The 144,179-nt window shown below is 46.2% G+C and overlaps 1 protein-coding gene and 1 pseudogene across 12 annotated transcripts; both read left to right on the forward strand.

The window, feature by feature from the left end:
* The first annotated feature begins 29,614 nt into the window (after nt 1-29,614).
* On the forward strand, nt 29,615-29,739 carry LOC121440915 (annotated as a pseudogene).
* Nucleotides 29,740-39,098: 9,359 nt separating this feature from the next.
* Bcas1 (brain enriched myelin associated protein 1) lies at nt 39,099-117,862 on the forward strand. 12 transcript variants are annotated; one of them, XM_041641703.1, is made up of 14 exons: nt 39,099-39,212; nt 45,528-45,604; nt 47,373-47,451; nt 61,712-62,286; nt 77,606-77,761; nt 78,374-78,418; nt 81,297-81,431; nt 84,848-85,060; nt 92,048-92,089; nt 97,011-97,178; nt 107,196-107,261; nt 111,570-111,848; nt 114,296-114,366; nt 117,483-117,862. In XM_041641703.1, exons 2-14 carry the CDS (start codon nt 45,533-45,535, stop codon nt 117,544-117,546), a joined length of 1,965 nt encoding a protein of 654 aa, XP_041497637.1. In that variant the 5' UTR covers nt 39,099-39,212; nt 45,528-45,532; the 3' UTR covers nt 117,547-117,862. The 12 variants fall into 12 exon arrangements, with proteins under 12 accessions (XP_041497637.1, XP_041497640.1, XP_041497639.1 ...); XM_041641706.1 differs by having other exon boundaries at nt 61,712-62,214; XM_041641705.1 differs by lacking the exon at nt 107,196-107,261.
* The last annotated feature ends 26,317 nt before the right edge of the window (nt 117,863-144,179 follow it).

The raw sequence follows: 144,179 nt of genomic DNA on the forward strand, positions 1-144,179 counted from the left end.
CTCCATAGCTGGCTGTGTGCCTGCGTGCCTGCGTGCCTGACCTAGGTGTCCTCTTTTTTCTCCTTTTCTTGCTCCTCCTCTTGCTTCTCTTGTTTCTATTTTATTCTCTGTCTGGCAGCCCTGCCTAGTTCTCTCCTTCCTAGCTATTGACCATTCAGCTCCTTATCAGACCAATCAGGTATTTTAGGCAGGCAAGGTAACACAGCTTTGCCAAGTTAAACAAATGTAACATAAAAGAATGCAACACATATTTCCATCATGAAACAGGTATTACACAGCATAAACAAATGTAACTAGTCTTATCATAGTATTCCACAATCTCTCTCTCTCTCTCCCTCCCTCCCTCCCTTCCTCCCTCCCTCCCTCCCTCCCTCCCTCCGCTTGTATTGATAGGTAAACTTATATTAAATTGCCCACATCTCTTGGCCGAATTCTTTCTATCCATAAGGTAAGAAGTGAGGTGAGAAATCCTTCACTAGAAAAACTTTTACGAGGTTAACAGCACCTGCTGCTCTTGCAACTGACAGGGTTTATTTCCCAACGCCACATGACAGCTCACAACCATCTGAAACTTGAGTTCCAAGGGATCTGATGCTGTCTTCTGGTGCCCATGGACACCAGAAACACACAGTACACAGACACTATGCACACAAAACAGCCATCTACATAGAATAATAAATTAAGTATGTATATTCAGAGATCTTTGATTTCAAGGCTTCTCACAGGCTCTTCCCTTACTGTGTGCTCACAGGTCTTTTCTCTTTCTTCTTCAGGATTCTAGCTCTAGCTTTCTGGACCTTTATGGAAAACTCCGGAAACCTTCATCTTCCACCCTCTCCTGTTGTGACTCCAGCTCTGCTGTCACTTCCCTGTGTGCTCTCTCTTCCTGGGTCATTGTGAAGCTCAGATTGGTTTTTTCCATGGTCATTCCTTGACTGTTTCTCTGGGCTCTTAAGTCCAGCTCCCCATGTCACTCTGTGACATTACAGCACCAGAGCCTGAACCTGGCAGTCTATTCCCTTCACACCCTCATTCCACAGGCAGATTTGGACTGGGCATGGAGCTCTGCCTGTGAAGGACTTGGCTACCAACCATGAAAGCTGGGCTTCTATCTCGCATGGTCTTGTCATATATATTCCTCATGCATGCCTGTGAGTATGTTATCAGATCATTAGGGAACTGAAAGTCACAGGCATACAGGCCTTTGTAAGAGCAAACCAAATGGGTCTCCATCAGGGTTGCAGCATCTGATGTCCCCATCAGTATTCTAGGGGACTTAGCATCTCAGTATCTACAGTGTGGTTCAGTTGGAACAGTGATTTCTTAGCAAGCATGCTAAGCTATGGACTCCATCCCATGGAACATACAAACCGAACATGTGTAGGATACAAAGAAATCCTAGCACTATGAATATAAAGCAGAAAGGTCAGAAGTTAAAAAGCATCTTACATTACCCAGGAAGTTTGAGGTCAGCTTGAGCTACATGAGACCCTGTCTCAAAAATGGAAAGAATTCTTGATATTTCTCTATTATGATGGTGTGTCTTGGGGTGTGCTATAGCACCCCTATGGCTCAGTTTCCTCACTTGGCAAAGACATCCTCGACACCATGTTTGGCCTGCACACTTGGTCTTCAGGAAGCAAACTAACACCTCATCTTGTGTACCTGCTGATCCCTCCTAAATGAACTCACTGCCTGACATTGCACTCATTCAGCAAGGCAGCTTTGACCTGGCCATGGAGTTCTGTTTGTCAAATACTTGGCTGCCATGTGTAAAAGCCTGGCTTTGGTCCCTAGTCCTGCATGAAACCAGGCTTGATGGCTACATTCGTAATTTCAGGACTGGAAAGGTAGAGAGCAGAAAATCAAAGTCATCCTACATGAGACAGTTGAGGTCAGCATGAGCTACTTGAGACCCTGTCTATCATAAACAGAAAGGGTTGTGGTTTTACATCTTGATATTTATTTATCACTATGGTTTGTCCTGGAGTGTGCAGCAGAATTTCCAGGACTCAGTTTCCTCATCTGGCAATGATATCCCTGACATCATGGTCGGCCTGCACACACAGTAAGCAGATTTGCTTCTCTTCTTGTGGACCTGATGACCCTTGCCTGCCTAGCGTCTCCTCCTGGCTTTGCACTCAGTGCCCTGACACCTGGCATTTATCCCACGTCACTCAGGTACTGATAAGAGAACTTTGTGGCACTATCAGTCTATCCCAGTCACAGGCGGGGATGCTCTCACTCAGTGACCGCAATGACCTGGAGAAAACAACCGTCCCCAAAACCTCAGTGACCCTGTTCGGGGATGCTGCCTCCTCCCCACTGAGACACACCCATGACTGATTAACCCTAGCTGACTCTTTGGCAATGTGCCTGCTCACGGAGCTTACTCTGTTGTTATAAGTCAAAGATCAAAATCTACTTCTTCAAAGTGGCCTACTAGGATATTCAGTGACATCTGCTCACCCCAGTCTGTGGATTGCAGTCAAAGATGAAGACCCCTATATGACTGGTCCCATTTGTCCTCGATTCTCTCAGTTGAACGTCAGCACGGATGTGACACATTTAGCTCATGGGACTGCCCTTTTCATCAATTTTACAGTCTCTAAGGTTTGCTTCCATTTCAACGAGAAGGAAATTGGTGGGGGTGACACCAAGGGGGATGATATTTAGAGAGTGGGACTGAGACCACGTATGCAGGGAGTTAAACATGAGGAAAGGAAAGGACTTGGCTCAACCCCAGTCCATGTGTCTCCTGAGGATGAGGACACCCCTCTACAGCTAATTGTCCCTGATGCTGCAGCTGTGTGGACCTCACGCTATCTAAAGAAGATGCGGGGCATTTTCCCAGTTGCCATGGTGCACTGTCTGTGAGTGTGTGTTCCCTTGGGATGGTGTTTGCTTTGTACTTTCCCACAATGCCCTCTGTACACTTTTCACTGAATTTTGGAGAGAAATACCCAAAAGTGAAATTTGCTCCATCACAATTTAGGAGCAGGAAAGGGTCATCTTAGACCCCTCCATGATGTGCAACCCAACTCATTATTATTCACTGAAATTCCTAAAAAATCCACATTGAAAACATAAAGATACTGTACCCTCTCTGTCGCTGTCTGTGTCTCTGTGAGATTCACTCATTGCCTGCTTCTCTCTCTCTCTCTCTCTCTCTCTCTCTCTCTCTCTCTCTCTCTGTAGTGGGTTGTTTTTCACTCTTACTTTTTGCACTTTGGGGACCTTCCAGTCAACCCCCAAATAAACACAAGGAGTCTTGTTCCTAGTTATGAATACCTGGCCTTGTTGCCTTGTTTCTAGACAGCTTTTCTTCATTTAAATTTTCCCATATACCTTTAACCTCTTGGTTTTTACCTTTCTCTACTCTATATTTTTTTAAATTGTTATTCCATAGCTGGCTGGGCAGCTGGGTACAAGGCCCTGGGTGTTCTCTCCCTTCTCGTTCTCTTCCTCCTCCCACTCGCCTACCTTCTTCCTATTTATTCTCTCTGTCTGGCAGACCTAACTATCCCTCTCCTGCCTAGCTATTGGCCAGGCAGCTCCTTATCCGACCAATTAGGTGCTTTAGGCAGGCAACGTAACAGCTTCAGAGCATTGAACAAATGTAATACATCTTTGCATCATTGAAAATATGTTCCACAGCATTAATGAATGTAACACATCTTAAACTAATATTCCATGATCTCTCCATCAGTCTGTCTGCTTTTCTCTTTTCCATTGCTTTGCTAGGGAAACTTCTTTTTAAACTCTCTATGTCTCTTGACTGAATCCTTTCATTCCAGATGATAAAAATGAGGTGAGAAATCCTTCACTAGATATAATTTCATGTGGTTAACAGCACCTGCTGCTCTCTCAGCTGACAGGGATTGTTTCCCAGAGCATGGCAGCTCACAACCATCTAAACTCAAGTTCCAGGGGATCCAGCGCCATCTTCCGGCCTCCACAGACACCAGGAACACACACAGTGCACAGGTGTCATCCAGACAAAGCATCCATATCCATAAAATAATAATTAATTATGTATATTCATAGATCTTTGTACTTCAAGGTTTCTCACAGGCTCTTCCCCCACTGTGTGCTCACAGGGCTTGCTTTGAACTCCTCTCTTTCTCCTTCAGGATTCTAGCTCCCAGGACCTTTATGGGAAACTCCCCAAACCCTCAGCTTCCACCCTCTCCTGTTGTGACTCCAGCTCTGCTGTCACTTCCCTTGTGCTCTCTCTTCCTGGGTCATTGTGAAGTTCAGTTTGGATTTTTGAATTATCACCTTCATCTGTTTCTCTGGGCTCTTAAGTCCAGCTCCCCATGGTCACTCTGTGACATTACAGCACCAGAGCCTAAGCCTGGCTGTCAGTTCCATTCACACACTCATTCAGAAAGGGAGGTTTAGACTGGGCATGGAGCTCTGTCTGTCAAGTACTTGGCTACCATGTGTGAAAGCCTGGCTTTGGTCCCTGGTCCTGCCTGAAACTGAGCTTGATGGCTACATTTGTAATGTCAGAACTTGGAAGGTGGAGATGGGGTTCAGAAAACCAGTCATGCTACATGAGACAGTTGAGGTCAACATGGGCTACATGAGGCCTTGTCTCATAAACAGAAAGAGTTCTGGTTTTACATCTGGGTGTTTTTCTACCATGGTGGTTTGTCCTGGGGTGTGCTACAGAATCTCCATGACCCAGTGTCCTCACCTGGCAAAGACTTGATCCTCAGTAAGCAGATTTGCTTCTCTTCGTGTGGACCTGATGACCCTTGCCTGCCTAGCGTCTCCTCCTGGCTTTGCACTCAGTGCCCTGACACCTGGCATTGTCCCCACAGCACTCAGGCACTGACAAGGGAACTTTGTGGCATCATCAGTCTATCCTAGTCACAGGTGGGGATGCTCTCCACACTCAGTGACCGCAATGACCTGGAGAAAACAACCATCCCCAAAACCTCAGTGACCCTGCCCGGGGATGCCCCATGCTCCCCACTGAGGCACACCCATGACTGATAATCCCAGGCTGATTCTTGGCAGTGTGCCTGCCCAGGAAACATACACTGCCACTACAGGTCAAAGGTCAAGTGCTATGTCTTCAGAATCACCACCTAGAATTTCAATGGCATCTGCTCACCCAGTCTCTGGATTGCACTCAAAGATGAAGATGAAGACCCCCTGTATCACTGATACCATTTGCATTCGATTAACTCAGTTGAAGGTCATCACAGATGTGACACATTCGTCTCACGGGAATATTCAGCTCATCAATTGGACAGTCCCTAAGGTCTGAGATGGGGCCTTGCTACCACTGCAGTGAGAAGGAAATTGGTGGGGGTGACACAAAGGGGGGTGATATTAGTGAGTGGGACTGACACCACGTATGCAGGGAGTTAAACACGAGGAAAGGAAGAGGCTCAGCTCAGCCCCAGTCCATGTGTCTCCTGAGGATGAGGAAACCCCTAACAGCTAATTGTCCCTGATGCTGCAGCTGTGTGGACCCCATGATATCAAAAGAAAGATGCAGCCAAGCCATAGGGGATCACATCTTTAATCCCAGCACTTGGGAAGCCGAGGCAAATGGGTGTCTGTGAGTTTGAGGCCACACTGGGATTTCTAGGACAGAAAAACATGTATTCAAAAACCAAAACAAGCCGGGCGGTGGTGGCGCACGCCTTTAATCCCAGCACTCAGGAGGCAGAGGCAGGCAGATCCCTGTGAGTTCGAAGCCAGCCTAGTCTACAAGAGCTAGTTCCAGGACATGAACCAAAAGCTACAGAGAAACCTTGTCTCGAAAATCAAATAAAGAAATACATAAATAAAATAAAAAATAAAATGGAGGACACTTTTCCAATTTCTGTGACTCACAAGCTAAAAATGTCTTCTCTCAGTATCATCCATCATTCACCTTAGAGTTCTCCCCAGTGCTCCTTCCAGGCTTTAAAGGAATCATAGGGAGAATACCCTAAAATATGGGGGGCGGGTTCTGCACCATCATGGATTAGGAGGGAGAAGGGGTCCCCTTACTCTCATGAATATGGCACCTACCTCATAAATAGTCAATAAAACATTTAAAAAATCTGCCATGCCCTCCCTCCCTCCCTCCTTTGGGGCATAGCGCCTCCCTGCCCAGCCTGCTAGGGTGCTGGGACCGAATCCAAACCGGGAGGACAAAGGGGTGGCCGGTAGCTCCTTTGTTCCCAAAGCCTGCCCGCAGCGAGCGGGGTGGGCCCTTTGTTGGCGAGCTAACCAAGCAGCGCGGAGTTTCGATCTGGGCACCGAGTGAAACATCATTGTGGAGAAACATCTCTGGGGAGTGACATCACTGGGAAGGTACATCAGTGGGCAAGAAGACCTGATCCTGTAAAAGAAGATCCAAAGGGGAGTATTGGGAGGAAGAGATGGGCAGACGCCAATGCAGGAATTCTCCCAACAATCTGAAAAACAACACGAAACCACCAGAAGCCAGTGACCCCACAACAGGAGGACATGAACACCTTTATCAGGAAGAAGTAGAAAAAACTGACTTCATGAAAGTGATTGACACCCTTAAACAGCATATAAAAAACGCCCTTATAGAAATGGATGAGAAGTATAATAGAAAGTTCGAGGAATTGAGTAAATCAGTGAATGATACCCTAGGAAACCAAGGAAAAACAATCAAGCAGATAAAGGAAACAGTTCATGACTTGAAAACTGAAATGGAGGCAAAGAAGAAAACACAAACAGAGGGCCGGCTGGACATGAAAAATCTAGGTAAACGAATAGAGACTACAGAATCAAGTATAACCAGCAGAATACAAGAGATAGAAGAAAGAATCTCAGATTCTGAGGATAACATAGAGAAAATAAACACTCTGATCAAAGAAAACAGCAAGTCCAACAAACTCTCATCACAAAACATTCAGGAAATATGGGACACAATAAAAAGACCAAACCTAAGAATAATTGGAGTAGAAGAAGGAGAAGAAGTGCAGCTCAACGGTACAGAAAATATACTTAATAAAATTATAGAAGAAAACTTTCCCAACCTGAAGACAGATGTACCTATGAAGGTTCAAGAAGCATACAGAACACCAAATAGGCTGGATCAAAAGAAAACATCCCCTCGCCATATAATAATCAAAACACAAAATATACAGAATAAAGAAAGAATATTAAGAGCCGCAAAGGAAAAAGGCCAGTTACTTATAAAGGTAAACCTATCAGACTTACACCTGACTTCTCTATGGAAACCATGAAAGCCAGAAGGTCCTGGATAGATGTTCTCCAAAAACTAAGAGACCACGGATGCAAGCCCAGACTACTATATCCAGCCAAACTTTCATTCACTATAAATGGAGAAAACAAAATTTTCCAGGATAAAAACAAATTTAAACAATACGTAGCCACAAATCCAGCCTTACAGAAAATAATAGAAGGAAAATCACTAACCAAGGAGTCCAACAATGACCACAATAACTCAGACATCTAGAGACTCTTCACCAGCGCAAATCAAAGAAGGAAAACACACAAACCCTACTACTAAAAAAGTGACCGGAGTTAACAACCACTGGTCATTAATATCACTTAATATCAATGGGCTCAACTCACCTATAAAAAGGCACAGGCTAAGAGATTGGATAAGAAAACAGGATCCAACATTCTGCTGTCTACAAGAAACACACCTCAACCACAAAGACAGGCACCTACTCAGAGTAAAGGGCTGGGAAAAGGCTTATCAAGCAAATGGACCTAAGAAACAAGCAGGTGTGGCCATACTAATTTCTAACAAAGTTGACTTTAAACTTAAATCAATCAGAAGAGATGGAGAGGGACATTTTATACTCATAACAGGAACAATTCATCAGGAAGAAGTCTCAATCCTGAATATCTATGCTGTTGCAATACGGAGCGGCGGGCTGTGTCCCGCCACCCGGCTAGCTTTACCCGAAATAATTACACGGAAACTGTATTCTTTTAAACACTGCCTGACCCATTAGTTTCAGTTTCTTATTGGCTAGCTTTTACATATTGATCTAACCCATTTCTATTAATCTGTGTAGCCCACGAGCTGGCTTACCAGGAATGATCTTAACCTGCATCTGTCTGGAGTGGGAGAACCATGGCGACTCCCTGAATCAGCTTCTTTTTCCCAGCATTCCGTTCTGTTTACTCCGCCTACCTAAGGGTTGGCTTATCAAATGGGTCTAGGCAGTTTCTTTATTAATAAGAAATCACTCCCACATCATTTCCCCTTTTTCTGTTTAAACAAAAAAGAAAGGCTTTAACTTTAACATAGTAAAATTACATATAGCAAAACAGTTATCAAGCAAGAATTACAGTTACAATATTTATATCTATTTTATCTTTTATCATAACTAAGGAAAACTATATCTATTCATTCTTCAACTCCATCAAAGACTCCAGAAGGATATAATACTACCTAAGTAAACAAGAAATAAGAAAACTCTAGAAATGACAGAGACATCTTGCTGCCTGGACAGTCACCCAAAGTTCTTTTGTATGGTTGGGGCATCCATCTTCAGCCTTCAGGCCCAAAGTATCCAGCAGACATTTTCATGAAGCAGGAAATTCCAAAGACAGTTTAGTCATTATCTGTTGTGTCCTGTAGAATGTCTCGCAGACTCTTTCATGAGTCATGAACCCCGAAAGACCATCTCACCTTTAGGCAAGTTCAGCAGTCCTCTCTCTGCGGGTTCTCTGTGTCCATTTTATGCAACAGTCCAGGCAAGAGCAGTTTCTTGCCCAAATGGCTATCAAACTCCATAAGGATCCTCTTTGATGCCCATCTTTCTCTCGAAGTAGATTGGTGCTGCCAGGAGCAGACGTGTCTCATTGTCATGAAAAGTCCTAAGTTATTAAAATATTTTAAATGCCATATTCTGTAGCCTTTGAGAGATATGAAGAATGCCTATCTGAAATATGTCTCTATATATCTAGAAAATCTAAGTAACATGACTACAAACTTGACTATTATTTATGATTATCCATCAACAACCTATATTTCCTAATTATACATTACATTTTAAAAATGAACTACACAATCACACCTTATTCAAGATCAAAAATACATATACATATAACAAAATTGACCTTAAAATCCATACCAATGCAAATTATTCATACCTATATCATATCCCCCTTTAAATGTAAAAGAACATTTATAAACAATATTTTGGGAACATGGGCGCAGTTTTTCTCTCCAAACTGCTTCCTGCTGAATGGGGGCGCTGTTAATCAGATCGTTTAGGGTGTAACCTGTGTGTCAGGTTCATCTCAGTTGGCAGTTGAGTGAAGTAATTTTGTGAAGATGTTCACAGCAACTTTTCGGGAGGTCGTGGTCTATCATACCAAATTGGGATAGAAGAAATCCACAGGGTCTGGTCCTCTGTGAAAACAAAAGAAGACCCTTTCCAAAGTATCATATCCTTAGACCCAAATTTTGAAATCGTAATACCTTTATATCCATTCTGGTTTAGCTTGGCAGCCCATGTAATGAAATGTCTGTCTGTACTTAGCTCCTTTACAGTCAAAAATTTTAAAGAAAACATAATGTACATAATCCAGACTCTCTGTGAATTTTCCATTTTTACGTGGCTTATTTTTCTTTATTTCTTTTAATCTCTTAACTATCTGTACTCTGTCTCTTTAAAGACTTTACCCTTTTTTTAAGACATTTACTTTATTCTCTATATTTTTATTCTTCTCTCTCTCAAGCCTATGTACATTCATCCAACACTGTGATCCACTGAGGTCTGTTATGTCTGAATCTGTTTTATTGTGAATCTGTAATATTTTTACTATCCAGGAGCATTTCTTAAAATGTTAAGCACTTCTTAAAAACTTAAGTTGCACCATGTACAGGTAATACGGTACCGCCTGTGTCCTGCCCAGTTGAAACCTTAAATGCGCTGTTTTTATGGTAATTACGGTAGTTCCTGCCTGAGACCAGCACAGTTCAGCATGGCAGAGCTGAGCCAAGCTGCTCCTGCCTCAGAGCCATTTGGTGCCCCTGAGCCACACACAGTTCCAGGCACACAGCAGTCCACATTGCCATCAAGCAAGCCATAGAGCTTTACTCCAAATGCTCCATTCAAAAGCTCTGTCTCCCACAGGAGCCAGACAGAGATCGCAATGGCGGCACAGCCCAGAAAGCCGGCATTTTAAAACAGCCAGTTTTTTCCTGCTGCTGAGTCAGGACAATTTCTTTGCGGCACGCAACCCACAAACAGCAAAAAGCTGTCTTAAATTCTCTCTCTCTCCTTTTTAAGTCCTCTCAGGTTTTACGTGGAGTTCATTAGCACGTTGGGTACCACTCTGTTGAAATACGGAGCGGCGGGCTGTGTCCCGCCACCCGGCTAGCTTTACCCAAAATAATTACACGGAAACTGTATTCTTTTAAACACTGCCTGACCCATTAGTTTCAGTTTCTTATTGGCTAGCTTTTACATATTGATCTAACCCATTTCTATTAATCTGTGTAGCCCACGAGCTGGCTTACCAGGAATGATCTTAACCTGCATCTGTCTGGAGTGGGAGAACCATGGCGACTCCCTGAATCAGCTTCTTTCTCCCAGCATTCCGTTCTGTTTACTCCGCCTACCTAAGGGTTGGCTTATCAAATGGGTCTAGGCAGTTTCTTTATTAATAAGAAATCACTCCCACATCACTATGCCCCTAATATAAAAGCACCCACGTACGTAAAAGAAACATTACTAAAACTCAAGGCAGCCATCAAACCGCACACACTAATAGTAGGAGACTTCAACACTCCTCTCTCACCAATGGACAGGTCAATCAGACAGAAACCTAACAGAGAAATTAGAGAATTAATGGAGGTAATGAAGCAAATGGACTTAACAGACATCTATAGATTATTCCACCCAAAGAGGAAAGAATACACCTTCTTCTCTGCAGCTCATGGAACCTTCTCGAAAATTGACCACATACTCGGTAACAAAGCTAACTTACACAGTTACAAAAAAATATTAGTAACCACCTGTGTCTTATCAGATCACCATGGATTAAAGTTAGAATTCAACAACAATGCTACCCCCAGAAAGCCTACAAACTCATGGAAACTGAACAGTCAACTACTGAACCATACCTGGATTAAGGAAGAAATTAAGAAAGAAATTAAAGTCTTCCTTGAATTCAATGAAAATAAAGAAACAACATACTCGAACTTATGGGACACTATGAAAGCAGTCCTGAGAGGAAAGTTCATAGCACTAAGTGCCCACCTAAAGAAAACAGAGAAAGCACATATTGGAGACTTAACAGCCCACTTGAAAGCTCTAGAAAAAAAAGAAGCAGACTCACCTAGGAGGAGTAGAAGACTGGAAATAATCAAATTGAGGGCTGAAATCAACAAAATAGAAACACAGAAAACAATCCAAAGAATCAATGAAACAAAAAGCTGGTTCCTGGAGAAAATCAACAAGATTGATAAACCCCTATCCAAACTAATCAAACGACAGAGAGAGAACACGCAAATTAATAAGATCAGAAATGAAAAGGGGGACATAACCACAGACACAGAGGAAATTCAGAGAGTCATTAGATCTTACTACAAAAGCCTGTATGCCACAAAACTGGAAAATGTAAAAGAAATGGACGCATTTTTAGATAAATACCATTTACCAAAACTAAACCAGGACCAGGTGAACAATCTAAACAGACCTGTAAGTCGCGAAGAATTAGAAGCTGTTATCAAAAACCTCCCTACCAAAAAAAGCCCAGGACCAGATGGTTTCAATGCAGAATTCTACCAGAACTTCCAAGAAGACCTAATACCTATACTCCTTAAGGTATTCCACAAAATAGAAACAGAAGGGTCATTACCAAATTCCTTTTATGAAGCCACAATTACTCTGATACCAAAACCACTCAAAGACTCAACCAGGAAAGAGAACTACAGGCCAATCTCACTCATGAATATCGACGCAAAAATCCTCAACAAAATACTGGCAAATCGAATCCAAGAACACATCCGAAAAATTATCCATTATGATCAAGTAGGCTTCATTCCTGAAATGCAGGGCTGGTTCAACATATGAAAATCTATCAATGTAATCCAGCATATAAATAAACTGAAAGAAAAAAACCATATGATCATTTCATTAGATGCTGAAAAAGCATTTGACAAAATTCAACATCCATTTATGTTAAAAGTCTTGGAGAGATTAGGGATACAAGGGTCATACCTAAATATAATAAAAGCTATATACAGCAAGCCGACAGCTAACATCAAATTAAACGGAGAGAAACTCAAAGCCATCCCACTTAACTCAGGAACACGGCAAGGCTGTCCACTCTCGCCATACCTCTTCAATATAGTGCTTGAAGTTCTAGCAATAGCAATAAGACAACATAATGGGATCAAGGGAATTCGAATTGGAAAGGAAGAAGTTAAACTTTCGTTATTTGCAGATGATATGATAGTGTACATAAGCGACCCCCAAAACTCCACCAAAGAACTTATACAGCTGATAAACAGCTTTAGTAATGTGGCAGGATACAAGATCAACTCCAAAAAATCAGTCGCCCTCTTATACACAAAGGATATGGAAGCAGAGGGGGAAATCAGAGAAGTTTCACCATTCACGATAGCCACAAACAGCATAAAATATCTTGGGGTAAATCTAACCAAGGAAGTGAAAGATCTATTTGACAAGAACTTTAAGGCATTGAAGAAGGAAATTGAAGAGGATACCAAAAAATGGATGGACCTCCCTTGCTCTTGGATTGGGAGGATCAACATAGTAAAAATGGCAATTCTACCAAAGGCAATTTATAGATTCAATGCAATCCCCATCAAGATCCCATCAAAATTCTTCACAGATCTAGAGAAGACAATAATCAACTTTATATGGAAAAACAAAAAACCCAGGATAGCCAAAACAGTCCTATACAATAAAGGATCTTCTGGAGGCATTACCATCCCTGACTTCAAACTCTATTACAGAGCTACAGTAATGAAAACAGTGTGGTACTGGCATAAAAACAGAGAAGTCGACCAATGGAATCGTATAGAAGACCCGGATTTTATCCCACAAACCTATGAACACCTCGTTTTTGATAAAGGAGCTAAAAGTATACAATGGAAGAAAGAAAGCATCTTCAACAAATGGTGCTGGCACAACCTGTAGAAGAATGAAAATAGACCCATATCTCTCACCGTGCACAAAACTCAAGTCCAAATGGATTAAAGACCTCAATATCAGGCCGAACACACTGAACCTGATAGAAGAGAAAGTGGGAAATACCCTACAACAGATGGGCACAGGAGATCGCTTCCTATGTATAACCCCAGAAGCACAGACATTAAGGGTAACATTGAATAAATGGGACCTACTTAAACTGAGAAGCTTCTGTAAAGCAAAGGACATGGTCACTAAGACACAAAGGCAACCTACTGACTGGGAGAAGATCTTCACCAACCCCGCAACAGACAAAGGTCTGATCTCCAAAATATATAGAGAACTCAAGAAACTAGACTTTAAAATGCTAATTAACCCAATTAAAAAATGGGGCACTGAACTGAACAGAGAATTCTCAACAGAAGAAGTTCAAATGGCCAAAAGACACTTAAGGTCGTGCTCAACTTCCTTAGCAATCAGGGAAATGCAAATCAAAACAACTTTGAGATATCATCTTACACCTGTCAGAATGGCTAAAGTCAAAAACACCAAGGATAACCTTTGCTGGAGAGGCTGTGGAGGAACGGGTACCCTCATCCATTGCTGGTGGGAATGCAATCTTGTGCAACTACTGTGGAAGTCAGTGTTTCGGTTTCTCAGGAAATTCGGGATCAACTTACCCCTGGACCCAGCAATACCACTCTTGGGAATATACCCAAGAGATGCTCTATCAAATGACAAAAGCATTTGTTCAACTATGTTCATAGCAGTATTATTTGTAATAGCCAGAACCTGGAAACAACCTAGATGTCCTTCAATGGAAGAATGGATGAAGAAAGTATGGAATATATACACGCTAGAGTACTACGCTGCAGTAAAAAACAATGACTTCTCGAATTTTGCATGCAAATGGATGGAAATAGAAAACACTATCCTGAGTGAGGTGTCCCAGACCCAAAAAGATGAATATGGGATGTACTCACTCATAATTGGTTTCTAGCCATAAATAAGGACCACGGAGTCTACAATAGGTGAACCTAAAGAAGCTAAGTAAGAAGGTGATCCCAAGGAAAAACATATAGTTATCCTCTTGGCTAAGGGAAGTAGACCAAATTTCCGGGGAGAAAATGGGATCTTGGGGGTGGGGTGGGATGGGGGTAAGGGGAGATGGGGAGAGAAAAGGTAGAAGGGAAGGAGGGGGGACCTGGGGAAACAGGAGAATTGGGATAAAGGAAAGGTGGATAGGGGAGCACGGAACCACAATTCTTAGTTAAGGGAGCCACTTTAGGGTGGGCAAGAGACTTGACCCTAGAGGGGCTCCCTAGTGCCCAATATGAGGTTCCCAGTTAGTTCCTTGGGCAGCTGAGGATTGGGAACCTGAAATGACCCTATCCTAGAGCAATACTGACGAATATCTTGCATATCATCATAGAATCTTCATCTGGTGATGGATAGAGATAGAGACAGAGGCCCACACAGGAGCACTGGACTGAGCTCCCAAGGTCCCAAGGAGGAGCAGAAGGAGGGAGAACATGAGCAAAGAATTCGGGACCACGAGGCGTGCATCCACCCACTGAGACAGTGGAGCTGATCTACGGGGAGCTCACCAAGGCCAGCTGGACTGTGACCGAAAAAGCATGGGATAAAACCGGACTCTCTGAACATGGCGAACAATGAGGGCTGATGAGACACCAAGGACAATGGCAGGGGGTTTTGATCCTACTTTATGTGCTGGCTTTGTGGGAGCCTAGCCAGTTTGGATGTTCACCTTCCTAGATATGGACGGAGGGGGGAGGACCTAGGACTTAACACAGGGCAGGGAACCCGGACTGCTCTGTGGACTGGAGAGGGAGGGGGAGAGGAGTGGGGGGAGGGGGAGAAGGGTGGGAGGAGGGGGAGAAGGGTGGGAGGAGGGGGAGAAGGATGGGAGGAGGGGAAGGGAAATGGGAGGCTGGGAGGAGGTGGAAACTTGTTTTTTTGTTTATGTTTTTTTTTCTTCTTTTCGCAATAAAAAATAAAAAAAAAAATCTGCCATGAAGAACCCAGCCCTGTGGACTACCTTCTGGGGGATCAGGCTCTCTCTCTCTCTCTCTCTCTCTCTCTATCTCTATCTCTATCTCTTTCTCTATCTCTCTCTTCTTTACTAAATAAACTTTACATAAATACACTGTGTCTCTTGGCTGAATTATTTCCTTCCATAAGATAAGAACTGAAGTGTGAAATCCTTCACTGGGTCACAATACCAATGGGTCTTTGTGCTAGGATGTATTCTACATGGTTAATGCTCACATGGTCTCAGACAGCTCAAGTATCTTGGTCATTTTGCTCATGGAACTCAGTACATTGACAAGAGGACCTAGCTAATAAGTGGGGGTCCAGAGATGTGCCCCTGGAGAGCCAGATGTGGATCAAGTTCTTTCCAAGGAGAGAGTGGTGACCACTGTGAAGGGATCACCGCAGTGCAAGCCATGGAATCATGGCCCATGTGTTTGTACATGTTGTGTGTGCAGGATGTTGTGTGGCGACTCCCATAAGGCTGAAAAATTTCATCCCTGAAGAAGATGATGGAAGACTCAGGAATCGAGCCAGTCCTGAGAGCCTTGGTCTCAGGAAGCCCCTCAGCATAGTACAAAATCCATCATTTCAAAACATCTCTTTGAACTCCAACATTTTTCCATAGACCCCACCCCCACACTACCCCCACAAACAGTGACATACTGTATGGTCACACTCTTCCTGTGAAACTTGTTTTAGTTACTTTTCAATTACCGAGAAAAAGCCTCGTGGTCCAGGAAACACAGGAAAATTCATTAGGAGCTTATAGTTTCAAAAGGTGAATCTGTGATTGTCACAGCAGGGAGCGTGGCTGTAGGCAGGCAGGCAGGGAGCTGGAGTGGTAATTGAAAGCCATCTCGAGACAACAACCATGCGTCAGAGTGAGAGCGCTATCTGGGAATGACGTGGACTTTCAAAACCTCACAACCCACCCCCAGTGACACACCTCTTCCAACAAGACCACACCTCCTAATCCTACCGGAATGGCTCCACCAACTGGAACCAAGTATTGAAACCTGTGAACCTACGGAGGCCGTTCTCATTCAAAAGACCCCAGATAGTTTAATTCTCGCAAGCACCACACACTCCTGGGAGGGAGAAACTTAAAGATTTGTGATACAAAGGGAAGGAAAAGAAAGGGGGAGGGAGAGAGGAGAGGGGTGGGGAAGGGAGGAGATTTGCAGTGACTTGAGGATTGGCCAGGTGTGCAGGGTTGTTTTGACTCATCAAGGTGCCCTTCCCCATACACCCCAAGTGGGCCCAGCACCAGAAAGATGGTGAAAGTCCTGACCAAACACTGACAGTGGACGATGGAAGGGGACCTTCTCGCTGACCCCATCACCTTCAACCTGCATCTTCTCCTCAACCTACTCCATGGACCACTTTGCTCTTCCTGGCCCTGGCCACACAAACTCACTCCAGTCCTCTGTGCTCCACGCTGCCCTTGCCTGGAAGCTGCCTCCTGTGCAGAGCGATGGTCTCTAGGTGGATGTCATATATGAAGATGGTTTTTCCAGACCAGGCCATCAAGCTCCATGGCTACCTCTTCTTTGCTGAAAGACCCAAGGCTCAGTGTCTCAGTCCTTGTCCTTCCTGCGGGAAGGGGTGATAGTTTAAGAAGTCTATGAGATGAAATGTGCCATACAGTCCTCCATATATATATATATTGCTCTTTTCACCTGTGCTAGGCTGGACCACTTCTCAAGGTAACTGGGGGAAGGGAAGTCTAATGGCACATCAAACTCTCCTCTCTTTTTCATTCCTAGCAAGTTCAAAGTTGTAATGAGCTCTCAGAGAGAGCTTGACAAGGCCAGAAGTAGCTTTGTACACAGAGTTTTTTGTCAGGATCGCCGACTCCCCAATAACCACACAGAGACATAATATCAATTACAAATGTTTGGCTGATAGCTTAGGCTTCTTTCTAACTAGCTCTTACAACTTAAATTAACCCATATTTTTTTTTATCTATGCTGTACCATATGGCGGTACCTTTTTTCAACACAGCATGTTCATCTTGCTTCTTTCCATGTCTCCTGGCGACTCTGCCCTCCTTCCTCTCAGAGCTCTCTGTTTGTCCTCAAGTCCTGCCTATGCTCTACCTCCCTGGCTATTGGCCAGTCAGCTCCTTTGTAGTAATAGGGGGCAGCGGGGCTGCATCCCCAACACCCCAGCTGCCTGCTTGGCTAGCTTATGCCCGAAATAATTACACAGAAACTGTATTCATTTAATCACTGCTTGGCCCATTCTCTTCTAGGCTAATTCTCACATATTAATTTAGCCCATTTCTAATCATCTGTGTGTAGCACCCCAAGGTGCGCTTACGGGGGAGATTCTAGCCTATGTCCATCCTGGGTCGGAGCTTCATGCTGGGAGCAGGGCATGGCGTCTCTCTCAGGCGTCTGCTCCTGAGAGGAGAGCTGTAGCGTCTGAGCTCACTTCCTCTTCCTCCCAGCGTTCTGTTCTGTTTACTCCTCCCACCTATCCTCTAACCAATAAAATGGGCCAAGGCAGTTCCTTTATTAGCCAATGACCTTCCTCCATCACTCCTTATTACTCTCCAATGAGAGTAATTCATATTCACAGTGTACACAAAGATTGCTCCACACCATAGCTTTGCTTTGGGGAACCATTTCATACTGAGGTCAAGAAAAGAGCCAATGGTTGGCTGCTTTGCTTTTCATATCTTCAAGTTGACCCCCAATTTCTCTCTCTGAGTTTTTATTATTTGTGCTTCAACCGCCCTGCATCATAATAGTTATTTAAGGCAGGGTGACTCTGTGGTATCCCAGGCTGTCCTGGAACTCACTCTGTAGACCAGGCTGGCTTCAAACTCAAGAGATCCATCTGCCTCTACCTCCCAAGTGCTGGGATTAAAGGCGTGCATCACTGTCAGTCAGGGAAAGGTCTTCTTGGCCCATACTTTGCCAAGGGGGGTATGTGGAGGTGCACACAGGGGTAAGAGGTGCAGATGAGCATGTCCAAGTCAGCTAACAAGCTCTTGTGTTGGTCCTTCTACCTTTTGTTTGACAAATGGCCTCCCATTGGCCTGGAACTGAACAGCCAACCCAGGCTATCTGGCCCATGGACATCCAGGGAGCCCCTTATCTGCTCTTCCTTTCTTGAAGCCCTGGGATTATAGGCACTCAGTGTCTCACACAACTTTCTACATGAATTCTGGGGATCTGAAGTAAGTGCTCACGCTGGCAATGCAGGCACATTATGGCCTGGGACATTTCTCCAGCCTCATGAGCTTTGGTTTTCAGGAGCCCCTCAGACGTGGGAGGCACAAGACATTGTGAGCAGCTCACAGTTTGCCACAGGACATGGCTCTGTCTTGTAACCCTTGCTATCTAGCTTCTGTCCACCCCAGCAGCACTCCCCACCCCTCGCCCCTGCACTCAGGGGGTGTAGCCTGCCAGAAGTCCACATCCTTGTGCAGACAGAAGGCAAGCTTGCTAAGACAGCTGAGACATCAGGAAAGTAGACTCTTTAAGCTCAGGCCAGGAGTTAGCTATTACCCTGCTCTTCTTAACCACGATAACAAAACACAGCTTTGCCATCACGGACCCTGGCGGCCATTTAGCAGAACGTTCGACTCCCAGAACCTTAAACTATTGGAAGGTTCATTGTTATCTTAAATGTGAAGTTGGCGCTAAAGTGAGGCTAAAGATGCAGGACACTGACATCTTAGAACCAGGGCAGTAGCCAAGACAGTTCCTTCGTCTGTTTATCCCAGAGGCTCACCGGAATTTGCTTTTGTTAATTAACCCCAAGGCAGGACTCCCCAGATACGGCCGCCTAAAACTGTGATCTAACTGCGCCACCTGCTGGCAATGTCAGAAAGTACATGTGGCGTCTGGTTACTGTTTTATTTTTTTAAAGATGTATTTATTTATTATGCATACAACAGTCTGTCTCCATGTATGGCAGCACACCAGAAGAGAGCGCCAGATCTCATTACAGGTGGTTGTGAGCCACCGTGTGGTTGCTGGGAATTGAACTCAGGACCTCTGGGAGAGCAGCCAGTGCTCTTAACCTCTGAGCCATCTCTCCAGCCCTGGTTACTGTTTTAGAATGACTGAGGTAAATTAATACCTGGGCAAACACAGAACCATGTTGGACACCGCCAGGCTGCTCACTTGTATTCCCTGAGGAAATTACTGAGTAGTTTTAAAAAATCATCTTGTTGAGCCAGGCGGTAGTGGGGCACGCCTTTAATCCCAGCACTCAGGAGGCAGAGGCAGGAGGATCTCTGTGAGTTTGAGGCCAGCCTGGTCTACAAGAGCTAGTTCCAGAACTGGCTCCATAGCTACAGAGAAACCCTGTCTTGAAAAAAAAATCATCTTGTTGAGCCAGTGACATGGATCGGTGGGTAAGGCGCTTGCCTACATACCTGAGTTTGATCCTGGGAACCCACATGGTGGAGGGAGAGAAATGATTCCCACAAGCTGTCCTCTAACCTCCCAACCCATACCGTGGCGGGTGCACACAGGCACACACACACTGAAATAAAGAATACATACATAAACCAATAAGCCAGCTTCCTGATTCATTCCTAGTGGTGCCTGGCCCATTGTCACCAACCGATACTGTCTATACCTGCGACGCACCAGGCATCTCTGCAGGGACATTCGACACCACTGCTCCCTGCTTCCATTGGGGAATCTGGGCACAGGGAACCCAAGGAACTTCTCTAAAGAAACATAGCAAAAAGTGGAGAGGACAGAGATCCTGCTTTAAATCTCCCTGCTGTTCAACCTTCCAAAAAAAAAAAAGTAGCGGTAAAAAGTACCCCTAAATAATTTCTTATGTAATTAGCTCTAAAAGATTTTTTTAAAGATTTATTTATTTATTATATATACTGTATTCTGCACCAGATCTCATTACAGATGGTTGTGAGCCACCATGTAGTTGCTGGGAATTGAACTCAGGACCTTCGGAAGAACAGGCAATACTCCTAACCTCTGAGCCATCTCTCCAGCCCTCTAAAAGATATTTTAACATGCAAACTTTTTCTGTCCCATTTCTTTGCAAAGCTCCAAACTATAACATTGCACCACACCTAAAAATCAGGCAGTGATGTTTACTCCAATTTTTACCTGAATGAGGAGCCAATTCTGGGAAGGGAATATTTTCTTCTGTGTCAAAGGACAACAGGCTGTGACCTCCCAGGGCTGCTTCCTAAAGAGTGGCCACCCCTCCTGAAGATGGGGATCTCCATCGTTCATGAAGGGAAGTCACCTGATTCCGAGAATACACTGTTCATAAAAAGAAACTGCTTAGAATTCGTAATTTCTCCCATCTGTTTGAGGGAGGGCTTCCGATTTGGAACTCAAGGGAGGGATTCCAATGTGGATAAATTCTCTGGGCTTTTAATGCCATGGATTTGAGAAGGCAAGCCTTAATTTCAAGGCAGGCTTCCTGAGCCCAGGATGTTTAAATAACTACGCACAAACAGAACGCAGGGCTTATTAAAACCAGCTCAAGTTCAAGCCACAAATTTCCTCAATGGGGCATTGTTCCTCCTGGAACAGTGGAGCAGAGAAGGCATAAAGAGTCCAGATCATATCCAGAAATGGCATTTTGTGTTTTTCTCTCTGGCTATCTACACCACGAGCCGGTTGAGGGAGGGAGACGCAGCACAGCATCTGAAGGCGTGCGGTGGTTTACACCGTGTTTGTTTTAGTAACACGCCCAGTGTCGTATCTGTGCACATCATCTACCTTGGGCTAACACCTGCCCCCAGCAGATTAGCTAGCCTGCTTTGCAATCTCATCCCGGAACTAGCTAACAGAGGAAGCCGGAAGAACCGATAAGGCCCCTTCTTTCGGAGACTTTCAGCCTTGGACACACACAGAAAATTCCAGCCGACTTTAAGTAACACGAGGTATGACTGCCCAGATTTGAATCCCTGGGAGGATGGCTACCTGCTCCACACAGCACGCTTTGTGAACTACGGAGTCAAAGGCACCTCTGCCTCCGTCAAAAGCGGCCGTGGGGGCTGGAGAGATGGCTCAGTGGTTAAGAGCATTGCCTGTTCTTCCAAAGGTCCTGAGTTCAATTCCCAGCAACCACATGGTGGCTCACAACCATCTGTAAAGAGGTCTGCTGCCCTCTTCTGGCCTGCAGACATGCACACAGACATAATAAATAAATAAATATAAAAAAAAAAAAGCGGCCGTGTTGTCTTTGGGATATCCAGAAACTTCTCTTTGGGGTCTTGAGATGTAAAACTTTATCCAGGGAAGGGTGAACTCTAGACACAGAGAACCCGAATGCCGAATGCTCTTGTGAGAGAGGGGTCTTAATTCAGGATTCGTACATTAAAAGCGAGTTCCTCCATGCGTGTCCTCCCTGAGGCAAAGATTGTGTGGCAGCAAAATTTGATTCTCTCCCTCTTTGTAGGCAGAGCCCTGCTCGTTTTTCCAGGCAATGCTACGTGGAGGAGCAATGGAGTTTGCTTCAAGTCAACTCTAGCATGTAGTGGCATGGCGAGGGGACAGCTGCCAGTGAGCTGTCTCCGGGTGAACAGGTAATTCCATTGCCTCAGACATGACCTGAGCAAGAAGAAAACCTGGTTAGGGTTTCTAAGAATAGCTCCCTGCTCAGATCCAGATAGGCCACATCGGGGAGACCCTTCTTTACCAACCTTCCTCTTCCAGTGTCCGTGTGACATCTAGGTCGGTGGTCACCATGGGTTATGACAGGACTGGGAGCAAAAGCCTATGCTCAGAACATGAGTCCATGGAGAGATGGAAAGATAACAAGCCACTGCATCACCCTGGGCTGCTAATCTGTGGACTTTTTAGGAAATAAATAAGGGGGTGTTGCCATTAGAACCCCCGTGTTCTGGCATTCTGCTACTTGGAGCCAAAAGAATTCCCTAAAAATGCATAGATTTGCCAAAAAAAGAAGAAGAAGTGATTAAAATAAGAAATGAACGGAACTCAGGGCCCTGTCTATATGGATTTAGAAATACATTTTTGTGAAGATTTATTTTTCATTTTTTTATGTCTATGCATTGAGTACAGTTGCACATGGAGGCCAGCAGAGGGCGACAGATTCACTGACTTTATGGGCCTTTGGGAGCCACCAATGTCCATAATGGGGCACTGAACTTTCAGCAAGCTCTCCTAACCACTGAACTATCTCTCCAGCCACACCCCCCCCCCCCAAAACACCTCATACTCTCTGTTTCAGATGATTTGCTTATTCAATCATGGCTCTCAACAAGCATAGCCTCAAACCAACTCTTTCTAATTTGAAGGGTTTGGATAGCGATCCAAGGGGTTTGTCTGAGGAATGCTTCAAAACTTCCAAAGAATGCACAACCTTTTTCGGTGGCTTTGAGAGCATCAAAGGCTTTTGGGAAATGTGAGAACTGAGATGCACCTTATGTATTCCAAGGCCTTATTTTTTTTTTTGAGGTCATATTTTATATGACCCCTAGCAAGTGTTTCAGGTTTGAAAGCAAGCCTAGAACAAACAACCTCATTCTGATACACACACACACACACACACACACACACAAATTCAGTAGGTGAGGACAAAGTCCAGAACTCACATCCCCAGATGCTGTCATCTGCCAGGGGTAGCATGGGCATTTTACAGGCCACTGTCCCCAAACAAAAGACTTGCTTATTGACAAAGTGAATGAGGAAATGGCTCTATCACAAACATGAGTGACAAGTTCTATTTAACTTTAGCCAGTCCTTCTCTTCGCTGGCCTCTGTAATTGACTTCTTCACAAACACCTTGTCTCTGGGATCACGGGGCAGCGCGATACTCATGTTGGCTTGAGGCTTTGCTCAGCTCTGCCTGCTGGTAAAGCCGCTCACTGGACAGGGTTGTTGATCAACCATGGGACTGATAGCAGGACCAGCATCTCTGGGACCATCTAGTCCAGGCAGCTCGTTGGTCTTGGCCCTCCTGCTGTCTATATAAGTCAGTTTGTCCATCTGGGTTTTCTCCCCACTTTTGCCTCCTGTGGCCACCCCAGATGAACTGTATTCACTCCCAGTGATGAGCTTCTGCACCCTTGGGCTCCTAGCTGCTTTGGCTGAGGTAGATGCCAAGCAAGAAACTAGAGACAGGAGAGTGAGGGCGGGGACCTCCAGTTGACACATCCTTCAACAAAAAAGTTATTGCTCTTATCCTGGGCATACAGTTCATGCCTCTGGTTCAGAACTCAGGAGGCCAGAAAACTGAGATTTCCAGCCAAACCCAGGCTACATAGTGAGATGCAGTCCAGCCTGTGCTGCCCTGTGAGACCAGGTTTCAAAAACAAAGTTACTGTTCTTAAAGTAACCAACTCCAGCCTACCCTCCCTCCTCGGGACATGACTGCTCCCCATGGGTTCCATGCTGTCCTGTCCTGCCATTCCCACTCACAGCAATGGGTCTCTCTAGAGATGGCCCTTGCTTGGATCTTCTGCTTATTGAAACACGACACCGATTTCCTTTCGACCCTCCCCGCGGATGGCTCCCAGGATCTCTGGGTAACTTGTGGTTATGAATCACAGGAGGAACTGCGTGGGCGGGGCGAAGCAGCTTCTGAGATGCATTCCTTTTAGCAGTAGTTTTAGGAATACAAAGCCACCCGCCTCAGGAAGCAAACTTGGCAGTGAGGGCGTGCTGTTGTTTGCAAAACTCCTGACCACACATGTACCCGGACAGCTGTTTCCACGGGCCAGGCGATCTAGAAAGTCTGCACACTGTAACTCGGACAAGAAAAACACGGAGTTCCCGGGAAGTCAGCGGCCATAAATGTGTCACTATGGAGGATGGCAAGGTCAAGAATCATCAGCTTCTGCTTGTTAGAAATCTTTTTTGCAGAAGCCTAAAGGAGGGGATGTTGAAAATGTGTCATGCCAGAGCCTATGAGTGGTTAAAAAAAAAAAAAAAAAAAAAGTAAAGGGGGCAAAGATTCACAGACGCTATCAAAGCACCTACCGTAGGCCAGGTCCTGCTGCACTTTGGGGGGGGGGGGGGGTAAATGACTCGCAATCCATTACCCAGACAGCAAGCAGGAGATATGTGGCTCTGAACCTGCTTGGGCATGGGAAAAGGAAGTGCCCAGAGGTCCAATACCATCCTTGTCGTAGAGAAATTGATGCCAAACCAACAGGAAGACTCCGCTGACGCTGGCAAGCTTTCCTAGGGCAGGAGGACATTGTGCAGATTGCATATGGAGAAAGGCCGCTGATGATCTTAGCCAGCACTAGACCACACACGCGGTAATACTGACCTAACAGAGATGACCCCTGGTATAACAGTAGCGTGACTGTTGTGGAATAGCTAACCACTTGCTGACCGGATTTGATGTCTACTCCACAGGAGCGATTGTCACACCTGATACTGTAATCCTGAGCAAAAACCTGTGGCTTGGGAGGTCATAAGCCTAGGGCAGGACCTGCTGATGTTGCCTCGCTAAAGGACATGCTGCCAAATTGCCCTCTAAATATTTATTCTTATACCCATAGCCCTGGGATAGTCTCTGCCTTGGCCAGAGAGTGGGCAACAGTCAGTGCAGATTTGTGATTGTCAAAGTGCCGAGCAGGAGACTGGTGTTCAGCTCCACAGGGGACCCGTTGATCAACTCCATGGAGTGGTGTTTCATTTTTATTTTAATAAACAAAGCTTGCCTGAAGTTCAGAGAGCAAAACAGCCTCACTGATCAGCCATACAGATCAGGCAGTGGTGGCACACACAATTAATCCGAGTAGCCACACTAGTTTGCCATAGAAACTGAGCAATAGTGGTGTACACCTTTAATCCCTGCACTAGAGAGGAATATAAGACAGGAGGAGATAGGTTTCAGGCTCAGTCTCATTCTGAGGATTTCTGGAGGCAGGATCGCCATTTTCAGACTGAAGTAGAGGTAAAAGCCAGTGACTGGATGCTTTGCTTTTCTGGTCTTTAGGTTGAATCCCAATATCTGTCTTTGGGTTTTTATTAATTGTGCTACATTCGGCGCCCAATGTGTGTTTCTTTGGGACTGCCAGATGCAAGAGCAGGTGGGACAGAAGCTTCTGTCTACAACTCTAGCATCGCCAAAGCTCAGGAAACTTCTAGGTGTGGGGGGTAAAAGCTGGAGGGTGGGGAGGGACTCTGTGAAATGTGATCCAGACACAGCATGGCTATTGCGTTAGTGAACCTCTGACATCTGTGGTTCCTTGCACACAATCAAGCCAGCCAGAATCCTGGCACAGCATGGGTAAATCATCTCCAGGACCCCCCCTCCTTACCGAGGAGCAACTGGAAAATGATCAGAGCTGAGAGGGCAGAAGATGATTGTATTTTTGAAGATGTGGCTGCTGGTTGAATTCTCATGTACAAATGGGAAGTCTTTAAAAAAATGGCATGAGGTTGAATGTAGAACATGTTAGAGAAGATATGGGGTGAGTTAGGGAGATGGGGGTAAAAATGATCAGATTTCATTGTATACAAGTATGAAATTCTCAAAAATAAAGAAAAGAATCTAAATTACTCTCTCTGCCCCTTTGCATCTGTGTTACCTTGGGCAGGTCATGAAGCAGCATCCCACACTGGTCAAATGAAGCAAATGCTAGCTTTACTGCAGGTCTGTCACCAGCATTAACTGGAGGCCTTCCCCCTTGCTGCTCCCAACACTTAATGAACATTCAAGAATTTTCAGGAAGCAGGGAATTGCCAGGGTGCGGGGCTTCCCTTTTCCCTTGCATATCTGGTTACATAACTCTTTTTTAAGATGTATTTTTATTGTATGGGTATGAGTGTTTGCTGACATGTATTTGTGTGTACCATGTGGGTACAGTGCCCCTGGAAGTCAGAAGAGGGCGTTGGATCTCCTAAAATTGGTTACAGATGAGTGTGAGCCCCCATGTGGGTGCTAGGAAACCAAATCCAGGTCCTCTACAAGAGCAACAAGTTCTCCTAATTCATGGGTCATTTATCCAGCCTGTGGTTATATAATTTTATATATTTTTTTGCCACCTCAACTGGAGCAGAAATTGAAGAATAATAACCATTAATGAAACAAAGAACCAGAGCAGGGCTCAGGGCACCTCGTCTCCACTTCACACTATCCTGGAAAAAGAGAGCCACGAGGATCCCTTACTTACTTTTTTATTGAGTGTGTGGTATATGTGTGCATGCATGCTCATGTAAATATTGATTCATGTGGGGTGTGTGTGTGTGTGTGTGTGTGTGTGTGCCAATGTCTACCTTACTTTTTGAGGCACTGTCTCTCACTGGACCCAGAGCCCACGGACTTGGTTGGACCAACTGGCAATGAGCTTCAAGGAGCCACCTGTCTTGGCCCCCCTCCCTCATTGTCAGAGTTGCAGGCATGCAGCATCGTGCTGGCTTTTTACCTGGGTGCTGGGGATTCAAACCCAGGTCCTCATGCTTATGCAGCAAACACTTTACAGACTGAGCCATCTCCTCCATATGCCCCTGCTCCTTTAGCAGAGAGCAGATGGAGTCTCACAGATGTTATTAATTCCCCCAAGGGTGCACAGGCAGGAGGGAGCAGAAACAGATGCCCATGTCTACCTGGTTCCCATACAGTCACTCTTAACCACTGCCCTGTACTTAGTCCCTGTTCTGTGAGTGTGGTGTTTTGACAAACCTTCCTATCCTTCTTTTCTTTATGCAAAAAACTCCACTGTTCTGGACACTTTAAATATTAATTCTATACTCTTCATAAAAATTTCCAATATTGTGACAGTTAACATTGCCCAAAAATACAAACAGAATATTCAGGGCCAGAGACATTAAGAAATATCCCAATGTTGCACAGCCTTTCTAATCCAAGCCCAGCTTTGCTCAGATTGACATCCGGGTCACAGCGTTTCAAGACAGACAAGTCTGAAACTGCCTACACCATTGTTGATAAGAATGAAGACTGTCCCCATGCTGCCATTCTGTGGGTTTCCAAAGACTGAATAACTAGATACTGGCTCTCAGCCATCAGCCACACTGTAAAAATATATGAGAGTTGATAGTGGCCTCCTGGAAAATTCACAAAGCAACCCTGCCCTGATCTAACCTCAGACTTGTGCTAAAACTGCCACTTCCTTGGTGGACAAACTAACTCAGCAACTCTGAACTGAAGACATGAGCCGGAGGAGAGCCTGGCCCCTTGTTCTAGACTCTGGGATGAACACTAAAGGTTACTTACTCCAAGGGAGTGTCTGGCATTTGATCCTGGTGCCAGTCAAACTTGGCCAATATTGACGCCGACCCAGCCAACATTGGAATGCAAACACAAATGAAAATCCAACTTTTTGGGCAGGAAAAGGCCAAAGGAATCTGAACACTCAGGAGGACTGATCAAGGATTGAGGCAGTCCCCTCAGGACCTGATGCCAAGGCCCCTGTCGGACGCGGACACTGGACCACTAGAAGTATCATTTGCACAGATGTTCCGTGTGCTAGGCATAGACTCTCTGTCCCTCACTCCCTGTGAGTTTCGCATAACCAGTGCCCGCCAGTGTGTTTGAAATACGACTCTCAATTTACAAAGTGTTTTCGTCTACCCCAAGCTGGGGTAGAGCATCTCTTCTTGGACTCCGTCTTTCCCTTGGTTAGTCTTCGAATATTCCCAGCTCCTACACAGTATTCCTTAGTGTGCCACACAGAAGCTACTCTTTGTCACCAGTTAGGAAATGTGGTTTCTTCTCTCTCTAAGCCTAGGCTTTTTATTTAAAAATGGAGACATTTTAAAATAGTAATATAGAGGTTGGACAGATTGCTCAGTGGTCTAGAATACTGGCTACTGGAGTGGTATATTATTTGTATTTTGATAAATAATTCTTACCTGAAGACCAGAGGCAAAGCTAAAGCCTCTCGAGGTCAGGCAGCGGTGGCACACACCTTTTATCCCAGATTTGAAAGACTGAGGCAGATGGATCTCTGTGAGTTCAAGGCCACCCTGGGCTGCGAAAGATCAACGTAGAAACAAATCCAGGGGGTAGTGGCCTACACCTTTAATCCCAGCACTAGGGGGTCACGCCCTTAATCCCAGCACTAGAGGGACTATGAAATGAGAGGAGAGAGAGGCTCTGGCTGCTTAGTCTGCAGTCGCCCAGCCTTGGCAGAGGTCAGACTTCTCTAGTGGCTTGGCTACTCTGCTTTTCAGGTTGAGCCCCAATATCTGTCTTTGGGTTTTTATTATTTGTGCTACAGGCTGCTCTTCTAGAGGACCTGGGTTCAATTCACAGCATCCACATGGTGGTTTATAAACATCTGTAACTCTAGTTCCAAGGGATCTGATGCCCTCCTCTGGCCTCCTTGGGAAATGTATACATACATATAGGTAAAAACTCATATCCATAAAATAAAATGAATAAATCTTAATTTTTAAATAGTATAATAATTATTGCAAAGAATTGTATTAAGGGGAAAAAATAAAGTGGTATAGTAATTGATACACCAGTAAAACATGGATATGGTAGCTGGTAGGTTAATAATCAAATAGTCACTAAAATGTTTTCGATCCAATTAACAACGATGGCTAGTAACATCTCCAGCACCCCACAAACCCCGGGGTACTCGCCAGCAGCAGTGAAGAGGTTTTATGTGAAATTTATCGTAAATGACACTGAGGCACCCAGGCGAAAGACAGGAAGGGTCTCCCTTTGCTATTTCCTTTCAGCTGCCAGCTGACACTTCCAGCTGCACCCAGGTCAAAGCCTTGGTTTGATGCCAGGATTTCTTTAGCATCTCTCAGGGAGCTCCTCCTAGATGTAGATAGTAGGCAGGTGGCTCAGCCAGACTCACGGTGATAAATACCTCAGAGAAAAGAGAAGACTTCCCTTAATTCACTATTTCAATACGGTTTATTCCATCATGGTGGACAGAGCACAATGGTTAACAAAATCATGGCAGCCAGGAAGGAATAGGAGAGAATGGGGAGCCTGTATTCCCAAGTTCCCCCTTTCTTCACCTTTTATGCATTCTGGAGACCCTCAGCATATGGAGGGCAGTGCTCACATTACTGGGCAAGTCATCCCCCATGGTGGTTAATCTTCATTGCCAACTTAACAAGACTTAGATTCACCATAGATGCGGATACCTCCAGCTGTGTCTCTGAGCGTGTTTCCAGAAAGGCTTAGCAGAAGATGAAAAAACAACCCTGGCTTAGTTAGGGTTTCTGTTGCTGTGAAGAGACACAAGACCACAGCAACTCTTATAAAGAAAACATTTAATTGTGGGAAGGGATTCACTTACAGTTTCAGAGGTTCAGTCCATTATCATCATGACAGGGAGCATGGCGGCATGCAGGCAGACATGGTGCTGGAGAAGTAGCTGAGAGTCCTACATCTTGCAGGCAACAGGAAGTCAACTGAGACACTTGGTGGTATCCTGAGCACAGGAAACCTCAACACCCACCCCCACAGTGACATGCTTCCTCCAATAAGGTCGTACCCATTCCAACAAAACCACACCTCAGGTGGTTTTCCCAGGGCGAGGCTTATCCATTGCACTCCGGATGAGATTTCCCCAAATGCGGGGAAACTCGACTGCATAATTTGTGGTAGTGGGGGACTGTGTTCGCGCTCTCCCCTGAAGTAAAGAAGTAAAAAAAAAAAAAGAAAAAGAAAAAAAAATCACACCTCCTAATAGTGCTATTCCCTATGAGATTATGGGGGCCAGTTACATTCAAATTACCATAAACCCTGAAGGTGCACACCACCACCCCATGGGCTGGGATCAGATCAGAAAGAAGGAGAAAGCAAGCTGAGAACCAATAGCCATCCGTTCCGCTTCTATCCAGAAGGTGCTATGTGGCCCCTGCCTCCTGCTCCTGCCAGCAGTACTTCCCACCATGGTCTACCGCACACTCAAACTGGGAACCAAATGAATGCTTTCTTCCTTCAGATGCTTTTTGTTGGGTACTTGGCCAGGGAAATGAGTGGATTAACTAGCTCATTCCTTAGTGAGGCCTGGCTGGAGATGCCCTTCAATACATGCAGAACCACACTTCCTCAACTCCTGGATGGATCTCAGTCACCATGAACCGTCAACGTAGGCAACAAAATTTGACCGGATTATAAGATATTTTCAAACCTCGATCATACCTTTAGCTTTTAGAATAATTTTTTTATTTATTAAAGACACTATTTGCTTTCTACTTGTGGCAGCCACCAATGTCTAGGGTATGTGTCTGCCATGGAGCATGCGTGGAGGTCAGAGGACAACTTGTAGGAGTCAGTTCTCTTTCCACCGTGGGAGTCCTGAGGCTTGAACTCGGGTTGTCAGCTTCGGAGGCAATGAACCTGTACATGCTGAGCCGTCTCGCTGGCCCTGATTTCTATTTCAGATTCACATGGTAAATTGCGAATCCCTTTCCAGGAAATGTATAATGGCACAGGATGGAGACTGTGGAGAATTCAAGTTTGGGGACAGCAGTAAGAGGAAAGGGACACAGACACAGCTGCGTCGTTGGCGTCCGCACAGGCCTGTGACAATCTTCCCTGCATTTCCTTAGCGTCTGCTTTGTTGGCCTGAGCAGTCCTTTATTGCTCCTCGGGGGATGACATCTCAAGTTCCTAGTGATAGCCCTGGAGAGACAAAGACGACCCTGATATGGCAAAGAAGGGAACTCCTTTTCCCAAGGGAAAGATCCATGACTCAAAATGTTCAGCTTGAAACACTGTCCAACGTGCACCAGGGAGGCGGATGGGTGTATGGGTAGCTCAAATGACCCTGGGAGTCAGAAAGATAAGTGCCCAGGAGGCAGAGATGGTTCCATCAGAATGCTTGTATGAGTATGAGGTCCTGAGAGTCCAAGAACTCATGGAGCCAAAAAAAAGAAAAGAAAAGAAAAAAAGAACAAAGCCGGCTGTAGAGACTAAGTTCTTCCATTCCAGCTCTGGGGAGGCAGAGATAGGTCCCTGAAGCTCACTTGTCTAAGCTCCCCTAGTTAGCAAGTTGCGGCCCAGGGAGAGACTCTGTTTTAAAAACCAAGGAGACAGCATCCTGAGGATAACAACCTGAGGGTGTCCTCTGGCCTCCACACACACACGCACACATGTGCATAGCGCCCATACATATAGGCATGCACACATTCAGACAGAGAAGTCAGGAAGGTGCTATGGGGCCTATGACCAATACCTCCACCCAGAGTCTCTGGCTTGAAAGGCCTGCTTACCTCAGCACATTCTAAAGTTTACCTTAAAGTAATCATAATATCTAAGCACTGGATGGGGAAAAACTCATGCATGCTATTCTAAACATTAACGGTCTTTGTAACTTTACTTCATGTAACTATGTCTATTCTAAACTGTATAGTTACTATCTCAAATATAAAATGTAAAACACAAAATGCCCCCTTTATAAACACTCTCTTGCATTCTCACAGGAATGTGGGGTTTCTGATTGCTTTTCAAACTTTCCAAAGGAATGCGGCGTAAGAGAGTCAGTGCTGCTGAACTTAGCTCAAAGGCGTGAGTGTAAAAATGAAGTTAAGTAGCAACAGCTGCTGGGTCCCTCAACTCAGTACTGGAAATCTTGTCACAGTGAGCCGGGGTCCTGGAGAATGGAAGAGGGAACAGAAATCCCAGAAAGTTTGGGAACCCAGAAAGAAAGGAGCCAAAAAAGGAGGAGGAGCAACAAAACCCCAACAGTAAGACAAAGTCTGGGGGGCCAGGTGTTGCAGAATAGTACTCTAACTAGACAAAGATGTGTTACATTTGTTTATGCTGCATTTGTCTAATGATGTAAAGATGTGTTGCTTTGCCTGCCTAAACCACCTGATTGGTTTAGTAAAAAGTTGACCTGCCAATAGCTAGCTAGGTAGCAGAGGGATAGGCAGGGCTGGTGGCAGAGAGAATGTGTAGGAGGAGAAATCTAGGCTAGAGAGGACAGAGTAGAGCCAGCCAGCCAGGCAGCCACCAGTCAGAGTACAACATACAAAAGGAAAGAAAGGTAAAAGGCCCTGAGGCAAAACATAGATGGAAAGAAACAGGTTAATCTAAGTTATAAGAGCTGGTGGGACAAGCAGAAGCTAAGACTGAGCATTCAGAACTAACAATAAGTCTCTGTGTCATGATTTGGGAGCTGGTTGGTGGCCCAAAAGAGAGCCTGCTAGAGCCTTGAGAACCCTAACAGGATGTAAGGAAGGCTGGTGAGAGGATAAGAGGAGGCAGGAGGGGGAGGTGGTAGTGGGTGTGCCCATGCAGCTCTAACCTGGCAACCTGTAAGCAGCAGCTGTGAAGACAGAACAGCTGGTGAGGAGGGCATGTCCTAAAACCTGGGGTGTCATTTTGGTTATATCAATAGTTCCTTTGTGTCTTCTTTAACTTCGTGACTTTTTATGACAATTTTGTTTGTAAAATCTTGAAATCAATTACATCTTAAGACTTCATAATGGTATTTTAAACACATAAGGCATGTATGCTGTCAACCCAGTATCCAACAGGCGTGAACATAGGTGGAGTGAAGACTCTAAATATATATTGTGTGTCTTCAAGCCGGTTATGTAGTTTAAAGATTCTATCATCTTCCACGTTTATATTTCTGTACACACACACACACACACACACACACACACACACACACACACCACACCTTTGAAAGAGATGGGAGTAGTTACATCCCCGTGCATTCACTTTATAGCATGGCCGCAGGTCTCACTTAGGTCTTTATCTTAACATCATAAGATTGCTCCTGCTGGTTTTCTGCTACTGTGGTCAACACCAAGACCAAAAGCAACTTGAGGAAGAGATATTTTATCTTATAGTTTGTAGTCCATGGTTGAGAAAAGCCAGGGCAGGAGTGCAGGGCAGTAATAGAAAGCAGAAATCATGAAGGGGTACTGTTTACTAGCTTGCTCTTTTTGACTTGCTCACCCATCTTTCTTAGACAGCCCAGAACCACCAGCTTAAGGGATGGCACCACCCACAGTGGGCTGGACCCTGATATCAATTAGCAATGAAGAAAATAAAAGGTCTCACAGACATGGCCCCAGGTCAGTGTAGTGTGGGCAATTCTTCAGCTGGGATTCCCTTTTCCTAGGTGACTCTAGGCGTGTGTCAAGTTGTCAAGCTAAAGCTAACAAAGACAAAAACATGGAGATCACAGATGACAAATTGCAAAAAGCCCTTAGGGACACACATGACACAATGGCCAGCACATTGAAGCACATGTAACTCTCATATTTAACCATTGATTGAATAAATGTTTCTGAATTCCCTTTATGAGTTTTTAAAATAAGGTGGTTTGTTCTGTTTTGGTTTAGCAGGGCAAAGGAATTCTGCTGCCTGAGTACCTTTGCGTTTCTCTATCTCTGCTCCACCTTTCCAAAGACTGTCTATCATTTGTCCACTGACTCAAAATAATCATGCAGAAACTATATTATTTGCAATACTGTTTGGCCACTAGCTTAAGCCTATTTTTAACTAGCTCTTATATCCTAAACTGTAGTAGGAGCGGCGGGCTGCTTCCCACCGCCCAGCTCCTGGCCACCAGCTAGCTTTACCCAAAATAATTACACGGAAACTGTATTCTTTTAATCACTGCTTGGGCCATTAGATCTAGCCTCTTATTGGCTAATTCTCACATCTTGATTAACCCATTTCTAATAGTCTGTGTAGCACCATGAGGTGGTGGCTTACCGGGAAAGATTCTAGCCTACATCTGTCTTGGGTCGAAAAATCATGGCGTCTGCCTCACTTCCCTTCTTCCCAGCATTCTGTTCTGTTTACTCCACCTACCTAATTTTCTGTCCTATCAAAGGGCCAAGGCACTTTCTTTATTAACCAATAAAAGTAACACATAGACAGATAACCCTCCTCCATCACTAAATTAACCTATCTCCATTAATCTGTGTCTCACCACGTGACTGTGGCTTACCCAGTAAAGTTCCATCTGGTGTCCTGCATCAGTCTCCTGCCGGGCTACATGTCTTCTCCCTGACTCTACCTACTCTCTCTATTTATCTCTTTCACTCTGGCTTTACTCTATTAAGCCATTGGCCAAAAGCAACTTCTTTATTAACCAATGGCAATAAAACATATTTGCAGCATACATACATCACCTCCCACACCACTCAACAGCAACAAAAAATGGTGAGTGACACCTGAGGACCTGTATCAAGGTTGTTCTCTGGCCTGTCCACACACACACACACACACACACACACAGAGAGAGAGAGAGAGAGAGAGAGAGAGAGAGAGAGAGAGAGAGAGAGGGAGAGAGAGAGAGAGAGAGAGAGAGAGAGAGAGAGAGAGAGCTAGGTAAGCATAGGCAAAGCTCTACACGGAGGAGAATGGCCTGTGTGCTGGGCTGCTAGCAACTACCTTGGAGAACAGTGCTAGCTAGGACATGTTGGATTTCTGGCAGTTTTTCTGCAACCAGCTCCATCCAGATTCTGGATACAGGAGCTGACAACGGAGTGGGTCAGTCAATATTTGAAGACGGGTGGAGATCCTAGGGAGAGAAGATTAAGAGGTGAATCACCTCAGGGGTGTGTTGTGAGCACCTCAAGTCTGTATGCCAAGTGGCTCTGCTCAGTGTCCGGCTTGTCTTCGCCAGGAAGTCCGCGCTGGGGAGGCTCACTGCTGCCTCCACCCAGGGTGTTCTACTCTGCTTACCGTCCATGGTCACCATCCTGAAATTCCTTTCTTTCCGTATGTGTGTGTGGGTTCTGTGTACACGTGTACATTTGAGTATCACATGTCTATGGGTACACACACATGGGGCATGCGTGCATGTGTGTGCATGCATGTGAAGGTCTGTGTTGGCGAGTTTTACATCAATATGTCACAAGCTCTAGTCATGTGAAAGGAGGGAGCTTCAATTGAGAGTAGGCCACCATAAGGTTGGCTGTAGACAACCCTCCAGTCATTATCAGAGGAGTGCACTGCGGTGCCATCCCTGGGCTGGGGGCCTGAATTCTGTAAGAAAACAAGCTGAGAAAGTCATGGGGAACAAGCCAGTAAGCAGCACCCCTCCATGGCCTCTGCATCAGCTCCTGCCTTATTTGCATTCCTGTCACGACTTCCCTGGGTGATGCACTACAATGTGGCAGTGTAAGCCCAATAAACCCCTTCCTCCCCAACTTGCTTTGGTCATGGAGTTCATCGCAGCAATAGTGACCCTGAGACAAGGTCCACGGCTGACCCTAGGCATCTTCCTTGGTCACTCTCCACTTTGTACATTGAGACAGAGTCTCTCATTTGAAGCCAGAGTTCACTGTTTCAGTCTGGTCTGACTCCCAGCTTGCTCTGGGTACTCATTACTTCTGGCCCCACACACTAGGATTGCTGGTGGGCCACCATACCCACCTGGCTTTCACAAGTGTTGTGGGGATCCCAACCCCAGTCCTCACCTTTGCATGGCTGAACCACCTCCCTAGCCTCCTTGAAAGTCTTCTTTCTTTTAAGCTATTTATTTTATTTTTAATTACGTATGTATGTTTTTGTTTGTGTGGATCTGTGTACCTGAGTACAGATATCTAGAAAAATTGAAGATGGGGTCAGGTCCTCCGGAGCTGGAGTTACAGGCAGTGTTGAGCCTCCTAACATGGGTGATAGAAACTGAACTTGAATCCTTTGGAAGAGTCCCAAGCGTGCTTAATCACTGAGTCGTCTCTCCGGGCACCCCTTGGTATTCTTAATAGTGTAATCTATGAGCTGAGGTTGTATAAGTAAAGCTGATGGTGTATAACTTGTGTGTGGGGTGTATGCACAGTGACTGCTCTTACCACCCTTCCACACAAACCACTCAGGGTGCCAACACCATGGGGGTGTTGAGCAAGCCTGGCATTTAGCCTGCTTGTAGGCAAGTCAGTATGATGCCAAACACAGGGGTGGGGGAGGGAAGGAGAATAGGTTCTAAGAACCACAAATGTGGGCTGGAGAGATAAATCAGTTGGTAAAGTGAATCCAATCCCAGGAGTCCATGTGGAACAGCCAAGCATGGTGTTACACACTTGTAGCCCCGCCCATGTGGAACAGCCAAGCATGTTACACACTGTAGCCCCGTCTATGTGGAACAGACAAGCATGGTGCTACACACTTGTAGCCCCCAGCGCTGCAGAGGCAGAAGACAAGTGAATCCCTGGGGCTCTTGGGTCACCTGGTCAGGGCCCAGCCTAATCAGGGAACTCCAAGTTAGCAAAAGGCTCTCTCAAAAGGAGAAGGTGAGCAGCTTTTGAGAACCAGGAGCCAAGGTTGACCTCTGGTCTCTACATACATGCACACACATGTACAAATACGCACAAACAGATGCACACGGATATACACATACATACACATGGCACATACACAAGCTGCTGAGAGAGCCATTGTGAGGTTTCTAGGGTTCCACGCTAGAGGTCCTTGTATTTCAAGCCATCTGCACAGTGTAAAGGAGAAGGGAGGATCCTTATTCACGGCTTAAACTTCTGACTCCGTTTTAACTTGCAGCGACTTGAGCAACCGATGTAACTCACAGATAATGCAGTAGAGGATGTAGACGGAAGGGGAAATCCTGTTCTCGCTCCTTCCGTGGTGCTTCTCCCTGCTTTTGGAACAAGCCTGCCTTGTTTTCTCTTTATACTGTAAACTCCATAGCCGGCAGCTATGGTTGGGATAAGGGGCCCCTAGAAAGCCCCAAGGTACCAGCTTGTTCCCCACTCTGGTGCTATGGGAAGTGCCATGACCTTGAGGAAGTAGGGTCTTTACACGAGGGGGCAGAGGGCAGTATGGCGGGCTTACTAGCCCTTCAATCTTTGGGAACCCATCTGCAAGGGGGATTATGGGTTCCCTCCTTGTCTCTTCCTCTTGCTCTTCACTTCCTGCCCTCCTCAGCCACTCCATCCCGCTATGCATGCTTCTCGAAGCACTGGGGCCATTTGATCATGAACTGAACCCAAGTCATGGTCCAAACTGAACCTTTTCTCTCTATAAGCAACCCCCCTCTGGCATTTTGCTGTAGGGACACGGGGCTGGTAACTCACCAGGAACCCTCACTACAGCTGCTGTAGGGATGCGGGGCTAGTAACACACCAGGAACCCACACTACAGCTGCTGACTGAAGCACTGAGCACTGAGTGCCAGCCTACCACCTGCTGGAACTGAGAGGCCAGCCTCAGTGAGCATCCTCAGCCAGAGTCAGGCAGCTCTTAGCTCTGGAACCTTGCCCTTGGAGTCTCCTTCATCTCCTGCACTTTCCAGTGGACTGTGAAGTCAGATTCAAAAGGAATGTGGAGCTCTCACAGCCAGGAGAACATTCAGGGAGTTGGTGACTCACTCCGGAAGAATTGAGGTCTGAGCCAGCACCAGGATAGAGGCTTGCATGGCACAGAGTGCCCTGAGGGCCACTCTGCAGGGGGTTTCTTGCATGCCTGGGGCATAGTCCTGAGCTGAGTGCTCCGGATTGGAAATTGAGTTTACATCAATCCTGTGTGACATTTCTGCTGCTTTCTGGCTCTGACTTCAGCACTCAAAGGCTGCAACTGTCCTTAGCCAGCAAGACTCGTGTCCTGTGAGTTTAGTGTTTATGTTGTTAGGACTCTGTGTCAGGTAACAATAAGCCCAGGTAGGCGAGGAGCCCCACCCACCAGCCTGTGTGTGTGTGTGTGTGTGCGTGTGTGTGTGTGTGTGTGTGTGTATCCTGATGCAGGGCAAACAGTCATGATGAGCGCCTGCATGACTGTGTTATTGACTGAAGCTACAGTAATAACTGGCTTGCATTTCTCTTGAATGTTTTCCCAGGAGTGTCCTTAACGCATTCCCTCTTGCCCTGGCCATCAGGAAGCTCAGAGTCGTGACTGGGAGACTCCTCAGCAAGTCTGTAAATAACACATACACTTACATTTTGTGTCCCTCCTCATCCCTGTGTGTCCTCCTCACTCCAGCTCTCACGTTTATGGCGTACATCCTGGCGAGACCCTTTAACTCGGTGCACACTCTAGCTGTCTAGGCTTGAGGATGAAACTCGTTGGTAGAGCGGCTTGTCGGGCTTGCACAAAGCCCTGAGTTCCATCTCTTGAGTCCTGTAACTTGGATGTGGAGGTGCATGTGCATACCTGGAGTCCTAGCACTGAGGAGGAGGAGGCAGGAGGATCAAATGATGTCCTTAAACTGAACAAGACCCTGTCTCAAACAAGCAAACAAAAATTCCTGTAGTGACTTTCTGGCCAGTAATGTCACATTGTTACAACAATAAGCCACTCTTTGTCTAAGTGGCTTCTGGTGTTCAGATCTTTCACAGGACTAGGTATTGTGCCGTGTGTGTGTGTGTGTGTGTGTGTGTGTGTGTGTGTGTGTGGTATGTGTGGTGTGTGTATGCAGTGTATGTGTGTGCAGTGTGTGTGTTTGTGTATGTGGCATGTGTATGTGTGTAGTGTGTGTATGTGCGGTGTGTGTGTGTGCAGTATGTGTGCGGTATGTGTGGGGTGTGTGCAGTGTATGTGTATATGCGGTGTGTGTTTGTGTGTGGTATGTATGTGTGTGGTATGTGTGCAGTGTGTGTGGTGTGTGTGTGTGTGTGTGGTATGTGTGTGGTGTGTGTACAGTGTGTGTGTGGGGTGTGTGTGTGTGTGTGTGTGTGTAGGAGGGGGGCATCCCCTAGTGAGGTGGTCAGATTATGGGGGAAATGGCACCCTGGAACCAGTGCTGGTAAAAGAACACAGAGCTGCAGACCCTCACAGAGCATCCTCTCCCTGCTCTTACTGTGATGTACACTTGTCACAGAGAGTTGCTGCATCCCAGATCACGGGGCCAAGGGCACTGCATGAGATGCTCCAAGTGCCCGGGAGGCATGAATGTAAGAGAATTTAGGCGCTGTTTTTTACTGGGAGGAGAGGCACCTGGATCCAGGAAGAGACGCGTTTCCACGGGGCAGGCAGGGGAGGGGAGGACTCCTCCCAGGCGCGTGTTTGTCCTGCTCTGTGTATTCAGCCAGCAGGCCCGACAAGGAAGCAAAGGGCAGGGGGCCAGGCTCTGCACTTAGTCTGGTACTGGGCAGCAGCAGCTGGAGACGCAGGACCCTGAACAGAAACAACTGCTGGAAACAGCAGGGGACCCAAGATACTCCCAGCAGCAGCTCAGCAGGTAACCACCTTCCAGGGTCTTGAAGCTTTGTTGGGGTGTCTGTTGCTTGTGCTGGGGGTGAGATAAAGGCTGGGGAGTCAAGGGTTGAATGTGAGCCGCCCACCCCCATCTCTCACTCATTTGCTGTGTGGTCTTGGTTTGCAAGACCTTTGGTTTTACAATCTGGGAAATGGGCTTAAGATTGTGCTTCCTAAAATCTTTTGTGGCCAAGTGGGCTGTGTTGGATAGAGAGCAACATAAGTCACTCCTGTCTGTAGGACCCTGGAGGGTCATCGAAGATTGGGGACCAGGGTCAGAGCAAGAATCTCACAGCCAAGCAGACTTCAAATCTGTGGCTAAGGACATTGACTAAAGACCTAAGAAGACAGGCAAAGGGACTCTCAAAGTATTGTATGTGAATTTGGCTCTATCTATGATCGTGTTGACATTCATGGTGACACACACTGAGGCGGGTACTGGGTTCAAATCCCTGGGTATTTGTGTCACCCTCTGAACCACTCCCCTACCCCGAAGAAGCATGATGCTCAGAGGGTGGTCTCAACCCTATCACAAGCTGGCCAGGTGCCCTGAGAGCAGGTTCCTTCAGCCTTATGGGCCTCAGTTTCCTTCTCTGTAAAATGGGCATCACCACAACTCTGAACTCAGAGGATAAATGTACATGAACACTCATCGCTAGCCTCAACTATGGGTCTGTTCTTGGTGTCAGCATCGCGTCTGCTTCCCAAGGGAGAGAAGGACAGACAGTGGAGAGAGGTGGGAGCTGGTCCTAAAGCCGTAGGGGCGATGCTGCGGGTCCCAGTGACAGCCAGAAGGAGGGAAACTGTCCACAGGGGGCATTGAAAGACTCAGCCATCAAGATCAGCTAAAGCCAGGAGCTGTGGTGCTCAAGAGGCAGAGGCAGGAGGACCACCACAAGTTTGAGGCCAGCCTGGTTCCTATGGCAAGTGCTAGGCCAACTGATAGAATACGGTGAGACCTTGTTATAAATAGATGGAGATGGGCTGGAGAGATGGCTCAGCAGTTCAGAACACCTGTTGTTCTTACAGAGGACCTGGGTTCTGTTCACAGCACCCAGCTGACAGCTCACAATCATGGTATCATTCTTCTTCTGGCCTCTGTGAGCACACACACACATAGGCAAACATGCACATAAAATAAAAATACTTTTTTAAAATAATTGAAACCGATAAAAAGATCAATTACATTTTAAGACAAACTTCTCAAAGTGAAAATTAATCCAAGACATCCTTGATTAACAAAAATCTCAAGTCACTCAGTAAAGATAAGCTCAGTGACAGCATTAATCTTGATTTTAAAAATTGTGTTGAAGGTGTTGGGATGTAACTCAGTGGTAGAAAACTTACGTAGCAAACATGAGGCCCTGGGTTCCATTGTCAGCGCTACAGAAAAAACTAAATAAATAAAAGAACAGAAGGCTCTCACCTGTGACGTAACTCTTGGGAGGCTGAGGCGGGCAGATTGCAGTGAGCTGGAAACCAGGCTGAGTCACACAGTGTATCAGCCTGCACTGTAGCAGGAGATACTTTCTCAGAAAAGGAAAGAAAACTGTTAACCCTGGTTCATCCGGACGCCTGGGAACCCTGGTTCTTCCTGATGCCTGAGAACCCTGGTTCATCCTGATGCCTAGGAACCCTGGTTCTTCCTGATGCCTGGGAACCCTGGTTCATCCTGATGCCTAGGAACCCTGGTTCTTCCTGACGCCAGGGAACCCAGGTTCATCCTGATGCCTAGGAACCCTGGTTCTTCCTGACGCCTGGGAACCCTGGTTCATCCTGATGCCTAGGAACCCTGGTTCTTCCTGACGCCTGGGAACCCTGGTTCATCCTGATGCCTGTGGTGCCTGCCTGTCCCCACACCTGAAGCCACTTCACTGGCTCACCCTGGTTCCAGCCCTACTGTGATCTGAGCCAGCTGTCCTCAGCCCTGGGGCGTGTATTTTACTTCCCTAACAAGAGAAGGTGTGTACACGGTACTGGTTTCAACCCAGGTGGAGTGGAAGGAAGAGCCCAGCTCTGAGCCACAGAAACTTCTTTTATACTTTATTTTTCTGAAAGAACCCTAAGACCCCTGGAAGCATTTCTGGTTTGGTTTGAGTGTTTTGACAGCCTCACTATGAAGCCCAGGCTGGTTCCAAACTCAGAATCCTCCTGCCGTAGCTCCCTGAATGCTGGGTTTACAGGCCTACACCACGGAGTCAGGCGTCCTGGTTAAGTGTTCTCTTTAGGGAAGAGGGTATGTGTTCTAGGCAGCAGTGGGGATGCCAAGGCTGACGCTTGCTGCAGGGGGACAGACAGACAGCTCTCAGGAGGACCACCTCTCAGGCTCTGCTCTTGCTGGTGTCCTACACAGTGCCTGGCAGTGGCAGTGGCTTCTATACTTCAACCCAACCCTGTGCAGACAAGTGACTGAAATCTGCTGAGTTCTCACAGACCTAGGTTCGAACCCAGTCTCTGTCTCTCTGTAGCCTTCTTCTTCCTTCTCCATTTAACCAACAAGCAGGATGGATGCAGGAAGGAAGGATGCAGGAAGGACAGACAAGGTGCAGTCTTCTTAGTGATCACTGCTTATGGGGAGGGGCTGCATATAGGACCAAGCCTTGGTTTCTTCTCTACAGAACAGGGAACCAGCGCTTTTGGAAGGGAAGCAAACATCTGGAATTGGGGGCAGGCTATGTGAGGTTAGCAGAACCTGCAGTGAACTGCAGGGTGCCACTCCCTTCTGCACTCACGTTGTGGCTGCCCAGGCTCTAAGAAGGAGAGCTGCAAGCCTGGGTGCCCAGGTAGGCTAGTGCTGGTCCTGCACAGTGCACCAAATGCTTCCAGTTCATGGCACCTTGGGGTGCCATACACAGATGATTAGAGATGGGCTAAATTAATATGTGAGAATTAGCCTAGAAGAGAATGGGCCAAGCGTGTTTAAATGAATAATACAGTTTGTGTGTTGTTATTTCGGGCATAAGCTAGCCGAGCGGGCGGCTGGGGTGCTTGGGTGCTGGGGACGCGGCCCCGCCGCCCCTAATACTACAATAGAGGGCTTGCCTAATATGCTTGAGGCCCCCGGCTTCAATCCCCAGTACTAAGAAGAGAGAGATAGAACAGAAGAAAAGACCAGGAAGCTGTCCACCTTCTAGAAGCAGTCACTGTATACACAGAAGCAGTGGTGTGGACCAGAAGCAGTACATGTGTCACGGAACATTCCTAGACATCCAGCAAGAAGCCCCTCCCCTGGACTCCAGGCATCCCACGCAGGGCTGGGGGTAAGGAATTCAGAGAGGGAGCATGTCTATCCTGAGCCCCATACCGGAAGCAACCTTAACCACTGTGCACAGCCCCCTGAAGGTAGCGGCCGAACCCCCAGCATTGTGCCAGGCACCCAGGAAGGTGGATCTAGATGATGGGGCTGAACACGGAGGGTCCACTCTCATGGTTCACCAGCCATACTGACCTTGCTTTGGGGACTGGGAAAGAGGCTAACGCTGCCCAGAATGCCAGGCTGGCCATGTTGGCCCCACTCTCAGCGGAGTGGTGGGTGGCTTGTGGTTTGGCTGCATTCCAGTGCATTGATCAAAGGTGTTTCCTGTTTGCAGGGTGACTAATTCTGTCACCATTCCACCCTTCCAGGCCCTCCCCTTGCACCCACAGTCATTTAGCTGCCTCCCGGGAGGAGGTGCTCAGAAATACTCTTTTGCTATGGCAGACTTGAGGGATGTGAACCTTTATTCCCATCCCAGGAGCGGGGATCACTGCTAATCCACAGCTGAAATGGGGAGCAAGAGTACAGCCATGGCTGTCAATCAAGAGGTTTCCTTAGCAACACTCAGAGTGGCACGTTCCATGAATCAGAACCCAGAGCGGCTGAGCTCAAGGCATTATGGCGAGAAATAGAGATTATTCGTGATAACTGCTTGCTTCAGTAATGTTCATGACATTGGTAATCACTGACTATTTTATTTATGCACCCAAGTCCCGTGGAGGTCAAGACACACATGGAGACTTTATGAGTGTCTGTGTGTGTGTGTGTGTGTGTGTGTGTGTGTGTGTGTGTGAATACCAGAGGCCAATCTCAAGAGTCATTCTTTAGATGTTAACTATCCTGTTTTTTTGTTTTTGGTTCTTATTTATACCTGTATATCATATGTGTCTGGTGCCCACAGAGACTAGAAAAAGGCATTAGATCCCCTGGGATTGGAGTTACAGACAGTTGTGAACCACCATATGAGTGCTGAGTATTGAACCAATCTGCAAGAGTGTTTTTTGAGACAGGGTCCCTTGCTGGTCTGGAGTTCACACAGCAGGCTAGATAGGCTGACTAGTAAGCCCAAATATGTGTGTGTGTGTGTGTGTGTGTGTGTGTGTGTGTGTGTGCGCGCGCGCGCGCATGTGTGAATGTGTGCATGTGTGAGTGTGGGTGTTTCTTCCCCTCCTCAGTGCTGGGATATATGCCCAGGTATATGCCTGTCTCTCCATCCTCATTGCTGGGATATATGCCCAGGTATATGCCTGTCTCTCCATCCTCAGTGCTGGGATATATGCCCAGGTATATGTCTGTCTTCCCTTCCTCAGTGCTGGGATATATGCCCAGGTATATGCCTGTCTTCCCCTCCTCAGTGCTGGCATTGGGGGTGCACATTACTGCAGCCAGCTACATGTGGAATTACTGGAGACTGAACACAGGCCTCATGCTTGTGTTGCAAGCATTTCACCTCCAGAGCCACCCACAAACCCTTTCGTCTGCTCAGGCTGCAAAAACAAAAACATCACCCTCCTGCCAGCTGTTAGTAGATGTTATTTCCAGTCATCCAAAGGCTCCCTTCAACCTTCAGGTCTTTGTTTCTGTTGTACTTATATCTGCCAGTAGGTGGCAGTAAACCTTTTGTTTTGGTTTGATTTAAATGCTGCTGTATAAAACAGTTGATGGACAGGCTAGGACAGCTTTAGATGGGAACATTCTGATTGCTGGAGAAAAACCGTGTTGTCTGATTCCAGGTGATCTCAGCAAAAAGTCCTGCATTTCCCACTGTTTGCTCCTCATGGCCCTGAAGTTGCAGAAAGACTAAAGTATAAAATGGAAGGTTCAGGAAACCTCAACTCTGTGAGATGAAAAGGCATGTCTCCTGATTGTGGGGATCACACATCTCCCAGCCAAGATATTCCCTAACCTTAAACGTGTACTGAAAGCAGTTGCCAAGGGGCTGGGGAGATGGCTCATTGGCCGAGTGCTCTCACACAGGTGTGAGGATTTGAGTTCAGATTCTCACACTCAAGCAAAAAGTTCCATGTGAGGGCATCCCGGCACCGGGTGATAACCGCAGAAAGATTGCTGAGGCCTGTTCTCCAGTCCAGCTGATCTGGGGAGTCCAGGTTCAGTTCAGACTCTGTCTCAAAAATGGGGTGGAGACAATTGAGAAAGTCACCCAGATGTGAACCTCTGACCTTCGACACACGCACACACACACACAGACAGGCACACATACGTTCACAAGGCCCCACAGTGGCTGCTAAGTAAGCTCTAGCTTGGATTGATCAATTGAGCTGACAAGTCTACAAACCCCATTGTTGGATTGTTAAATAACATTGTTTAAGCTTGTACAAAGCTAAATTTGGAATTTGGATAGAGCCATTATGTATGTCCTGTGTATCAATGTATTTTTGTGTATGTATGTTTATGCATGACCTTTTACAAGATATTCAACCCACATACCTCAGTTTCTTCATCTGCAAATTCAGGACAATATTCTCACAGTCCTGCTGATATGTTGCAAGGGGTCAATGAGTTTTCCTCGGAGCGAAACTTCTAGATGGGGTCTCCACAGGGACCGCCCTCAGCAAATGCTGCCCCTGTCAGCATTTTTTCATGACTGTGCTTGCCTGAGCTCTACCTTGCCCTGCCACAATGATAATGCTCTGGAGACACTAGGCTCCTCCCTTGCTCTTCCAAGGGACCTGGGTTTGATTCCACATTACATGATGGCTCCCAATTCTGTAACTCCCATTCTAGGGGATCCTGAGCCCTCTTCTGGCCCCTGAGGACACTGCTTGCACACAACACACAGACACCGTGTGTGCAGGAAAACACACCCATACACATAAAATAAAAATTAATAAACCTTTCTTTAAAAAAATATTTTTAAAATGGTACCCAAGAAATGAGGATTTTTTTCACCCAAGAATTTCATTGTGGAGAAAAAGGCTGAAGCCTGGTGCCAGACTGCAGTCAGTAAAGGGGGCTTGTCTCTGCAGCTTGGCTTCGGAAGCAAATGTTCAGACTTAGGTTTCTCTTTTTTGTCTATTGAAGGAAGAATGGGCAACCAAATGAGTGTCCCGCTGAAAACAGACGTCCAGGAGAAAGAACCGGAAACAGACACTTACAAGGTAACAATCTCAGTCACTGGCACATAGGTACCAGAAAGCAGAGTCCAAAGGACTCTACTCTGCCTTCTCAGGGCTCACTGAGGAGATGAGGTGTGAGGGCCCCTGCTGTCACTGTTGGTCCTAGAATCTACCAAGGAGCTGGGGAAAACTTCAGGTCCAGTGTGTAGGGCTCTGGAGAGGTTGCAAGCATGAGACCCTGAGTTCTGACCCCCGGTACCCATGGTGTGTCAGCACAGAGATATGAGGGTCCCAGTGTGACCTCTGACACACACACACACACACACACACAACACACACATGTATGAGCACACATCCACCACAAACACAGACTCTGAAACTCTATATAAAACAAGCAATTTGAAGAAATGGTCATCTATGACACTGGTGCCTTCAGTGACCTATACAGGTGATAGCCAGCGAGCCAAGTTAGTAGCTACTTCAAGATCGGTTGGCTTACAAAAGCGGACTTTTTTCTCAGTGTCCTCCTAGGGACACTGGACAGTATCTGAAGATAATTTTAATTTTTTTAAATATTTATTTATTCATTATGTATATAATATTCTGTCTTTGTGTATGCCTGCAGGCCAGAAGAGGGCACCAGACCTCTTTACAGGTGGTTATGAGCCACCATGTGGTTGCTGGGAATTAACTCGAGACCTTTGAAAGAGCAGGCAATGCTCTTAACTGCTGAATCATCTCTCCAGCCCCTGAAGATGGTTTTAAGAGTCAACTCAGGAAGGGGTTGTTTCTGACATGTGGTGCATATGCATACAGGCCACAATTGCCACCAACTGTCCTACAGTGCACAGGACACACACACACTTAAGAGTTACCTAGCCCAAATGCCCATAGTGCTAAGGTTGGCAACCCTGGCTATATTTTAGTGGTTCAAGACTGATCTCTAGGAAACGCCTGAAATCACAGCATCTGACTTCCTCCATAGAACGATTTAATGGAAATTATGTGGAAATGAGAGTGTATGGGAGTACTTTCAGTGCTCCTTGATAATGGCACACACAGTACTGAATAGTTAGGGCTCTCTCTTAAAAGATGCCTGTCAAGAGCTGAGGCCAAAGCACTAGGGAGTTAGATCAGTTGGTCATGTATTTACCTTACAAACACAAGGACTTGAATTTGATTCCTAGAGCCCACATTAAAAATAAAATAAAAAAGGCAGACTTGTACATTTATACATAGCAATTCTGAGGAGGTGGAGACAGGCAGATCCATGGGACTTGTGGGCCTGCTCATGTAGATGACTCGGTGAGCTCCAAGTCACTAAGCCACTGTCTCCAAACAGTGGATGTGACCAGAGCAACAACACCTGAAGCTGTCCTGTCCACAAGCATGCACACACATACATGTGCACACACGCACATGTGCATCTACATACACACATAAACATACACACACAGACAGTGAACTTAGCCTGCCGGTCACTGAGTTGCCATAGATTCTTGCTCGGTTCCCTATTAGACAGTGTCTTTGGGGCCTTGGCACCCCACACGTGCTGTGGGGTTTGCTGCCCTGCATGAGACTGATGAGGGGAAGCGTGAACCAGGAGTGCTCTTCCAATGACAGGAATCCAGCCTGAGTGAGTCTTTTTGCTACTCCAAAGCTGGATAAAAGACTGGCAGTTTCTGCAAACACAGCCTTTGAGTTTGACATTGAAAGGTGCTCCTGTAGCCTTGAGGGTCTTCCGTGAGTTTCTGCCTTCCAAGACCTGACCTCCAAGACCTGACCACCAAAACCAACTCTTCTGTTGCAGGTGATTTCGGACAATGAGTGTGTTCAGAATGGGAACCCGGTGATGGTGTCCACCCACGTGACCCAACACTATGATGAAGGTCAGTGCTGGGTGGGAAACGGCTCTGCCGGGGTGTGAGGTCACCTGTGTCCCTGTTTACAGTGGACAGAACAAGGGTGGAACCACAGCTTTGCCTCGAAAGCTCACATGCTCATTTCCTGGGGTGACAGAACCCTGGGCCCACACTGGGTGCTTACCCATGGGAAGCTGCCTGCCTGAGGGTGTTAGAGCCAGAATCTAGTTCTCATCAGTCTGTTGTCCTCTGAGTCCTGGAGAGGACCTAATTCAGGCCGTTCTGACTCAAGGTTGGCTGGCTCCTCCCTGGATCACCACGACATCTCTAAATACACTTGGATACACGTGGCAGCTGGGCACGGCTTTCCAGCAGATTAGAACACGTGATAAAGAGGGAGTCCCAAGGGTCTGGCTTTGGGGTCGGCATACTTGACTTAGAAGCCCCACTTGGCAGCTCATTGCCTGTGTCACGTGGTACAACAAGGCGTGAATCTACTGCGGTTTATGACCATCTGATGGCTGATCCGGCCTCACCTCCCTGCCGCAGACAGGGCTGACTTCGGAGAACTGGAAGACAAGAAACCTCAGACATCCCAGAGGATCAGAGTTACAGGGGATGAACCAAAACCCTCCCACATACTTCCAGACTGACCGAATCAATAGTCCTTATAGGAAAATGAGCTGTTCTGGGGCTAGAGAGATGGCTCAGTGGTTAAGAACACCTGCTGTCCTTTCATAGGATATGGGTTCACTGTCCAACACTCACATGGTGGTTCACAGCCATCTAAAATGCTAGTTCTAAGATTCCGATGCCTTCTCTGGTCTCCATGGGCTCCGGCATGCCTGTAGTGTACACGCTTACACAGACACACACATACACATTTAAAAAGATGAAGTATTGTACTTTTCGCTTCATAAGTTGTTGGCTACCGAAATACCACAGTCCCGCTGATATCTGACAGTTCTTCCCACCAGGTAAGGCGAGAGGAAGTCAGCTCCCAGCTTACCTTGTCACGAAAAGCAAGAAAGATGAGATGGCGCTAAGCCCAGAGATCCCAGGAAGGAAAGTCACAGAGGCTTTTAACCATTGCGGAAGATAATTGCTCTCTGGGTTTGTCAAAGTGCTTTAACCATTGTGGATGATAATTGGCTTGCTTTTGTTTTATTTTGTTTTTGCAAAAGCCAGGGCACATGTCCCCTCGGGGACTGTAAGGCAGGGATTCACATAACGCCACACTGTATGAACGGAGAGAATGCTGCTGCAGTTTAATTAACATTTTGTTCCTTAATCACAAAAACGTGCTTTAAAAAGACACATCTGTTCTCCAGAGAGGCACCTGAGTCACCTTCACACTGAAACAGGCTTGAAGTTTGGGATAGAAGCCAAGGAGGCAGGGAGTGAGCACCAGGGACAATAAAGGAATAGGGTGGGTGGGGAGGATGTACCGGACACACAGGAACCTGTCTTCTATGTTGTCATATCATAGGGAGGTTGACTCAGACGAGTGTGTGATTTGTGTCTGGGTTCGTGTGAAAAGAATAAAGGTTTTTATCCCCTCACCTGGGACCACAGCATCCTCATTAAGAAGGCATGCACTGGGGTGCAATGTATATCTGCAAGGGGTGTACTTAGGAAGCCACGAGCATTGCAGGTGAGGGCCAGTAAGGTGCACATCAGTGTTCTACCCCTCCCAAATGGTGTCACTCTGCCCCCTGTGAGCATGGTGCCTTAGCTATGGGTGACCAAAAGAAGGCTTGCTGAGTGGGTGAGATGGAAATGGTGGTCCTGAGGTATTCAGAGAGGTCTAATGCCATCTGATGGCCATTACAAAGAAAGAAGCAAGAGGGGCAGAGCTGGGAAAGAAGACGTGACATTGGGAGCAGATGCCAAAGGAAGGGAGAGAAGGGGGGAGGAAGGAAAGAGGCGGAAAGAGAGAGGGAGAGAGAGACTTAAAGATGGGCGCTGGTAGATTTGACTGTGGAGAAGGAGACCATAGGCTAAGCAGTAAACAGCCTCAGAACAGGTTTGAAAATGTCTAGACACAAGCCGGGCGGTGGTGGCGCACGCCTTTAATCCCAGCACTCGGGAGGCAGAGGCAGGCGGATCTCTGTGAGTTCGAGACCAGCCTGGTCTACAAGAGCTAGTTCCAGGACAGGCTCCAAAACCACAGAGAAACCCTGTCTCGAAAAACCAAAAAAAAAAAAAAAAAGAAAATGTCTAGACACTGGCCCACTTTTGTGACCTTCTGAACTGTAAGATACCGGTGTTGTGTTAAGGCCCAGATTTTGTGGCCATTTGGTGCCCCAGTGAATGTAAGCATTGCAGTCTAACTAACTTGACTTGGGGCCTGGGGTGTCAGCTCTGCGGCGTGCTGGCTGTATAATAGTGGGTGCAATTGGCACTGTCCAAGATTGACCTGTAAGACAGGGGTCATGCCATTCTCTCCGGCCTTAAGAGGGCTGTAAGGATGGCAGTTAGGAAGGATGAACTTGAGACGGAGGAGGGGAGGCCAACTACAGGCAATGTAGTCTGCAGTGCCAACCTTTGTCACTGGCTACCCTTGATGAGTCTATCTTTTTTTAAAAAAAATTATTTAATTTTATATGCATTGGTATGAGGGTGTCAGATCCCCTGGAACTGGACTTACAGACAGGTGTAAGTTGCTGGGAATTGAACCCAGGTTCTCTGAAAGAGTAGCCAGTGCTCTTAACTGCTGAGCCATCTCTCCAGCCTGGATGAATCAATCTTACCTGACCAGATCTTCCCTCTTGGGTATTTATTCTCAAAACTTCACAGATCTTTGGGGGAAATAAAAATGCCCCCATTTCTTTCTTTCTTTGAATCTGTTCTAGCAAATTTATCCTCTGTAAGAGGAAAAAGTGTCTGTTCTCACAGCTGAGGGATGGCAGATCATGGCACGTGACTGATCTGCCGGAGCGTGTCATTTCTCGGAAGCTGATACCTGTCTCTGTCACACACGGCTAAGACATTTCTTAGAATTAATATCTTCCTTTCCATCCCTCGTCAATTGTCCTTAAAGGAAGAACTGTCTAATTTTGTATCTTTAAAACACACGTGTGTATCTGTACACACATGGATGGGATCGATTTAGTGAAGGGAAAAATCCTGACTCAAGTAAGGAAGGTTTCTGCTGATAAGATAATGAGCGAGGATTTGCCAGTTTTCATCCTTGAGGAATTCTCCCCAGACAATGCCCCAAATCACAGCCGCCGCCTGGCAGAGGAAAAATGATGGGGCCTGGGCAGAAGCTAATCCATGTATTCCCTTGGCAGCCGCCATTTCCAACTGCTCTGTCTGTGTTTGCTTTGGGTTTTGCTGTTGTTGCGGCTCATTCTGACCTTGAGGTCACAACCCCCCTATGTCACCCTACGGTAGCTGGGGTTATAGGCTTTAACACAGTGCCGAGCTACTACTACAATTTTTAAAATGCTTGAATGAGTTGGATAAAAGTCTGGTAGGGGATTGGGGCTCAGTCAGTAAAGTACAGGGACCTGAGTTGATCCCCAGAATCCACGTTTGTCTTTCTTTTTTGTTTGTTTGTTTATTTTTTAAGGCTGGCATGATGTCATATGCTTATAATCCCAGCACTGGGGAGGTAGAGAGACAGATCCCTGGGGCTCACTGGCCAGTCAGCCAAGCCTACTTGGCAAGGGAGATCTTGTCTCAAAATAGCAAGAAAGATAATGCTAGGGAAATGATACCCCAGGCTATCCTCTAGTTTGCATGCACGTGCACACCCATATACATACATGCACTGCACACCCATATACATGCACGCACGGCACACACGTATACATGCATGTATTGCACACCCATATACATGCATGCACCACCTCACATACACCTGGATACACGTGAGAATACACACAGGATTAATCAATTAATTTAAATTTTTTAAAATTAAGCTCCTGAGAGCAAAGGGTTTCTTGTCATTTGGTATAACATACCAGAGCTCAGCACACACAACATACTCAAGGCCTAGACCAGCACAGCTTTCTCCAACCTTCTGGGACATTCCGATGCCGTGGGAATGTGAGGATGTGAGGATGGCTAAGAGGCAGTTTGAGGCTCTGTGAGGTACAGAAGCTCCAAGGAGCTAGAAATGAGCTCTGTCTTCACAGCTCCGTGTGTGACTCTGGAGGAGGTCAGTAAGAGATCTGCGGTGCTCCGGGTTAGGGTTTTTGTTTAGGATCCCCCAACTCAGGACATCTGCAACAGCGTTCTGACCAAACACACTACACAGTAGACCCCGTCATTCCGTTTGACTCACTACTTCAAACTTCTCAGAAGATCGCTTTTGAAAAATCGTAACACTCATCCTAATTATGACCGTTATCATCACTATAATCATCAACCATCATCACCATTACCAGCAGCAGCCACTGTCATCATCAACCATCATAATCATCATCACCACCATTATCAGCAACATCAAACCATCATCACCGTCATCATAAGAATCACCATTATTAATATTTCTTTCATCTGCTTTGAGTCCTGTATCTCTTTTCTATACCCCTCTTTTTCTTTCATTTTCTCTTTTTCATTACCTGTACATTTTTTTTGTTTTTTCTTCTTTTCATGTATATGTAACATACATGTTTTCATGTGTGTTGGCTCATGTGTGTGTGTGCGTGCACACACATGCATGTGGAGGCTCAAGGTTGGTGTCAGCAATCGTCCTTCCTTTCTCTTCCATGTTATTCCTTGATGCAGGGTCTTTCAAACCCTGACCTCACCCGTATGGCTAGCATGGTTAGCGGCTTCCCCTGGAGACCCCTGGTCTCTACCATCCAAGGCTGGGATTGAGTTACATTGGCTGCCATGCTCACCCAGCACTTACATGGGTTCTCAGGACCTTCATCAAGCCCTCCTGCTTGCAGTCAAGCACTTTGAATCACAAGCCCTCTCTGTACATTTTAGCGGCATTCCGTTAGTGACTCTAGTGTTCATAGACACAGTAGACATTTCGAACGGTGTATGTAACAAGGTCAAGGTTGTGCTGGGAGATGATGCCTCCATTCTAATTTCATGGATTATTGGACCCCATCCCAAATCCCCTTCTTCAAAGTGCCTGGTCACAGACCATTTTCAGAGTTCACCAAGGTCGCGGCATGCATCTGTACTGCATCGTTCTCTTTTAAGGTCAATAGCGTTCCACTGCACAAAGGCCTAGTTTTCTTGATTCACTCACACATAAACGGATGTTCTGGTGGTGATTGTTTAAGCTCCAGTGCTTATAGATAGCATATCCCTGTGCATTTATGAGCTCAGTTTTGAGTAGATACAGATTTTGATTCTTTTGGACATGTCTATCTAGGAACAGAACTGTGGGTCATAGGCAGGCTCAATGTCCACCCTTCTGAGGACTTCGTAACTGCTTTCCAAAGCAACCGCCCAGTAATGTACATAGATTCCAGTTGCTCAGCATTCTCACCAGCGCAAACTGCTGGCTACCTTTTTGTTACAACCATCCCAGTGGGTGTGGAGCAAAGCCACACTGTCCTTCAGACTGCTGCATTCCCTCAGTGGCAAGGACACTAAGCATCTTCGGGTGTCCCCAGTGACTGTTGGCTTATCTATATTTGGAACAGTGCTGCCCTCCTAACCGGATGGCTTTTCTGCCTCCTGCTCCCCTGGGAACCTTGCCTGGTACTATCGGCTCAGTGATTTTCCTAGAATCCCAGATTAACAACAGTTAGCCTTCAGCAGTTTCCTGTGAGCCAAGAACTTGATTTCTTACCCGACCTCTATCTGTTGTGTGGAGCGGTGGGCCACTTCCCACTGCCCTGCTCCTGCACGGCTAGCTTTACCCAAAATAATTACACGGAAACTGTATTCTTTTAAACACTGCTTGGCCCACTAGTTCTAGCCTCTTACTGGCTAACTCTCACATCTTGATTAACCCATATCTAATAATCTGTGTAGCACCACGAGGTGGTATCTTACCAGTAAGATCTTAACCTGCATCCATCTTGGAGAGGAGAGCTATGGCGACTCTGCCTCACTTCCCTTCTTCCCAACATTCTGTTCTGTCTATTTCGCCTACCTAATTTTCTGTCCTATCAAAGGCCAAGCAGTTTCTTTATTAATTAACCAAACATGCGGAATTCTTGAGGAGACACATTCAGGCTGCAGGGATTGGTTGCAAAAAAAGATGGAAGGCAGCTAGAAAGGAAAAAGACTAAGAGAGAGGGGTCAGTTTGGGGAGTAAAGGCTCATCAAATGCATACTATCACTGATTTAAGAAGGAAATCCAAACAAAGCCCCACAAGTGCAGCTCAAACATCCGCTGCATTTTCTCCTGTTGGAACAGTTGGCTTTGCATCTGAAGTAACCCTGCATATTCCACATTTTCACAAAGCATAGGAGCATTGGAAGACGCTGGGGAAAGACAAGAGTGAAAAGTGGTCTCGCTGCTGTCTTGTCCTCAGAAACTGAAAGTCACTCTTGAAAATGTCCTCTGGGCAGCACGGGGTTAACAGTGCTTTCAGATCCGTGATGTCACTCACGGTCCAGGCAAATCAAGCTGATAATCAAGACTCCATTCCCAAGTCCAAAAGCCCTCTCTGTTATTTGTGCTAGGATTTCCTGCCAAGACATCCTGGCTCTTCAGAACTGAGATGAAAAGCCTGAAATATGATCGTTAGTGAAATTCCCAAATCTACCATCTTCCTCCAAGCCATAAGCATCTGTCCCACGAAGCCTGATTCTGACACTTCTGAACAACAAATGCATCTGCCTGGGACTGAAAACCACAGTTGTTTGAAGTGTCATTTGACTCTTGCAACGCGACCCGCAGAGGGTCATTTTTGCAGACTCTCAGAGGTCTTCATCAGCGCTTTTCTTCTCCCAAGGGCTTCCCATAGCCCTTTGATATTTAAATAGAATTCTCTTTTGAAGAAATCAGCAGCTCCTTCCCTCCCTCTGGAATGAACTGCTTCGCCCTGTGTCTGCATTTGGATCCTGACCCAACAATAGCTCTGTCTGATCCATGTGTTTTACCCATGTTGGTCCATAATTCTACAAACTCCCACAGCAGCTGCAGGATTTGTAACAGTGCCCCTTCGAGATTACTGAGCATCCTATGTCCACTCTGCAACTTAGCCTGAGAGATCAGGATATCAGTGTGTGAGACAGGGTTGCGTAGGACGTGATGTTGGAGGAGCGGCAGAGATGGTGAAGTGCTTGCCTTGAGAACAGGAGGACCTGTGTTTGGATCCCCAGCGCTTACATCACAGAACACAAGCAAACAAAAAGCCCAGCTGCACATCTAGAATTCCAGTGATTGAGACAGGAGGATCTCTGCGACTTGGGGAGCCATCAGTCCAGCCAAACCAGTCTGCACCAGGTTCAGTGAGAGACCTGCCTCAGACAGTAAGAAAATGAGGTGGAGTGATTGAGGAAGTCAATCAAAGTTGACCTCTGGCCTCCATATGCAGGTGCACACACGTGTGCATGTACCCCCCGCACATGTGCCCATGCACACACTTGTACAGACACTACATACCCAAAAGTGAGGTTCTAGGGGGAGAACTAGCACATGAATCAACAGAATAGGAATTCAGAAATGAACGCTTCATTGGGAGAGCAAAGATGAGTAGCCTCAGCTTTCCCTTGGAAAACTTCTAGAACTAGGACAATAAATCTCAGAATAAGAGGAGCCTGTCCCCAGCAGCTCGTTACAGGGTGGCTGTCCTGCTGCAGCCATCAGCTTCTTCCTCTGAGAGTGTGCAAGGCTTCACCCAGGGCTCAGCTCTGACTTACCCATGTCACCTGACTTAGCCCTACTACTGGGCACTCCTAAAGACACCTGGGACTGTAATTAGACATCCTAAGACTGTTCACTTGGGGCTCACAAACAGTGGGGAGGAAACAAGGCATTTCAATAGTTCTCTTATTTCACAGGGGACATACTCTAGGACCCCTACCCCCAGTGGTTGCCTAAAACACTTGACAATACTAAGTTTGGGACATACTAAGTTGTTTTTTTTTTTTATTCATATATGCCTAAGGTGGTGGTTACAGTCCAGCAAGATGGCAGAGCAGGTGAAAGCGCTTGTCACCATGCTGATGACCTAAGTTCAAAGCCTCGATCCCACGTGGTGGAAGGAGAGAGTCCTTCGGGGCGTCCTCTGACCTCTACACATATGTCATAGCACTTGCCCCCCATCCCCACATCCATAATAAATAAGTAGGGGCCCCCTAAACCAGAAGAAAAATCCAAACCAACAGATGTACAAACTGTGACACAGAAATACAAAACACTGATTAAAAAGAAAGAAAGAAAAGAAAAGCAAGAGAACTTCTACAAATGCCAGAACTCCCAACTCCCAAACTCAAGACACTGACTCGGGTATAATGCCAGGGAGATTTCAAAAGCTTTCCTTTAAAATGATTGATGACCTGAAACAGCACACCAAGAAGCCACTGAATTCAATCAAGGACCAGGAGAGGGAAATCAACTACACAGAGGGATAGTTAGCAAAATGGACAAGAAAACCTGCAATATGAGAGAAAAAGTCAGCAGCATAGGAAAACAGCAGCAAAGGAGGTGAGGCTTTCAAAAAATAAATAGAAGTAAAAAAAAATTGATGGATCGTATGTAAGAAAATAAATAAATACCCACACACAGTGGAAAGAATCCTCAATAGATTCCACCAAGCAGAAGAAAGAAATGCAGAGGTAGAGAATAAGGTTAGTGATCACCTTAAGTGTAAATGGTCTCTGTCCAGAAAGAGTCAGGCTGGGTTACACAGCTAGAACCAACTGTGTTGTCGCCAAGAAAGACATTGTACAGCTGGACAATGGGGGAACACACCTTTAATCCCAGCACTTGGAAGGCAGAGGTAGAGACAGGTGGATCTCTGTATGTTCCAGGTCAGCCTAGTCTACAGAGAAAGTTCCAGGACAGTCAGAGCTATGAAAAGACACCCTGTTTCAAAAAACAAAAGGAAGGAAGGAAGGAAGGAAGGTTACAGAGATTTCTGTCCTGCCCAGTCCTGCAACTGTTCAGTTCCAAAAATACACACAGAGGCCTACATTAATTATAAACTGGTAGACCTATTAGCTCGGGCTTCTTATTAACTCTTTCTTATAACTTAAATTAACCCATAATTCTTGTCTGTGTTAGCCACGTGGCTTGGTACCTTTTATCAGTGAGGCATTCTCATCTTCTCTTGGTCTGGGTGATGACTGCAGACTTAGCCTTTCCCCTTCCCAGAATTCTTCTGTTCTGGTCACTCCACCTATACTTCCTGCCTGGCTACTGGCCAATCAGCATTTTATTAAACTAATACAAGTGACAAATCATTAAAGCATACAAGACCATGGTCCCACAGTACTCCCCCCCCACCTTTTTTTTCAAAACAAGAATTCTGAATCTAATCTCCTTTGCTTAGCTTTCTTCTCGACCATTATCCATAACAACTTGAAATCAACACTCTAAACAAAGACAAACATCCATAATCTATTTTTTGGGAACGTGAATGCAGTTTTCCAGGCTACTTCCTGCTGATTGGGGACGCTTATAATCTTACAGGAACCCAAAGAAAATTTTGAATTATGGTTAAGTCCTTAATGGAATATTCTGCAATGTTTGATCATCTCAGCCAGCAGTCTAAGGCCATTCTGGATGTAAAACTCAGACATCTGGGCCATCTGCTCCTATCAGAGATTTCTCAAGGGGTCTTCCTTAATCAAAGCTGATTTTTTTTTTAACCCCAGAATGAATCCACAGCCTCTTATTTCCTGTGGAAACAAAAATAAAACCTCTTCTCCAAAGTAACATATCTTTTGACTATATATTTTGAAAGGCATTTTCAAAGTATATATGTTGGATTAATCCAGCAGATTTATAATCATATGTCTTTTAGCAACTGTTGCTCCTTCCTCAGCATTCAAACAATTCAAAGACAACACAATAACACACAGTATCCAGACTTCCTGTGTATTTTCCTTCTTTACATGGCTTTATTTATTTATTTTTTTTTTTTTTGGTTTTTCGAGACAGGGTTTCTCTGTGGTTTTGGAGCCTGTCCTGGAACTAGCTCTTGTAGACCAGGCTGGTCTCGAACTCACAGAGATCCGCCTGCCTCTGCCTCCCGAGTGCTGGGATTAAAGGCGTGCGCCACCACCGCCCGGCTCTACATGGCTTTATTTTAAACTCTATTTTTTCTTTTTAATTTTTAATTTTTGGTTTTTTGAGACAGGGTTTATCTGTGTATCTTTGGCTGTCCTGGAACTCACTCTGTAGATCAGGCTGTCCTGAACTCACAGAGATTCACCTGCCTCTGCCTCCCAAATGCTGAAATTAAAAGTGTGTGCCACTACACCTAACTTCTCTCTCTCTCTCTCTCTCTCTCTCTCTCTCTCTCTCTTTAAAGACTTTACCCTTTTTCTTTTCTCTCCCAATTCTATATTTTTAATTACACTGTAAACCGTTTAGAGGGGTTTTTCTTGCCTAAATCTATCTTTACTGTATATCTCCCTTTGTCTGACACACGAGTCTATAATTTGCTAAGCAATATGGCTAGGATTAAAGCCGTGGCTTTGACGGCTGGATCCATCCCATCCTTAGCTTTCTGAGAGTCCAGCCTCATGGTGGAGGTACTGGCTGGAGCCATGTTCATTGCCACAACTCTCTGGAGTTTCGAGGTCCCTACCACCACCAAGAAGCATGCTGTCGGCTATTCATAAACACCATTTAAGTGTTTGCTGGTGGGTCCTCTTAAAACAGCTGCAAGGTTTTTGCAGCTAAAGCTGAGTCAGGAAGCCTATCTTAAATGAGATGTGCTTGCCTCTAGCAAATAGAGACCACCTGAGAAAATGCTGCTATCAAGAAGCCATGCTTAACTCTGTTCTTTTTTGTCTAGAATTACTTCCCAAGCTCTCTCAGGTTTTACGTGGAGGGAGTTGTCCATGTTGGTGCCATTATAGGAAGGAAAAAGAAAGACGCTGTGCTAGCAAAGGGCCCCCACGGGCTGGCAGGCAAAGGATGAAAAACAATCTACACAGTAAATAGGAACCAGACAAATGAACTGCCATCGATTACCTGGTATCTGTTAAAGAGGACTCTAAACCAAGCATAGTCAGAAGAGGTTTTAAAAGACCACTACATATTAGTAAAGAGACAAGTCAATTCACCAAGAAGATATAATATACATGCACCAATTTCATAAAACAAACATTAGTGATCATAAGAGGTTGGACCCCTAAGATGGACTTGGGGAGGGGTGGGGGTCACTGGACCCCTAAGATGGACTTGGGGAGGGGTGGGGGTCACTGGACCTCTTTATTTGTTCTTCTTCCCAGTGTGACATGTTGTCTACATCTCCTTTCTCTGCTTTTTGATATCTGTGGACTTTTCATCCACCTGTTGAGATGAGTGTTCAAGCCTCACTTGTCAGGGCTTCCAGAGCCTAGACTCTCCCTAATACTCCACTAACAGTAGGAACTACCCAGCCTACAGAGCAGAGCTTCAGCTGTCATGAAGGGAGCCAATCAGAGCTCTCCAAGTTCGGCCAAGCCACCGAGTAGCTTTACCTGATCTCTGACAAGGGCTCTTGTTTCTTTTGAATGTCTACATGTAATGTGTTGTGTCCTTTTGGTATTTTGAGCCTTTCAAAGCAAAATACTGGCATTATTATTATTATTATTATTATTATTATTATTATTATTTTGCCATGGAAAATGTTGTCTTTTGTTGTTTTCATCTTTTGGCTCCTTTGGTTCCCAGCCAGGACATGAAGCAGGGAAACCAGTCCATGCTCTCAGGAGTTTGCAAAAGCCTCACCTTGCCTTCAGTCCCAGGCTCTCCTTTTTGTGAACAGTTTCCTCTCCCTCCAGACCAGACCCACAATCCATTTTGTTCCTTCTGTTAAAGTTAAAGGCCTCCTTGCTCCTTTGGTCCCTGCTCTGCTTGCTTCTCTCTCCTCTCCCTCTCTCTTTCCCTCCCTCCTGCAGTGCCTTCTCCTCCAGTACCTGGAGTGCCTGGAGCACAGGAGAAAATTGAAAAAGAGCTCGCAGGGTTAGCTAAGGCATTGATTGACAGGGGACCTCCTCATGAACCTCCCTCAGTCTGTCACTGACCTGTCTTATGTCACTTCTCTGCCTTCTGTGTTAGTAAGAGGTCACTGAGTCACGCAGAAAGAAGACTCTCTCCTCAGCCTCCTGACTCCAGACACTGTTAGATACTAGAGTCTGGCAGAGCCGCTGTGAACGAATGTGTGCGTGTGTGGGCATGTGTTTATCATCCCATGTTAACGTGTAATGGAAATATAATGAAGAACTCTCCAATCGTCTCCCCCACACCCCTTCATCCTGCTCCTTGGCTTCTTGCAAACATACCAGGACTTGTCTGTCGAGGTATGTACTGAAGAAAATGCAGTGCTGTCAAGGATGGAGAGCATCATTATCATAGAATCTGCAGTCATTAGGTCCCTGCTGGGGGGTGGGGGCAGCAGCCTGGACCAGGATGAGGTGAGCTTCCCCACAAGCATCACAACGGGCATTCCAGGGAGCTACCCACGCTCCCACTTGCTTTATTTATTTTATCCTATTTCCTGGGTGTATGTGTGTGTACTCACACATGCTTGTGTGTATGCAGTGTTCGTAGAGGTTCGATTGCATGTGTACACTTGGATGTGTGAGGTGGAGGCCAGCGGACAACCTCAAGCACTGCTCTGCAGGGGCTATACACTTCCTCTTGTTTTCACTGTCTAATCAGCCTGGAACTCACCAATCAGGCTAGACTGGCTGCCCCGTGTGTCCCAGGGATTCCCTGTCTCCACCTCCCTAGGGTTGGAATACCACACCCAGCTTTTTCTACCTGGGTTGTGGCAGTGAGGACACCACCCACTGCCAGAGACAGGTCCTCAGGTCCTAATGTTTGTGAGACAAGTCCTTGACTGAATGAATCATGTCCTCAGCCCAACATCGCCATTTCATAAAAAAGGAAAATTCAAGCTGGTTAGGGATTTTCGCAGAATCTCAAAGCTTGTAGAAAAAGATCTTCAGAATCAAATAAGATTCCAAAATTCTTCCCCACTGCTTTCTTACCAAGGGGCCTTGAGATGAAGGCAATTCAGTTGGTTCAAGGCAGGAAGGGCGGCTGTTTGGGGGTGCAGCTCCCAGGAGGTTTGGAAAGCTGCCTCCTACACACACAGAATTCGTGAGCTCGCCATACTGGTGGCTGCCCCGACCTTCCTGGATGCACCTGCTCTTCATGACTGCAAAGTGTCGACTTTGGAGCATTACTGTTGAATCAGTCCCCAGTCTACGCTAATAGATGGCTTACATTGAGACAGAGAGAACACGAACTCAGGAGTTGGTTTCTGCTCTTGCTGGAGACAGGAGGGAAGGAGGCTTGAGCTCTGTCACCAGGGACTAGAGGGACGGTCCCTTCAGCAGGGTAACAGTGCTGTGCCTCACCAACAGTGACAGCAGCCATGGTTCATGTCATGTACTGAGCAGTGAGCGTATCCCAGCCATGTTTCTGTACACTTTAAACATATTAACTAGTGTCATTTCCTAAGACAGCGGTGAGGGCAGGCTACTGTTTCTTCATCTTTACCAGAGAGTAAAGCAGAGAAAAATTTAAGGGCTTGGAGTCAAAAAGGTTTTTTGTTGTTGTTGTTTATTTGTTCGTTTTCTAGACAAGGTCTCACTGTGTTGCTCTGATCGGTCTGGGAATCATGGACATCTGCCTGCATCTGCCTCCATAATCCTGGGGCTCCCTGCTAGAGGCAGGCCTCAAGTGTGAAGGGACATTTAGAAGACATATTTCATTATCACAGCAATGGGGTGTGGGAGGCATTTAAGGGGCTGGGACCAATGGAACTGAGAGGCAAATACACAGGACAGGTTCCCATGATACAGAAAGGCTCAGGCCCAGATGTCTAGAGTGTGGAGGGGTTGAAGGACCAACCTCCCGGCTCCTGAGCCCAAACTCTGTGATTTCCTACTGGAAAATCTTAACACTTCTCTGGATTCCAGGGAGATAAACGGGGACAGCAGACTTTGGGTCTCACTCATATGGTGCCCGGCAGGCAGTGACTTCCCAGGCAGCGGCTTTTCTACCTCATCAGCCTCAGGGGTTTCTCTCCTAGGAAGAGTAGGGTCAGAAGATGCCCATCGGGCTAGCCGCGGAGGACAAGGCCTTCTGTCTGCAGAGAAGCCTTTGTTTATTAAAAGCTGGAGTCCATCATTCACCCCTGAATTTCCTGGCTCGATGAATGACCACTGTTTATGTTTGTGTTTACAGTCGATTTGGGAATAAGCATCGCCAAGGATAATGCGGCTGCTTCTTCCCCCAAGACAATGGAGGCCCAAGCTGTGGCCGATGCCAGCGGAAAGAATCTTGGGAGAGAAGCCAAGCCCGCGGCACCAGCTGCTAGATCGCGTTTTTTCTTGACACTCTCTCGGCCTGTACCAGGACGTCCCGGGGACCAAGGCACGGATTCATCGGCTGCATTGGGCAGGCTTGATGTCAGCCCCGGCACAGCGCCTGTGAACAAAGACCCAAGTGAGCACGCAGCACTTCCGGTGGCAGCTGCACCCGGGCCGGCTGCGGATAAAAGGCCAGGGTGCACTGAGGCCAAGCAGCAGGCCTTCCCTGCCACCTGCTCGCCCGCACCTTCACCACCTGAGTCCCAGGCAGAAAGCCCCTCCAAGCCCAAAGACTTCGGTTTTTTCGACCGATTGTTTAAACTGGACAGGGGAAGAGAAAGTATCCCAGTCGACAGCCAGCCTGAAGAAGCCAAGGAGGTGAGGGACCAAAACCAGGCCGCGGAGACTCCTGCTTTGCCCGGGAATCCCCATGGTGTCCTTGCTGGGGAGGTAAGTGTGTGAAAGATTACCTACTTCCACTCCAATGGGTGCTTCTATGGGGGACCCTGACCGCGTGAGGCTACTGCGCATGTCACCCTATAGTCTCCGAGGTCCTAGACAAGGTAAGTTTAGCTTCTCCTCTGTGTTTGTGTAGGCAGAACATCCAAAGAGCTAAGTATCTGGACCCTCTCTTTTATGGTGGTAGGTGACGTCTGCAGAGATAAACCTAGCCTCCTTATCCAAGGCTGCGGGTACAGGGCCATGTTTATGAGCCAGAGAGAAATGTACTAGAGTAACGGAAAAGACTTCTAACAGGCTTACATACTAGGCTCGGGATGCTCTGCATCCCCGTGTGAGTGCTCGCCTAGCCTAGCATATTTAAAGCCCTGGATTTGATCCCCAGTCCTGGATACACCAGGTATGGAGGAGACTCGAGCTCTTAATCCCATCACTTGGGAGGTGGAAGCAAGAAAATCTGAAATTCAAGGTCATCCTTAGCTACTTAAAGCCAGCCTGAGATACAGAAGACCGTGTCTCAAAAACAAAAAACAAACAAACAAACCCCAAAGAATGAATTATGCCATGACTATAAGATTCCAGACAAAATTTCTAGGCAGTTGAAGTTGAAAAAAAATCAAAAAAACAATTAGACCAACACATTGATGCCTCTTGCTATCAACATTTTCACTACGCCCACAAATTTGGACTCAGGGTTTATTTTCAAATGTCCTTTCACGCGTCCACTCCCAAACAACTGTACAGTTTGACAGTTCAATGAGCAGCATGCGGGAAGGGTCTGGACTCACTGCGGGTCAGCCTTACTGCAGAAAGCGCCTTGCCGTGTGCACAAGCCAAGAGCCCTGAGCTGCTCCTCTGAGGGCTATGAGCTGGTCACCCATATTCGTGATTCGTGAGGGCAACTGTTGATACCCATGGCCCAGGTAGAGAAGCTCTGGCTGGGTTTGCACCGTTGCTCATGGGCTCCGAGAGCCACTCATGGCTTTGGAACAACCATAGGTTTATAAAGGGTAGGGATCTGAAGCCAGGCCATCGCCTGAGTGAGGAAAAAAAATCAAGCTATTCGTAAGGAGATAGTGAAGAACTGTGCTCTACCCGTTGTGCCTGACGGCCTAGTGATTCAACCAAATCCTCCTTAAACAAGTCAGACCAGCATCCCTCAGCTAGATCTTGAAGGTTCAGTCACAAACCCCAGGCATACTCAGTCCACCCTGACTCTCTTGGGGGCCAACAGTTTTGAGGTTTGCTTTGTGAAGTCGGCCTCCTCTGTTGGGCTGGGATGAGGGGACACCCTCCCAGACGGCACCTGAACTCAGTTGTGGTTCCCAGGTGAGATTGGCTTCGAGATGTGATCTGTGGTAGCAACACAGCAAGTATGGAGGAGTCCGGCCCAGGGGGTTTGGGGTTGAAATCATCTTCCGGAGAAAGCCCTCCCCCAATTATAAACATGTTTTCTTTCCTGGAGAAAAGACCTCTCCTACTTATATTTGCCAAAGAAATGTGTGTGGCTAATTGTGTTACACTTCAAATTTGCATTTTTTTTTGGTTGGCGATATCTCTGATATTGGAAATATTGAGTGTCCATTGTGTACTATGCTCATGTAAAATATTTTTTTTGCAAAGTATAAGATAACCATTTCTCCTTCAGCCCACAAGTGCATGGATATTTGGATGCGTATATGTGCAAAGTTTTTTAAAAATTGAACAGCAAAAAAAAAGTCCATAGCCTTCTGATTTGTACAGGTTTCTTATCTGGCCCCTGTGGCCTACTTCTGTGTTTAGAGGAAAACCAATTTTTTTTAAGTATAGTGAAAAAATACAGCCCTCAGAAAATAACACGAATATAATGTCCCAATTAGTACCGCCACAGCGCAAAGTTAAACACTGGATTCAGAATTCTTAGGGTGAATTAGGCGCTGGGTTCTGCCACGTCAGCTTTCCCTCCCCGGCTTCCAACCCCCACAGTTCTGTGCCTCCACCCCCCACTGTCACCGCATGCTGAGTTTGGAATTCCAGCCACTGACCCACTGAGTCCTGAATTAGAGCCGAGATAACCGGCCCCCAACTCATCCTGGGGGAAGGGAGGGGAACACACAAATCTGTGTTTTCAGAATAACAATCTCATTTGTGTGCCTTATAAAACTACATTCAGACCATAGCATAATTAAAACAAGGCCAGAATTCACGCACAAATGGAGCATTTACCCCAGAGGCCAAAGAAAAGATAAATTATAGACCTGAAAGTCTGACTGAGCTGTGATTCACACAGACCAACTGGCTGGCAGGGACGCGGCTTTCTTCCCCTCTCTCTCCCCAGCTGAACCGAGCTTCCAAGATAAACATTTAATAGATTTCCTCGCACGTGCACAAAATGATCCTATGATGGAAATCAGGCCTTCCTGGTTATAAAAGGAAACACTGGGTTTCTGTTTCCCCCGTGGTCCTTCCAGGGCTATCTTTGTGGTTGGGGGTGGGTGCCAGGGACGAGACCTTAAGATTTCAAAATGCTTCTCTTTGCTTATAAATGTATTCAAGTTCTGCGCTGATTATTTAAACACAAACCTTGTACAAGAGAAAGTGGTTTGGCTTTCCTAGTCCTGGCATCTCATCTAATGAGTTTCTTCGCCCCTCTCCCAAGCTTTTTATAGTTACATTTACTTATTTCTTCTGTGTGCACGCATGCACATAGGTCAGAGGACAACCTGTGGGAATGATTTTCTCTTCCCATCACGTCGGTCCCTGAATCAATCACTGGTCAGGTTTGGCAGCAAACACCTTCACTCGCTGAGCCATCTCCTCGGTCCTTGTAGATTTTCTTAAGGGATGGCTTGAGTCACTCGGGGCCGCACGTCTGAAGAGCAAGCGAGCTTGCTGTTTCCGCTTCCTGCTCTCCTTTCGTCCATCAGTGCCTTCAGAAGTGCTCACCAAGCTCTAAAATGAGAAAAAAGCTAAATGTGATGATACCTGTCTGTAATCCCAGCACTTGAGAGGCCGAGGCAGAAAACTAGGATGTTCAAGGTTATCCTCTGCTACTCAGTGAGAAAGAGGCCAGCCTCAGCTGCACAGGATCCTGTCTCAAAAGAGCAAAACAAACAAGCAACCACAAAGGAAACTGCGCGAATGAGTGAGCAATCAGCTCCTGAGTGTCTAAGCTGTAGGTGGATTGGGGTTGGGAATAGAAGAATGGCCATTAAAATGGATGGGAGGGCAATGTGGAAAGTGTTATCTAAAATGACAAGGAAAAGAGCATGTGGGGGGGGGGGTGCATGTGTGTGCGCGTACGTGCATGTGTGTTCTTTCTTTCTTTCTTTCTTTCTTTCTTTCTTTCTTTCCACAACACCAAGCAGTACTTAGAGAGTCTACTGCCCTGTTTCAGCAGCACTAAAAACCCTTCACACTGTTGGGAAAGTTTGTTAAGCCCACAACCTATCTGTTATGAACAGTGGGTTACGAGTTTGTGTTAGTCTGAGGCAGTTATTAATGCTGAGGTTTTTCCCCTCTAATAACTGTGAATTTAGTTATCAGTCTAGAAGGATGCAGGTGACAGAGGTGCCCCTGCAAGCCCTCGTTGGCCTCTCCCCTGTCACCTCTCCCCTCCACCTCTCCCCTCCACACCTTGCCAGCCGCAAAACTCATATTCCATTTCATGCCCAAGTAAGAGTGAACTCTTGCCTGTGTCCCCAGGTGCAGCCCCAAAGTAGTTACTAATGCCCAAAACAAAAGCTGAAAGCTAGGGGTGTAACTCAGCTGCCAGTGTCTGTCTAGTGTGCCCGAGACCCTGGGTTCCAGTCCCAGCATTGCATAAACTAGGCATAGTGGCTCAAGCAGGGAACCCCAGCATCAGGAAGATGGAAGGCAGGAGGATCCAGAATTCAGTTATCCTCAGCTATATAGTGAGTTTGAGTCCAGCCTGGACTGCATGAGACCTTGTTCCAAAACAAAGACACAAACAAGAACATTCCATTAAACTAAAAATCTCTATTCACCTGTCTGTGCTGATGGGGATCAAGCTGAAAAACAGCAAGCCTTCGGGTCAAGAAGAGCCACTGAGACACAGGAAGGAAGGGAGGGAGGGAGGAGGAAGGAGACTCTTGGTACAGGAAGCAAGGGGGAACCATTGGCCTTCTTTGATGCTTTTTCTACCCCTCCATCACCAGTCCCAAACAATCAGCATCATTAATGGAAGAATTGTGTTCCCCAGCGAGCCCATGGCTTTGGGTGATGTAAATCCAGTGTCTGGAGCCCTTGCTCTCCTCTGGGGAGACACAGATGAGCTTTACACACGCTAAGGTTTGTCTGCAGAGGAACAAAGACGGGCGGTTGTGTTCAGTGTGGCGCCTCCGCAATGCCTCAGTTACTGGGCTCAATTAGAAAAAGCAAATATAAAGTTGGCAGAATTGCCTCTTTCTTCCCCCAAAGAGGAAGGAGGTGGGAAAGTAAGAATTTGTAGCTCTCTTTCAGAAAACATGGCAGAGGACATGGAAATATATATATTCCATTTTACATATGTATGTTGCCTGCTTGATTATCTGTGTGCCACATGCATGCAGTGTCCTCAGTGGCCAGAAGGGGGTGTTAGAACCCCTGGAGCGGGAGTTAGGGTGGGTGCTATACCCACCACCCACCCTAAGAGCAACAAATCTCCCAACTGCAGAGCCAGCTCTCCAGCCCTTAGATTTTTATATTTTCAGGTTTATTTTATTTCCATTCAAAGTCTGGTCTACGTGGATCTCTGTGTATCTTGTTTCAATCCTGTATGGCGACAACACGCATTTAAACTATTTTTTCCAAGCACACTCACCATTCAAATGGCCCACTTTATAGTTTCTTATTTTGTTTTCAGTAATGGCTCACTTTATAGTTAAATTTATTTTCTGAGGCATTTATCACAGTGCTGGGGATGGAACCAGGGCTTTGTGGATGCTGGACAAACACTCTTCCAATGAGTGCTCAACCCCAGTACAGGGATTTTTTTTTTTTCAGTTCTAGGGTCCTTTGCAAGAAAACCGTTCAGAGTGAGAAAGACTCCACTATATCATAACTCTCCGCCAGCCTCCACGTGCACCAACTCTTCCACGGAAAAAAAAAATGAAAAATACTGAAATTATTAGTAGTGATTTCTTTCCCATGATGAATGTAGTTTTCCTATTTGTTTCTCTATATTTTCCATTATTTTTAGGTTAATTGGGGGCGGGGTATTGAGACAGAGTATTGTAATATAGCCTAAATTAGCCCCAAGCTCGAGGCAATCCTCCTGCTTCAGCCTCTCGAGTACTGGGATTACAAGCATGAATTAGGAAGCCTGGTTTGTCTGTTTCCTAAAATGAGCCATGGAGTGAATCCCCCAAGCCAACAAAATACAAACCAAAACCCACAACCCAGCATTTCCCTGGTTCTTCCAGTAGGTGGCGCTATGAGGCTGGCCCATCCCAAGTCACACTGGACATCTGGATCCCTCTCTCGCTGGTCTCAGGCTGCCCAGAGATGATTTCCCTCTCTCTCCTCACTTCCCAAATTGAGCGATCCCGGCCTTGGGTGGCAATTCCTTGCTCTGAAACAACGCTGGCGTTTCAAAGAAACCTGTCTTCAGCACTGTCTGACAGTGGCAGTAGAAATGCCCTTTCCTGATGGACAGTTTCTAGGTTGCTTCAATTGCATTCTTTCCCTGTCTGGCCCTGTGCTTAAAGCATGAGAACGTATTTTTATTAGTCAATGAAAATCAGAATAGGAATTGTGAGAAAAATAAAAGCAACATTTCCCTACACTGATAATACATCTTTGATTTTCTTCAGTAACTGTGAGCTTCGTGGGGGGAAAAAAAACAAAAAACAAAACAAAACAAAAAAATATATATTGTGTTTGGAAGAATCACAATTCCCTAATGAAGCCACTCAAAATGCTTTTGGTATCTTCTTCCCAGTGGCTGATTTCCTTCCTTTTTAGGCAAATTAGCATCTTTTTCTCCCTGGCTCTAATGTCTCCATCGAGGTGCCTCTGCTCCGAGAGGAAGAAACCCTCGCTGCTATCCCAACATCCCAGGGGAGAGGAGAGCTTTCCTTTGATCCCAGGCAGCACCCCGCACAGCTCCAATTTCTAAGGGAGTCAAGGCATGAACATGAGCCGAAGTCCCTTTCGTGCCTCCCCTCCTTTTCCTTCCATTGGAGCTCCTGTGCTTTTGCCAGGTTCCTGGTGTAAAGATTCCAATGAAGTCACTGCTGCCCAGCTTTCAGCCACCGTGGTCCTGTTCCCAAGACGCTGCAGCCAAGGAGGCCACAGCTTTCCTCAGAGGGAGAAGGCAGGAAATCACATCCGGGCCTCTCCCTAAAACTTAAAACCAACGCGGTAATGCACTCTCCTGGCTCAAAACAAGAAATTACAATCGATACATGTGCCTACCATGTCCCTGACTGAACATCCTTTGTATGTTAGTGTATCTTTCTATCATTTCTTTGGACAGAAATAACATCTGCTTTGTTATTTCTTCCCTTTCCAGACATGTTAATCTAGAATTAGCCGCTATCTGCTCCACGCTGTTTGCTCAGGTCGTGTTTTCCTGGTCTTCACATATAGACTTCCTCATTCCTCATGCCTAAGAAGTGGTCTACGAATAGACAGGCATGCCATCATGTCTTTAGCCATGTCCTATTCACGGTCTTTCCTGTCTCCCCAACTTTTTTCGTCAACCTTCCTACAGCAAACAACTCTTTCCTTCTCTCATTTAGCCCATGTGATCTTAGGTTTAGAATAAACTCTTAGAAATGGAATTGCTAGGCATTTTTTTTTAATATTTGGCAAGTGCTTACCATAAATTACCAAGTATTTACTAAAAATTTTCCAAACTTGCCCTCTACCCAGACTGACTTAATTTCTGCTTTGCCCAGCAACGCCCGGGCGCCTGCTAGCATGCCTGCCGGATGAAGGTTGTGTACAGACATTCGGATTCTTTGCTTTACACTCTTTCTCTGTCCTAGACACTAAAACCTTCAAGTCTAGAACTGTACAATTTCCCTCGTGTTTTCTTTTAGTAGTGCCTTTACCCATTTGGATCATTCCCCTGAGCTGAGGTGGGGCTATGGCAACAAACTAAATGTCTCACACACACATACACACACACACCTCTCAGTTGACCGTTGTTTGTCCCTACGCGTTTCCTCAGGATGTCCTCCTTCGCCTTCCTGGGCTTGCGTATCATTCCCATCTTAGACTAGAGCCCCGCACATCTTTAGGATCAAAGAGATCACATAGCTTTTGGGAACATGGGAAAATATCCATCAGTGAAGAAGGATAGGGAGGAGTGCACTTAAGATCAAATCCATTGCTGGGTGGGCATTTGAGCAAACCAGGAGGGCGGAGATGTGCCAGTGAAGACAGGGTGGTACCTGCAAGCCTTTCGCTATGGAATCGCAGAGGTCAACGTTCAATCTCGACTCTGCTCTTTGACCGTAGGCAAGTATTTATTCTTTTCATACATCAATTTCTTCATCTGCAAAATTGGAATTGTAAGCAGACTCTCCTTCATCAATCCTCATGAGAACCAGTGTAGTAGCATAGAGCCAGACCAGTGTGTTTAGTGGCTCCTAGAACAATGGAGGTCAACGTGGAGACTCACAACTGAGCCAAACGCTGAGGGCGACTGTTGAGAGAGTAACCCTAACATGACATTTATATCAACCCCGCCCCAAGTCATGGAGAACGCTGGAGAAGAGGGACAGAGAGAAAGAGAGAGCTGGAGGATGGCGGGAGAGTTGTGGCAGGCTGTGCTCTGGACACAACACGACTCTCACTGGCACAAGCTCGCTGAAGCTCTGATCACTTGCAGCAGACCTTCAAGCCAACGTGATCGGTGACTACCCCAGTAGGCAACTGGACTACGTGGATTCCAAAATAAAAAGAGAGGGCATGAACATGGAAGGGACCTGTATTGGGGGTATGGGGTGAATGGAGCCCTGGGCTGGGTATATTGAAAATACTCTGTATGGATGTATGAAGCTGTCAAAAAATAAATAAAAGGTATTGTTTTAAAGCTGCACTTATTTATGTGTATGAGTGCGCTCACACACATGTATGTGGAGGTCGGAGGACAACTTGTGGGAGTCACTTCTCTCCTTCTACCATGTGGATCCCAGGGATCGAACTTGAACTTATGTCATCAGGCTTAGCAGTAAGTGCTTTCACCTGCTGAAGCAGCTCTGTTTGACTCATTATTTTTATTCTATGCAAGTGAAGGCTTTGCCGCAGAGGACAGAAGAACACATCAAATCCCCTGGAATTGGAGTTAAAAATGGTTGTGACCCATCATGTGGGTGCTGGGAATCAAATCCAGGTCCCCTGGAAGAGCAGCCATAGCTCTTAACGGTGTTGAGTTTCTTATATTTTCAAGGTACTTCACAGGACAAAGTTATGGTCGTGTTCGTGGTGGTTTGAATAAGAATGCTCCCCATAGAAGAACGTATTTGAAATCTTGGTTATCAGGGAGTGGAACTGTTTGAAAGGATTATAAGGATTAGGAGGCGTGACCTTATAGGAGAAGGCGTGGCCTTGTTGGAGAAAGTATGTCATTAGGTGTGGCTGTTGTGGAATATTACTTTAACTGTGTAAAGTTGTGTTATATTTGTTTCACCTTGCCTGACTAAGGCACCTGATCACTCCAATAAAATGCTGAACAGCCAATAGCTAGGCAGGAGAGAGATAGGTTGGTTGGCAGGCCGAGAGAATAAGTAGGAGGAGGAATCTGGACTCTAGAAGAGAAAGGGGGAAAGAAAAAGGGAGCAAAAGAGGGCAATGCCTGGGGTCTGCCAGGTAGCTGCTGCCAGACAGACAGACACAGGGGAAGCAATGAAAGTAGGACATACAGAAAAGAAAAAAGCCCTGAGACCAAACAGAGATGAAGAGAAACAGGTTAATCTAAGTTATAAGAGCTAGTGGGGCAAGCCTAAGCTAAGACTGAGCATTCGTAACTAACAATAAGTCTCTGTGTCGGGATTTGGGAGCTGGTTGGTGGCCCAAAAGAAAAAACCTGATACAGGTAGGCTTTGAGGTTTCAAAAGCCCATGCCAGGCCTAGTCATTCTCTCCCTTTCTGCTGCCTGTGGATCTGGATGCAGAACTCTAAGCTCATTCTCCAATACTGTGTCTGCCTGCCCACCGCCATGCTCCCTACCGTGATGATAATGGACTAACCCCTGAAGCTGTAAGTGAGCCCCAGTTAAATGTGTCCTTTTATGAGTTGATGTGGTTGTGTGTCTCTTCACATCAAAAGAACAATGGCTAAGAAAGTGTTGTTAAGGTAACACAAGTTAGAAGCACTTGGGAGATCAGCCTCTGGGCACGCCTGATAGGAAAAACCTTCATTGTGTTAACTGATGTGGGAAGACCTGCCCAGTGTGGGCAACACCATTCCCTAAGCTGGTGAGCCAGGTGAGCTCCAGCATGTATGCATTCATTGCTCCCTTCTTCTGACTTCATATTTAATGGGATCAGCTTCTGCAGACTCCTGGTGCCTTGACTCCTGCTGTGCTGGACTTTGGCCAGGAACTAAGGGGGTCCTGTCCTCTTCAGTTGCTCCAGGTCAGAGCATTTTATCACAGGTACAGGAAAAGAAACGAAGGTGAGCTCTTTTAAATTTGGAGAAGCTAATGTATAGGCTGTGATTTTGGAAACTCGTCAGCACACTCCTTAATAAAAATGAATGACGCCAGTCTCACTTGGATCAAATCATTCATTTGTTCATTCATCCCTTCTTTCGGAGCATCTGCTATGGGCACGAGTCCAGGTGTAAGTGGTGGACACTGGTGAAGAAGAACAAAGCTTCCCATTCTAGGGGCAAAAGAGGCACAAAGGAATGAATGGGTGATACTTTTAATACAACGAGGGATTTCTCCAGCTCCTTGCTCTAGCTTGATGCCCAGGCTGGAAAATTCCCTGCCCTGTGTATTGCAGAATCTGCTTGGCAGTATTCCCGGAGTCTGCCTACCAGATGTCAGTGGGACCCTCCATCGTGAAAACCAAGACTATCTCAGCAATCACTACTACAGGTCCCTGGTGGGAGGAGGAGGCCCAGTGTTAGGGTGAAATGCCCTAGAAGAACGCAGGCTGGACTGGGTGAGTTGTAGCCATTGAAAGTGGGGTGGTAAGGAAAGAAAGAGTTCAATGAAAAATGTAACGGTTGGCAAAAACTTGAAGGAAGTAAAACGGAATATTATTCCCTGGCAAGAGCTCATGCAACAACCTGGGACAGGAACCTGCCCAACGCGTTCCAGGAACTTCAGAAAGACTGCTAAGGCTGCAATCGAGACTCTTAAAGGGAAAATATTCAAACACAGAAGGGGCAGAAGAGAACTGAGGGCAGGATGCATGACGGGTATTTGGGACTCTTCATCACAAGGAGGCGTGAAGACTGGACAGACGAAATGGGCTATTGAGAATACTTGGACACCGTGTAGCCTCAAACACGAAGTGGCTTCTTGGGCCTCAGTTTCCTCTCCTGTAAAATGCTTTCGACCATTTCTGTGAGACTGAGATGGAGGGTTTGGGAAAGTCCTGATAACTGAGACACACTATATACACCATTACACAGGCGTGTCCAAGAAATAAAAGTGATGTGGCTTAGGCAAATTCTCAGGGCAGGGCTTAAGGATGTAAACTGTAGGAGGTGTTGGAGGATTTCAGAATTGAGTATATGCAAACGGACATGCCTTGTGAAGCTATTGGCTTCTCAGACCCCGAGTTTCATTTACATGGTGCTGAATTTTACTGCTCAGTTGAGCTGAGCTGATCGTGATGAAGGTCTGTAATGTCAAAGGTGGTGAAGTCCTGACATCTGTATAACTCTGGGCCGGTAACCTAATCCCCCATGTTGTAAAAGGAGACTACACTTTATTTTCCCAGCTGCCCAGACCCAAATAATCAAACAGAATCTATATAAATTATAACACTTTTTGGTCTTCTAGCTCAGGCTTCTTATTAACTAACTCATACATTTTAAATTAATCCATTTCTGTTATTTTATATTTTACCAAGAGACTCGTGGTTTGTTACCATTAGAGCTAATGGGCCAAGCAGTGATTTAATTAATACAGTTTCTTTTTCTTTTTTTTTTTTTTTTTTTTTTTTTTGATTTTTTGAGACAGGGTTTCTCCGTAGCTTTTGGTTCCTGTCCTGGAACTAGCTCTTGTAGACCAGGCTGGCCTCGAACTCACAGAGATCCACCTGCCTCTGCCTCCCGAGTGCTGGGATTAAAGGCGTGCGCCACCACTGCCCGGCTAATTAATACCGTTTCTTTGTAGTTATTTTGAGTCTGAGCTGCCGGGTGGCTTGGGAAGAAACAAGCAGCCTCCTATAACAGGTCACATAGCCAGGTTGCAGCTGGTCACTGTGGAGATGATGACGTCAGCGGGAATTCAGACAGGTTACAGCACGTCACTGTGGAGATGACGTCAGCACTGTGGAGGTGATGTCATCAGGAACTGGTCTAATGATAGCCGCAGTTAAGGGAAGAAAGCAGTGAAGTAAATTAACATGAATTAAACGTGCATGCATACTTAGGCCCAGCTTGCACTCTCCTCCTTTATACAATCAAGGGTCCCGTGCCCAGGGAATGGTGACATGCACATGGGCAGGCCTTCCACTAATACGGTAGTCTGCACAGACATGACCCCAGGCCAAGCTAATCTAGACAGTCTCTCATCTGGCACTCTCTTTCCCATGTGATTCTAGGTTATGTCCAGTTGACGTTCAAAACCTTGAGGGGCTGAAGCAATAGCTCAGTGCTTAAGAGCCCTTGTTTTTTTTCCAGAAGATGAGGGTTCAGTTCCTAGCACCCACATGGCAGCCCACAGCTGTTTGTAACTCCAGTCCCAGGGGATCTGACCCCCTCTTCTGACCTCCCTTAACGTTAGGTATGTAGTACACATGAATACACGCAGAAGAAACACTCATACATATAAACAGATCTTTTTTTAAAAACTAGCCATTTTATTATTTCCATAATGAATAGTGATATATTATGACTAATAATCTTGTCTGAGTTATAATAGCTCACAAAAATCAGAAATCATTCCATTCCTCTAACTGAAACGCTTTTCTGGTTTGAGACATTCAGACCAAGATTAGTTTGTCCTAGGTTTCCAGAAACTACCAAGGGAAGAAGGCCAAAAATCTGACCTAAGAGCAAGGCTGTTGTATTTCACCTTCCTCTGTTGGGGGAAGTGATCAAAATAGTTAGAAATGTAGAGTCTCTGTGGGCTCCTGGAAGCTCACGCCCTGGGTGCTGTGAGAAAGGGAAAAGGACTCCCTGCCGTCCCTCCCATCCTTCCCCTGGGGAGTTGGCAGCAGTGGAAGAACAGCTGGGGAATTCAAGAATGACCCCTAACCCTTGAGATGAAGGAAAAGACTGTGTGTGTGTGTGTGTGTGTGTGTGTGTGTGTGTGTGTGTGCGCGCGCGCGCGCGCGCACGCGCGCAGTGACGAAGTGCCAGGAAAGCGTGGAACCAGACTCATCCTCTTCTGCTTCCACATCTGAAGCTTCTGGCTGTCAGTCCCTGGTCACATCCTCTTCCCCTGCCCGTCCAGGGCATGTTACAGGTGTTGCCTGCTCTACCAACCTACTTGGCAGAAACACAGAGCTGCCTGTATGGTCAGAACTGCAGGGAATCTGCTGTCACACCTGCTGTCCGGCAGGAATATCCATTTATAAAATTTGCTTAACTCTTGACCTGTAAATTTCACCCTGGTAATTTGCCAAAGGAAATGGAGCAACATGTGAGGGCTTAATAAAGTATGGACTGAGGAGATAACTCGGGGGGGGGGGGGGGGGAGTGCTTTTCACAGGCGCCTAACGACCCGAACTCGATTCCTGGATCCGTGTAAAAGCTGAATTTTGTAGCATGCATCTGTAATCGTACAGTCTATGTGAAATAAGAAAGGTGGACAAGAGAGCTGCACAGAAGTTCTAGGCCAGCTAGCCTGGGGTATGCAGCCACAGTAGCAGCGAGAGAGACTCTGCCTCAAAGGCAAGGTGGAATGTGAAGACCAACCCCTGAGAGTTGTCCTCTGACCTCCACATGCACACTGAGGCACATGCATGAACATACACCATACCCACACACCACACACACTCTAAAGTAAAGCTATGAGATGCTTATAATGGACAAAATGTAAAACCACAAACACAGTTACCCATAAGTAAAGATAGTGCACAATAAATAAATCCATTGGAAACAGAATAAGTATCATGGGAGGCACACAGATGGCAGGGTCTAGCTGCTTGGGTATGGGGAGCCAACTCTGTCCTCTTCTTATGCAAGAAAAGCTAGTTAAGACAGACATCCTCGACTCACATCAAGTTTTCAAAAAAATTTATTTAGATGTATGTATATGATGCTGTGTGTTTATGTATACTGCATGCATGTAGGTGCCCACAGAAAAAGGGTGTTGGATCCCCTGGAACTAGAGTTAAAGGCTGTTGTGAGACACCTGATGTATGTGCTGGGAACTGAACCAAGGTCCTTTGCCAGATCAATAAGCATTTTTGATATTGATCTTTCTCTCCAGCCCCTATTTGAAGCTTTTAATTCCTCTATTCCTCTGCTAAGCATTTAAACAGTAAAGAGTTATTAGATGTCTTTTGTGGCCTCACTGCCTGGGGTTGCTTGAAAGAAAATGGCCCCCAAAGGGAGTGGCACTATTAGGGTGTGTGGCCTTATTATAGTAGGTATAGTCTTATTGGAGGAAATGTGTCACTGTGGAGGTGGGCTTAGTAGTTTTATATATGCTCAAGGTACCACTTGAGCTCAGACTACTTCCTGTTGCCTACACACGATATAGATCTCTCAGACACCTCTCCGCCACCATATACGCCTGCATGCCAGTGTGTCCTACTGTAGTGATAACGGACTGAACCTCTGAACTGTAAGCTGCCACAGTAAAATGTTTATAAGAGTTGTCATAGCCATGGTGTCTCTTCACAGCAATAGAAACCATAATTAAGACACTACCCTTGATACATAAGAAACAGTTTTGGACAAAATAAACACAGCTTCTGTCTTTGTGGAGATGCTGGTCTATGGGCAGGTAAGGACAAAGTCTGAGATGGATGAGGTTAGTGAAGGTGTTGGGACACTACAGGTAGAAAGGACAGAGGTGTGGGAGGAGAGTTTTAGCTGGAGTTTTGGGGATGGGCTCCTGGAAAAGGCACCACTTAAGATGTAGGGTGGGGGCTGGAGTGAGGACTAGGACCTTAGCAGCTCTTACTGTGCTTAGAGCAGCCCCCAGCTGGGTTGCCAGAAGTCAGCATCAGGCCGTTCACAACCACCTGTGTAACTCCAGCTCCAGGTGATCTGACACCCTCTTCTGACCTCCATGGGCAACTGCACTCACACACGTGTGCGCACACACACATACACACACACCACCCCCCTAATCTTTCAAACACCCTAAAAGAAGATGTGGAGGATCTTCACCAGAGGGGCAGAAGATTCCAGAGCCATGGAGTTAGAAATAATTTGTAGTATAGAGTGTTTGAGAAACTCCAAGAAATCAGACCAGAAAGAACAGAGAGAAAGGAATCAGAGAGAGGCGAGAGACTGCGGAGAGAGCCACACCTCTCTCTCAGAAAGAATGACCCTGAGGAAGCAGTGTCAGAGTGTGGGCCTGACTCCAAAGCCGTGAGAGGGCACTGGAAGCTGGTAAGATATGAGGCATAAATCTGTGGAGTGAGGGAGGCTGCCAGGACACGCGTAAACAGGGCAAGAGTCATGACTCTCTTGGAGTGGAGCGGTGACAGTGTCTTGGCTCAGGATCACGGTAAAAAAAAACAGGACAAGGAAAGGAATCAGTTCCCAAGTTATATCCCGGTTACCAACAGACTCCCAGAGTAGTTATTGGGGAAAGAGTTGTTATTGTTATTGCTATTGATATGATTTGGCTCTGGGAATTGTGGGAAATCCCACAGGGACATCTCTAGCCTAACACACAGACCATCAGATGCAGAGATGGAAACCTTGGCTTCTCTGACCACCTCCTTGAGACTTGAGAGAAAAGGAGTTTTGTTTGGGGTGTGATATGCACTGCTCAGTTTGTTACCCTCTGGCCCCAAACAATGTCCCTCCTACCATGTGCGATGAATGTGTTAGCAGGAGGGGGAAGGGAGGCGAGGAGGGCTCTCATAAACTGGCGATTGTCCTGCAGGGCCGTGGGCAGCAGAGCTATGGCAGGAATTAGGGGATGAGGAAGAGAGGGGTGTGGAATCAAAGGAAGACTCTGAGAGTCCGCATCCAAGGGGCTGCAACTGTGAAAACTTTGCTTTGTTCCCAGGACATAGTTGACGGTGAGGGGAGAGGACTTGAAGTTGACACTCAGAGTTACTCTGTCCCTGGGGATCCGGAGGCGCTGGGGACCAAGAAGGAGGACCCCCAGGAGGCAGAAACCATAGAGAATATCAACTCCATTATGAGCTTCTTCAAGACCCTTGTAAGTAGACATCTCTGGTTTGCTTCCTTAATGTCATTGTCCCCCTGTCTAATTCTAGGAATCAGGGATGTTTGAATGTTATGGTATCAAAATTAGCATCAGCGCCATGTAAATGTTTCTTCTCAGGACGCTGTGTTGGCCTGGCCTTCAGTGACAAAGCTTTAGGACAGGAAGTCATAATAACAATGGGTGGAGGTCTTAACTGTGGGACATGAGCTGCGGTGTTATATAGAATCCAGCAGTAGCCGGTCCCAAATGTGTTTGAGTTGTATGCCAGTATCAATCTGACTACACCAGGTAAAATGGAAAAAAAAATCAACAGGATGTATCACAGGTACTGCGTCTCAACTAATGATCAGGAAATCGAGGGGACACCTGATGGCCTTCGGGGAGATGATTTTTGAATGAGATCGAACCCTTGGTGGATGTGTAAGATCTAATACATTTCAGAATAAAATATTGGTTTTGTAAACTGTTTATTACCTAGAGCTGCTCATGTCTCCATTGGGTCAAGAGTGTTTTTGTTTCTCAGTTTTTGGTGAGAGTTGTCTCTGTGAAATCTGTCAGCCTCTAGAGCGGAGTCCTAACATTTGTGTTTCTCCCACTTTCCAGGTTTCGCCTAACAAAACGGAGACCAGAAGGGACCCAGAAGACACGGTAGGTGTCCTGACATGCACGTATGTCTGACTTGATGCAAAGAATTGGGTTTCGATCTGCATATGTGTCTTGGGTGATGTACATATCATGAATATTCTATGATGCGCATATATATGAATCTACATAGAAACTTAATGGTGCTGTATTTGGTTTAGTTTAAGATTGTGGTTCTGTTTGTTTGGATTCTGCAGTGCTCAGCATTAGATCCAGGGCCTCTTGCCTGGAAGGCAATCCCGCTACCTTAGCAACAGTCCTCTGCCCTGGTTAACGGTATTTTAATAAACATTTCAGTGGAAACGCTTGGAAGGTGATAGAGTAGCTCTGGCTAAAGAATGTCACAGTGCCCAGGCGCTAAATACACAGCGGATACAAATTAATAATAACTACACCATCAACATCTATTTTTTTCATTGTGTGTAGAAAAGAAAATGAAGCAATTGTTTTGTTTTGTTTTGTTTTGTTGTTTTGTTGTTTTGTTTTGTTTTGTTTTGTTTTTTTAAAGACTTCCTCTGAAGTAGAAGGCAGAAGCTGCAGCTCTGGGGTGTTAATATGTTTTCTATTTTCATATCATTTGAAAAGCAGATATCTACTGCACAGCAATGTTGAATTAAAATAGCTGCCACGGGACACCTGCCCCGTGAAAGGCTAGGTAGGGTGTGGACCCTGCTGAGCCTGGAGGTTCATAGGCTGGAAGTGGAGACCATTCCTCTCCAAGTAAACTTGGGGTGAAGTAGCCACCGTCTTACGGATGTTTTTCCTTCCATGTGACTGGGCAGATGGCCTGTAATGGAACACATGGTTTAAATTTCATGGAACCCGTGAGACAGTTTAAGCTGGAGAGGGATAAGTGCCCGCTGGAAGAGCTTTGGTGGGGATAGGGGACAATAGATGGCTCACCCAGTCCCATTCATCTGCCGCTGTAGCAGCGGTGGGGAGCCCCCTTTATTTCATCCTGGAGCGCTTGTGTTTGAGCTCCAGGTCACTGATGTAGGGGCCATGTGATTCTCACCTCGTCTCCACATCTGTAAAACTGGCCCAGAGTTGAGGGAAGGGGCTGCTGTGCCTTGCAAACTGTGAAGCTCTGTTTGAATGTAGTCACCCTTATTTCTACAAACACGTAGTGGACCAATCGATTCCTCTAGAAATTTCTCCTCCCATTGAAAAACAGATTTCTTAAAATGACTTGTTTGCTACAAGGCAGCTGAGGTCAAATTCAATGAATGGCTGGGTCGAGATGTTCATTTCTGTGCTTTTCAGTCTGTGGGCCATGCTCAGCATATTGGACTGTCAACAGTGGAGGGTGTGGGTGTGTTGGATGGCTTCCCAAATGACCCAACTCGCTCTTTCTCTTCAGCTGGCCCATGTACCAAAACCCATCCACAGTGCAGATGTGGTCCTCACCAGGCATACCTTGATGATAAAATCTCATTGTTCCATCCAGTGGGCGGAGAAGTCCCTGCTGGGAACCAGTATTTTAGATGAGGGATTATGAATACAGACTGTTTGGGATGCCCAGGAGCTGATGTGGCTTCTTCTGTATTTGTCTTTGGGGCGTCTTTTTCTTCTGAAGTTCCCAAGGTGCTTTTGAAAAGTCTCCATCTCTGTCACACTTGACCCTGAATACTTTTTTTTTTTTATGTATCATGTTCTGCCTGTATGTCTGCCCTGCCTGCCAGCCAGAAGAGGACACTAAATCTCATTACAGATGGTTGTGAGCCCCCATATGGTTGCTGGGAATTGAACTCAGGACCTCTGAAAGATCAACCAGTGCTCTTAACCACTGAGCCATCTCTCCAGTCCCCAACCCTGAGTCTTTTTTATATATACCTTTATTTCCTTACTTTTATGTATTTGTTTTATGTTTATGGGTGCTTTGTCTACATGTATGTAAAAGCACCACATGTGTGCAGTGCCCATAGAGGTCAGACGAGGTCATCTGATCCTCTGGAACATGAGTTACAGAGGTCATCAGCTGCCCAGTGGGTGCTGGAAACTGAACTCTGGCCCTCTAGAAGAGCTGACAGTGCTCTTAACTGCTGAGCCACCTCTCCAGCCCCTGGATGATTGCTCATGCATCATGGTACATGCATCATGCTACATGCGCTACATGCATCATGCTACATGCCCTCCGTGCCTCATGACAACCCCACAGCATTTGTGACCTGAGTCAACAGTTGGTAGCGATTGTAGCTGAGTTATTTTGATTCCTGTCTCCTCCCATTTTGGCTTAATGAACTGGCTCACCCCAGACACTTCCTTTGCCTGGGAAATCTGCCCATGTAGAAGTCACTGGAACCTCTGTGCGTGATAGTCTTTCCATGAAGGTTCTACTCCAGATTCAAAGGAAATTGGTTTGAGGATGGAAGTCATTTGGTGGTAACATTTAGCCATGAGATTAAAATCAAGACACAGAACATCGCTTGTCAGCAGGTGGTTTATCATTTTCCTTTCCCAGGTGACAGCGGCATTTACATATTTAATGCTGATAGTCAAGATTGTAGTGTTATGTTTTTGGATTTGGTTGTGTTTTATTTGATGTTTTAGGTCACATAGTCACAGCATAAATGGCCTGTCACTGTCTTAAGAAAATAGGGACGAGGGGAGTTGTTTGGGTTGTATTGGAGTGGGATTGTGGGATGTGTTGATTTAGGTCATTTGCATAGGTGACCCTGTTAAAAACCAGTGTGTGAATGCCCTGTTTAGTGGCTCATTCTTGAGAACCTTGAGAAGGTAAGTATTCCCAGGGTGCTTTGTGGTTGGGAGATTGAGTGACACACCAGTAGTTAATTGTCACAGTGTCTGAGTATACTCTGAAACAGAGAAGAGCAAGTGGGTTTGTGTAAAAGGAAACATCTAAGCTGTGCCTGCTGTTGTCCAGAAGGCAACCAAGGCAGACAGTGTCTGCGATGGACACGCTGGCCAGAAGACATTGGAGACACAGGCTAAGAGCAAGAAGAAACGCCTGGACAGCCCCAGGCTAGCACTGGCCTTTAGAAAGTTCTTTAGGCATAAGGTCTGTATCTCCTCCGACTAGGAGGATAAAGGACCCTGCTCTTCACCTCTGATGCTTAGGATCCAGTACTTACCAGCCCCAAGTTGGGGAATCCCGAGCCCTGAATGGCTGGATTCAGGACCTACCAGCCCCGAATCCCGAGCCCTGGGTGGCTGGGTCCAGGACCTACCAGCCCCAAGTCAGGGAATCCCGAGCCCTGGGTGACTGTGGTCATTGATGGGGATTTGGAGACACTGAGGCCTGAACTTCAGGCATTTAAGTCCTGATAGCTATAAAATCTCAGATTGGTTCCTTCCAAGTGTAGAGCAGGGTTCTGAAATCCTCACCCACTTTTTCCCAAATGTCAGTCGTTGGCATACACCTTCACCACTTGACTTAAATATACTATTAATCATTTGATATTTTTATACTAGAATTGACTGTTCCTATTTAAATATGCCTTTCAAAGATGCCTTCACATTCCATCATACGTGGAAACCAGAATCATTTTTCCTAACAGGAAAATGGCCGTGTATGTGGCTAATTAAAAGTGAAGTCCTTGCTTATTTCTGTAGAGTTTAGAATCCAGTGTCCTTCAGGCTTTTCTTAGGAAGGAATTGGCTGGTGGTGGAGACTGATAAAGCCCTTCCAGCAGCAGACAGACTTTTCCACAGAATGCTGTTAAATGACTCAAGAGTTAGAGAAGGAAAAGAATGCTATTTGAGTTTTGTTTCGTATCCTGATTGTAAAGTTGTGGTATGCCACCTACTCCTTGGGAAATTCTCTTCTAACCTCAGGATAACAATATTACCTTGCTGTCATCTGCCTCCCCGGTTCCCTCTGTTGACTGAGTTCATCCTGCGCCCACATAGATGCCAAGCAGAAGAAAGCAGTGAAGGTTGGCAGAGCCAATCACAATGAGTGACATGAGCTCATCTTTGGAGACAGACTCTTCACGCATGAAGGAAAACCAGTGCACACCTGAAACCACGAATTCCAGGGATCTCTGAGTAGGGTCAAATACTTGAAATGTCCTTTTTAATTATTAACCATTGTCCTCCAAATTTAGCGAACCTGTTTAAAAAAGAAAGTTCCCAGCTCCATTTTCTAGTCCTAGGATTGTGTGTACAAATGGAAGCTACCACAGCACACTCAAGTAGCAGAATCTACCTTTGCACGTGCAAATCACATGAGGTCACCTTCAGTTTCCAAGAAGGTTCATTTTGTTCTGTAAAGAGAGGATTATCGATACTGCAGTAAGAAGGAAAGGAACAGCAGAAGGTGGTCTCGGGGCCTGGAGAGATGGCTCAGTGGTTGTGAGCACCTGCGGCTCTTGCAGAGCCCAGAGGAAGGATGTTAGGTTATCTAGTGGTGGGAGAATATCATTGGGGGGGGGGGCTTTCTCTGGGAACTGAGGTGAGCCGGCAGGGGAGGAAAGTGCAAACGAGGCTTTGCTGGAGTCTGTCCCAGAAGTCCGGGTGGACGGAAGTAGCCATGGTGGAATTTGGTCCCTTCTCCTCTCTCGCTCTGTCTCTACCCCTTCTCAGTTTAGGGGTAGACAGCTCTCAGGCCCAAATTTCCTTATCTGAAAAGGTAAACTTTGGAAAGACGGCCTTAAGACTCTGATCATCTCCAGTGTCGTGATGTACACCTGTAATCCCCGGACTCTGGAGGCTGGGCCAGAGCTACTGTCAGAGGCCTCTTCAAACAAACCAGCAACCATACAGACTCCATAACCAAAACTCTTTTAAAATCCTAAATACATGTTTTTAATATTTTACTCTAAATCCCATTTTTATTGTCTAGTTTTTTGTTGTTGTTGTTGTTGTTGTTTGTTTTTTTTTTTCCTTTTGGGCAGAAATCATCGTCTGGGAGTTTAAAGGGATTGTCTCATTAAGTTCAGAGAGGAAAAGTCATAAAATGAAGATGCTTATACTAATGAAGTCAGGTCGGAAGAGCCTGATGTTTAAACTTTAAGGTCTATATTCACGCTTGCCTAGACATATTTGGGGCTCACAAGTCTTTATCCAGTGGCTCTGGGAAGGCAGAGAGTAGAAGCTAACAGGAACTCACTGAATAAATAAATGATGTTCTGAAGTAAGTGGGTTGGTGCACACCTGTGTTCCCAGCACTTGGGCAAGAGAGGGAGTGGGTAGAGTGGGTAGAGTGGGTAGTGTGGGTAGCGTGGGTAGCATGGGTAGCATGGGTAGAGTGGGTAGAATGGGTAGCGTGGGTAGCGTGGGTAGAGTGGGTAGCGTGGGTAGCGTGGGTAGAGTGGATAGCGTGGGTAGAGTGGATAGAGTGGGTAGCGTGGGTAGAGTGGGTAGTGTGGGTAGAAGCAGGATGGTCCTTGGCTGCAAAGGGAGCTGAGGCCAGCCTGGGCTACATAAGGCCCTTTGGGGAATGGGGAAAGAGAAAAAATAGGGGGGAAAGAAAAGAGAAAAGAAAGGAATGTGACAGGGTGGGGAGAGGTAAGAAACATCAGATACCTTGGATCTGGACTTCAGCACAGCCTGTTGTGGGGGGGGGGTGAGAAGGGGTGGGAGGGAAAAACAGAAAGGAAGCGGGGAGCAGAAAGAGGTTATGTGTGGAGTGTGGCGGTTGCATCTGAAGTATGGGAGTGGGGTCTGTGGATCTCCATCACTTTACAGCCTCCTCTCTGCCTTCTCCGAAGTGGGATGTGGGAGAAAAGTTTCAGAACTCCTATGATCGTCATATTTATCGCCACCCTTCTTTAATCTCCAGTTTGGCTTGGTAAAGTAATCGTGCTCATAAAATAAACATGAGTCATTGTGTACGATTGTATTTGCATGTTCAGGATAGTTCCATGGATGGGAGCCTGGCCAAAACTATTTGAAAACAAAGGGCCTTGATAAAAAACAAACAAACAAAATCCCTCTTTTCTCTGTCTTCTTTCTTTCTTCCCTTCCTTCCTTTCTTCTTTTTTACATTGATTGATTGTGCTTGTGAGTGTGTTTGTGTGCACACATGTACGTATAGACACACGTGAGCCACAACACACATGTGCAGGGCACAGAACAACTTGCAGGAATCAATTCTCTCCTTCCACTATGTGGGTTTCAGGGATTGAACTCAGGTCATCAGGCTTGAAGCAAGTTCCTTTACCTGCTAAGCCAAGAGAGAGCTCGGAACTCCACTTTCTAATAACACACCCCAAACCTACCCACACTAAGTTACTTACATGAGCATCACTACTAACAAGTCTCCCCCTTTATCTTTCTCAAAAGGAATATTATATAAACACAAAGCTATATTCACAGTAAATATTTGCATAAAACAGAAAATTAGGAAGGAAAAAAATTAACATTATGCATGACCCTAGCCCCTTGCTTATTTTAACAGAGAACCTTTTACTTTTGAAACGGTGATATTACTTTGAATTTTTCACTTTTCTCCTTACAAACAAAACCTTATAGGATACTGAAAATACACCCACTACTTCAGCCAGTCTCATGTCAGAGAAAGCCAACTTCACACCCCAGGAGACCAAAGGGGTGACCAAGAGTTCAAAAGGCTGCAGCCCACCAAGTCACGTGCCACCTGCGACAGCCAGCGACACAATAAAAGAAGGTAGCAAGGAGAAGTCAGGGCCCACCTCGCTGCCTCTGGGAAAGCTCTTTTGGAAGAAGGTGAGTCTGGTCGTGAGGCCTTTGCTGGGTCCTGGGGACAGAGATGACTCAGGAATGATCTCCAGTGGGCCGGTGGATGTTGATGATTCTGAGGTTATTGTGCTGCTTCCTGATTAGCTTGCCATTGCGTGATGACGTCCTAATGCACGCCTGGGCAGAATGAAATGCTGGCCATGCTCTCTATACATGGGTGCTCTGTCGGGGGAAAAGGCTGTGAACAAGTAAGAGTTGTTGTTCTTTGGATGATTAGGTCAATGACAGAGGGCTGTAGAGTGTTGTGACTGTGTTGTCCCTCTGCAGAGATCAATAACCCTAGCTTTCTCTGCACACACACTCTCTGGGGAGAGGACCCCCTTTTGTCTTCACCTCTCCCAGTCCAGATGCAGCCCTGGTGAGCTGATTCTTCATCCCTAGATTAGAAAATAAGGGTGTCCACCAGATCGCCAGCAGTGGAGTGTGGTCTGCGGTCTACAACAAAGGTGGCCGAGGTACAGCATGCACAGGAATGGAGGCCGGGCCGTGGTGGTCGAGAGTGGGGCTTTCCGTGTCAGGGCAGAGCAAACCCCACTGGACACATGCTCAGCACGCTGACCTGGTTTAAGTTTCTCTAAAGTGTGAGTGAGAAGCCAGGCTGGATTCACACAGCTGGAAGCACGATCTCAGCGGCTTCCTCCAAACCCCTGCCACGTGCACGGCACAGAACAGCGGCACATGCCTCACCAGTCACACGCTCTTGCTGAGATTCCAGCTGGACCTCTGAGCCACTTTCTGGTCTATTTCTTGTTGTACAGAATGTTTTTCTGCTAGATTTTTTCCAGGACACTGTTTCTAATCATTCAGGACGCATTGGAACATGTCAACTGATACTATTTTAATCCTCTTCCTGCCTACATACTAATTTAGAACTCTTTGCCAGTAGTATAGTATAGGAAACAATTTCCAAATGATTTATGTGCACATATTGGTGGCACAGGAAAAGACTTCAGTGACCCATATTTGAATATTCACATTTAAGAATGATCATATATTCATATGTGTATGAGACTTATGTGTATTATGTATACATATTTATAATCTATATATCTGTATACCATATAAACAAATACACATGATAGTTATACATATATAACATATATATTATATATATATATATATATATATATATATATATATATATATATATAACAGACAGGCTTGGTGGTACATGTCTTTAATCCCGCCATTCATGAGGCAGAGGCAAGAGGATCTCTGTGATTTCGAGGCCAGCCTGGTCTATACAGCAATCTCCAGGACAGCAGGATAAATAGAGAGACCTGGTCTCAAAAACAAACAAACCAGAATTGTACATATCTTTAAAGCTTATTAACACATTCAACTTTGGGTCAACGTAGACTTTTGCAGGCTAGGGAGATGGCTCAGTGGTTCAGGGCAAGGACTGCTCTTGTGGAGCAGCTGGGTCCAGTTCCAGTGCCCACACTAGGGGGCTCACAACTGCCTGCAACTCCAACTCCAGGGAATCTGATGCCTCTAGCTTCTGTGGGCACGCACACACACACACACACACACACACACACACAAATAAATTTTTTGTTTTGTTTTGATTTTTCAAGACGGGGTTTCTCTATAACTTTGAAGCCTGTCCTGGAACTAGCTCTTGTAGACCAGGCTGGCCTCGAACTCACAGAGATCCGCCTGCCTCTGCCTCCCGAGTCCTGGGATTAAAGGCGCATGCCACCACCACCACCACCATCCCCCGGCTAAATAAAAAATTTTTGAAAGCAGATTTATTGCTGAAGGTGAGGCCAACTGCACTGAGTTTAGAAAGGAATCCAGTGAAAAGGGAACACGCTCCATAAAAAGTGGTCCTGGTGTGATGGCGAATTTGGATTCTCTAAGAAGCACACACCAAACAGAAGTAATGTGTGAGTGTTTGGGGCAGGGGGATTCCTGTGAATGGCAAAAGGCTGGAAACCAGTACCGAGGCCACAGTGTTGTAGGCTGTGTCGGTGGAGACAGAGAGAGCGGAGGAGGAGGAGAAGGAAAGCAAGAAGAGGTTGGCTTGTAGGTGGTGCTGGCAGGGATTGCTACAGCACAAGATTGCTCATGGTAAGAGCCCACACGAGACAGGAGACCATGACCCAGGACCCCTCCATGCTCTGCCAGTGACAGAGTCCTCAGGGAAAGCACAGTACTGAAGGGCTGACAGGTGGACCTGGTCCCCACAGTAAGCCTGCCGCACCTCCAAGACATCTCATGCTGAAACCATCTGGGCTCTTGGACTTGCTGGCAGGCTTTTCTTTCTCTGTTTGGGGACCTTCCAGAGAGCTGGAGATGAAATGAAAAGTCCAGGATCTGTGGAAAGGGTCTGCCATCTGTGATGTCCCGTGACATGTGACATCTGAGCGCTCAGACCATCTATCCCATGGTCAAAATGGGCCATCTCTGATCTTAAAAGAAAAAAGTCTCTTTTAAGAGTTGTCCACATTCTTTGGAGATGGAGCTGACATGGGTAAGTTACACACTGTGCAGCTCTTTATGTTTTTAAGGTTTTTATTAGTTCTCTGAGAATCCCGTGTGATGTGTTTGGTCATGTCATCTGGCCCCAGCTCATCCCAGATTCGCTCCCTCCCCTTGCCACCCAACAGTATGACCCTCTCTTTTTTTTTAAAGCTTCTTCACCGAAGTCCAATTTGGGCAGCCCGTTTATTCTCACGTGTGTGCCTGTCCCCAGAGTGTGGCCGGTTTACCAGGAGCTGCTGTTGTAGAGAAAACTGACTCCCACTCTCCCAGCATCTGTCAGTTGCCCACAGTACCCTGGTTAGGGGTGGGACTTCCTGTCCACCTCTCCTGTCCATGCTGGAATTTGGTCTGGCTTGTAGCTGCTTGCTCTTAGCAACATACAAATCTTCAATGAAATCCTGCCAATGTTTTCACCAGAGTGCTTATTGTGGTTAACAGGGCCAGGCTGTTCTTTAGATTAGCCAATTAAGAGCCAAGTGCTCCTAGAGACCACTATGATTCTGTTTTTGAGATCCGAATGATTTTTCTCATACTAGACATTCCATGACTATCAAAAACAGACTGAAAACTGAAAAGCACCCACACCTTATTAAAAATTATTAATCATTAATAAATTAATCATTTTAGTATAGGATAAGTGTGTTCCATGCAATATTTGGGACAGACTTATGCTAGTGAGATTACTAGCTGCTGATCTGAAATTCAGATTTAGTGGGGCATTAAATCACTAAGCTGTTCCCTTTCGGGAAGCCCGTGGAGTCTGGTCTCAGTCCTGTCTGTTCCGTTTTCAGTCGGACCATCTTGAGCCTCTCCTTCAAAACACTGCACACTCTTCATTTGCTCCCGAGTGAGCCTCTTTCTCCGCCACTCGGCCCAGGTTTCCTCTTGCCTCTGCAACGCGCTCACGGAACACATTCCCAGGCTGAGCAGTCAAGCCTTCTCTGCTGTCTTCCCATGTTACCCGACACATCTGCTCATTGGCTGTGGAAGGCACCAAACTGCAGTCTGGTCCTCCCAGTCTCCTGCCATAGACTTCTGCTAAGGATAGAGAAGAGGGGAGGGGGCTGCCTGGGGCTCTCATCTGCCCCGTGTACTGAGCTGGGAAACCAGGCCAGGGGCAAATGCAGATGAAACACAAGGTCTAGACTGGGTTCGTCATGGGCAACGCCACGTTCCAGAGAAGAGCAGAGACACATTCCACCCCTCCATAGAAAGACAGGCTTTTGTGTAACAACGAAGTTCGCGACGGTGAAACCAATGCTTAGACTTTGACAAATGGACACAGACAAGGGAAGTGCTTAGCAGCCTGCTGGGCAGCCCAGCGGTGTGGGTTGTTACAGCAGTTTTGGTCTTCATCAGAAGTGGTTTTGTTTATTTTGAGCTCTGTGACTGCATCTCATGTGTTTGAATACAGTGGAGGAATGCAAACCATCTCTAGAATCTGGTCTCAGTCTTGTTTACTTTATTTGTTTATCAGTAAGAGGAGTGCGATGACGTCAGAGCACACTCATCAAACTCACCAGCTGCGTGAGTTCATTAATGCAATCCGAACAATGAGCAGTAAAGACCTCAAGGAACTGGCGCAACAAGCTGAGGGTTGATCTGACCTAGAACTCTGTTCGACAAAAGTCAGCATGCCCCTTGACTACAGAGAATGAGCCATTAAGATTTTAAGGGAGCCTCAGATCACACCCGGCCTACCCCGGTTCCAGCTGTGGAGCCAGTGTAATTGAAGCAGTGTTTACAATGTCTCTTTGTTACTGGAGTTTGTAGGGTCAGAGCCTGGGCCCTGGTGACTCTTAAAAGCTAGGCTCAGCCACTCTTCCTCAATCGATCAGTAGTGAAAAGTGGTATTTAATGTGGCCATATCTGGAAGAGGAACAAATAAAAGAGTCCCACTGACCTCCGACTGTATCTTTGGGACCCTGGCTACATAGAGAGCATACGGTATGCATAGCTGGGCTGTGTTGGTCAAGATGAGGTCCTGTCCATCATTGACTCCTCACTATGGAAATGGTCCACGTATGCAAATGAACTGCATCAGTCCCCTTGGCAGCCATACCCCGCCCCCACTTGACCTGTCTGTGTGGCTCTAGGAAGCTAAGACAGGTGATTGTCAATTGTTCCGGGCTTCTCTATCTCTCTAGGATCACCTGAACCAGAGAACTGTCACCAAAGTCATTGAGAGGGAGACCCAGGTCACTCACTCTGCCTGTCCCAACTCTTGGACCCCAGCATGGTTTACCTGACACTTGTGGTGTCACAGGGAGGAAGTTGCCAACCTGACTCGGCTCTGGGGGGAGGGGGTGAAATTCAAAGTCACTTCTTGGACTCCTGAGTGCATCATTTAATACGGTTTATCCTCAGCACCCACGAAGACTCTGTCCTCCATAGAACACAGGTGATTTAAGGGCAGCTGAGCTAGTCTGAGTTGAGGCGTTCTCCTAGATAAAATCCCTTCTTCCCAAACAGTGCCTAGGCTTTTGTCAAGTTGATGAACCCTGAAGCATGATTAATAAACACCCAGAGACAGAAATTGGGGTTCAACCTGAAGGTCAGGAAAGCAAAACAGCCAGCCACTGGGCTTTTACCTCTGCCTCAGTCCGAAATGGCGATCCTGCCTCCAGGAATCTCAGAATGAGACTGTGCCTGAGAGATGTCTCCTCCTGTTTTATACTCCTCTCTAGTGCTGAGATTAAAGGCATGCACCACTACCACCTGGTTTCTATGGCAAGCTAATGTGGCTACGGGGATTAAAGATGTGTGTCATTGTGGCTACTGGGATTAAAGGTGTGTGCTACTGCTGCCTGGTCTGTGAAGGCTGGCCAGTGGGGCTGTTTTACTTTTCTGATCCTCAGGCAAATTTTATTAAAAATACAAATGAAAAGCCACTACAGAACCCCAACTTGCACACACCCCAGGAAAGCAGCAGCCCTTGTAAACTGTTCTGAGGGCGGCATCATTTCCTCATCAACAGAAGCTTTTAGGAATGTTGGGGTGCTGCTGATATGAAAATTAGATGAGCAGAAACAGACCGTCCGATCTTAGCTAGGAAGACAGCAAGCTCGCTATCACCAAACAAGGGACTTAGCTTTCAGAACAGTATCCTCTGCTCTCGAGGATTTAACCTGAGCAAGTGTCTTGGCCTCTCTGTGTCATGTCTTATACTATTAATGGTAGTCACATGCTTGTTGTTTGAGACATGTTAAAGGAGATAAGGCCTGGCAGGCTCCTGAGAGATGCAGATGCAAATGTCCCCTTTCCTCCCTGTTACTAAGCAGGATTAAAATGTGTATAGGGAAAAAGACAGAGAAGCTCTGTGAGTGTCCTGGTATCATTTGCAGAGGATTTTGTTTCTGGGAAGTTCTCAAGGTGGTCTGTGTCCACAAATACCCACACGTCAAGGTTTAAGAATCGCTAAAGGAAAGATATCAAGATAGCATAGCATCGGCCTTTGGAAAATGTGGGATGCCCCCTCTTGTTTGGGACCAGACTCTAGAGCCAGGTGACCCCAGGGGGTAAAACAGTGTCTGGATTAGTGTGGAACCCAGGCCCTGGCCTTCCATGGACTCTTCCGTCCAGGTTGAACTTGAGCAGAATGGAGTCAGCCCAGACTGAGGGCCGGTGTAGGGAGCAGCCCCCAGTGCTGACCAAGGACTGCAATCAGATAAGGCTGGGGATCCTCTTATGAGATGGGGGTGCCTGCTTTCTCCATAGAGACGCGGGGTGCATTTCTCTGGTTCTCTTCTAGAATTTCTCCGGGAAAATACCTGTGTTTGCTTAACAGCAACTGTGCATTGATGTGCTAGGAATGTAGCTTAGTTAGGATGTTTGTCCAGCTTGCAGGAAGTCCTGGGTCTGCTCCCGGGCGCCACATGAGTGAGTAGTACACGTGCCAGGTGCACACTGAGAATCACAGTCCTGGGAAAGTGGACACAGGGAAAAAATTTAAAAAAAATAAATAAAAAAGAAAGTGGACACAGGAGTCATCTATGACTATAGAGTAAATCCAAAGCTAGCTGGAAATTCATGATATTCAGCAATAATAATAATAATAACTTTTGTTATATACTAATTTTACTATTGTCATATAATATTATATAGTTGTTATTACTGTTCTGTTTTTATTGACTACGAGAAAATGTAAAGCCAATGTTCTTTCCCACAGCCAGCACCCTGACTTTGTGTTTTCTGTGACAACCATTCCGATTCCACACATACTCTACTTGTGACTGTTTCTATTCTTGGTTCGCTGCATTTTGAAATACAGAACTTGAATTATTTTACTCTACCGTTTGCCTTTGTGGAAGCCTCCTTCAAATTCTTGCTTGAACAAGGCCCACCCACATTAGCAATTTAGTATCTGAGGACTTCCCTTCTGGGCTGGTCGACCAGATAGCCCTTTGATTTCACGTAACTTATTTTGGTAATATTTTGACTCTTGTTTTTGTTTTTATCTTCCTCTAGTCAGTTAAGGAGGATTCGCTTTCCACAGGTGCAGAGGAGAATGTAAGTGACTCGGTGCCCTCTTAAATCATTCCACTGTCATCTTCGGTGCATCGGGCCATCAGGTTTTCAGCTCGGGGATCCCTTGTTTTGCATGTCCTGTGTTATGCATCCACTGTAGACTCTGTAGACTCGTTCATCCCTTCCCATGATCATGGGACCAAGGTGGGGGGCCAACGCTGAATCAATTCTTTACCATTCCCATTGCATCTCTGTAAAAGTAGATCCAAATCAGAGCATTCCCTTATCTTGTCATCCTTTAGGGGCTGAACGAGTCTACTACACATAGTAATGGCTTTGCACATCCTTAAGGGATGGGGCTGCATCTTCTGCTTCATTCTGCCTTCATTGCTCCTTCACCTTTGTTTCCATGGTTATCAGATTCTCACTAACTTTGAGTGGTACTCAGGTCCAGCCATTTGTATCAGCCATGAGAAAGTCTTGCAGCAATAATCCAGACTGGTGTCTCCACAGAGAGCTGATCATAGAGGTCTGCACCTGCTAGAATGATAGCCAAATATTTCTGCATTTCTGGCCTTTAATCTTCTAGAGATAGTCAAAAACTTTAAAACAGTTTATTCATGTCCAAAGGGATGGTGTTATATGAGATATCTCTCTCTCCCTCTCTCTCTTTCTCTCTCTCTCTCTCTCCCTCTCTCCCTCCCCCCCTCTCTCCCTCTCTCTCTCTCTTTCACACACACACACACACACACACACACACACACACAATGTAACTTTTGAAAATCTCCTCCTGAGAGATTAATAAATGGAAGTTTGATACCTTCAGGACTAAGACAGCAGCTCTCAATGCTGAAAGCAGTACTGACTTTGGACATTTATGTGATTGGAATAAGTGAATGCGTAGCTTCTTAAGATGACAAAAGGATGTAATCACTTTGCCAAAACAAAATGTGCTTGGACCCTCTGGGGTCTCCCATTCACTTACCATGAACAGTGTGTATGCTTTCATTTTTCTTTAGTTACGGAAGCAAATGGATGTTGGAAATCCATTTTTCCCTAAAATGTTAGTCATGATAAGGGGTGAACACTGGAATGGCTGCATATGAGTCCTTGTGTGTATTTTTTTATTTTCATCAGCATATATTCACTTCACATGGTATTCAACTACATAAGGACATTTTCATACAAGTATATGTCATACTTTGATATTGCTACCCCCATACTCCTGTCCCTCCTCTTTCTTCCCATCCCCGGTCCCGTTAGTTCCCGTTGTTCCTCTAGGTGTGCTGTTACTCTTATTAGGAGAAACATCTTGACAGTCTGTGGGTTTTGTTCTTTATTGTTCCCTGTGTTCCTTTGTGCATCCTTCCGTCCATTCCTTCACTCTTTCTCTCTAGCCTTTCTTCTTTTATTTCTTGACTTAAAGTTAATAGCTCAGAAAAGCTCAGGGCTCTCTTGATTCTAGAAAGTTCTTGTGATTTTACCCAATGTTTTCTACGAACCCAGAATCTTCTCTCTTGTCAACCTGAAAAGCTTAAATCAGCTTGGAGATTCTGAATTCCCTGAAGAATTTTTTTTGGTAGGGGGGAGAAACAGTGTTTCCATTTATCCTAGGATCCCTGTATTCCCTGCAGCTCAGGGGTCAAAATCTGGAGTTGATCTGAACCAGCCAGGTACATTTCACTTTGACCATATGCCTCAAACAGGAATATGGCTGAATTAATAGATGTTGACCATATGCCTCAAACAGGAATATGGCTGAATTAATAGATGTTGACCATATGCCTCAAACAGGAATATGGCTGAATTAATAGATGTTGACCATATGCCTCAAACAGGAATATGGCTGAATTAATAGACGCATTCCTAATTTTAAAAAGTAACACAAAGCTAGCATGGGTGTAAAGGGAAGCAAGACACTTTGAATGAAATAAAGAAATGGTTTATATATTGCTTTTTTTTCTTTCTTACCTTTCCAATTTTAAGGCTCCACCTTTGCCATCTAGTTTCCCATCACTTGGCGAGAATGAGCATAAACAGCTATGACCCAGGCACCATTATCTCCAGGTCACATTTCCCCCCAACTTCAGTTTACTTATCTGTTACATGGGGATACCGATGGAGCCAGTTTGTGGCTCGGGTGAGAATTAAGTGATAAGATAATTTAGGCATCAGTAAACTAGTTCACAGACCAAATTCAGTCCACTATCTACTTTTAATCTGGTCCACAAGCCAAAAGTGGTTTCTGTATTTTTAAATGGCTGAAAAGAATGGGAGAAAAATAATATCATGACATATGGAAATCATGTAAATTTGAATGTCAGTGTTGACAAAGTTTTGTTAGAATTCAGTCACATGCCCCTCTTTGCATTGTCTCTGGATGCTTTGCCTAGTGGACCAATGTTGTAATAGGAGCGGCGGGGCTGCGTCCCCGGCACCCGGCCACCCCCACGGCTAGCTTTACCCGAAATAATTACATGGAAACTGTATTCTTTTAAACACTGCTTGGCCCATTTCTATCTAGCCTCTTCTAGGCTAGCTCTCGCATCTGGACTAGCCCATTTCTAATAATCTGCTGTAGCCCACGAGCTGGCTTACCAGGAATGATCTTAACCTGCATCTGCCTGAAGTGGGAGAATCATGGCGACTCCTGACTCAGCTTCTTTCTCCCAGCCTTCTGTCTGTTTACTCCTCCCACCTATGTTTTAACCTATGAGGACCAAGCAGTTTCTTTATTGCTTAACCAATGAAATCAACAGATTGATATATGACACTCCCACATCAGACCAAGACAGGTAACAGCCTTTGCAGGGAAAGCTGGGTGCCCCACTAGCCACTGCTGGTGAGTGGCAGGGGCATAGTGAGTGCTGGTCCTGCCATCAATGTGTCAGTTCCCAGGGAGATTATGCTTTTCCAGCTAATGGGGCATCCAGGGGGAGTGCAGGAGCATGAAAAGCAGTTCTTTTCATCGTCCCTGGAGAAGCAGCAGCATTAATCACGGCAGAGCCCAGTACTCCAAACCCTCGCTGCAGGGCCCAGTACTCCAAACCCTCGCTGCAGGGCCCAGTACTCCAAACCCTCGCTGCAGGGCCCAGTACTCCAAACCCTCGCTGCAGGGCCCAGAACTCCAAACCCTCACTGCAGGGCCCAGCACTCCAAACCCTCGCTGCAGGAGAGCTGCAGGGCCCAGTACTCCAAACCCTCACTGCAGGAGAGCTGCAGGGCCCAGTACTCTAAACCCTGGCCCAAAAAAAGAAAAGAAAGTTGAAAAAAAAAATCTATCTTGTCTATAGCAGTTACGGACTAGCTCAGGTGTAACACAAAAATGTTTTGGCCTTGGTTGATTAAATTGCTAGAAATGATGAAGCTAATCTTCCCTACTAACAATGTGTAAAATCAGTGCTACAGATACTTCTCAGTAAGGGAAGAAAAATACCAAAAAAAAAAAACCGAAAAACAAAAAACCGCACCTAGATGAAAAAGTAGAATGTATTATGCTGCCCGCTGCCCTCGGTAACAGTGCTAGGGTGAGCCACGCTCCTGGAGCATCCACTAGGTCGTGGCTTACGGCACACCCAGGCACACTCACTCGTGGTCTGTCCCTACAGCACAGCTCACATCAGCAGCACAGATTGTCTTATTAGGAGTGAGTTCTCCCTCAAAGCGCTTGTACGCGAAGGATCGAAATGCTTCACAGACAAGACCATTCTGAATCCAGGGTCAGGAGGTCAAAGTCTGTCCTTACCTTCTCAGGAGCCATCTCCGACTCTCCCACCCTCTGTACAGCAACAGCTCTTTTATGGCCACGAGGTAGCTAATGTAAGGAGGAGATCTCCACAGACCAAGGACAGAAGAACCCACAATGGATGGAAAGGGCACAAGCTCCTAGAGCGTGGCAGACCCCCGAATGGGTGTGAGGACATCTTGCTGCCAGATGTTTCACTTACCAGCCGGAAACCCCATTCTTTTCAAGGTGGCCACTGCCTTCTCGTGTGGCTTCAGCCAAGTTAGACGATTGTTCATAATCCTCATTGTAAAATGGGAATAACATCACCTTTGTAGCTATGTCCCAAGGTCATAGATAAGAAGAGCCTTGGACAACAGGTGTGCAAAGAAGTAGTAACTGATATAACCATCTCTGAATGGACCCGGAGGCCGTTGGATGCTCAGGGTCATTGGTAGGCCGAAGGACTTGCATCTCTTGCCTGATTATTACTGATCTGTCTTAGTCACTGTTCTACTGCTGTGACACAACACCATGACCAAGGTGACTTACGGAAGAAAGCATTGACTGTGGGCTAGTCTATCCTTTCAGTGGATTAGGACATGACCATCATGGTGGGAAGCATGGCAGCAGGCAGGCAGGCATGGTGGCGGAGCAGTAGCTAAGCGCTCAAATCCAATCCACAAGCTCTCAGAGAGACACAGAGAGAGCTAGCTAGAATGGGGTGCCTCAAAGCCCCCCCCCCAGTGAAACACCTCCTCCAACAAGGCCATGCCTCCTAATCCTTCTCAAGTAATTTTACCAACTGGGGGCAAAGCATTCAAACATATGAGCCTCTGGGGCCATTCTCATTCAAACCAACACAGGCTCTCTACACAGGCTGGGTGTGATTTTTCTGGGGGCAGACCCAAGAGACTTACTAGAACGGAAAGGTAGAAGAGACTCACACCTTCATGGGAAAGCAACTTGCCAACACCACTCCTGTCTGTCTGTCTGCCTGTCTGTCTGTGCAGTGATCAGCAATCATCTGTCTGTGAGCTCATTAAATTCATCCTGAATATTGCCTCTTGAAGACTTGCCTACACAGGAACTAGTCACAGGTTCAAACCCACAGCTACTCCGTGGATGGGAGAACCAAGATTCCTTCTTAAAACATGTCTTGGGGGAATATTTAGGTGTGTGTGTGGGGGGGGTGTTTTGTTTTGTTTTACTTTCTTATTACCTGGCAAAACAATCCAGGCAGTGTGTGAGCCACCGGTAGAGACTGTAAGGCTTGAGGAAGTAGAGTCCACCTTCCAAACTGCACATCTCAATGAAGAAGAGGCCCGGCCCGAACCCACAGATGTAAAGGTTAAAGAAGAAAACAAACCCCGGAGGACCCCTCTGATGGCGTTTCTCAGACAGATGGTAAGCCACCTTCCATCCTCCATCCGTCTGTACAGGGCAGACCTGCAGCTCATCTTCTCGCAATTGGGGGTGGGTCCTACCCTGGTGTCAGCTGTGGTGAGACATGGGCGGTATGGATGGGCTCAGTGAGTAGGTCTCTCACCCTCCTTAGGTCCTAAGGCCTGCTTCTTGCTACTGTTCTTTAACCTCAGCTAATTCCCTTTAGTAAAGTAAGAGACTTTTGGTTGTAAATGTTGACAGCAGTATCCACCCAGAAGTAATTTCATTGCTGGCTTTGCCTTGTGTGTTTGATGTTTGCTTTGGTTGTTGGTATATGATGCAGCTTTCTCATTATGGCCTTGGGGTGAATGTTCCTTTTATTCAAATGAATTGTTTACATAATGAGCATAAGAATATGTAAAGGTGGGGCTGGAGCCATGGCTTGCTGACTAAGAGCCCATGCTGCTCTTGTGGAGGACTGGGATTCTGTTCCCAGTGCCCACATCAAGTGACTCAAAGCCATCTATCTGTCACTCCAGCTCCAAGAGGTCCAGTGCCCTCTCTGGCCTCTTGCGGTACTGCACACATAGGGTGCACATACAAAACAAGCACACAAGCACATACATATTTTAAAAATAATTTCTTAAAGCATATGTAAATAAATTAAAACAGGTCTTAAAAACCATTATAAGACATTTCTAGATTAAATATTGAATAATATAACTTATAGCCAGGCATAGAGGTTTACACCTATAATCCTAACACTCAGGAGGCTGGAGTAGATTCCAAGTTCAAAACTGTGCTACACTATGAAACTCAGTCTGCAAAACAAAAAAGGCCAAAGCTATGGATTGAAGTCTGTAAGTTCTGAAGGTAACACATGAGATATGAATAGCCTAGGCCATTCAAATGCATTAATGGTTGCCTGATATTCTTACAGTGAATCTGTATGGCTGCATAGCTTGGTTGGTGAATTTGCCACTCTCCTAATCTGTGTGGAACAGAAAGAAAGGGCTGACACCTTTGGATCCCTGTGACGACAAGGAAACTAAAGTCAGCCAGAGAAAGGTCATCGGTTTAACTCTCTTTTAATGAAGAATAAGAATTTCACCCTTGGGAGGCTCTATTTTCATATCTGGGAGTCTAATCCATTTGGGAAAAGAACTCCTGAATTTCAGAAGCCTGTTAACGAAAGCGCAGACAAAATACAAGGCAGCCAAACTGTTGCAGGTGGGACCAAGACTTAGGCGGGATCCGCAGGGGCCGTGTTCTGCTCGTTGGTTCCTGGTATGGAGGGTGTAGAAGCGGTGGGCAGGCTGAAGCTGAACGCCACTCCTCTCATCACCCATTTGCTCTAAAACTGGGGTGAAGATTTGAGATTTATAGGCCAGTGAGGATGACTCAGCAAGTCGGGGCACCAGCTATCAAGCTTGGCAGCCGGAGTTTCATCTCCCAAAACCACACGGTGGAAGGAGAGGACTGAATTTGTCCTCTGGCCTCCACATGTGTGCCATTGCATGAGGGAGCCTGCTTTCAAACTGGGCGGCAGGCACCTTACCCGCTGAGCCATGCCCGGGACTTCACACTCATTTTTATGTGTGCATATTAACGTCCCTGCTGGGGAGACCCCTGGAAGGTGGCCCCATGATTTCTTTCAGGAAACATTTTTGGTTTTGGTAGTGTATTCATGGCCTCTAAGTTGACTTAAAATCTTTGAATTTGCACATGGGATCAAGGCAGGGAACCCACCCTAAGGGATTGAAAATAGACCATGCAATCTCCTCTAAAGGTTTAGGGCAACCTTTTAAAGCCAAATAGCTGAATGCCTCAAATGCATTCATATAATTAGAAAATTATAATGTTGTTTAAAATAATTGATTTAATGGAAAGCCCAGTAGCAAAGCCTCTTGTTTGTATCCAACTCCAGCAGCCTGTGAGTTGACCGCCAGCCTCCGTCTCATGTCTCCTTCCTGATGGCACATCTTACTGTTTGTGGCAAGGGAATTCTTTGTGAATTTTTTTTTTTCAAAAGAATGCACTGATCTGCTTATTTCATTGTTTTTTTTTTTAAATCGTGTTTCTTTGGCTTTTTGAGACAGACTTTTTACTATAATGCTTGAAATTCACGATGTGGCCCAACCTGGCCTCAAACTCATGGTAATCCTCCTGTCTCACCTGACCAAGTGCTGGGATTACAGATGTGTGCCTCCGCACCCACCTGGCCAAGTTCATTCCTTAAGAAACCATTTTCTTTCCGGACATCAACCTCTCACAGATTGGAAGTTTTATTTCTAGTGTAATTATATTTCAGGTCAAAGAAAGTAGAGTAATAGAAATCAGTAATATAAATCCTAAGACACCATTCGACACACATAGCTGGACTAAACCGCCAAAGTCCCACAGGCTCCTACAGGACTCCAAAATAATCGCAAGACACGCCTAAGGCATTAGCCTGTCAGAAAAGAGAAACAGATTCTTGTACTAATCAGCTGGTGTCAGGAAACTGACTGAAATGCTAGTGTATTTTTATACCATGAGTAGGCAGAAGGCTGTGTTCCTGTACCTAATCACCAGGTAGGCAGGTGGGAGATAGAAATATGGAGATTTCAGGTTTCTAATCTGTCAGGATGTTAACTCCCTGCTTTTGGAAACCCCACTTTTTCTCCACACTAGTTTTAAATATATTATTCCATTTAGTCCTCCTTGGGGGTCTTTCTCTGGCCCATGTGACATCCTCAGGCTGAAGGAAAGACTTTGGGGCTTAATAGTGGGCCGACTAAAGGCCCAAATGCGGAGCCAGCCAAGAAATCTAGTTCTCTGTCAGTCACGTTCAATCTAATGGGCTAATAAAACCTCAAAAATTGCTGTTTGCCGAGGAAAGGAAGATGGTTTGAAAGGGGAATTATAAAACAAAATACAGAGGTCTTGAGGCCAAAGTTCTGGATCTCAAATTCCCTTCGGGTATTAAAATACTAATAACGGTGTGGTGAAGATATAGCTCAGTGGTTCAGAGTACTACGACATCAGGTTGATTCCCGTCACGAATGTCAGGCAGCTCATGCCCCAGGGGCTCTAATGCCTTCTTCTGGCTTCTGTGGATACCTACACACCTACACACATGCATGCACGCACGCGCACACACATACACACACACATGCACACACCTACACACATGCATGCACACACACACCAACACACACGCACATAAGCACACACCTATACACACACGTGCATGTATGTACGCACACACACAAACACATGTACTCATGCACACACATGCACACATTCATGCACCTTTACACACAAACATGCACCCCCTACACACAAACACTCACACACACATGCACGCAAGCACACACAAATAAATAAGTTAAAAATAGAGTAAATATTTTTCAAAGTCAAGCTGCCCCAGCTGTAATAATTGCTCTTCCTTCTTCCAAGTGATCATCAGGATTCAGAGCCTGGAACGGATCTGAGCAATTCACCCCAGCCCTGGAGCAGACTTGGAGTTCCAAGTCAAGTGTATGCTGTTTTTGTTGTTTCTGAAGCCGCCCTTTGACCCAGCTGTTACTGCTGCTTCCTGTGCAGCGGTTGGTTTCTGGAGTTTGTGGAGACAGTATAATGCTGAGCCCCATCTGGGATTCTCTGCAAACATTGTCTTTAAATGTGGGGCTACTGTCTATTTAATCTTACAAGGCAAAAGAAGAAAATGAATGCTTGGCTTATGTTGAGCTTGGGGATAGGGTCTTTGGCTTATGTTGAGCTTGGGGATAGGGTCCTTGAGTATCTTTGTTCTTACAATGAAAGTCATTTCAGGTAGATCATTTACATGACAAACCCAGTCTTACTTCAGATGAACATCTCAGTGAAGCAAACTCTGGGATGCATTACCTCTATGGACCTGGACATTTAATGAAGATCCATTTCCTTGGATGTAAGTTAATCCAGCTGAGTCAGGAAACATTATTGCTAATACTCTCTCAATCTGTATTAAAATTTACCTCCAAACTGAGAGTGGTAACCCACATCTGTAATCGCAACATCAGGACAGAGAGGCAGGAGGATCAGAAGTTCAAGGCCACCCTTGGGTACATATTAAGTTCAAGCCCAACCTGGGCTACATGAGACTCTGTACCCCAAACAAACAAACAAATAAATAAATAAATAAATATTAATGAATAATCATCCTACTTCTTTTTTGGCTTGGAGGTGGTGTTTTATTTATTTGTTTGTTAGTTTTTTGACATAGGGTATTCTCCATGTAGCCCTGGTTGTTCTGGAACTCACTATGTAGATCAGGCTGGCTTTGAACTCACAGAGATCTGCTATGATGTCTATTCTTGGTTGTCAACTTGGCTACATCTTGAATGAACTATGATACAGAAATGGAGACCACACCTGCGGGAGATTATTTTTGCTGGGGTGCATCCACTCCTAGTCCAGACCTTTGAGGTAGGAAGATGCGTGGCTTTGATCTTGAGTTGGGGGCAGAAGACACAGCTTTAATCCGGGCCACACCTTCTGCCGGAAGTCTGTATGAGGGCATGGAAGAAGGAAGCTTTTGCTCTTTGCCTGCCTGCCCTCACCTCGCCATCACATTCATGCCTTTACTGGCATTAGAGCCTAAATCTTTAGGATTCCAATTTACTGAAGACCAGCTGAGAAATCCAGCCTTGTGGACTAAGAAACTACCAGATTCTTGGATTTTCTGTTTCCAGCCAGCCATTGTTGGATTAGTTGAGCTGCAGCCTGTGATTCCAATAAAGTCATAGATAGACAGGCAGACAGACAGAGATAGAGAGATTAGATAGATTCTGTAGAAGATAGATAGATAGATGAGAGATAGATAAAAAGAGATAGAGAGATAGATGAAAGAGAGAGAGAGAGAGAGAGAGAGAGAGAGAGATAGGTGAGAGAGAGATTCAGTCTATAAATTCTGTTACTCCTGAGAACATCCACCATGCCCTCGCCTCCCCGGTGCTGGGATCAAAGCCTTGAGCCACCATACCCATCCCATGTCTTTTAACTGCCAGTTTTAGCTGAAGAGTCAAAATCCATTCGCATTCCTTTCCAAACAAAATGTGAACTGACCACCAAATGTTTCTGCTCAAATGTTGGCCATCTGAGCGACCCATGTCAGAAGCATCTCCAACATTGGATACATTGGAACATTCCTCAGAGTATCAAGTTACCAAAATGCATGGCACCGTGCAAGCAGTAAAAACCATCATCGTTAACATGCAGGGCTCAGACACCACAACTAGATTCTGTCTCTAAACTGCAGGCTGGAGTCCCGAGATGCTTCACCTTAAATCTTATGAATAAAACCGTGGATGAGACAAGTTACTCGACAGAGAGTAGGAAAATCTCCAAAATTGCTTCCGAGCCTCTAATCTTTCCTAAATCGTTTCTGAAAGAATCTCAGTATCCTCAAACCGTAACTTTGTTATCTTTGACAGCTGGAGAAAATAAAGCCTCAGTAGTTAGGATTGTTTGGACAGCAAAGCCCAGCATGGATTATCTGAGTTGTAGCTGAAAGAGGACTCTGCGGAGTTAGGTTCTGAGGGAGGGAGGTGGGAGACGTTGTCACGCATGATAGGGATGATTAAGGAAGTGGCCTCAGATGAACTTAATGACAGCGTTGTCTGACGCCAGAAGTCAGTTAGCTTGACATACACACAGCTGCTTGCACCTACAGTAAACAGAGAAAAGCCGTGGGAAGGCTTAAGGGACTCTCTCCCAGTTTTCCTTTAAAAGGGTGGGTTGGCTGCGGTCTTTTTGAGGTCCCGGAGGTTTGCTCTCCCACTGCCAACACAGCATGGTACTGATCTGACCCAGTTCTCCTCCAGGACTATCCCAGAGACAGAGAGAAAGAAAGCAAATCCAACCCTAGACCTGAAAAGGCATCCATGGAATGCCAACTTGAAACAAGGAAAATCAAGTTCAACAGCACTCTCTTGGAACACAAAACAACTTGATTGTCAAGAAGTTGGGGAAGGACCATTGTTTTGGTTGTTGGTTGTTTGTTTTTGTTTGAAAGCTATCTTGTACATGCATGTTATAGTGGTTCCTTTTCTATTGCTGGGATAAAACATTATGACCATGGCAACTTATAAAAGGGGGGTTATGATGGTTGGAGCTGGAAGCTGAGAGTTCGTGTCTTGAACAGAAAGGAGAAAGCAGGGAAATAGCAATGGTGAGAGTCTTTAAACCTTCAAAGCCTGCCTGAAATGACACACTTCCTCCCACAAGCCCACACCTCCCAAGCCTCCTCAAACAGTGTCAGAGGCTGGGAACAAGTATTCAAATGCCAGAGTCTATAGGGAGCGTTCTTATTCAACCCACCACACGTGTTTGTATTTTGCAGCTCAACATTTCCCTGGGAGGGGAATGGGTGGCTCCTTTGATAAACTGTTTGGTTTCCATGTGTGAGAACCTAAATTTCACCCCCAGATCCCATAGTTCAAAGGCCACGTATGGTAGCACATGCTTGTAATCCCAGGACCACGGAAGTAGAAGCAGGTCACTCTCTGGGATTCTCTGGTCAGCCTCTTTAGTGAGAGACTCGGCTTCAACAATAACAGATGAAGCTTCCAGGGGAATGTCATTCAGTGTTGACCTGTGGTCTCCCCATGCACACACACACGGCCACACAAGAACACCTCCCCACTCACCCACACAGACGATCATACACAGTCCCGCAGAGGCTAACCGACGTGGCCAGAAGCCACATTCTGCAGGGTACCCTGGAGTGTAAATCAGCAGAAGGGGCTCTTTCTACTGAAGCTGGGGGTCTGAGTGAGAACCTGAAGTGTCGAAACTTCAGCAGGTGGTAGGATAACTGGCCACAGTAACCAAAGAAGTCGATTCCCCTTTCTCAACACGCTTAGGCAGGGTTTAGCATCTTTGAACAGTTCAGAAGACCTGGAGGAAGGAAGAGCCCTCTCCATGACCCAGCATCTAAATTCCATGTCAAGGACACACTGATCCTTGGTGAATCCCACAACAATGAGTTCTCTGAGAAAAGTGCATGGAAGCCAGGAACAGTGGCTGTTTTAGTCAGGTTCTAAGCTCATCATGGCGGGGAGCATGGTGGCACGCTGGCAGGCATGGTACTGGAGAAGGAGCTGAGAGTTACATTCTGATCCACAGGCAGCAGAGAGAGACAGACAGACAGACAGACAGACAGACAGACATTGGGCCTAGCTTGGTTTTGACACCTCAAAGCCATCCCCAGTGACACACACTTCCTCCAACAAAGCCACACCCCCAAACCTTCTAATCTTTCTCAAACAGGTCCACTCCCTATGGATTAAGCATTCAAATATGAGCCTACCGGGGTCATTCTCATCCAAACCACCACAGTGGTGCATGCTGGTAAATACTCAGGAGCCCGGGGCGGAAAGATGACAGGTTCAAGGCCTGCCGGGACAATGTAGCAGATTCTGTCTCAAAAAAGAAGGAAAGGTTCAAACCATTGATGGTCCTAGTCAGTGCTTCTGTAGCTTCTGTAGTTTGGAGAGCAACACCAGTTAATATTGAAGAAGTTCAGGGTCCACCTTGAGAATGGGCGTGTCCCACAAACATCTGTACTTGAGGTTCATCAGCCTCTATCTTCTCCGAGCCCGCATTATTTTGCTTAATCTAATTTCAATTTATCTAAATCAGATCATCTAACTTCAAGTAAACGTTCAACCATCGCTAGTTGACTGAGTGGTGCCTGCTCCTCCTCCTCCTTCGGCAGGCAGAGGTGGCTTAGAGTATGGAGCCTGGACTCACTGCCTGCTGTTACCACGCGGATCTCTAACCAGCTAGGTTCACAGCCCAGCCTGGTATCTCTGAGCTTTCGTTTCCTTTGCTCTTAAAATGAGAAAAATGCCGGTTCCCCTCTGCTGAGGTTCTGCTGTGGTGGACAAATCGTGCACGTGTTTCTCCTTTAGCACAGCGCCTGCACTCAGCTGAGCCACCTAAGTTAGCCTCGTGCTCATCTCCAGTGCCTTGAGCATCATGTCTCAGACAGCTGAAGCAGGTATCACTAACCGGTCAAAATACATGACCTGTACGGTTTTCTTTTTCATGCGGTTATGGTATGTGTGCTTGCTTGTACATGGGTACACATGTGTGGGGGTATACACGCACATGTGTGCATGTGTGCCTGCCTGAGGCTGGTATTGGGAGTCTTATGTTAAGGCAGAGTCTCTTGGTTGAACCAGGTGCTGTCAGATAGGACTAGCCTAGGTAGCTCGATTCTCCAGGAATCCTGTTTCTTCCTCTGGGATTACAAATGATCCCTATGCCCTCCCAGCTTCCCGGGGTCTAAACTCTGTCCTCACACCTCCTGACTGCTATCACAGAAGGTGACGAGCCAGCTCCGAGCCAGCTACCTGCCTGCCTGCTCTAGTGTTCTTAGGATTAACTGCTCTTGGCTGTGCGTTATGAGCGCATGCTGCCTGCTAAGAGAATAGCCCAGCTGACACAGTGCAGGTGGGGGTCTCCTCTTCAGCCCACACTGCTTCTGCCCCGCCCCCTGCACAGCTGGGAGGGATGGTGGGAATTAATAACTAAGCTGTTCAAGAGATTGGACCTGAGTTGGTGTCGTCGATGAGACCTGAGCGCTCATCCCATCCAGTGAGTATTTGATTGCGTAGAGCACTGGGCATTACTGTGTGCACAGTCAAAGCTGCCGAGCTCAAGGTCAGTCTGAGTGTGTCTGTGGCCAGTTGGAGCGTTAATGCGCTCAGTACCCCCAGGGACTTGTTAAGCACAGGTGGCCAAACCCTAGCCCCCAGACTTTGAGTCAGTGGCTCTGCATCTAAGCAGGTGTGAAGAATTTGCATCTCTCTAACAGGTCCCCAGGTGAGTCCGAGGCCTCTGTGCCTGTGGCCACACAATTGGAACCACTAGCTCAGCTCACTTGGTTGAAGAAATCAAAGATGCAGATTCAGCCGCGTCAAGGAAGCCACTGGCTCTAGGGGGCGCTAAAGGATAAGAATGGAATGCCCACTAACCCTCAATGCTCCATTGGGTGAAAACAGCAAAAAGAGTTAGCAGCCAGGTGGTGCCAGTGAAGGCTACAGAGCCCAGCTGTTCATTCTTTCATCCATTCACATCTATTCTCCTCCTCCTTCCAAGACTGTTTCATTCTCCTCCTTCCCCTTCTAAAAAAGGATCTCATTGAGCCCAGACTATCTTGTGGTCCTGCTGCCTCAGCCCATAAGTGCTGAGATTCCATGTATTTTCCTGGGGAGACGGGAGCAAATATCTATTCACCCCAGACAGGGGGCCAGTGACTGAGCAGAGTACCAACTCCCCCGAGGTCAGACATGGTAAACCATTGAGCTTATTGGGCTCACTTCCAGGGCGTGAGTGATGGGTGTCTTATAGAAGCTCGGATGACCCCAAAGCAGCTGCGGCACTGGAAGGTCTTTCCCCAGCCTGGACAATGACTTCCTAGTAACTAGCTAGATGGAGCCACACCCTTCTCCCCCAATTAGTCTTCTGTGTGTTCTAGTACTCCTGAGACCACAAACACTAGGGCAGAATCCCATACAGTTGGGAAGGGTGAGCAGGAAAGAGTGGCTGGAATCTCAGGTGAGAGTCAAACAGTTCCCCTGCCCCCTTTCTGTGAGGGACAGTCAGCAGGCTGATTTGGAGGGTCTCTCGTGGCTGTCACTGCTGTTCCCTGACAGCGGCTGTTATGCCCAGGGGACCGCATTCTGCATCAGCAGGTGTGTCCGCCAGAGCCAGCCTCAACACTGGCACTTGGCTCACGTCTATTCATCCCAGAATTATACAATCCTAGGGGCTTGGGACTTCTGCTGCTCCTTTGGGAAGCTGACACTTGAATTCCGTCGGACTGTGATGATCACAAAGGTCCAAATCTCTGTGAGGGACCCCTTCCTGGTTGCTCTTCTAGTGTCTTGATCCTAAATCTCAAGAACAGATGGCGGGGGTCATCGGTTTCGGAAGCGCGGTTGCATCTGTCCTTCATTGCTGTGTTGCGGTCACTGAGAGGCCACTGTCTGTTTGTTGTTGTAGTCAGTGAAAGGGGATGGAGGGATCACCCGCTCGGAAGAAAGTGCTGGGAAAGACTCCAGTTGCCAAGTAAGTGACCTTGAACTCAGTCTGGTGGCAGGTTTGTCCGGTGCCTTCTCACGCCTCTCCAGACTCGTTTTCTGTGCAATTCTCAGCCATTTGTGTTTCTTGATTCACTGTATACCCCACGTTGTTGGCCTCTGCAGACATGGTGTACAGTTTTTAGCTGTGTTGCACCTCTTCTCTTCGTGTGGAAAATTCCTTTCCAGCCTTCAAGCTTTAGCAGAAATGTCACCTCCTCAAAGAGGTCCTAGGCCCTTCGGGCATCACCGCCATCTTGCTTGCTCACTTGTGATGCTGTGTTGGTTCTCCGGCCTGTCTCCTGACGCTTCTCACTCATGCCGGGAACATTGTGGAGCAAGCAGGTGTTTCCGTTTTCCTCTCACCGCGGGTGGTGCCTGGCACACAGTAGGAACTATCCTAGAACTCATTTCCTCAGTTACTTTATTCTTTAACAAGCAGAGTGTTTTATATCCGCGTGGGATCGTTCTTCTAAAAATGGGATCACTGGGCTGGGGATATAATTTGCTTAGTAGAAAGCTTGCCTGACACCCTCAAACTTCTGGATTCCATCCCAGCACAGCAGAAGACCAAGCATGGTAGCGCATGCCTGCAGTCCCAACACTTGGGAGCCAGAGGGAAGAAAATTAGGTGTTCGACACCATCTAATAACCCCCTAGTTTATAATCTGGCACTTCTTTTTAATATAACTAGATAACTCTATAAAAACATCAGATACTCTTGTATTGATTTTAATAATATGAAGAAGTGCTCTAAAGCCTGGATTTTAGACTCCAAAGGCCTGGATCCGATCCTGGATTAGCCAAGGTCTTTTTTTTGTTTTTTTTGTGGATTTTTTTTGCTGTGAGTGTTTTGACAGACCGCCAATCTCCCAGTGCCTCAGTTTCCACCCTTGGGAGGATGTAGGGGAAGTCCTGCCTGGATAAATCAGTACCGAGAAAGCATTGAGAACATTCCTGGCACGGAAGGCTCAATACGTGATTTTATATTATCATAGGCTGCCATAACAAAACATCATACACTGAGTGGCTTAAACCACAGAGGTTTCTCCTCCCACACTTCTATTGCTGGAAAGGCTAAACTCAAAGTGTTGACATGGTTCAGTCTCTAGTGAGGCTCTCTCCCTTGCTTCTGCCTTGGCTGGGGCGTGGGTGGCAAGGGAAGAAGAGTGCCCCCTAGTGTCTCTTCCTATAAGGACGCTAGACCTTTGGAATCAGAGCACCATCAGTAAGGCCTCATTTAACATTGGATTATTACTTTACTCCAAATACAAACCCCAAAAGGAATCATTCCCATTAAACCTCTGGTAGGGAATGACCATCCTATATTCATACCATGTGAATCTAAAGCATAATTCAGAATAGAGTGTAAAGTGTCTACTTCTAGTAATAATTAGAAAACTCTGTATATATGGGCAGGAGGAACAAGGAGAATCTCAGTGCCCAGATGGAGTTTCTCCGGAGAAGAGCTGGGCAGTGTGAGCGGTGGGCCACTAGTGTGTCACCCCGCATCACTGTTTCCCAGCGCCTCATCTGCACGGTGCACTCAGAGCCTCGTGGTTTCATAAAAAGAGGAACTGCAGGCAAGGTTAAGAGGGGGACCGCGTTTCTGTTAGCCTGTTGGCCGGGGACTTCCCTGAACATCAGGCTGACAGTTCTGTGCCACAGGGTCACCTCCCTCCTAGGAAAACCAAGATGCTCTCTGCCGTGGATTTGGCATTCCACATGGGCCGGATGTGGTCCTTTGACTCAGGTGACACTGCACAGGTGAGGACATGAAGAGATTCTCGATGCCTGGTCACACAGCGGCAAGGACATGATAGAACTGTCCTCGAGCCAGGTCGCTGATCCACTGGGAGGTCTTGAGTCACTGCCAGATGCTGGCTTCTTCCACACAATTTGTGAAAGTTCAGGGGTTTGCACAGCCTTGCAGGGTCCTGGCCTTCCCAAGGACCACCATGGTGGGAGGCCCCTTCATCCCAAGGCGACAGTTGCTCTGGCTTCCTATGCTACTCAGGGGTTCTCCTCCATGTCTTAGCCCCTGCCACAGCTTTGGTTGCTAGGACAGGATTAGGGACAATAGGCTGCAGGATAATTTGCAGGGTGTTGGCTACCTCCAAGGGCATCTACTTCCTGGAGAGCTGCAGTTCTCAGGAGCTCAGGCTCAGAGTGGCCAGTCTGCTTGTCTTCTGGCTTCTTCCTCAGAGCTGTGCTGGGTTCACTGATGCACAATGCCAGCTTTTATTCTCCGTCAACACTGCAGTTCTGCCGTGAGACTTCCTTCCTAGGTACATGGCAGGACTTCATGAACCAGAGTTTGAAGACCTGAATTAAGGGGTCAAATGTGGCCCCATGGGATAGTAGTTAAACTTCTGTTGTTTGCTGTGATTTTCAAAGCTGCTGTTTTTAAAGCCAGTACTGATGGCATTTCACAAAAGTTCAAGGTCCCAGAAGCCTCGTGTGGAGGCATGGGACCACCAGCACTTGGGAGGCAGAGGCAGGAGGATCACACGTTTGAGGCCCGTGTTGGCATGTAAAGACATGATGTCTCCCAGCTAGGATCTGAGAAGTCACCAGTCCATGGGATGGTGTGTGTGACATTGAGTTCATCAAACTTCTCTTGGCACTCCCATTTACCTCTGCTGCACCAAAGCTAGAGTTGCTGAGACCCATGCGTGTCTGTAAGAGCTTGCTTGGGGCTCTGGTTGCTTACTGCTGGGGAGTAAGATTTCACTGGGGTTACTTGGTCTCCCTCTATTCTGCTTTTATATTGTCTGTACTGGTAGTCAGTTTAGGTCAAAATATGATAAGAAAAAGACTTCAACTTTCTGCCAGATTTTATTATTTATTTATTTATTTATTTATTTTGCTATGTGTAGCTACAGTTTTCCCAGAATCTTATAGGACTGGAGTTTTGACAAGCCTCTACATTATAGGTGCCGTGTAGAATGTCTCATTTTGGTACTGAAAGATGTCCATTCAAAATTAAAAATAACCATCAGTTTTTTTAACTGCCATGTCATAAAAATAAAAGGACAGTTTCACATAAAACTATAAGACATTATAATTATGAATTTCAAAATGAGCACCCTCAAGAAATAAGTCACAGGCTAATTATGGGACACCCTCTCAACACTGGCCTATGCATGCAAGGGCTTCCAGGAAGGACCTGGATCCAAGGTCACACATACTGATATCCATACGGATTTATTTCTAGTGTTCTCGGCTCTGCTTTTTTACTGTGTTGACTTCCTATCGGGTCATATTTTTTCTCCTGAAATGAACTCCCGAAGGTCCAGGCTTATATTTTCATAGCTTCAAATCCAGTGGAATAAAATCAGACCTCTTGATTATTTTAGCAAAGCTTTAATATCAGATCAGCTTCTGTCTTCAGCTATCTTAAACCAATCAGAGCTGTCTTCAGCTATCGTGAACCAATCAGAGCTGTCTTTAGAGTATCCTGAACCAATCAGAGTTGTCTCTAGATTATCCTGAACCAATCAGAGCTGTATATGCCCCATCACATACACTGCTGTAACTGGCCAGGTCTGGGCGACATGCCACATCCAGGGGTAGAATCTAGAATCTAGCCGGGCGATGGTGGCGCACGCCTTTAATCCCAGCACTCGGGAGGCAGAGGCAGGCGGATCTCTGTGAGTTCGAGACCAGCCTGGTCTACAGAGCTAGTTCCAGGACAGGCTCCAAAGCCACAGGGAAACCCTGTCTCGAAAAACAAAACAAAACAAAACAAAAAAAGAATCTAGAACTGCCTAGATTTCACAGGGGTAACTGTTATTGCTACCCCAGTTTACAGGTGGGGAAATTGCGACCCTGGGGAGTTAAGTGGCTCGGTCAAAGTCATTTATGTAGTTTAACAAAGAATGGAGAGAGGGTACTTGCAGGGTAAGCATAAATGAATACTGGATTATTACAAAGATAAACACAGGGCTGGAGAGATGGCTCAGAGGTTTAGAGCACTGGCTGCTCTTCCAGAGGCCCTGAGTTCAATTCCCAGGAACCACATGGTGGCTCACAACCATCTATGATAAAATCTGGTGCCCTCTTCTGGCGTGCAGGCATACATGCAGGCAGAATGCTGTATACATAATAATAAATCTTTAAAAAAAGATAAACACATAAATAAATACCCCCTGCTATACACACCTTGATGATCCCTCCCCGTTTTATCCAAACTCTTTTCCAACATCTGAACATCACTGCTTTAACATATTTACCCCCCTGCTGTTAAGAATGGACTTTCAGACACTAAACAGAGGCTTTGTTTGAAATTATGTAGACGTCAAACTCCACAGAGAAGACGCCCTCGCCCCCAGAACCAGAGCCTGTGGGAACAGCCCAGAAAAGCAAGGAGAACTCCTCAAAGGACAAGAAGTCAGTGGACAAGAAGTCTGTGGCCGAGACCAACAAGCAGAAGAACAACAAACAGGAAGCCAGAGAACCTGCACAGTGCGTGCAACCTCCTGTGGTGGAGGCCAACGCACTGCAGAATGGGGACAAGACCCCAAAGAAGTCGGAGAAGCGGCGACAGTCCCTCGGGGGCTTTCTGAAGGGGCTGGTAAGTAGATGAAGTCTTCTTTCTTGTTTCTTATTAAACTCCAGAGTGGGGGCTGGCTAGAAAGCTGGCAAAAAGGAAAAAAAAAGATTTTGTGAACCTACTGGGTGTCAGGCACTGCACTAGGTACAGAGAATAACAGATAAGTTTGAGGTTAGGGGCAGGAAGGATGAGGATGCTGGGTGGAGGAGACGGGAAGACCTAAGTAGCATAGGGGATGGTAGGCGGGAGTGAGACGGAAAGCCTACGCTCCCAAGCCTCTCTACCCTGCTTGTCTGCAGTCCTGCTCTGCCTGCCTCCTAGCTGTGTGTCCTTGGCTGAGACAACCCCTCAGTGCCTCAGTTTCTTCATTTGTAAAATCTAGGTCATGGTAACAGTTGTAGTTCTATCTCGGTTTGCTTTCTGTTGCTGTGATAAACACCTTGACCTAAAGCAATGTGGGGAGGACAGGGTTTATTTCCACCATGGAGGGAAATCAGGGCATCCTATGTTGTGTATAGTTTATCACACTCTTCCCTTAACATGACTTACTACACTTTAGTGCTAAACTGTGCTCTGTGCACAATCCTGTGTTGTAAGGTTCTACTTTACACTGAAGAAAGAGCCACTGGTAACCGCCTCCAATCCATGTGACATGTATAAATCTCAGCTCACGAGCGCCAGGAAAGAAACTGCTCAAATGTAGTAGTAGGAGCTGCGGGCTGCATCCCCACCACCTGGCTATCTTATACCCGAAATAACCACACAAAATTGTTTTAATTTAATTACTATATGGCCCATTATTTCTAGCCTCTCATTGGCTAACTCTCACATCTTAATTCCTCAGAGAGAGCACCAGATCTCATGTGGTTGCTGGGAATTGAACTCAAGACCTTTGGAAGAGCAGGCAATGCTCTTAACCTCTGAGCCATCTCTCCAGCCCCTCTTTTAGGGTACCAATTGATGGGTGTGGTCGATCAGAAGTTGTATTTAACCAAACCAACTTAAAATAATATTCACCTTTAATAAACAGAAGAAAAAACTTACAAACCAGGGTTCCAGCGATCCAGGAGCACAGAGGGCAAAGAGGAAGAAGCAAGCACACCTGGATGTTTTTTATTTGTTTTGTGTGGCCCCAGGGGGACACACCCTAAATGGAATGTGATTGGCTGAAGTTCCAGGAAAGAATAAAGAAGCTGCCTTGGCCATTTGATAGGGCAGCCCTTAGGTGGGTGGAGTAGACAGAACAGAATTCTGGGAGCAAGAAGGCAGGAAGGGAGAGCCGCCATGGAGCCAGCCGCCAGGTCAGACATGCTGAATCTTTCCCAATAAGCCATGACCCCGTGGTGACATAGATTATTAGAAATGGGTTGAATCAAGATGTGAGAGTTAGCCGCTAAGAGGCTAAAAATAATGGGCCAGGCAGTAATTTAATTAATACAATTTGGTGTCGTTATTTCGGGTATAAACTAGCCGGGTGGCGGGGACACAGCCCACCGCCCCTCATTACAACACTCAAAAGCTAAGAATTCTATCATTTCTTGGCATGACATCCTGGAAAACAGGCATAATGGTGCACGCCTATAATCCTAACTCTCAGGAGGATTGCTGTGAGAGAAGAGATAGCTTGGGCTAAATAGTGACTTCTAGAACAGCCTGGGCTACCCAGTGAGATGCTATCTGGAAAATAAAACCAAAAAGAAGGATCTTAGAAAAGGAAAAACTGTAGAACGGGGAAAGGCCTGACATTGTAAGGGTCTATAAAGTGGGCCTGTTAGTTGGGAGATGGGCAGAGACAAGGGAGGTGTATGTATTTTGATTTAGGTGGTGTTAACATGACCGTGTTTCTATTAATCCGAGCTCATAGAACTAGCAGAAAGGGCTAGTTTGACCGTGTCTAAGTTATACTGACAGAAAGTACAATATAACCACCTGCACACCTGCACACCTGCACACATCCACCTGCCACACCGGAACAACAGTAAGGTACAGCCTCCACACGCCAGCCACATGCATGGCCCTGAGGATGCAGCAGACTGAATCCACAGAGGAGGAAGATGCCAGATAAAAGGTAGTGAGGTTCCTTCAATTAGTGACGAGGGATAAATCAGAGCACCACTTTGTGAGGCAGTGGAAGAATGAGTTGCTTGACAATGGCATGAGGTGTCTAGAATGAGCTAGAAGAGGAAGTTCCCCACCCTAGGACAACTTCAAGTGTATCACAGTATGAGCCCACTTCATCTCAGGAACAATCCTCTGAGATGTTTGAACATTCTCATCTTAAAGGCAAAGAAATCAAATCATAATGTGTCTAAGATTTCACAAAACCAGAAATCAATGTCACTAGGTGTTGAAGCTGGACACCTACATGTGAATAGAACATATTGACTTAACATGCTACCTAGCTCAGAATAAGTATGTGGTCCTTGCTGCTGTTGGTTTTTTACCGACCGCTTCATGTTTTTCTCCAGGGACCAAAGCGGATGTTGGATGCTCAAGTGCAGACAGACCCTGTATCCATCGGACCAGTTGGAAAATCCAAGTAAACAAATCACTCCATTCTCACCGGGTCCTCTTCCCACTCCACCTCCCGTCCAGACTCACTCTGTGTATATATCTGTTTTTCTCCTGGCCACAACTTCAACCTGAATTGTAGATCGAGGTGTATTATTTACGTCTCTGGTCTGGTCTTTCCTGGCAATGTAGCTGTAAAGATGGGTTAGCAGGTTAACTAGGTAGTTCAGGAGAGCTGGTGAGTGTCAGGCGTGGGGTGGAGGAGGTAGATAAAGGCATCTGTGCTGGGTGATGAAAATAGCAGTAACCAGTGAGTAGAGGAAAAAGACAGAAATGAGAAAAAGAACATTCTGCATTATAGTAACTGCTGACTCGTCTCCTAAGCTTCAAAGGGGAAGGGAAGATCCGTTTGTTTCGATTCACACTGGGAGGAAGGAGGACTCTAGGCAGGCTCTGCCTTGGGCATCTGCCAGCTTTCTGGAATGGACCATGTGGGGAGTGAAGAGGAATGGGTAAGAGTTGGTTTTCAAATAGGGTCCTTGAAAGTTATCGGTGAAGGGAAGTGATTAACTGGAGAGGGATTGCAATGATTTGGGGGAACAATTATTTCTGAAGTGTAGGGACAAGGGCATGGGATTACCAACTCCAAAAGAAAACCCAAGAGTAGAAGGAAATTAAGTTGCAGGTTTGTTTTGCCACACAAAGGGGCACCAAGACCTCCACTTTTCCCTTTGCAGCTGGTACCCCTAACAAAGACTGTCTGCAATATTTCGTTATTAATGTTTCTCAGATGGCGGAGGGGCTTGCTTCATCTTTTCCATCTGACGCTTATCTCACGCCTGTCTGTAATTTCCTAATGTGTTCAGGATGTTCTCTGATTAAAAAACCTTCCCCTAACCTGGTTAATAAAAATTTACAGAAGATTATTTAAATATTCGAGGTGTTTTTTTTTTTAATTCTTGTATAGAGAACTAAATTGGAGCGTGACTCCATTGAGGTGGAATGCTATGTAGCCTATGACTGACTGATGCTCATGTAAATTGTACCTTTCTTTTTATTTTCTATTAAATCTTTTCTGATTTAATAAAAAAAACTATTGGATTTTATAAAATCTTCTTATTCTAAATGTTAAACGCAGCTCTCTAGTGCTCTCTACAAGAGCCGAGTCTTCTTAAGCAGACGATAAACAATGCCCACATACATATTCAGAGATCCCTTCCCACACACCTTTGTGTACATGTACAGACTGATAGATGCAGGGCTGGAGAGATGGCTCAGTGGTTAAGAGCACTGACTGTTCTTCCATAGGTCCTGAGTTCAATTCCCAGCAACCAGATGATGGCTCTCATAGCCATCTCTGGTGGGATCTGGCGTCCTCTTCTGGCATAAAGTCATACATCCAGGTAGAGCACTCATGTGAAATAAATGAACCTTTTTAGAAAAACTGATAAATCCAGAACTAGACTGGTGCACATGAGTGACTGGACCTAACAGTTGCAGCCGTTGCCCTAGCAAACCGGGTTCTGCCACCAGTCCTCCGTACGCCAATAAAAAGAGCCAAATTAGTAATGAAAACCAGAAAAGGGAGATTTGTTCCATGTGGCCACATTGGGAAGAGGGATAGAGATCCAGTGAGCCTCTCCCACCCTGCTGCCATCTTCAGAGTCCTGACGAGAGGGTAAGGTTCCAGGCCACCATTCTCTCAGCAACAAATCTGCCCCACAAACTATCAAACTTTCTCCAGTAAACAAACACCTCCTCTGGCAGCCCCGGGGCTTCAGCCTTTTCCTTTCCCATCTGGGGACTCTGGGGGAAATTTTAATTTGTTTCAAAAGGGCCACAGGTGTCCTTCTAGATATATTCGTTTCTGCCAAGCACACAGGTTTTATACACACACACACACACTCATATCCACACACTGGCTCACACAAACCACAGGAATCAGAAGTCAGCACAGAGTATCCTGTCCTGGCAAGGTTGAGAGCACAGGGGCCATAATAAAGCAGACTAGGAAATTGGTAGCTGCTTCCAAGAAGAGCCACGTCTGTAAGCCCCCAGTTGTGGAGAGTAATGGCAGGCCAGGCAGCATGGCCTGCAGGCTGCTAACAGACTGACTGGATTCTGGGTTTCACAGCAGTGGTTTTCTGGAAGCTAAAGTGCTTCCTGGGTCCTCCTGACCTGAGTTAGAAATCCTGTCAGTTCCTGAACGGGTTGGGGTAGTGATGGGGGCTACTACAATACCTTGGGAAAGTTGGAAGAGGGGAGGAAGTGACCACACCACCCAGTCCCTCCAAGTGGCCATCAATGAAACCAACCAGCTCTCTGCTCCTTTGTCTGCAAAGCCCTGGGGGCTTTGCCTGCTGTGACCTTCGGCCAGCCTCTGGGCTAGAGCAGACCACAGAGGAAGGTGACCATCTCTCGGCCTGCCCACTTCACCTTACAGGGCACTAGCGCTTTGGGCTCAGAGGAGAACGGTTTCCAGGCAGGATAGGGAGGTTCAGAAGCAGGGAAGAGAGACTCGGGCCACCCGGCTACAGCACCCTCCCACTTCCTGAAAACCAAACCCAAGCTGCGGTGGGGGAGGGGCTCTCAGTGGCGAAGCCCTGCAGAGCCCCTCCCTGGCTTTTATCCCTAGTCCCTCCCTTCTCCTCGGCCAAAGAAGAGGGAACTCTTAAATGAAATTGTGGGGTTTTTTGTTTTGTTTTTATGAAGGTCAAGAAATTTAAGCCACAAACTCAAACAATGATTTTACTGCCAGGACCCTAAACCCCAGTAGCTGAAGAAGGAAGTTTGGTGCTTCATGTGAAAGTTGTGTGTTTTTGGGTGTAATCCCATTTCTGATGAATTCACAGTCGGCACTAACTGCCACGCCTTGCGCTACTGGAGTGTGAAAAAGAGCAGGCACCCCACAAAAGCGCACAGAAAACCCACGGGAGTCAGAGGGCTAAGGGGCCGCAAACTCGACCCCACGGAACCAAGCCAAGCTAGGGCAGGTGGAGTGGGGGGCAAACCTGACAGGCAGCAAAAGTTCCAGAATACTCTCCCCCAAAGACAACAAAATTAAGACGTTCTCGGGAGGAGAGGGGACAAAGGTGCCGGGTTTGTCACGATGAGTCATTTAACGATTTACTGATTTGTTTGTAGGTGCACAGGGAAGTGGCTCCTCTCCCTTGCCAAGAAGACGTGGCTTTTCCAAGAATGGAGCTAGTGAGATGAAATGCCACCACTGTGCGTGCAAGTGTACATACACACACCACACACATACACATATACTCACACACACTCGTGTGTACACACATGCACGCACACTCTCAACGACGCCTTCCAGTTCCTGATAACAGAAACTTTTTGACTCAAGTGATTCCCAGCAGCCCGAGGCCGCCCTTGGATTCATCCTCTTGGCGAAAGAGCCACAAACCTAAGGAGCTGCCAAAAATAGGAGTGAAGAGAAAGGGTACTGTTCTGGGTGGTAGCTCTTTGCTCTTTAAACACAGCTCTCTCTCTTCCCACCCCCACCCCAGCACTGTGCAAACAGTCCAGATAAACTGGGCAGTGGGGATCTCATTAAATTTACAAAGTCCAGAATGGGCCCCTCTGCCTCCTCCTCGAAGATATAGAGGAAGGCTAGGTCTCTTCCTCCAGGACCTGCAGGCATGGTCTCTTTGTCCCATAGTCCCAAGCTAGTCTTGGGCCTGAAGCAATCAAATCAGAGCTTGGGGTGCAGCTCAGTGGTAAAGTACTGGTCCAGCACAAATGAGGCCTTGTGGTCCATTCTCCGTGTTGGGAGGGTGGAGGGGGTAGTGACATGATAAGTAACCAAATATAAAGAAAGGGAAAGGGCACCAGTTACCCACTTTCCCACGGTGCAAACCCTGAGATTAGCGATGGGCGCTGTCAGGGCTCACTTTACCCACCCTCTCCATGTCTTCAGAGCTCTTTAAGGAAGCAGTTTGGCACAGCGAATAGAGTCGGGTTCTTCCCTGGTCGGGACTGTGTTGGCTCTGTTGAAAACAGGGCAGCAAATGACTGACTGCCCGTTAGCAAGAAGAGGAAAACGAAACGACAACAAACACCTTGCAGACATTGGTCACTGGGGTCTTTGTGACGGCAGACACACGAGCCAGGGCTAGGGATTGAGTCTCAGGAAGTTGGACGTTTTTTGGCCTCAGCAGCGCCACCCATAAAGCTACCCCTGGCTCCTCTGCACCCTGGAGCCTCTAACTTGCGTGGCAGAAGCGAACCACGTGATTTAACAGAAACAGGGGTAGCGGCCCCTGCTGTTTGACTGGATCTCACACCCAGCCTTCCTAAAGCAGTCTCTAACGTACAGCTGTGTCCGCCCGACTCCACCCCCCCACGCCCCCCCCCCACACACACACACTAAATTTAACTGCTTCGTAACATTTTCTTAGGAACCGATCGGCGGGAACCTGTATGGGTTTGTTTCAGATTTCCAAATGGGTGCCTCCTGACAAAATGGCCCCAGCTGCACAACTGGCAACGGTTGCCTTTGAGGAGAGCTCTTAGGAGAGTCTGTCATTTCAAACGCCTTTTGCCTAATCCGACCACATGGGTGCGCTCCAGGACCTGAGTTCTGCAGACTGACCAAGGCGCTTTCTTCTATGGCTTTCTTCTACGGACCCAAGAAAGAGACTTTAAGAGTTTGCTGTTAACTTCTAGAATACAGTCGGATTTCATTAGGAGAGCTGGAAGAATTAAGACAAATTGACCAGTTACTGTCTATGATCCCCACAGCCCTCTGAGCAAAGATGAGCTGGATAGGTCTTCTGTCCCTTTTTGTTCCTCCCTGCAGAAAGCTTTTGGGGAAAATATGGGACTGCCAAGCGTCCAAACAACCTTGCTGCTTCTACCATGTTCCACAGCCTGACCGTACCTCTCCCTGACTCCCTTCCCGAACACACTCAATTGGAGATCAAATGAATTCCCATCTCTACTCCCTCCAGCAATAAAGGTGAGGATTACAGTGGTCACAGTTAACAGCACAGTGGCTAACCCACAATCAATACTCAGTAAACAACAGCCATTCCAGCGTAGGAACCCGTTAGTGGTAAGTAACAGAAGCCCCCCGCCCCCCAGACTCACATCAGCTACTAATACTAGCAATACGGATATTTATCATTGCACACACAGTGTTATGTGACAGCCTTCGCTTTGGTTCTTGGAGACTTCCGGCTGATAATGAAATACACCCTTACATATAACAGGTGTGCCACAGCTTGACTCAGGTCCCAAGAGGCTTTGCTCTGCCTTGTTCTATGGGTTAACTTTGGACTAAAACTAGTAACAGGTGATAGGGCCACTGTAGGCAAGGGGATTATGGGATCATTATAATCAGTTTCACCTGAGCGTTTGAGTGAACTCGGTCTCAGAAGGCGGCTACAATGGCTGCAGTAGTTAAGAGCGGTCCTCAAACCAACCTATAAAGTCTCCACTAGCCACAGGGCCAGTGTGGGTGGAAGCTTAGTGCCCCCAAACGTAGTCACTGAGTTGTGGGCTTCTCCAGATCAGGACTTTTTAGTCTCTCATGGACACTGTCAGGCAGCCTAGTACGATACCTGGGCATGGCAGACACTCAGTAAATGTCACTTGGACGGCTAGATTGATGGACAGCTACTCCGCAGCCACCAGCCCTGAGAACAGCTCACCATATGCTCTAGAGTGAGCTTCACTTAGCTCCAAATGTTGGCTCGTTCTACCTGCCAGATGACCAGCACAGTGGCTCTCAGTGGAGGGCCCTGGACCAGTGGCCGCTGCATTGATTGAGAGCTTAACAGGGATATAGGGTCTTCACAGGCAAATCCAGACACTCTGACCAAAGCTTCCCAGAGGAGGACCCAGCCAACCCATGCCCTTATGTAGCCTTCAGACAGTTCCAGTGTAAAGAAAATCTGAAAACCACAGAGAGGGACCACGTCCTGAAGTCCCCTCTCTGAGTACGTGGTCCGAAGACCAGCCCTGAAGATGCAGGTTATAAAAGCCAGCTCTGAACTTCACTTGACGCCAGCTAGTGTGCAGCATGCTGAGGGTCTTGTTTACTCCCCCCAAAAAAACCTCCCTGAGTCTACACAGAGTAAAAGCCATGTTGCCCAAGGCTGAAGCCCAACCTAAAGTATTATTTGTATGTTTTAGAGACAGGTTCTCATGTGTGCTGGGCTGGCCTTGAACTCATTATGTAGCCAAGAATGGGTTTAAACTTCTGCTGTTCCGGGCTCTGCCTTCTGATGCTGGACTGACAAGTGTATACCACTGCACCTAGTTCATGTGGTACTGAGGATCAAGCATGGGACTTTGTGCGTGGCAGGAGAGCCCTCCATTAACTGAGCCCCCACCCCGGCGTGGCCAGCACCAGCTCTTGCAGGCCTGCGGAAGACTTGGGAAGAACAAAGGATAGTGACGATGGTCTGAGGATGTGACATTGTGGGACAGAGAGAAAACACGGCTACAAGGACACTTAAATGGAGCGTGGCCTTTTACAGAGGGGACAGTTGAGCTAAATCAAGAAGAATGAAGAAGGCTTGGCCAAGGGTTCCCAGAAGAACAGGAGGTGCCGGACTGTAGACTCCCCAGAGCGAACGTAAGTAGTTCACTCCAGCTGGCCTGCTGGCTGGATATCATGCCTTGGAGAGGCCAGAGGCCAGGAAGCAGCACAGAACTGATCTTTCAGAATGTGTAGGTGCCTGCTATAAGGATCTGAAGCTATCCATAAGCTGGGAGGATAGTTCCTGTGGAAGACAATGTACTGAGCGTGAACAGGACTCTAATCCCCCTGGCATGCATATTCTCTCTCTCTCTCTCTCTCTCTCTCTCTCTCTCTCTCTCTCTCTCAGCAGCCATACAAACAAGAGAAATGAGTTGGAGGGGTGACATAGTTAAAATGTCTTCATTTTGGTTTCCAGTAGGGCCTAATACAAACAATTCAGCCAGCATTTACCATGTGACTGACTATCCTTCAGATATTAATTACAAAATGTATCATTTCTTTTTAAGCTTAGGTAATGACTATAAGAAATATTCACTTAGGGGCTGGAGAGATGGCTCAGCGGTTAAGAGTAACGAACGTACTGTTCTTGCAGAGGACATGAGTTTGGTTTCCAGCACCCACACGGGGCGGATCACAAATGCCTGTAACTACAGCTCCAAGACATTGAGCACCCCCTTCTGTCCTCTGGGGACACTGCACTCCCATACACAGATACAAACACATACATATACACATAATTAAAAATAAAATCACTCCCATACACAGATACAAACACATACATATACACATAATTAAAAATAAAATCTTTTTATATAAAAATGCCCACTTAGATAAAACCTATCAATGGCTTTAGCCATTAGAAAGACACCCACTGAAACATTCACTTCTAAGTGTCAGTGTTGACTGGACTCGGGCCCAGCCATCCGTTCACCCAGGTGATCCATAGGCACAATGCAGAGCTCAGAGAGCTCAGAGATCATTTGTTCTGTTGAGCCTGCGTGGTCATGGTTGGGAGGTTGAGAGAAAAGCAAGTGAGAAGCCACGGAGGGTTGCAAGCTCAGTGGCCAGGCACCAGTGCACACAAGAGTTACTGATTGCGGACAGCATCTAACCTGGGGAGAGCATGGGTGTCCTCTAGTGTGCAGGCATTTGGTCTTTGGGATGCCTTACTGGCTCATTAGAGAAGGCGTCCCATTCTGAAGTACATCCGTTTTTCTGGGGAGAAGAAATCCATCTGCCTTTGACTTTCCCTGGTTGCAACAATATAAGGTTTCCATGGCAACAGATTCTGCAGCTGCCCCATCTTCAGCCCACCTCAGAGTTCCCAGGAGGTACTAACGGTTCCCACCTCAGAAGTTCCTCTTTCTCTGCCCCTCTTCTTGGTGGTCTTCTGCAGATGCAGTCAGAGCTTGGTCAACCTACCTTCAGAGTGTTCTGGAAATCTCTGCGAATTTGCCCCCAGATGGCATATAAACCTCCTGTCTCTCTGTGGAGCAGCTTTGAGGGGTCCTCTCCACATTCCTGCAGAGTCCTTAGTGGGCAGCCACAATAGAGTGGCGTGCCCGTGGCTCCGCTTTGCCACCCATCACTTTGCAAGTAAACCGCTAGCATCTCTCCACTCTGTGGCAGGGGCTGTGTCTATATTGGGCAGCTCAGGAAGGTTGTGACCATGCCCATAGTTCAGCGGCGTGAACTGGGTATAGGCAGTGGTTTTGATGTACTGGAGGGTTGAGAGAAGGCTAGCCTGCAGAAGAGAGGTTCAGAGAAGGAAGGTAGAGGAGGTGTCAGTGTGGGTGCCTGTGGGAAGGAGTGTTAGGAGGTTGGTGAGGACAGCTGGAGCCAGGATGCCCCGGAAAGTACACACACACACACACACACACACACACACACACACACACACCCCAGACCCAAAAGCTGTCGGGAATAAAACCTGGAGGAGGCAGTTTGAACAAGAGGTTGGAAAGAGGACTAGAGAAACACCGCAGCATGGTCAGAGACCTGGTTGCAGCTGGGGTGAGGGTCCCAGCCCTTATGTGGGTCTAAGTAAATGGCAATGTGAAATGGTCACCATGGCTTTATCTTCAGAACAAAGTTAGTGTTGAGAACATGCCATCCACATCTGCACGCCACAGAGACGTCTGGGCACCCATATTTGTTGCTGTATTATTCACAAGAGCCAAGCTACAGAAGCGGCAGAGATGCCCATCGACAGGTGGATGTATAAAGAGGATTGCTGTATATACATAATATTCGTCGGTAAAGAAAAATGGGATTATAACATTTTCAAGAAAATGGCCGGGACTGGAGGTCATTGTAATAAGTGATTATGTGGGACTTGGGAAGACAAACTGTGGGGGGAGGATCTAAAGGGAAAGGGGAAGAGGTGGCTGTGAAAGCCAAAGGGGGTCTATTGTGGGGACAAGTGAGATAAGGAGAGGAGGGAGGAAGGGCAGCGGGCAGGGTATAAGAGCGTCAGGATGAAACCCGTTATTTTGTACACTAGCTTAAAGTTAATTTTAAAGATTAAATAAACACATTAAAAATAAAGAAGAACAGAATGATGGTTACGGTCAGAGCCCAGGCTCCGAGTGCACAGAGCCTCAGCCCGAACTGAGTTCTGCTACTCCCTAGCCATGTGATCTTGAGCAAACTGCTTAAGGTCTTCAAGCCTTGCTTTCACACCACGGAGGGGATGGGCAAAGTCCCCTCACCAAACTGTGATGGAGATTTGGCGATGCTTAGCAGGAGATGAGTGATTGTGGAACTATTAAGTGTGGATTGGCGCCTACTAAGTGTTCATTCCCGTGGCGACACTGGTGACAAAAGTCAGCTGTCTGGAAAGGGAATGAAAACGGAAGTGAAAGGGTGGGTCAGGCCACGAAATCCCTGCCTGGGTGGGAGGAAAACTCAGTGGGGAAAGCTCCTTCAGCTCAAGCATTAAGGACCAGGACCGCAGTTTGATGACCAGCATGCACATAAAAATTCAGATGTAGGGGCACTCACCTATAACCCCAGAGCTGGACAGGCAGAGACACACCCCTGGGACTTGCTGGCCACCCAGTCTAACCAAATAGGTGAACTTGAGGTTCAATGAGAGGCCTTGCCCCAGTTGAGGCTGACACTCAATGTTCACCTCTGACCGCCACACATGCGCGTGTACTGTATACACACACAGGCACCCAAATTCACACATACATACTAACACATACATACTAACCCGCTAAAATGTCTCTTTTCTCCTGTTTACTACTCGTCTAGGATCTGCCTCCAGACTTTCCTTCAAATTCTCATGAAAACATCTCCTTTTCAGAAGTTAGGCCTGAGCTGGAGCTCGAGCGCTCTGCTCCTCCAGCTTGGCCCACCTTCACACGCCCCACCCACTCGGCCACCCTGCCTAGGTAGCTTTGCTGGCCAGTCCTCACAAGTATGCAGTGATTCTGAGAAGACCAAAACAGGACATTAGGCCCTCAAAACCTAAAGTGCAAAATTCTTCTGAGGGACAGATTTCTTTAGTTTCTCTAAATTAGGGCCTTGAAAAAAACAGGTCCCATGCCAAGGTCTCAGAATTGTTTAATGGCGTGCTTTGCAAACGTATGGCCTCTTGAGCCAAACAAGAGACTTGATGAGAAAGAGCTGAGCCAGCGGTGGCGTGGTTGAAGTCAACCACAATACGGGACATTTAGAGTGTGGGGGCAGCTTTATTTACTCTGTCTGCAGCGGAAGAGCTTTGCATGACAGTTCTGGGAAGCTGTTGCCTAAGAAAGCAGCCTTCTAGGCTTTCAGAAAAACAAAAACAAAATTAACATACTACCAACTAAGGTGCATGTGTGTGTATGTGTGTGGTGTATGTATGTTTGTGTATGTGTTTATGTGTGTGTATGTGTGTGTGTGTGTGTGCGTGTAAGTTCTCTCAGAGGAAAAAAATGATCTTGGAGAGATGACTATAAATGCAGGAAAGATAAAGAGCAACAGGATTAAAGCATTACTGAATTTAAATTAAACTAATTGAGTTAGAGATAATAATGTCTCATGGACATCAAAAGATATTTACAGATTTTTTTGTTGTTGTTGTTTTAGCTTTGGTTTCTCAAGACAGGGTTTCTCAGTAGCTACGGAGCCGGTCCTGGCACTAGCTCTTGTAGACCAGGCTGGCCTCAACCCACAGAGATCCACCTGCCTCTGCCTCCTGAGTGCTGGGATTAAAGACGTGCGCCACCACCTCCAGGCAATACATACAGTTTTAATGCACGGCGGCCATAGCATGCATGGTAGGAAAGACAAGAAAGGAATGAAATGTGCTCTTTCGATGCATGATCTAGGAAAGTAAGTACACTGATTTTATTTATTTCTGATGATCAGGGATAATCACCACAGTCTATGAGGCAATAAGGAAAACAAGAGAATGTAACAATAGCAAGATAAAAGGAGACATGGAGTGATCTAAAACACACACACATACACACATAAAAAAAGATAACAAAGATCTCCTTAACTTAAGAAGCAAGAGAAGAACAAAAGGGAACTGTGCTGTACAGCAGCCCTCACTTGCAACCCAAACACTTAGCTAAGACAGAGGATTTGGCATTGGAGGCCAGCCTGGGCTATATAGGGAGGCTCTGTATCCAAAAAGGGGGTGTGGTCAAGACATCTGCACTTGTATGCACAGACTCCATTCCCTCATACACACACATGCACACACACATTTATTTTTAAAAGAAGGCAAGGAAGAAGAAGGAGAAGAAGAAGAAGAAGAAGAAGAAGAAACCAGGTGGTGGTGGCACATGCCTTTAATCCTGAGGCACTCGAATAGCAGAAGCAGGCAGATCTCTATGTGTTTGAGGTCAGCCTGTAACTGGAGGTTTCTTTCCTGCCCACCAGTTCCCAAATAACCACTCTGATGCTTAATATTATTCATAAACTGCTTGACCTACTAGCTCATACTTATTATTATCTAGCTCTTACAACTTAAATTAACCCATTTCTGTTATTCTATATTTTACTACAAGGCTCATGGCTTGTTACCTCACATCTTGTTTCCCGAGCAACTGCTGGCGTCTCCCCCACTCTACCTTCTTTCTCTCTATATTCAGTTTGGCTTTCCCACCTAGCTATATTCTGCCCTGCCATAGGCCAAAGCAGCTTTTCCATTAACCAATGGTAATAAAACATATTCACAGCACACAGAGGGACATCCCACATCACCAGTCTGGTCTACAGAGCAATTTCCATGACAACCAGAGCTGTTACACAGAAAAAAACCTATCTTGAAAAATCAATCGATCGATCAAGAGAAGAGATTTCATACTAAATGGGGGAAGAAAAGACAAGTATATTCTATGAGGCATATGAAAACAAACACTCAGAAAGGATGAAAATTAAAAAATGAGACTATTCTTGGCAGTTGGGCAGTGGAGTTGATGTGTGTCAGTAAGATATGTTAACCAGGTGTCAACAGGATGATGAAGAGTCTTGGGCCAGGGGGCTGGAGAGATGGGTCAGCACTGGCTGCTATTCCAGAGGACCCAGGTTCAAGTCCCAGCAACCCCATGGCAGCTCGCACCTGTCCGTGATCTGGCACTGTGATCTTGCACAGACAAACATGCAGGCTAAAATATCGATATTGGTAAAAAAAAATTAATTAATTAAAAAGAGAAAGAGAGTCTGAGGCTAGTCCAAGTCTGCAAAATGACTCAGTTAAGGAACTTGCTACGAAGCCTGATGACCTTACCTTGATCCCTGAGACTCACACGGTAGAAGGAGAAAACCAATTCCTGCAAATTGTCCTCCGATGTCCACATGAGTGTATAATACATGTGCACCCCTAAACACACATACAAACAAAAAATAAGTGGGTTTTTTTTTTAATGTGGAAACATATTGCATGAATGCACTGACCTAAAGAAAGCTGCTTTAGCAACTTTGGTACTAAGTGAGGTAGATTTTAAGGAAAGAAGCAATATAAATAGAAAGTGATATTTTATAATAGCAAAAAAAAATTCATCAAGCCCTCTGGAAAGACAAACCAACTCTATCTATATGTACCTAGAAACATAGCCTCAAGATGCAAGAAAGAGAAGTTGCCAAGCCTAAAAAGGCAAAATCAAGAAATGCACACACAGTGGCAGGCCCTTCAAGACTATCTGTCACTGATAACAAGGCAAAAGCCAAAAATAAAGAACTTTGCTCAACACTGTATATATACACTTGGCCTCAAGAAACTTCACAAAATAAACACACACGCGGTATGCATCCTGACCACAGCAGAATTAGCTGGAAACTAACAGCAGAGGAGAACTTGTCTGTGTAATTGGAAATGGAGTGAAAGGATTCTGAAAACTCACAGCTTCAAAATCAAATTCCAATGGAAAAAAAGAAACCATTTCCTGCGCGTGGGATGTGGCTGAACGGATAATACCTTTGATGTGCAAACCCCAGAGCCCACATGAACTAGTGTGAGTCTGCAATCCCAACACTCCTACAGGGGATGGGAGACAGAGACAGGACCACACCAAAGCTGTGTTAACTGAAGAAAATTACAGATCAGTCGTCTTGGAGGGGACATGGGGAAACAAGTCTTGGGAATGTGGAAAAGGTTCTAGCATAAGGTTAGCATATATCCACCCAAGTCAGCCTACGTGTAGGGCTGAGTGGTGCAGGCTTTTCCGGTACTTGATAACCTTCCCAGAAGCCCTGCCTCAACAACTGCCAGCAGCACGCAGGTCAGCTAGCCTGGTGTACGCAGCTGCAATGAGGCCCTGTCTCAAATAAGGTGAAGTCAAGGGCCAACACCTGAGAGGGTCCTCTGACCTCCATACATAAACTATGGTGCACACACACAAGCATTTTGACTAAGTGAACCTTTGCCATACCAAAACAAAGATTCACCTAAAGACATACTTAAAAGCAAATTTTTGCCAGACGTTGGTAGCGCATGCCTATGGTTCCAGCACTTGGGAGGCACGGGCAGGTGGATCTCTGAGTTCAAGGCCAGCCTGGTCTACAGAGTGAGTTCCAGGACAGCCAGGACTACACAGAGAAACCCTATGTCAAAAAGCAAAGCAAAGCAAAGAAACAAAAAGCAAATTTTTATATTTAAATACATTTATTGGAAACAAAAGAAAAAATAGAAAAGAAAGAGGATGAACTACCAAAAACAAGGCAGAGAAGTCAGGTTTGGTGATACTCTGAAATCCCCAAATTTGAAAGGCAGAGAGAAGTGGACCTTAAGTTCAAGGCCAGATTGAGCTACGTAAAGAGACTCAAAGACTCTGCCTCTGGGTGGATAGATAAATGATAAATGATTGAATGATAGGTGGATAAATAGAAGATAGATAATAGATAGATGATAGATAGATAGATAGATAGATAATAGATAGATAGATAGATAGATAGATAGATAGATAATAGATAGATAGATGAATAGATAGATAGACAGATGATAGATAGATAGATAGATAGATAGATAGATAGATAATAATGATGATGATGATGATGATGATGATGATGATGATAGATAGATAGACAGATAGATAAATGATGATAGATAATAATAATAATGATGATGATGATAGATAGATAGATAGATAGATGATAGATAGATAATGATGATGATAGATAGATAAATGATGATAGATAGATGATAGATAGATATAGATAGATAGATAGATGATAGATAGATAATGATGATGATGATAGATAGATGATAGATGAATAGATAGATAGATGATAGATAGATAGATAGATAGATAATGATGATGGTGATGATAGATAGATAGATAGATAGATAGATAGATAGATAGATAGAGATAGATAGATACATAGATGACTTGACTGAATGATAGGTACATTTGAGAGAGTTTCAAATGTGTTGGTTAAGTCAGGCAAAAGGGCTTGCAGAAAGCAGGCTCAACAAGCCAGGGCAAGCAAGCCAGGAGGCAGCATTCCTGCACTGGCCTCCACTTCAGCTGCTTCCTTGAGTTCCTGCCCTGACTTCCCTCAGTGATAGATTGTTACCTGAATACTAAGATGAAATCAACTCTTCCTTCCCCAGTGGCCACAGTCTTTACCACAGCAGTAGCAAGCAACCCAGGACAATGTTGTCTCCAGGCATCCGTCTGTAAGACCTCACCACAGGACAATAGACAGACGCAAGCACCTGTGTTTGTTCAAGACCCACAGAGGGAGGTGCACGTGCTGGGTGCTGGTGCTGTTCCAATAACCAGGACTGTGCCAACGAGCAAGACGGGGGAGTTCTGATGGCCTAGAGCACACAGGACAGGTAGTCACAGGTAGTCATGTCTCTGCCTCTCTCTTTCTCTCTGTGCCATACCCAGTGGCTCTGTCTCACATACACAGAGAGAGTCTCTGCCTCTCTCTCTCTCTCTCTCTCTCTCTCTCTCTCTCTCTCTCTCCCTTTCTCATTTAGGCCAGAAAACAACTTTGGCAAGCTTTGGGTTGGGTGAGTCATTCCTCAAGAGCCAAGAGCCACCCACTTTGTGTGGCTTTTTTTTTTTTTAATTTGTTTGATAAAGGTTTTTCATTAGGACTGAAATTCGTCAATTCAGTTAGGCTGGTTGACCAACCAGTGAGCCCAGGGTACCCATCCATCTCTACCTTCCCGACCCTGGAATCACAAGTACACGCTGCCACATCTGACATTTTTCTCCCCCGCCCCCCTCCAGTTCTTAAGACCAAATTCACATCCTCATGTTAAACACTTCACTACCTTTAATTATCTTTCCAGGTCAAAAGTCAGATCTTCAGGGAAAAAAGGAACGGATCAGAGGGCAAGCATACCACAGCTCTGCTCAGACCTTCTGATGGAGGAAATGAAGCCTGGTGTGTCAGAGGCCAGGTTGAGGGGGACGGTCCTGGGCTATGGATCCAAATGGGACTCGTTCACATTGTACACTGGCATTTTGGAAAGGAGATTGAGAGAGAGAGAGAGAGAGAGAGAGAGAGAGAGAGAGAGAGAGAGAGAGGGAGAGACAGTCCAGATGTAATCATGGGTATTTACATGTGTGAGTCAGTCAACCTGGGAGGGAGACTGTGGCCAACTGAGCATGAAAAAGTTTTGAAACCTCATTTCCAAACCCTTCCCAGGGTGGAAGAGCTTCCTGTTTTCACTGCAGTCTTCCCAGTCTCTGCTCCTGCCATCCTCCCCTTCAGTCTGGAACAGTGAGCACACAGAAAGCCTACGGCCATCCTGTAAGCAGACAAAGTAGATGGCCTGGTTTCTGGCTCCTGTGCCGAAAGGGGAATTTGTTAGCTTATTTTTCAGCTGGTTCACTGTGGACCCAGAGTCCAGATCTGGGGAAATGGGAAACAGCAAAAGCAGAAAACAATCCCAGTGCGATTTTTGTTTTATCTTTTTTTTTTTTTTTTTTTAGTTTTGTTTTTTTCAAGACAGGGTTTCTATATGTACCCTTGGCTGTCTTGGTACTGGCTTTTGTAGATCAGGCTGGCCTCGAACTCACAGAGATCTGCCTGCCTCTGCCTCCCAAGTGCTGGGATTTAAGACGTGTGCTACTGCCAACCAGCTACATGCATAAGTTAAAATAATAAAAACAAAACACTTTAAAGTGTTGTGATTTGAATGTAACTGGCCCCCATAATCTCATAGGGAGTGGCGCTATTAGGGGGTGTGGCTTTGTTGGGTGGGTTTGGCCTTGTTGGAGGAAGTGTGTCGCTATGGGAAAGGGCTTTGAGGTTTCCTATGCTCAGGATACTGCCCAGTGTCTCAGTTGACTTCCTGTTGTTCATAAGATGTAGGACTCTCAGCTACTTCTCCAGCACCATGTCTGCCTGCATGTCACCATACTCCCTGCCATGGTGATAATGGACTGAACCTCTGAAACTGTAAGCAACCACCTCAATTAAATGTTTTCTTTGTAAGAGTTGCTGTGGTTATGATGTATCTTCAAAGCAATTAAAAACCCTAAGACAAGTGTATTCTCCCCTACTCCTCATGAGTTAAAATTCCAGAAGGTAGGCAGGCTGGTGTAGTGGCTCATTCCAGCATCTGGGGCCTGGTACAGGAGGACCCTGTGCCCTAGGCCATTCTAATGCACAAAATAAGACTCTGTCTCAAGAAACCAGAGTCGGGGACTTGGTCCAGTAGCAGAGCACTCACTCTGTGTCTGGCTCAGCACTGCTAAGTCAATGATTTTACCTTAAAGATTTAACAATTTGAAAACATTGATTTTTTTTTTTGTTTTGTTTTGTTTTTTGAGACAGGGTTTCTCTGTGGCTTTGGAGCCTGTCCTGTAACTAGCTCCGTAGACCAGGCTGGTCTCGAACTCACAGAGATCCGCCTGCCTCTGCCTCCCAAGTGCTGGGATTAAAGGCGTGCGCCACCATCACCCGGCTGAAAACATTGATTTTTAATAACTCCGTGTCTGCTCTACTGATGGAGATCACTAACCACAGCTCCATCAGGGGCCGTCCTGAGCACTGAACATCAAGCAGCCTTTGTCCCTCAGGAGTCTTCATGTGGAGAATGTGTTCATCTCAAGACACAGTCTTGTTTTCCCACCAGCTTCCCTCCTGCCTTGGAAGGGCTGGGTGTAACAGCAGGACTGACTTCCACTTAGAGTTGGGTCTCATTGTTCTATAGGGAAGCATCGCTGTCCAAGAAGAAGGCAAAAATGCCCTTAGGTAGAGCTTTCTTGTCACCCCTGTTAAAAGCCAACCCGCAGAGAGACCTCATCTCAGCCACTGCCACCACAGAAACTACCACACTTGCTGGCGAGGATGTGGTAGGAGGAGCACACACACACACCGTGCTCTCTGATGGGAATGTGCAGCCACTATGGAACAGCATGGAATCCTCAAAAATTGGGATTAGAAGGACCAAACAAGCCAGCTATCCCACTCCTGGTCATACATCCCGAAGACGCTTGCACATCCATGCTTACCGCTGCACACGCTAACCAAGTTCCCACTGACTCCTCTCAGCCAAAGGCCAGCCTGTCTGTGGTCTTCTGTTCTTCTTCCCTTATTGTCAGCTTCCACTTCTCTCTCTCCCTCCTCAGCCCACCCCACTCCTCATTCCTCTCTTGCCTTTCTCTGTTCTGAAACAGCCAGCCCTTGCAGAACACCAAATCTATTGTCCTGCACCCCAAATCAACTTCTGGTTTCACAGGTTATGCTGAAAATCGTTTCCCTAATTAAAATAACATGCAATTTAAAGACGAGAGTACACAACTCTCCCTTTGACCGTTTATTGACACTCTTGAAACATCTTCCCCTTGAGGAACGTTAGGGAGAGAATGGGGTAGTTCTCCTCTTCCTATGCGTGCTGGACATCGAGAGAAGAGTAGGGTGGTTCTCCTCTTCCTATGCATGCTGGACGTCGCTTGCTGCCTTTGGACATTTGTTGGTGTCGAATCTTTTTAACTGTTGCCCAGGTCTTCGCAGCACAGATGAACTGTGGTTCATCTACCTGAGACTCTGTGGGAGAATATTTATTTCTCCTTGACTTTAACACACACTAAAGTACAGGGGGCGCCATTTGCTCTTTCTCTTTGTAGAAGCCATTCCTTTCTCTAGGCCAGAATCTAAGAATTGCTCGTGAAGCTACTGTGGTATACGCATTTCCCCTTCAACATTGATAGGTATTGAACACACACAAACACACGTACATGTGCACATGCAGTGCACAAATATATTCACCCTGAATACATTCAACCCACTTCCATCCTTCCAAAGGACTCTTGAGTGGCTCTGGATAGCGAGCTTCTTGTTTCATTTCCCTGTTTCATTGGCTTTTTCACTCTCCCGTCTCTCTTTCCGAAGTCCTTCTGCCATTGTCCTCTGCTCTACCTGTCCTGAGATGTGGTCATTGTCTGGGATTCAGACTTTCTCTCCCTGCCCAAGGGAGGGTATTGACTCCCATGGTTTCACAACCATAACTTCAGGGAGCCGGATAAAAGTAGTTTTATCAGCCAAGTAGTTCCAGGAATTGAGAGGTGGAGGCAGAAAGAACAGGAGTTTGAAGCCAGCCTGTGTAGTAATAGGAGCGTTGGGTGCCGTTCTGTTGTATTAGGAGCAGCGGGGCTGCGTCCCCAGCACCCCGGCCGCCTGGCTAGCTTATGCCCCGAAATAACAACACACAAACTGTATTCTTTTAAACACTGCTTGGCCCATTTCTATCTAGCCTCTTCTAGGCTAATTCTCACATATTAATTTAGCCCATTTCTAATCATCTGTGTCGCACCCCAAGGTGCGCTTACCGGGAAGATTATAGCCTACATCCATCCTGGGTCGGAGCTTCATTGCGTGTGTCTGCCCGGGAGCGGGGCATGGTGTCTCTGCTCCAGCGAGCAGAGCTGTCGAGTCTGAGCTCACTTCCTCTTCCTCCCAGCATTCTGTTCTGTTTACTTCACCCACCTATGTTCTAAGCTATGAGCCCAAGCAGCTTGTTTATTACTTAACCAATGAAATCAACAGATTGATATATTACACTCCCACATCAAGCCTGGACAAGATAAGACTCAGTCTCAAAGTAACAATGAAAAAACAGATACTAATTAAAACTCCTGGGGTTTCATCATGCACGTCTGCTCCTCTAGAACCAAGCTGAAGTCCCGCACAGCTCCAGCTGCTCCGGCTTTCTGAGAACCCGGGAATCCATATTCTTAAGGGTGATTTCCCCCCAAAAGAGCTGCAAATCTAAATTTGAATGTGAATGCTGACACTTTCCTAAGAGTTGAAAATAGATTTAGAAGAGAATTTAATCCCACATGATTAATAAAACATGCTCGTGGGGAGGTGCTGCTAGCAAGGAGCTAGACCGCAGCTTCTACCTCAGACAAACGTGCTTCTTCCTCAGGCCTTCCTCTTCCGAACTGTGCCCTTCAAGTCAGAAACCCATCCTGGGCTTCCACCTGAGCAGTTGCTCCAGAAAGCGGCATGCCCTTTTATCCATGCTCACTCCACTGCCTGGACTGTGCCCTCCCTCACCAGTCACAACCCAGCACAGAGCATCCCAACTGGTTTCTTTGCATGCCTATGGGACACTAGTCCATTTTCAAACATGCTTGCCATCCACACGGTGAAAGGAGGGGTGAAGGAGGAGGAAGAACAGGAAGGTGCGGAGGAGGGAAGCCAGTAAAGAGTCATGAAGGAAGAAAATGGAGGAGAAGGAAGTAGGGGAAGAGGAAGAAATGGAAGATAATGAGGAGAGAGAAGTCCCCAAGTCCTCCCCTGATAAGAGTCTTTCTAGGAGATTTAATATTAATGATAAATGCTCAGTCAGTAGCTGGACAGGATAAGTTTAGGCAGGAGAACCAGACCAAGGACATGAGAAGAAGGGTGGGGTCGGAGGAGTCATCAGCCAGACACGGAGATGAAACAGGAGGTGCAAGGTCATGCCAACTGGCAGAATATAGATGAACAGAATTGGGTTAATTAAGTTGTAAGAGGCATCTAGGGGCTGGAGATGACTCAGAGGTTAAGAGCATTGCCTGCTCTTCCAAAGGTCCTGAGTTCAATTCCCAGCAACCACATGGTGGCTCACAACCATCTGTAATGAGGTTTGGTGCCCTCTTCTGGCCTGCAGGCATACACACAGAAAGAATATTGTATACATAATAAAAAAATAAATATTTTAAAAAAAGAGGCATCTAGTAATAAGCCTGAGTTATTGACTGAACATTTATAATTCATATTAAGCCTCCATGTCAGTTATTTGGGAACTGGTGGGCAGGAAAGAAAAGTCTGCCTATAAGTCAATGTCATGTAGCCCCCAAAGCCAACGTACCAATTGTGACCTCCTTTGTCCAATGCTTGACTGACCCAGCATTATAAATTTTGTCCAGATTTATCATATCAGATTTCATAGCAACAGGCGGACATCAAGATTTCCCTGAAAGGTCTAAGCAGCTAGTAGCATGCTGTCTGCCGTCTCTGCTATAACCAGAAAGTGGGTGACCCTTTCATTCTCTGGGTTTTCTCACCCATTCAGCTTAAAGCAACAGGACTGCCTTGCCCTGAGGGCGTTTACAACCCCTGAACCACAGGCCACAAGTCAACAAGCTGGTGTGTTCATGTCCTCTAGTCTGAACTGTAAGCCCTGCTCCCGACCCTTCCTCAATCTCCACCCTTTCTTCCAACGCGCGTCAGAGCTGGCTGGCAAAGATATCGCTTCAGACCCGAACACAAGCTCCACTCCATTGCCATGGCTGTCTGAGTCACTTGAATCAAAGTGGATATGCTCCATCCTGAGAGGGCTTGCCTTCGCCTCAGCGGATCTCTCCTCGGGTCGCTAATGAAGTTGAACTTGCTCTAGACAGCACTTTTGGGTTTAAAACACTGCTACCTGAGCTCTTCGCTTCATTCTTCAGAGCCCCTCATTCAGCTCAGACTCCAACAGAGGAAGACAGAGCTCCTGGCAGACAGGCATGCCTCGCTCCTTTGAAATCCCCCAAAAAACTGCAGTGACAGTGTGCATAAGAAGACTGCTTACATTCTTAGAAAGCACACACGCCCAGAAAGAACACACACACTCTCTCTCAACTATTACCCTTGCTATGCATATAATATGTATAAAATCATTGTTTTATACTGTGATAATTGATTGTGAATAGAATTTGCTAAAACAAACAATTAAAATTATTTTAGGGGGCTGGAGAGATGGCTCATCAGTTAAAAGAACACTTGCTGCTCTTGCAGAACATCAGACTGCAGTTCCCAGCACCCACATCAGGCAGCTCATAAGCATGTGTAGTTTCAACTCCAGGAGCTCTGGTGCCCTCTTCTGGCCTCCTCCAGCACCAGCTACATGTGGTGCACATACAGGCAAATACACACACACACACACATGCACAAATAAATGTGAAGATTATTTTTTGACACTAGCTTAAAAATAGATTCAAATTCATATTAAGGCTTTTTAAAGTGGTAACATCTCCTAGACACCTAGCCATATCCTGTCGCCCTTCTTCCTTGGTAAGAGAGTAGCAACTGTCTGGAGGGGCTTTTAAAACTACAAATCACAAATCACAGACCCCTTTACAACTACGAGTGTCATTTAAGAGGCCTCTGGCCAATGAGCTGCCAGATGCGGTTGGTGGAGAGCTTCTCAAACAGCCCCTTAAAGGGAAAGGCTGGTCTTGTGTCTAGTGGTGCAAACTGGTAGGTTAGGCTCATTTGTCCCACTTCCTAAGTGCCAAGCCAAATAAGGGAACATCCTCAAATTCTGACCTTTCATTGTTGCCCACCTCTGAAATCCACACTGGAGAACACAGATAATTTTTCCCTAAGCTGCCTGAAACTATCTTTCCAATATACACAGGTAAAATGAATGCTGTTAAAAGCTACTTTGAATAAATGAAGAAGAAAGGGAGAAGGGGCAGAGGAGAAGGAGGAAAGAAAGAAGGAAGGAGAGAGGAAGGAAGGAGAAGAGGAGGAGGATGGGAAGGAGAAGGGAAGAAAAGGGAGGGAGAGAGAGAAGGAGGAGAGGAGAAGGGAGGGGGAAAAAGAGGAGGAGGGATCTTTTCTGCATTGACTAGCCCAGCAAATTACCTCAGGTAAAAGGAAGCACTAATTAAGAGACAGCTGTAAGTAACATTACTTTTATCCATGGTATCTCAAAATTCTTCAGGTGTGGTTTTGTTTTACCATTTTCTACCTTTTAGCCCAAATAAACTCCAACATGAAAATTATCCACGGTGCGTGTGAAATACCGACACAGAGTTCTAAATCATTTGCCAGATTTAAGCCCCAATTTTTATTTCCTTTTTGGCTGAGAGCGAAATGTTCCTTTTAGGGGATGGTAGCTTCTCAGTTTCCCACACTGATGACTCAACTCGAATATATCCTCATTAACATTCTAGATTTTTCTGTAATCTCCTCTGCCCAATACATTCAAGACAACTGTGCCAATCTCCAACAGCTTCTAACAACCCCGCTGTTTCTGGGGATGTGGCCCTTCCCGTCGCCATGGCTGTGGATGATCTGAGCAATGGCTTCAATTCATCACTTGTTTTTGAGCTGAGTGTCAGCCTGACCTCTGGGAGCAGCAGCACATGACTCAAAGCGAGAGCTTCGCCTCTAAATCTGGCCGTGTTTGCTATCTCTGTTTTCTCTCTAGCAGATTATTCAAATACCATCTGGCTGAAGTCAAGTTGTCTCAGAACCCACAGAATCTCTACCCTGGTCCCTGTTGGATCCCTGAAAACTCAGCCACGCTGTAATTTCCTTTCTGAGTCTGTGCGATGCCTGCACGCTGCCAGCCCAGCTCTCTCCTTCAGCCTCCAGTCCTCCTGGGACCGTGCCGCCTCCTCTAACTTCCATGTGTTTTTTATCTCCTCCACCACGGTTGCTAAACCAAAATACGAGCTGGAGGGAGGACATTTCCCCAAGTGCCTGTTGCCCTTCTTTTCCTTTTGACACCTCCAGATAAGTCCTCAACATAGTGTCTTTCCCAATCCAACACAGCCCCACTGTGTCTTTGGGGACTTCATGACATCACCCAGGAATGTATCCCTAGAAACAAAAATGCAAAGCCCAGAACACCAGGAGACAATTAAAGAAATTTTCACTGGTGAGGTCACGAGTAGGAGAGACTTCTCCTTCATGGGCAGAAACGTTTGCAGACTCAGCGTGCTACCAAGGCGGTTCTGCAAGCAAGCTGAAAATGCCTTTCCTAATGACCCAGGCCAGAGACACGCAGAGGCCACCTTTAAGACAGAGCCTGTCTTGAATGGTGTACAGCGGACCACCAGGCGTCGGCTGAACTCGGGAAGATAAAGGAAGATACGTCTTTCTCAGGAATCTAAATGTCTTCTTTTCCTTCCTCTCTCATCCCCTCTCTTTCTTCTCTCATTCTCTCCTTCCTTCCTTCCTGTCGCAGGGCTTCAGATGGACCGTGAGACCTCAAGCATGTCGAATCAACTGCTCTACCACTGAACCACACCCTAGCCTTTATTATTACTATTATTATCCTGACACACGTCTCAAAACTGAGCTCACTCTGTAACCCAGGCAAGCCTTGAACTTGCATTCCTTCCGTCTCAGCCTCTGGGGTCCTTAGGATTAGCCAAACCCGCTTGAGTTTTTCTTCAATCAACAAATTCTTAGCTATTCATTAACACACTCATAATTCCAGTACTTAGGAAACTGGGACGGAAGAATTGCCATGAGTTTGAGGCTAGCTTGGACTCCAGTATGAGACCTTGTCTCTAATGAATATGTAAAGAAATCATATCACGCTCCTCTCCCTGCAAGCTCTACCCGGAGCCTCACTGCTGTGGTGGGCGTTTCGGTTTGTTCCAGTTTCTAATGGACCCAGAACTCTACTGTCCAACACATTAGCCATTAGACACGGGTGGCTCTCTAAACGTGAACACAGTCACAAAAATAAAATAAAGTGAAAATTTTATTTCTTCGATTGTATAGCCTCTCTTCCGTGTGGGCTGTAGTTACTGTCTTGGATAGGACAGGCACAGAACACCCTTATCAGTCTAGCAGATTCTCGCTCGGCACGGTGCCGGAACCAACAGTCTGATTCGGGGTGGGGGGCACTCCTGGATTTCTTCAGCCGGGTCACTCTTAGCGCACTTTCTCCAAATCTTTGTCTCGTTGGGTTAGAAAAATTAATGCCTTATCCTCCACCCCTCCTCCCCTGCCCTGTCTTCCCACTCCTGCCCTCCTCTTCCGATCCTCTCCCATCTACTCTCCCCTCCCCCTCCGATCCTCTCCCATCTATCAACTCCAACAGTTCCAGTAAGAAGGAAAAAACAGTCTATGTGAATTCGTTGATTGTCAGTTCCGCTAGTGCAAGATTGACTTTTTTAGTTCCGCGTTTCGGTTCCCGTCATGCACCACAGCTAGCGTGCACCGCGGAAAGATGCTAGCACGTTCCTCGCTCCCATCAGCCGCCTTGGTCTCCCCAGCAGAGGGCAGCTGCGCTCCAGAGTCTCACGGCAGAATGTTTACACACTCATTGCGGGTTTGGGGGAGCACGCTCGCTTCCAATGAAACTTTTTTTCTTTTCATTTCAGTGGCAATGCAGAGTGCCAGATAATTCAGGCCATTTGAAGGGCAAGCCATGGGAGCTTGGCGAGCAAGGCTTGCTTCATAGGGAACTCATGCCTGGAATTTCAGGAAAGCACGGGAACCTGGCGCTGTGACTCCGCAGGCACTGTTTCGCAGGACTCTTTATCAAACGGAGTTTCAAGTCCAGCTGGAGACGACCAGGGCAGCACCTAGAACCCCAGAGGCAGACATAGGTGCCCTTTCTTGGGACCAGATTGGGGTTGGATGGCCCACATGTCACCAGCTCGACAATTCATTCACTTCTGCCAGGCCACAAAATGGTGGTGGCTGTAAGACAGGTGACACCAGGGACCACGACCACGGAAGAACACTGTGCTTTGCATGAACTCTTCAAAGACCTACACCAGGAAATCTCCCTTTCCTCAATATCTCCCTCTTCCTCACCATCTCCCCCAACAAGACTGTCAACATCGCCTAAGCAAAGGAGGTGAAAATAGATACTTGGGGGTGAAAAGAACAGAGGGGGGGGGAGATAATATAATATAGATGGCACATACACACACAGGTGACATGTAGCTAGTCATTTTTTAATTAAAAAAAATTAAAAGTAAAACAAGGATATATATCTGATATTCTTAAACAAGTATCCAGAAGGGTTGGGGACGTAAAAGTCCTTGTCAAAGCCAGGCTCACATCTGTAATCATATCACCTGGTAGATTGAGACAGGAGAATTGCCATGAGTTCAGGCTGAGCCTGAGCTATAGAATGTTAATCTATCTCAAAAAAAAAAAAAGTAAAATACAACAGAACTTAAAATACACAGAAAGAGTGCTTGCTTGCCGATGTCCTAAAGAAATAAAGCTCCTTGGAGGTGGAGAGATGGCTCAGAGGTTAAGAGCACTGGCTGCTCTTGCAGAGGACCCCAGTTCACTTCCCAGAACCCACACTGTGGGTCGCATCTGTCTCTTAACTCCAGCTAAAGAGATGCCTTCTGGCCTACACAGGCACCAGGAACACATATGATAAATATATATATATATATATATATATATATATATATATATATGCAAGCAAGACAGTCATACACATAAAATTAAAAGAATATTTAATAAAGATATAGCAAGACAACATCAAGCTCAGCTGGATACAGGGGTCTAAACTACATCCCCAGGTCCATCCCTCGTCTTCACACTCAGGTGGCTTGGGTAGGTCTCCTCTCTGAACTGGCCCCCTGCCGGTTTCACATTGTGGTCCTCTCATTTTTAAACCTAGTTCGTCTGGGTGAGGCTAATGTGCAGCCAGGGCTCAGGCCAATGCTTCTGCTTCTCACAGCAGCAGCAATCCTCCAAGTTCCACAAGATCACCAGGAACTGCTAAGTCATTGTGAACCTCAATGAAGAAACTGAGTCTTCCTATGTGATTTCTATCAGTGTGCTGCTCCAAGCTAAATAGAATTTTGTGACAGCTAACCAATGCAAAATAGAACTCTGTGTATCTACCTATGTGTGTGTATTCATGTGTGTGTGTGTATTCATGTGTGTGTGTATACATGTGTGCATATGCAAATGTATGTGTGTAGTGTGTGTCTGTGTGCCTATGGGTGTGTGGTGTGTGTGTGTGTGTGTGTGTGTGTGTGTGTGTGTGTGTGTATGATGTGGTGGAGATGTGTGAGTAGCCATGAGAGGGCAGGGGTATGGTATATGTGTGATATGTGGAAGGGTATGTATGGTACGTATGCAAGGTGTGTATGTGTATAGTGTGTGCATGGTGAGCATACCATATGTATGTGTGTGTGTGCTCACCACAGCCCTCCCTCACTCTGCGGTGTGAAGTGAGCAGCGTGGACGACTCAGACAAATGTCAGATGCGCAGGTGCGTCTTGCTTTCCACCCCTCTTTCTCGGCTGCATTGTGTTGCTTCCCCAAATGCTGGACAACAGTTTGGGGGCATCTGAGTCCACTAGTGATGGAGTCATCGCATGTCTCCAGAGGGACAGCCTGTGTGTCCCCATGTCGAGGGATGTAAAAGAGTCACAGAGAAACCAAAATGCACAGTATCAAGGTATAGCGAGGCACAGAGTAGAAGGAGAGCCATTGAATTTATTAAAAATGTCAGTATCATCAAAGAGAGGGGACAGTGGTGGGGACATCCAGGTTCCAGGAGCACGGAGACAACCCAAACCTGATCACCGGAAGGAAAGCAGCAGGTAAAGAAAGGCTGCACACAGGCTCTTCACACGGTTATATACCTGTGACTTCGTGCTAAGCTTAAGCTGACCTTGAGTTTAAAAGGATCTCCTGAGCTGGGGCCAAGAAGGGCTGCAATCAGCACCACATCTCTTAGTCACACCGTGCAAACAGGACCTCCTGACTCACCGTGACTTGCAGTAAAATGAAGAGCCCGTATTTGCATGGGAGACAGCTCATCAGTACCGAGTGAAGAATATCTGCCCCTGAGTGTTTGCATAAATCACCTCAGGTCCGAGGCTGACTGAGAGTTTCCAGGTGGTGCAGCCGGAGTGTTTTTCTCAGGATTCCAGAAGTTTCTGAAATACAGACCAAGTACTCATTTGTATTGCAAAGTAGCTGACTGATAGAACCGATTATATAACACAGAACCTTTTAAAAACTGAGATCAGCCTCGTCACCCAGCGGTCTGCAGGCTTGCCCTGGTGGACAGGCTCTGAGGCCATCCAGTGGGTCTCCGTTCCTGCGACTTCACCTGGAAGACCCCTCCCACTCACTTGCACCTGACCCCTCACAGCTGCTGTTCTGAGGCCTCTAAGTGCTTGTCTGGGCTTTCATGGCTGCCTGTCTGTACATTTGGGGCTCAGTGTCCCTCAGCTCTCTCTCTCTAGTGACCGTACTAACGGAAATAACCACTAACTACAGTTTTCCCATGGATACTTCGTCCAAAACTCAAAAGCATACTGCAAAGTTTTTTCGGCCCAATAAGCCTCTCCACCGATGCAATAATCCAATCAGACCAAATCAAACCAATTAGGAAAAGGCCTAGGTTTAATGGATGCCAGCGCTCCCAGGTGGCCCTCTGGAAAAGGAGAACAGGAAAGACCACATGTTCATTCTTACCTGTGGGAGGGGTCTTGACCCTCTCTGGGGAGGGGTTGCTGTTTGGCGGGTTTTCTCGGAGGTGGAGTCTGGACTGTGGCAACTCCCAAGGGAAGGGGCTTGAAATGGAGTTTTCCACCAAACATATGGATGCCAGGGGGCGGGGGTGACGCTTCTAGCAAACACATGGCTTCTCCAAGACTGAAAATGGCAGATTTCAACTGCCTGCGCTCAAGATCTAGCACAAAGCTACTAGGGCCTGACAGTGTGCTACTGGTACAGGACAGATCATGGGACATCAGAAAGACACTCAAATACAGTCGAGTGTGCAGCTAATTTAATGTTTTTAAGTCAGTGAGTCTCCCCAACGAAAGACACTGAAACAATTGAATATCCACGTGCAAAGACAGACGTGGCTCTGAAAGTAAAATATTAACTTGAAATGGCGGCAGATCTTACAGACATAAATGGGAAAGGTACGTTTATAAAACCCGTGAGAGAAACCACGGGAAAAGAACCCTGTGACCTTGGATTCGTCCAATTTTTCCTATAGCTCAAAATCCTTAAAAAAATTTTTTAATAGACACTTAAGTCATCATAACAATTGACGTTTCCATGTTCAAGGGTCTCCAATAAGGAAATGGAAGGGGTTGGGTGTTATACAGGCCTCTAATCAGGTACTCAAAAATCGGGACTGGAGGTCATCCTAAGCTGTATTAGCAAGACCTTGGTACATAGGAAGGGAGGGAGGGAGGGAGGAAGAAAGAAAGGAGGTGCAGAGAGGGGAAGAGGGAAGGGAGGGAGGGAGGAATAGACAGAAAAGGAAAGAAAAACCATAGACTAGAGAAAAGGGCTTTTATTTTAAATATGTTTATGAAATTAAAAACACACCTGCAATCCAGAGACGCGGGAGACTAAGACGGAAGGATCAAGAGTCTACAGACTACATAGGACGATGTTGTCACAAAACAAAATAAAACAAAACAAAAAATTCTAAAACACCTATAAAAAAAGAAGACAGCATTTTTAACTAAGCAAAATATCTGAACAGATACATTTAACAAAGAGACATTAGATTATCAACTAAGCATTGAGTACAATTATTCATTGTCACCGGTCATTACAGAAATGCAAATTAGAACCCACAACGAAATGCCACCACACACTGTAGGATAGTTAACCTTTATCGATGGCACCAACTCTTAGGAAAGACATGGAACAGCGGAGCCTCCTACCACGCCAATGAGAACACAAAATAGTGCAGCTATGTTTTTTGTCTGAAAAACAGTTTTATATAGTGAGACTCATACTTAGCGCGTGACTCGACCACCTCACTCCTACGTGTCCCCCACAAAACTAATGACCTATGTCCACCAACACTTGGAAGCGACTGTCCTCAACTGCTTCCTTCACAGTGAACAAGAAGCAAGAGCGCACCGTGCATTCTTTGGCTCAAAAGAGCCCAGGTCCGAGTGACAGGGGGATATTGCTCAGCAATTGCCAGGCAAGAGTCTGTGAAAGAAGTCTGTGAACCCATTTACAGGAAGTCCTAGAAAAGACAGAAGCATTATGACCGAGCAAATGGGTCATTGTCACAGCAGTGGGATGGCTTCAATGACTGTGTGTCCCTCAGAACTCAAAACAAGGCTTAGCGCTGACACACTGGGACAATAAAACACACCCATTCTGGGTGGTGACATGCATTCCTATCTGGATCCCTTTCTTTCATTTTCTACTCCAAGCAAACAGAGCCGCTCAACAGCTGTTGCCGGTCTCTGCTGACATTCTTGCTAAAGCAGCTGGGTCACCTTAACCTCCCATGATGTCACCAGAAGACATGATAAATGACCAACGTTGATGCCCTGACGAAATCACTTACCTCAGCCATGAAATGGGATCATAGGAGTACCCACCCCCTGGGCTTGTCAGGGCAGGGTGAAAGGAAGTGACAGACAGGTCTGATGAGACCTTGCTTGGCTGATACCCTGTCAACCTTAGTAAGCTCTATTGCAGTTATGAGTCTGGTCTTTATTTACACGCCTGCCTGGACAGACGAACTCTAGGCTGTTCCACGCCACCCACCCACAGTGGGCCTGTTAGTTATATTTCTCTCACTGATGAAGAGGTGGAAGGTCAGAGAGAAGATAAGACTTAAGGTACACCGTGGCTAACTGACTGGAGCAGAGATTTCTGTCCAGACCCTCCTGCAGACATGCTCAGGATTGCTCCTCTTTCCCTGTTCTTATTCAGTAGGGAGTCACTTCCTATCT

Source organism: Microtus oregoni, unplaced genomic scaffold, assembly GCF_018167655.1.
Source record: "Microtus oregoni isolate MIOR12 unplaced genomic scaffold, Mior012 000071F_ref0000514, whole genome shotgun sequence".
Taxonomy (NCBI): domain Eukaryota; kingdom Metazoa; phylum Chordata; class Mammalia; order Rodentia; family Cricetidae; genus Microtus; species Microtus oregoni.

What these genes read in the sequence shown, in the direction of transcription:
- Bcas1 (XM_041641703.1), top strand. Translation starts at nt 45,533, where the DNA reads ATGGGCAACCAAATGAGTGTCCCGCTGAAAACAGACGTCCAGGAGAAA. An exon ending in CGGAAACAGACACTTACAAG is followed by an intron (nt 45,605 to 47,372) that starts GTAACAATCTCA and finishes CTTCTGTTGCAG; the next exon opens with GTGATTTCGGACAATGAGTG. An exon ending in GAAGGGACCCAGAAGACACG is followed by an intron (nt 78,419 to 81,296) that starts GTAGGTGTCCTG and finishes GCTGTTGTCCAG; the next exon opens with AAGGCAACCAAGGCAGACAG.